At 41.7% G+C, this 139,855-nt stretch overlaps 9 protein-coding genes, 2 long non-coding RNA genes and 4 other non-coding genes across 24 annotated transcripts in view; 10 read left to right on the top strand and 5 right to left on the bottom strand.

Annotated features, from left to right (window-relative positions):
* The window catches only part of LOC113744433 (small nucleolar RNA SNORD65), a 74-nt gene extending 64 nt beyond the window's left edge, over positions 1-10 (top strand). The window contains exon 1 of the small nucleolar RNA XR_003461524.1: positions 1-10. This exon is cut by the window's left edge and continues 64 nt beyond it. This is a non-coding gene — a small nucleolar RNA (small nucleolar RNA SNORD65).
* The window catches only part of LOC104925806 (uncharacterized), a 2,787-nt gene extending 793 nt beyond the window's left edge, over positions 1-1,994 (top strand). The window contains exons 4-9 of the long non-coding RNA XR_797201.3: positions 82-144; positions 253-319; positions 510-551; positions 819-847; positions 1,037-1,091; positions 1,527-1,994. This is a non-coding gene — a long non-coding RNA (uncharacterized LOC104925806). The remainder of the gene's footprint in view (positions 1-81; positions 145-252; positions 320-509; positions 552-818; positions 848-1,036; positions 1,092-1,526) is intronic.
* LOC113744434 (small nucleolar RNA SNORD65) lies at positions 366-439 on the top strand. The gene has a single exon (XR_003461525.1). It is a non-coding gene; the product is annotated as a small nucleolar RNA SNORD65 (small nucleolar RNA).
* Positions 667-744, top strand: LOC113744428 (small nucleolar RNA SNORD49). The gene has a single exon (XR_003461519.1). It is a non-coding gene; the product is annotated as a small nucleolar RNA SNORD49 (small nucleolar RNA).
* Positions 891-964, top strand: LOC113744432 (small nucleolar RNA SNORD65). The gene has a single exon (XR_003461523.1). It is a non-coding gene; the product is annotated as a small nucleolar RNA SNORD65 (small nucleolar RNA).
* A 4,004-nt stretch (positions 1,995-5,998) lies between the features above and the next one.
* Positions 5,999-24,620, top strand: LOC104925807 (calpain-1 catalytic subunit). Its single transcript, XM_010739511.3, has 23 exons — positions 5,999-6,033; positions 19,077-19,199; positions 19,295-19,559; positions 19,704-19,791; positions 19,903-20,018; positions 20,111-20,244; positions 20,355-20,547; positions 20,628-20,702; positions 20,820-20,905; positions 21,056-21,127; positions 21,441-21,598; positions 21,739-21,896; positions 22,099-22,110; positions 22,222-22,424; positions 22,676-22,742; positions 22,848-22,919; positions 23,048-23,105; positions 23,210-23,265; positions 23,379-23,447; positions 23,539-23,617; positions 23,750-23,863; positions 24,007-24,059; positions 24,438-24,620. The coding sequence occupies exons 3-23, from the start codon at positions 19,320-19,322 to the stop codon at positions 24,462-24,464; spliced, it is 2,130 nt and encodes a 709-aa protein (XP_010737813.1). The 5' UTR covers positions 5,999-6,033; positions 19,077-19,199; positions 19,295-19,319; the 3' UTR covers positions 24,465-24,620.
* A 66-nt stretch (positions 24,621-24,686) lies between these two features.
* Positions 24,687-29,476, bottom strand: nsrp1 (nuclear speckle splicing regulatory protein 1). Its single transcript, XM_010739512.3, has 7 exons — positions 29,361-29,476; positions 27,848-27,938; positions 27,655-27,711; positions 27,426-27,554; positions 27,036-27,243; positions 26,327-26,429; positions 24,687-26,220 (listed from the first exon to the last, which is right to left on the bottom strand). The coding sequence occupies exons 1-7, from the start codon at positions 29,378-29,380 to the stop codon at positions 25,422-25,424; spliced, it is 1,407 nt and encodes a 468-aa protein (XP_010737814.2). The 5' UTR covers positions 29,381-29,476; the 3' UTR covers positions 24,687-25,421.
* Positions 29,477-32,712: 3,236 nt separating this feature from the next.
* ssh2b (slingshot protein phosphatase 2b) lies at positions 32,713-54,577 on the top strand. 4 transcript variants are annotated; one of them, XM_010739516.3, is made up of 15 exons: positions 32,713-33,106; positions 36,337-36,380; positions 46,905-47,014; positions 47,126-47,190; positions 47,273-47,394; positions 47,482-47,547; positions 47,641-47,706; positions 47,846-48,040; positions 48,163-48,256; positions 48,387-48,515; positions 48,679-48,725; positions 48,845-48,991; positions 49,080-49,280; positions 50,129-51,128; positions 51,592-54,577. In XM_010739516.3, exons 1-15 carry the CDS (start codon positions 33,044-33,046, stop codon positions 52,909-52,911), a joined length of 3,669 nt encoding a protein of 1,222 aa, XP_010737818.2. In that variant the 5' UTR covers positions 32,713-33,043; the 3' UTR covers positions 52,912-54,577. The 4 variants fall into 4 exon arrangements, with proteins under 4 accessions (XP_010737818.2, XP_019134026.1, XP_010737817.2 ...); XM_019278481.2 differs by lacking the exons at positions 32,713-33,106; positions 36,337-36,380 and adding an exon at positions 43,356-43,870 and having other exon boundaries at positions 51,592-52,919; positions 53,133-54,577; XM_010739515.3 differs by lacking the exons at positions 32,713-33,106; positions 36,337-36,380 and adding an exon at positions 43,357-43,870 and having other exon boundaries at positions 51,592-52,884; positions 53,133-54,577.
* A 3,712-nt stretch (positions 54,578-58,289) lies between these two features.
* coro6 (coronin 6) lies at positions 58,290-71,756 on the top strand. 2 transcript variants are annotated; one of them, XM_019278574.2, is made up of 11 exons: positions 58,290-58,854; positions 61,803-62,002; positions 65,553-65,675; positions 68,670-68,799; positions 68,932-69,110; positions 69,582-69,701; positions 69,800-69,904; positions 70,016-70,161; positions 70,460-70,517; positions 70,660-70,887; positions 71,050-71,157. In XM_019278574.2, exons 2-11 carry the CDS (start codon positions 61,805-61,807, stop codon positions 71,080-71,082), a joined length of 1,320 nt encoding a protein of 439 aa, XP_019134119.1. In that variant the 5' UTR covers positions 58,290-58,854; positions 61,803-61,804; the 3' UTR covers positions 71,083-71,157. The 2 variants fall into 2 exon arrangements, with proteins under 2 accessions (XP_019134119.1, XP_010737820.1); XM_010739518.3 differs by lacking the exon at positions 71,050-71,157 and adding an exon at positions 71,196-71,756 and having other exon boundaries at positions 58,291-58,854.
* A 328-nt stretch (positions 71,757-72,084) lies between these two features.
* LOC109142981 (von Willebrand factor A domain-containing protein 7) lies at positions 72,085-98,761 on the bottom strand. Its single transcript, XM_027273645.1, has 16 exons — positions 98,720-98,761; positions 98,263-98,460; positions 97,895-98,161; positions 97,712-97,805; positions 78,336-78,470; positions 77,111-77,297; positions 76,841-77,016; positions 76,605-76,717; positions 76,381-76,497; positions 75,571-75,759; positions 75,354-75,486; positions 75,054-75,203; positions 74,684-74,776; positions 74,348-74,601; positions 73,975-74,268; positions 72,085-73,809 (listed from the first exon to the last, which is right to left on the bottom strand). Exons 2-16 carry the CDS (start codon positions 98,443-98,445, stop codon positions 73,411-73,413), a joined length of 2,784 nt encoding a protein of 927 aa, XP_027129446.1. The 5' UTR covers positions 98,446-98,460; positions 98,720-98,761; the 3' UTR covers positions 72,085-73,410.
* Positions 90,147-93,597, bottom strand: LOC109142988 (cell wall protein RTB1-like). Of its 2 annotated transcripts, XM_027273647.1 has the most exons (5): positions 93,507-93,597; positions 92,325-92,417; positions 91,955-92,232; positions 91,540-91,833; positions 90,147-91,395 (listed from the first exon to the last, which is right to left on the bottom strand). In XM_027273647.1, exons 1-5 carry the CDS (start codon positions 93,541-93,543, stop codon positions 90,853-90,855), a joined length of 1,245 nt encoding a protein of 414 aa, XP_027129448.1. In that variant the 5' UTR covers positions 93,544-93,597; the 3' UTR covers positions 90,147-90,852. The 2 variants fall into 2 exon arrangements, with proteins under 2 accessions (XP_027129448.1, XP_027129447.1); XM_027273646.1 differs by lacking the exon at positions 93,507-93,597 and having other exon boundaries at positions 92,325-92,654.
* A 762-nt stretch (positions 98,762-99,523) lies between the features above and the next one.
* LOC109142948 (zinc finger BED domain-containing protein 4) lies at positions 99,524-101,669 on the top strand. Its single transcript, XM_019278414.2, has 2 exons — positions 99,524-101,030; positions 101,183-101,669. Exons 1-2 carry the CDS (start codon positions 99,706-99,708, stop codon positions 101,667-101,669), a joined length of 1,812 nt encoding a protein of 603 aa, XP_019133959.2. The 5' UTR covers positions 99,524-99,705.
* Positions 101,670-117,430: 15,761 nt separating this feature from the next.
* LOC113744412 (uncharacterized) lies at positions 117,431-118,217 on the bottom strand. Its single transcript, XR_003461506.1, has 2 exons — positions 117,685-118,217; positions 117,431-117,604 (listed from the first exon to the last, which is right to left on the bottom strand). It is a non-coding gene; the product is annotated as an uncharacterized LOC113744412 (long non-coding RNA).
* A 91-nt stretch (positions 118,218-118,308) lies between these two features.
* Positions 118,309-123,445, top strand: LOC109139039 (protein ABHD15). Of its 2 annotated transcripts, XM_019261286.2 has the most exons (4): positions 118,309-118,484; positions 118,654-119,315; positions 120,220-120,449; positions 120,533-123,445. In XM_019261286.2, the coding sequence occupies exons 1-4, from the start codon at positions 118,457-118,459 to the stop codon at positions 121,260-121,262; spliced, it is 1,650 nt and encodes a 549-aa protein (XP_019116831.1). In that variant the 5' UTR covers positions 118,309-118,456; the 3' UTR covers positions 121,263-123,445. The 2 variants fall into 2 exon arrangements, with proteins under 2 accessions (XP_019116831.1, XP_019116830.1); XM_019261285.2 differs by having other exon boundaries at positions 118,373-119,315.
* Positions 123,446-124,589: 1,144 nt separating this feature from the next.
* The window catches only part of taok1b (TAO kinase 1b), a 22,743-nt gene continuing 7,477 nt past the window's right edge, over positions 124,590-139,855 (bottom strand). For 2 of the 4 annotated variants that reach the window (XM_027273421.1, XM_027273423.1), the window contains exons 3-21: positions 139,612-139,683; positions 138,442-138,543; positions 138,317-138,362; positions 138,122-138,218; positions 137,923-138,036; positions 137,465-137,556; positions 137,010-137,103; positions 135,629-135,710; positions 133,975-134,148; positions 133,515-133,721; positions 132,850-132,984; positions 132,407-132,643; positions 132,160-132,288; positions 131,209-131,292; positions 130,854-130,973; positions 130,534-130,773; positions 130,228-130,440; positions 129,659-129,841; positions 124,590-126,622 (exon numbers count right to left, since the gene is read on the bottom strand). In XM_027273421.1, the coding sequence (XP_027129222.1) occupies positions 126,113-126,622; positions 129,659-129,841; positions 130,228-130,440; positions 130,534-130,773; positions 130,854-130,973; positions 131,209-131,292; positions 132,160-132,288; positions 132,407-132,643; positions 132,850-132,984; positions 133,515-133,721; positions 133,975-134,148; positions 135,629-135,710; positions 137,010-137,103; positions 137,465-137,556; positions 137,923-138,036; positions 138,122-138,218; positions 138,317-138,362; positions 138,442-138,543; positions 139,612-139,683 (2,931 nt within the window). In that variant the 3' untranslated portion in view covers positions 124,590-126,112. The remainder of the gene's footprint in view (positions 126,623-129,658; positions 129,842-130,227; positions 130,441-130,533; positions 130,774-130,853; positions 130,974-131,208; positions 131,293-132,159; positions 132,289-132,406; positions 132,644-132,849; positions 132,985-133,514; positions 133,722-133,974; positions 134,149-135,628; positions 135,711-137,009; positions 137,104-137,464; positions 137,557-137,922; positions 138,037-138,121; positions 138,219-138,316; positions 138,363-138,441; positions 138,544-139,611; positions 139,684-139,855) is intronic. The other 2 variants (XM_027273422.1, XM_019261293.2) reach the window with 2 other exon arrangements.

A 139,855-nucleotide genomic window follows, 5' to 3' on the forward strand; every position in this document is an offset into this window, starting at 1 on the left:
TTTTCTGAACATGAAGACTTCTGTAAGATGTTAAAATTACAAAGTGTTACCATGAACTAAACATGACCTCCCCTCCTGTAGCTAGGAAAGACTGACAAGGAGCTGTCGAGGATGAAAGTCTGCCCACTCAAGTGTGAATGACGGGTGAGAGAAGCGTGGAACTTCAGTTCCGTCAGATGCGACAACATCCCCTTTTGTTACTCAACGTCGCCTCCCTTCTGTGATCTGAAGCTGTCTTTTCCCTTCTCACAGGAAACCATGCCGCTCTGCCTGTGCACCCACCTGAACCAGCCGACTGACCAAGGTTCACTTCTCGCAGGTGAATTTGCACTGTACATTTAAAAAGAAGGAACTCCCTGCGTCGGTTATGATGAAACTTAAACTGAAATAGCTGGAATTACCGTCAGATTGTTCAGTGGTGATCTTTGGTTTTCTGAACGTTGTTAAACAAAGATCCTGCTGTGGATGGACTTGGTTCAAGTTGTTCACTCTAATGTGTTCTTTCCCAGGGGTGGAGCTGGTTCTTACGGACTGCAGCTGCTGAAATGTTTGTAAGTAAAATTGAGATGCTAAACTTTAAAAATGGTCACATGAGCTTAAACTCACCTTTTATGCTTTGGAGAAAAAATCCTGTTATTTGAGGCTCTTTGCTCTAAGAGTCCTGAACTCTGTGATGAAAACCTGGAATAGGAAGTGCCGTCAGATGCGACAACTGACGATAGTCTCTAATCCACTTTTCTGAGTGTCTTAAAGCTCATGGAAGATGGATTTTCGAAAAGCATTTATCTGAACTAATTTTTCCACATTTGTGTTTCCAGGTGCTGATCGCCCTCCTGCAGTCTGACAGGTAACTTTAAAAACTGTAGTGAACAAACCTCTGTGATCTGTTGTCATGATGAAATCTAAACTGAAATAGCTGGAATTACCGGCAGATTGTTCAGTGGTGACCCTCGGTTTTCTGAACAGTGGCTGGCAGCATCCCATAGTAGACTTGTGTGAAATAACTTGCTGACAGACATCCTCTCTCACCCTTCAGAACTGGATATGCCAGTGTATACCTGCAAAGCTTGTGGTGAAGTGTGACTCATAAGGTGAGTGGTCAAACTGAGGTGGTGGTCATAACTAGAGGACCAAACTGTGCTGGTCAAATGTAACTCACTGCATCACAGCCCCTGCTGGGTAGACTTGGTCATTGCAGCATTAAATATCAGGCACATCCACTTAAAAGTGGAAAATGATGAGGCTGTATTCCTATCCAAATTTCTAGGACTGAATTTAGTCTCATGTTGACTGGTACTGTTGAAGTGTAGCCTCTAGCAGCATGATGGAAGGAAACCTGACACTGACAGAATCATGGTACAAGGCTCTGGAAGCTGTTCCATTGTACCAGTTAGACACACAGGTTAACGATGAGGATTAGTTATTTATCTACCCACCCTATGCTTTTCACTGCACTGATCAGCTGATCTTTCTCTGCAACATGAATTAATCCTTATGTAAAGACTAATCTGGCTCTTCTCCTTCAGGTGGACTCATGGACACAGGTCTGAAGATGGACATCAACATGTTGAGATGAGAGATTTTTGAAGCTGAAATGTTGGTTGTAATAAGCCTGATTTGAAACGATGCTGTAGCTTCTTGAACGTCCACTAATGCACAAACCTACAGTGACCTCATGTACACACAGCATGTAAACTCTAAACAACTTGGGTGATTAAATCTCGTAACTGTTAGACTGATAAATGACTGTCTTGGTGCACAACAAAGGTGGAATACCAAGTATAGAAGATATAAAGATTTATACAAATGTGTGTTACAAGATCTCTACAGTTCTGTGTAGTAAGTAGTGTGAATATCTTCAAATGTTCAGGATATTTTGATGCACTCAAAGTGATAAAGGTGTGTAGTGTAACACATGGCGCCAGTAGACTGTTATTGTAACCTGGTGAGGGTCAGTGTACACTTAAAAATAAAGGTCTGAGTTATAACCTAAAGTGCTTCTTCATGGTGATTCATAGGGAACCTCTTACAGATCTGCAAGGAACATGTGTTAAGTGTCTTACCTGAAAGTACTTTAGGGGTCAATAGGTTTGGTGTGTAGCAGCTGGGAGTTAGAACCACACTAAAAAAAATCAATGAAACTAACTTTCCTGAAATTCAGTCAAGATTTTGCAGAGTTGGGTATCTCCTAAATTCTGAGCAGGTACAGAATTAAATAAATTTGAATGGAAGTTAAATAACTAATGGCATCATCCATAAAACTGTTTGTTTCTTTACAGAAAATAAAAAGAACAAAGCAGAATTTTGACTCTTCAATTCAGTTCCCCAAAGAACCTTTAAATGGCAAAAACAACACAGAACCAGTTTTTCTTAGAGCCTAGGAGAGGTTCATGAGGCCAGCAACAAGTCTGGTCTGAGATTTTGGTCCTGATCGCCTCCTGCCTGGAGTGTCTCAAAGGGTTTGTGTCCTGGAGAGTTTAAAGTCTGCAGCCAATCACCTTCTCAGCAGAGACATGCTGCAGTCTGTCCCTGTCTGTGGTAGCAGTGTACTAGATGGTTAGATTATACTTTATTCATCCCACAACAGGGAAATTCACTTATTACTTACAGCAGCAGAGTGTAATATAGACTACAGAATTAAAGTAAGTGCAAAAACGCAATGAACAGACAGAAGTATCTCAACCAACACAAAACAACAAAAACAATGTGCAAACATTGTAAGTAATCAGAATGGAAATATAAGTGTAAATGTATAGCCATGGTGAGTAGAGACAGGAACAAAGCCCAACATGATGAGGTGGTGCAGGTGTCATGTAGTCTGACAGCGGCCAGGTCGAAGAACCTGTAGAACCTCTCCTTACACCGTGGTGTAACAGTCTGTTGCTGAAGGAGCTGCTCAGGGACCTCACAGTGTCATGTAGGGGGTGAGAGGTTTTGTCCATAATGGATGTCAGCTTAGCTAACATTCTCCTCTCATCCACCTCCTCTGTGGAGTCCAGAGGACAGTCCAGGACAGAGCTCGCTCTTCTAAGTCTATTGAGTCTGCTCCTGTCCCTGTCCATGCTGCCCCCTCTCCAGCAGACCACAGCATAAAAGAGGCTGAGGCCACCACAGAGTCATAAAAAGTCCTGAGGAGAGCCCTGCACACTCCAAAGGACCTCAGTCTCCTCAGCAGGTGGAGGCAACTCTGGCCCTTCTTGTAGAGAGCATGGCTGTTATCAGTCCAGTCAAGTTTATTATTGAGGTGAACACCCAGGAATTTGTAGCTCTCCACCACCTCTATGTCCGATCCCTGGATGTTCACCGGTGTGAAGTGGGATGTTTTCCTCCTGAAGTTAATGGACCAAATCTCCTTTGTCTTGCTGGTGTTGAGCTGAAGCTGGTTGAGCTCACACTAGCTGACAAAGTCCCTGATGACCGTCCTATATTCCAGGTCCTTCCCCCTGAAACATCCAACAACAGCTGTGTCATCAGAAACCTTCTGGGTATGGCAGTGGGTATGGCAGTGGTGTTGTGGGTGAAATCTGAGGTGTAGAGGGTGAAAAGGAAGTGGCAGAGCACCATACCCTGAGGGGCACCTGTGTGGTGGAGCCTCACAAACTGTGGTCTGTTGGTGAGATAGTCAATTGTCCATGCAGCAAGGTGTTGGTCCACTCCCACGTTCTCCATCTTCACTCTGAGCAGTGAAGGCTGGATGGTGATGGAGGACGTGAGGTACATCCTCTGCTGGGCTTAGCTTATGACAAAACCTAGCATTGGTACAAGAAACCACAAACAGAAACAAATCTATGCTCATGGTTGGTAAACTTGTAGACGACTTGGGTGAACAAGGTTCAGTGTGAGAGGAATGAGCTAGAAGCTGAATATTGCTCCATGTTTGATCCCATAGAGTTGAATTTTGGTGCAAAATGGTTCCCAAACTTTTTCCTTAAGGGACCACTTTTCTATTATTGAGTAAACCGACGAGTCCTGACTAAGTGACATGTTTTATAGATAGTTCAGCTTGTGCTCAGTGCAACTGATAAACTGTACAATTCACGCAAACAGTAGCTGCAGGAAGTTTGTGTGTGTGTTTTATAAACTCTGTCTGTGCTATGTATCATTTAATTAATGTAATTGTGTACTATGTAATATGATATATGTATTTAATCTTAAAATGACCATGCTGTCGTCAGAGATGAAGGAAACAGACTGACTTCTTGACAACAATACTACACTCAGAATATTTCTTCTTATGAAATCTTCCTTCCAGTGTGGATCGTCTGTTTGTGTTTAGTCCTGTCTGATTCTACACACTGCCCATGTCAACACTCCAGGTTGTGGTATTTGAAGCAAACTTGATGCAAACAAAGTGGATCAATGATCAACAGAGCAGAAATGTGGTAAACATAGGTGAATATTGGAGATTTATTTTAAGAAATAAAGAAAGCTTAGAGCCCAGAAGGACTCAGAGCACCTGTCTAAAAAATATCTCCACCTTCATCCCTGCTTTTTAATATTATGGATGCTCTAAGATTCTGTTGTGGGAGATGACCTGACCACCGTGTTGTGTAAGATGTTTTTTCTATTGTGTCTATAGGGGAGTTCATATGTGCTGAACGTAACTGCTGTGTTTTTGACTGCATATAGACCCCAGTAGAATTCTAGAAAATAGAAACTCCCTACATATCAAACCACACAACAATAACAGGTCGCAGTTTGTATTTTTAACAACTGCCAGGATGGGAACCATTACTTAACCTCAAATCCTTGAAACTCAAAAACTGATTGGTTGAGGATATTTATGCCATACAAATTAGACATTGCATGGCTTAAATGGATAGATAGTAATTAAACCTTCTCCCCACAGCTGGGATTTTACATGTGTCTTACACAAACATTGTGCAATGTGCAACCTTTAGGTTGATTTGCTAAATCTGACTGTAGCTATGTGAGTAATTCAATGCGTGACAGGATGCAGGTCTGATCACAACTTTAAAATATTTGCAGGATAACTTCTTCAGTCACTCTGTGTTTTTTGCTTCAAACAGCTGCCAGAATCCAACTTCACGGCTAAGTTCTCAAATTGCATGTCACCTTTCTGCAATTTCCTCCTTTGAGTTTTGCCTCAAAGTTGTTGACCAGTTGCTGCTTTTTGATTTCAGACACTTCTGCTACTGCTCTCCAACATGACATCCATCCCTCTATGAAGATGGAGGTGAAGGAAGCCCTTCTAACCCAGTGAAATTTAAAGGCCAAGACTTTAAGCGGCTCAAAGAAACTCTGCTCAGTCAAGCGAAGAAATCTGAAGATAAAACTTTCCCGGCAAACCTCAACTCTCTGGACTGGACACCTCAGAGCAGCTCAGTGAGGTGGAGTAGCTTAGACCACGTGTATCTATCGTCTAAAATCATGAAACAGTTACAGCGTTTCAGAAAGAAAAGATTCACACGTCTTTCACCTTTTCTAGGACCTTAACCCTGATGCTGTGTTGTTGACAGGGCTTCAGGTTTGACTTCAAACAAGGGGAAGTTAGTATGCTCACTTGAACAATTATGAATATCCTCCTTCATCATTTGTGTTGTGCAGATTTACAGTAAAGCCCTTTCTAACTCAGGTTTATGATCAGTTAAATGTCACGAACACAGCTGTCAAGTGCAAAACTATGATGGTTTGTGGGGCTTCTACAGAGATAAGAGACAGAATTATGATTCATTAGGTCAGGACATGGAGGTTCATAACAACCATCACCCACTGTAAACTTGTGAAATGTGCCTGTTTCAGGAGAAAGGAAAAGAGATTTTGAACAAGTTTGGTCTGGTGGAGGGTCACACCTTTGCTGTGACAGGAATCAAGCAGGTTTGTACTTGACACCACATGGAGTACTTTAACTTGTTTTTGCTCTCTTTTAATAAGAAATAAAATCAGTGTTATTAATATGTAAGCACAGGCTATTGTTATATATTATGATTCGTTCAACAGGTAGCAAGCAATGGGACCAAAGTGAACCTGGTGAGAATCTGGAACCCATGGGGTGAGAGGCTGCTGTGACAAGTAAGGAGCCGTGAAGCTGTATCTGAATACTCAGGCTGACATGATGAATCGTTCCATAATGCCACGTGCATGTGGTTTAGTCCCCTTCACAACAAATCCATTTGTTGTACGAATTATAAGCAAAGCTGATTTGTGTTACAGCTCAGAGAAGTGGAATACTGTAAGCACTGAGGGACGTGACCAGTGTCTGAACGTACGCAACGATGGAGAATTCTGGTTAAACAATGACAAGAGCAGTAACTGAAAAAACAGGCTGCTGTGTCCTTAATGGTTTGTAAGCCTCTGCTTCTCCCTCTAGTGGTACATGAAGGAAATATATGTTGAAAATGAAATAGGAATTTTCAAATAAAAATAAACTATGAAATCACTGAACTGTAATTTAGTTCTAATAAAATATTTGCTACATAGTCACATTCATGCACTTAGTGCACACGTATAACCATTATTACATACAAGCTAATATGTGATGGCAGTATAGTAAGTGGAGGTAAAATGAATGGGAAACACTACAAACAGGAACTATTAGGAAGAGTAGTGTGGCTTAGGCCTCCTGCATAAACTGTCCGTAACTGAATTGGGTTGGTTGACACTGCGGTGGCACTGGAATCATGGGTGGAGTTGAGCAAGAGAATAAAAAATAAATTAGTTAGCCTATTAACTATCTGGGAAGTGGATCAACACTGTGTTGATCTCTACCCAGCTCTCACTGCCTCCTCCTGCAACTGGGCAGTCATCCAAAACTGTGTTTAATCATGTAAAACAGTTCTGAAACATACATACAGGTTCCTTCATATGCAAAAGTCTTTCCATGGATTAGTTTAAATCTTTTATGGTATTTGGTGTGTTCTGTGGTTCCCTCCATGTAACATAAAAAAAAAAAAACAAGGTTTATTCATCAGTATTTTAGGCTGCCACAAAAGCATAAATATCTGTCTGAGGTTTTAAAATCAGCAATGCTACATTCAAAGGTGTCTGTATATTTTAGTTTTAGGGTTTGTGGACCTTGCAGAGACACTGTCCAAAACCCCATCTGTCCTGTGGAATGTGAACATCCATCTAGTGCAAAACTGTGATGGAATGTGGGACATATAGAGGGTAAGAATGATGATTTAAAGGTAATCATCATCCTGTTATGTTGAATAGTAGTGGGCCCAAAATGCAAACACACACCTGAGAGCAGAATCAGTAAAACACTTTGTTGAGAGAGTGAGGGGGGAACCAGAAGCCACGCCCAGCAGCACTCACAAACAGAGAGAGGAGGCGGAAGCCTCATCATAGTGCATCCTCATCCAACATTTACATCGCTGACAAGTGCTTACCCATACTTCAGATACTTTTTCTAAACTCTTAACAGACAAAACACAACTGGCCAAATGGATCATTTTCTTCTCAAAAACACATTTTGTTAAATATATACTAACTCTTCATTTCAAAATAGAACACATCTTTCTTTGCACACACTAACTTTACCAAAACACTGGAAATCTGTCTTTTTGTAATTCTGTCAGAGTGTTCAGCTATTTCTGTGACTATGCTCCTGTGTTTAGACTCGCCTGTAATGATTACACACTGCAGTGGTCTGTGGCTTCACATTTTAGCATGGTGAATCTGATGGTCTCGTCATTTTTGTCGATGGTGTCTTCTTGATGTGTCCGACAATCTTTTATCAAAGTATATCAGTTTATGGACTCCATATCTTCAAATTATTTACTTTGTCCAACCAACTGTACAAAATCCCTAAAACATTGAATTTAAGATGATATAAAACAGACAAAACCAGTAAATTCTTACATCGTATGAAGCAAGAAACAGATTTAAACTTCTGTTTACCTGATTTTAACAGTACTCACCATGTCAGAGATCACTCAGTCATTCAGTAGTCATGTTCTTCTTATAGAAGCTCTGACATAATGCACTACAGTAGATACTTTGGTCCAATCTTATAAAAAGTGTTGAATTATATCTTCTTTATTCCAATATCAAATTAAAATACAATATAACAATACATTGCACTGTAGTTTAAGATGTCCATAATGGAGGACATTGGTCTGATCATAGTCAGTGCCTGCCCTCTACTGGGATTATGTGAACAGTGCAAGCTGTGCCGTAAAGAATGATGACAGCACTACATGAAACATTAGAAAATGTCATTATTTGAATAAAGTTTTACTTGTATTACTGGTGTTACAGTTTTTTCATTCCATTTCACCCATACTTCAGATACTTTTTCTAAACTCTTAACAGACTCACACCTATAAAACACAACTGGCCAAATGGATCATTTTCTTCTCGAAAACACATTTTGTTAAATATATACTAACTCTTCATTTCAAAATAGAACACATCTTTCTTTGCACACACTAACTTTACCAAAACACTCGGTAGCTCTTTGACTCTCTCACTGTTCCTCTCAAAGGGAACAGTATAGAGCTGCTTCATCCGCACTCTGTGTTTGGACAATGTCCGCATAATGCTTGTGAGGCTGATGCTATCAATATTGTCAAATATCTCATGGTCCTCCACAATTCTAGTTTGAATTTCATGCAGATATATTGCATTATTTGCAACAACCATTTCTAGCTCTTGATCATTATTGAGGAGCTTTCCTCTTCTCCCAGAGGGAGGAAGACGTTGCATTCTTGTTTAGAAGGACAAAAAAATCAACATATGCATTACTATATGGCTTTATTGACATGTCAAGTGAGAATCGAACCAGTCCATGTAAAATACAATAGTTACCTGTTGGTTTGTTGAAAGATGCGTATAATGGAGGCAACCACTGACCGCCTCAAATTGGGCTGCACTCTTTCACCTGCCTGTCTTAGTGAAAGGCCGTGGTTGATTACATGGCCAATGATAGTGGCACAAATTTTATCACTGACTACAGTTCTTGCAGCCCTTGGAATGCCCCCACTACGCATTCCTACACCTCTACCTTGCCCTCTCCCTGGCCCTGCTCCTCTCCCTGTTCCTGTACCTCTCACTGCACCTAAAGTATGGGTAAGTGCTTGTTAGCGACTGAAAAAAACTGTATTATAAGCTGAGATATATTGTTTTTGAACTGATATCATTGCAGAAGCAGAGGTTTTTATTCTGTATCTAAGGTTTGGAATATTGTTTTTGCTACTGTGGAATTCGTAAATAATACAAAAACAACCTTTTTAACAAGTTTGGTCCGGTGGGCCGTCCTGCCTTTGCTAATTTGAGTTAAACCGGTTTGTACTTTACAAAGCATGTCTTATTCTTTTAAGCAAGTGATTTATGGATGAGACAGGTCAGCTGATCACTGATTCCACCTGGCAGAACTGCATTTTTTCTAAGATTACATGGCTGTGTGGCTTTCAGAAGTAAACATGCAGGTCTAAGTAATGTAAAAATAGCCAGAGGGTAACTCCTGTGGGACTCCAGACATGCAGGCACCTACAAAACACAGGTGCCGAGGTGCCCTTGAGCAAGCTGTCACGCCACATTTTCTTGTCTTCTTCTTCTGCTACATACACTACCATTCAAAAGTTTGCAGTCACTTAGAAAATTCCATGTTTTCAAAAGTAAAGCAATTTTTCTGTCCTAAAAATAACATCAAATTGATAAGATATACATTTTAGACATTGTAAATAGTGTAAATGACTATTGTAGCTGGAAACAGCTGATTGTAATGGAATATCTACATACCAGCAACCATCACTCCCGTGTTCCAATTGCATGTTGTTTGCAAATCCAAGTTCATCATTTTAAATGGCTAACCATTTGCAATCGTGGTAGCATAGCTGAAAACTGTTGTGCTGATTAAAGAAGCAAGAAGTTATGGATAGACAAATCCAAGTTAGAGGTGTTTGGATCACAAAGTAGAACATTTATGAGACACAAACCAAATGATAAGATGAACCTTGTCAATGGCTATATTACCTGTTCCTGCCAGTTTGAACATAGATATAGAAACATCAATGCTTCAAGCTGAACATGTTACTGGTTACTTACTTGAATTAAATTCAGTTACTGCGGCGATCTAATCAGCTCTGCCACTTCTGCATCGGTCACACACATCGCTAACAAGTAAATTCAAAAAAGCAGAGCCACAATTTCCACTGACAAACACATTCTTTAGAAAATACTGTGCACGTAACTTTCTAACCTTTTGGGGAAGGCACGTTTCTCATGCATAAAAGCACATTTTAAAATGAAAATAGTTGTTTAATAAAATAATAAATTTACCATTCCAAAAAAGCACTAACCTGTTTTTAGCAATGACTTTGCTAAAAACAATTCTTGATAAGATTGACTTTATTTTGAAATCACGTCTGTGTTATAGATGTAGTCAGTCTAACTCCTCATGGCTCTGCTGCACAAACATTTAGAGGAATGCACAGTATACATATATCATCACGTCACATTTTGAACCAATTTGGGTTCACTTGTTGAACTAAACATGACATAAACATGTTGTATAATAACACACTGAGCAATACAATAAAATTTAATTCCAAAAACACTCACATGTTTCATTGCTGGTTTGAATTTTGTTTTGTGAATATGGGAATATGCAGCACCAGAGCACCATATGGTGGATATATTTACAGAGAGAGGGGTTAAGAACAGGTTCTTCCACACATAAGCCTTTGGGATGTTTGGCTTCAGTTTTTATTGCATTCTTTTTTGATCGCTTGACTAGAACTTTTTCTCTCTTTTTCTGCAGTGACCTCTGCTCCATGGCAATGGTGCAGGAGGCTGAGCTTTTGTCGTAGACCCATTCACAATAGCAAAATGATTTCTCAAAAACTAAGCTGGAATATGGTGGTCATGACATGATGTTAAGTAACTTATACTGAGGATGTGGTTTTAAAAAAAAAGGGGGAAAAAGACTTCCAGAATCAACAGCCGCTAATCTAAACAGGTGATTCTTCCAAAGATGCACATATTGTGTGTAAAACTGTGACTTCTGCTCAAAATGAGTGAGACTGCGGTAAACACAACACAACGCAGCAAACACTTTGTTATTGTTATATGTTAAGATATTCATGACAAACAGGAAAGTTAGCTGGCTGTGTACTGACTGACCCTCACAGAAACACACACAGCCTCTCATAGTAGAGCTGCTAACTCAGCAACAACACACAAACCCACAAACTAACTATCCAGTCACAGCTGTATACCTATTCTAACTTGCCTTCAAATCGTTTTAGTCTGTTTTCACTCTGATGGAGACACAGTAATGCTGAAACGTTGCTGTGTTTGCACTATGAAAGGCAGCAAATCAAATCATTTATTGTCTTCGCTCAGGAATTCTCTCATACTTTGCATATTTATCTCCAAGTTTTAATGCAGCTGCTTTATTTCTTCATTCGACTAAGTTGCACTATTCTATATGCAAATGATGTTTGCGTTAAACTTTGGATTTTTGTAGGAATCTGAAACGTGCAGCGAGGCTGTTATATAATAAATCTTCCTCACATGTTACCTGCATGCACCTGTTTCTGAAAATAAAACATGCATGGTTTGTGTTATAGATCATAGCTGCAGGCTATGGGGGCTTAGAGCAATGTGTGATGAGAAGTTCTTGTCAAGCTATCAAAACAGAATGCAATAAAAACTGAAGCTCAACATCTCAAAGGTTATGTGTAACATACATCACTGTTGTGGCTGGATTAACCTGTCCTGGGAGCCGCAGGGCTCCTGTTAACCCCCCTCTCTGTACATTGTGTGTTTTTGTCACATTAAGTTTAGGAAGTGAACCCAAGCGCAGACACGAAGATAAAGAGAACAAACAGAGACTTTAATGACTTACTGAAGATACAGGTTACACAAAATAATAAAAGGGTGGCTGAGAATCCATAAAAAACAAAATAAATCCAAGAAAAATCTCACAAAAAAAAGTCAAACAACGGAAAAATACAGAACTGGAATGCAGGACCATGAAGAGAAGCACAAAGACTGAATAAAGTGTTCAGACTGCACAGTGTGATACAACATGTTCCAAAAAGTTTATTTCAAAGACACAATCGAAGTAGAAATCTGTGGAGACTGTGAATACTGTGGCTGTTAAGGAAAGCAAAACATGTCCCTGTTGAGGTTGTTTGGAGTCACTGACTTGGGCCAGCATGCATTTAGTATTACTGATATATTGATGCAGATACGTGCAACCACAGAGGAAGTATTCCGATGCTTTACTTAAGTAAAAGTACTAATACCACATTGAGTAAATACATCATTGCATGTGAAGTTCCTGCATTGAAAATGTCAAACTATGTAAGTATAATCAGGGAAATGTACTTAAAGTAATGCAGAAACACGTCTGCTGTGACTGATATGTGAAGCATGCATTGATGTAAAAGATCTGATTAATAGCTCATTAAACCAGAGCTCATTTTGGATTATAACAAATGATGTTTTATTATTATATATTAACCTGCTGATCACTCTACCTTGCCCTCTCCCTGGCCCTGCTCCTCTCCCTGTTCCTGTACCTCTCACTGCACCTAAAGTATGGGTAAGTGCTTGTTAGCGACTGAAAAAAACTGTATTATAAGCTGAGATATATTGTTTTTGAACTGATATCATTGCAGAAGCAGAGGTTTTTATTCTGTATCTAAGGTTTGGAATATTGTTTTTGCTATTGTGGAATGTTGTGTGTTAACATTCGTAAATAATACAAAAACAACCTTTTTAACAAGTTTGGTCCGGTGGGCCGTCCTGCCTTTGCTAATTTGAGTTAAACCGGTTTGTACTTTACAAAGCATGTCTTATTCTTTTAAGCAAGTGATTTATGGATGAGACAGGTCAGTTGATCACTGATTCCACCTGGCAGAACTGCATTTTTTCTAAGATTACATGGCTGTGTGGCTTTCAGAAGGAAACATGCAGGTCTAAGTAATGTAAAAATAGCCAGAGGGTAACTCCTGTGGGACTCCAGACATGCAGGCACCTACAAAACACAGGTGCCAAGGTGCCCTTGAGCAAGCTGTCGCGCTGGTACTGGTTACTTACTTGAATTAAATTCAGTTACTGCGGCGATCTAATCAGCTCTGCCACTTCTGCATCGGTCACACACATCGCTAACAAGTAAATTCAAAAAAGCAGAGCCACAATTTCCACTGACAAACACATTCTTTAGAAAATACTGTGCACGTAACTTTCTAACCTTTTGGGGAAGGCACGTTTCTCATGCATAAAAGCACATTTTAAAATGAAAATAGTTGTTTAATAAAATAATAAATTTACCATTCCAAAAAAGCACTAACCTGTTTTTAGCAATGACTTTGCTAAAAACAATTCTTGATAAGATTGACTTTATTTTGAAATTACATCTGTGCTATAGATGTAGTCAGTCTAACTCCTCATGGCTCTGCTGCACAAACATTTAGAGGAATGCACAGTATACATATATCATCACGTCACATTTTGAACCAATTTGGGTTCACTTGTTGAACTAAACATGACATAAACATGTTGTATAATAGGTAGTAGGTTGTAAAAATTCAGAAAAAAAGTGTTCCATGATTGTTATAGTTACCAGATAGTCAAAGTGACACATTCATAATGTTTGTTTTGTCCAACCAATAGTCAAATATTAAAAATAAATAAAAATAATCAAATTGTCACATTTGAAAAGGGAGAACTATTCAATGTTTTTGCACAGCACAACATCAGGTACATTTCCTTTTGAATTGTTGTGCAGTACCATGTGGGAAAACGACAATGAGAGTTACATGCAGGATTTATAATAAAGACCTAATTATAAGCATAGCATGTCTGAATGTGTTTCTGAAAGAATTTGCCCCAAGGCAAGTCTTAACTTTACAGAGGCAGATTATATCTCTCACTTCACACACTGATGGCATTGGCTGCCATGCAAGGTGCCAACTGCTCATCAGTTTGAGGAGCTAACCATTCACACACTGATGGCTCAGCCTTCAGGAGAAATTTGGGGTTGAGAATCTTGCCCAAGGACACTTCAACATGCAGACTGGAGGGATCGAACCACCGATCCTCTGATTATTGGACGACCCGCTCTCCCTCCAAGCCACAGCCGCCGCTTCATAAAAAACATAAACCGCTGTGTTGAATTTTTACATGTCTGTACAATACAGACATTAACAATTATGTCACATGTAGAACTGGCACAGGACCACCCACTATGATTTTCAATCCTACAGCTCAAGTTTTTAAAAAACATATTGGAATTTAAGGTTTTTATTTTGGCTACTACACATGCATAAAAGACTGAAATATGATTCAAACAGTACAAGTTGTACAGAACTTCTATTTTTGCAGACATTCAATACTCTGCTCTATATAACATTTTGTGCTTCAGCACTATATGCAAATAATCAAGTGCTCCTCCTAAAGCTGTCAACATATATCTTATCCAGACATATTTTGTCCCAAGGGCACTGCAAACCTGAAAATGTAAGAAAGACAAGTGACAGAAGACAAGAACAGAAAGATAATTATTAGGTGCTGAGATTGTTGACAGAGCATTTCCCTTTGAATTGTCGTGCAGTACCGCACTGTGTACTTAGGTACATTCCATCATTGGATGGGTGTGAAGAGTGTGCTCGTAAAATTCACTTGAATGTATATAGTTGTGACATTTATACATTAAAGGCTTAAATGCATGAATAGTCTAGTAATAGAACTCTAAGTGAGTAAACTTCAGTTATAAGTTGCTGTGCAATGCAAGCATTAGAACGTTCAAATCAAAAGTGTAAAAAACACACAGCAAGCACAAAAAAAATAAAATAAAAAAAAGATATCGATCCTAACCTCAGGCCAAATGATGTCTAAAGTTTAATATGTAAGTTTAGATTGTTGTTTTGCTGAGAATGCAGCCATGTTCCTCCCTGCCAACAACCTATCAGTCAGTGCTGTAATTCTGGCATGTATTTCCTCTGCTCTGTATGAGACTGATATCTGGAATGCAGTTGTTGACTATAAATAATGTTCAGATTTTCTAGCCCCATCACTTTAAAACTGCTGCCAGACTCTGACTCACAGGTAAGTTCTGCTTTCAGACACTGCTGCCACACGACATCCACCCGTATCAAGATGGTTCACTGCCTCCATAAGGACAGTGATGATGGGGGAAGCTCGTCTAACCCTGTGGGATTTAAAGGCAAAGACTATATAAAGCTCAAAGAAATCTGAAGATGTTTCCAAGCAAACCTCGACTCTCTGGGAAAACTGGAGGATTTCACATCAGAGCAGCTCATTGAGGTGAAGTGGCTAGGACAACACGGAAGTCAATCTGTCCATGCAGGGACATTTTTGTTTGAGGTTATCCAAATGTCTCTCACCTTAGGACCTTAACCCTGATGCATCATTTGTTGTAGGCTTAAAGATTACAAAGGAGATATTAGCATGCAAACTTACAATATGTAAAAAGCCATTCCAGTTACTATGGTTACCCATGATTAAACTAATGTAATGTCCTCTCTGTCACATTGTGCTGTGTGAGCAGCTGCCACCTCAATTCTCTTAATTTAGTAATGTTTTTGCCTTGTCTATTTTATGTCATACTGTTACTATTTCTATGCATATGTTTTATGTTTATTCCCTCTCTGTAATAACCACACACACACACACACACACACACACACACACACACACACACACACACACACACACACAAATGCTGTGAATGAGTGGCATGTCTCATGTAAGAGTGTGGGGTGTGTGTGTTATGAGCCTGTTTTAAGCGGACAAAGATTGGTGAGAACATTCTTCCATAGCTCAGCACCTGAGGGGTTTCTTCACTGAATCCTCAAGGTCATAAGCTGAGCATTCAGAAAACCAGCAGCAACACTGTTATGCTGTTTTAAATCGAAATCCTTAGAGCCACTATTGCATTTTGTAAACTTTCATTTCTTCTTGTACTGACTAATTTGTAACTTCTCATGACATGTTTTCTCTCTGCCAAAATGTGTGAGCATGTCATAAGTGATGCACATTCCTTTTAAAGCCCTCCAGATCATTTCCACATACCTGTTTGTTTTCTACTCCTGAAGCTTTAAGTTAGTGACTTGTCAACTGGCATAAGCTCAGTAGGGAGTAAAGCTGCAGAAACTGATGGCACCTGCTATTAAACTTAGTGAATTTGAAAGTTTATCTACTTCAAATGACCACACATTACAATGTTGTTAATTCATATTTTGCTTTGCTTTTTGGTACGTTCTGACTTTGCTTAAAGTAGTGAAGTCATTTAGTATCCCAGCATATATAGTGACACTTCTTCCACATACCATGTGGGAAAACGACAATGAGAGTTACATGCAGGATTTATAATAAAGACCTAATTATAAGCATAGCATGTCTGAATGTGTTTCTGAAAGAATTTGCCCCAAGGCAAGTCTTAACCTTACAGAGGCAGATTATAACGTCTCTCAGCAAACTATGTGCTGACATGTCTGGGAGGAAGTGTTACATCAGTTCACTTTGATAAGGTTTTCATAAATGGTAAATGGACTGTACTTATATAGCGCCTTTCTAGTCTTCTGACCACTCAAAGCCCTTTTACAGTACACATCTCATTCACACATTCACATACATTCATACACTGATGGCATTGACTATTACCCAACCCACACTTCAGACTTTGTTTACTTGCTCAGATTTGGTCATTTTCCTGGTTTATGCTTCTACATGTGTAAATATGCTACGTACAGTACTTGATTTGTTTCTCTTTCGTCTGTTTTTATGACCGGCACTCATAAATTGCACGTCTGTCCGTCCTGGGAGAGGGATCCCTCCTCTGTGGCTCTTCCTGAGGTTTCTTCCACCTTTTTTCCCTGTTAAAGTTTTTTTGTGGCAAGTTTTTCCTCACTCGAACCGAGGGTCTAAGGACAGAGGGTGTCACTCCCTGTACAGGTTGTAAAGCCCTCAGAGGTAAAATGTACTTTGTGACTTTGGGCTATACAAATAAAATTTGATTTGATTTGATTCAATTTGATTTGATTTGATTTGTAAATGACTATTGTAGCTGGAAACAGCTGATTTGTAATGGAATATCTACTTAGGTGTACAGAGGCCCGTTATCAGAAACCATCACTCCTGTGTTCCAGTTGCATGTACATTGTCTTTGCAAATCCTAGTTCATCAACTCTCTCATACTTTGCACATTTATCTCTAAGTTTTAATGCAGCTGCTTTATTTCTTCATTCGACTGAGTTGCACTATTGTAGATATGCAAATGATATTTGCGTTAAAGTTGTAGAGAGAGAGAGGAGAAATTACATTTTTGTAGGAATCTCAAACCTGCAGCGAGGCTGTTATGTAATAAATCTTCCTCACATGTTACCTGCATCCACCTGTTTCTGAAAATTCAAAAACATGTTTGTGTTATAGATCATAGCTGCAGGCTATGGGGGCTTAGAGCAATGTGTGATAAAAAGTTCTTGTCAAGCTATCAAAACAGAATGCAATAAAAACTGAAGCTCAACATCTTAAAGGTTATGTGTAGTGTACATCATTGTTGTGGCTGGATTAACCTGTCCTGGGAGCCACTGGCTGTTAAGGAAAGCAAAACATGTCTCTGTTGAGGTTGTTTGGAGTCACTGACTTGGGCCAGCATGCATTTAGTATTACTGATATATTGATGCAGATACGTGCAACTACAGAGGAGGTATTCTGATGCTTTACTTAAGTAAAAGTACTAATACCACATTGAGTAAATACATCATTGCATGTGAAGGTCCTGCATTGAAAATGTCAAACTATGTAAGTATAATCAGGGAAATGTACTTAAAGTAATGCAGAAACACGTCTGCTGTGACTGATATGTGAAGCATGCATTGATGTAAAAGATCTGATTAATAGCTCATTAAACCAGAGCTCATTTTGGATTATAACAAATGATGTTTTATTATTATATATTAACCTGCTGATCATTTGTAGGTTGTAAAAATTCAGACAAAAAGTGTTCCATGCACTGTGTACTTAGGTACATTCCATCATTGGATGGGTGTGAACAGTGTGCTCGTAAAATTCACTTGAATGTATATAGTTGTGACATTTTTAAATGAAAGGCTTAAATGCATGAATAGTCTAGTAATAGAACTCTAAGTGAGTAAACTTCAGTTATAAGTTGCTGTGCAATGCAAGCATTAGAACGTTCAAATCAAAAGTGTAAAAAACACACAGCAAGCACAAAAAAACAAAAGAATTGTGAAACTTTATCTACTTCAAATGACCACACATTACAATGTTGTTAATTCATATTTTGCTTTGCTTTTTGGTACGTTCTGACTTTGCTTAAAGTAGTGAAGTCATTTAGTATCCCAGCATATATAGTGAAACACTTCTTCCACATACCATGTGGGAAAAAGACAATGAGAGTTACATGCAGGATTTATAATAATGACCTAATTATAAGCATAGCATGTCTGAATGTGTTTCTGAAAGAATTTGCCCCAAGGCAAGTCTTAACTTTACAGAGGCAGATTATATCTCTCACTTCACACACTGATGGCATTGGCTGCCATGCAAGGTGCCAACTGCTCATCAGTTTGAGGAGCTAACCATTCACACACTGATGGCTCAGCCTTCAGGAGAAATTTGGGGTTGAGAATCTTGCCCAAGGACACTTCAACATGCAGACTGGAGGGATCGAACCACCGATCCTCTGATTATTGGACGACCCGCTCTCCCTCCAAGCCACAGCCGCCGCTTCATAAAAAACATAAACCGCTGTGTTGAATTTTTACATGTCTGTACAATACAGACATGATCATTATGTCACATGGAGAACTGGCACAGGACCACCCACTATGATTTTCAATCCTACAGCTCAAGTTTTTAAAAAACATATTGGAATTTAAGGTTTTTATTTTGGCTACTACACATGCATAAAAGACTGAAATATGATTCAAACAGTACAAGTTGTACAGAACTTCTATTTTTGCAGACATTCAATACTCTGCTCTATATAACATTTTGTGCTTCAGCACTATATGCAAATAATCAAGTGCTTCTCCTGAAGCTGTCAACATATATCAAGTCAGAAAACTGGTTTTTCCAGACCTCTGTAATTTTGTTTTTTCTACACCTTTTAGGGGGTGGTGTCAACTCCAGCCTTATGTAAGACACTGTGTATATAAGTCTGCTCCAAAGACCAAATGGGTACCAAGACACTTCTCTTGTGTGGAAGCTTGTAGTTGGTTGCAGCTGCCTTGCAGGTAAATGCTGATCTCCATTAATCTCTAAAACACAGTTTATATATTTCAGATTGGATCCAGAATTCTCTTATTTTGACTTTCTCCTTGTTTCTCAGAGTCTCTCTGAAGCATCTCGTCATCATGTCTGGAACTGGAAAGTGCACCTCCATCATCAACTTGCGTTACCAAGATGGCAGTGAGGGAAGCCCTTCCAATCCTGCCAAGTACAACAACCAAGACTATGCCCATCTGAAGGATAGCTATCTCCGCCGAAAGCAACTGTTTGTGGACAGGACCTTCCCACCTAACAGCCAGTCTCTGGGTAACCTGTCTGATTTGAGCAGCAGGCGTCTAAGTCAAGTGGAATGGCTTCGCCCAAAGGTAAAGTGTTCTTTCTTCATGTTAATATGATGATAACATATGTATATTTGTAGAGTATAGAAAAATACATATTTTTACGTTGTGAAGTTATAATTTTACATTACTTGTCAACAGCTGATTTATTTTCTTTCTTAAATTATTCAGGAAATCATGGAAGCGCAAAACATCAGCGGTGAGCCTGCTTTCTGTACAAAGGGAGCCTCAAGGTTTGACTTTGGACAAGGCTCTGTGGGTAAGCAAGAATCTAGCTAAAGACAACAAACTCATTGTACCTCTCTGAGGTGAAATTTTGAACTGTGGCCTGCTTCAGAAAAATATTCTTCATTTATTTTTCATTTACCAGGTAACTGCTGGTTTCTGGCTGCAATTAACTCGCTGACATTCCATAAAAGCCTCATGGTGCAAGTAGTGCCTATGGACCAGTCCTTCAATAACTATGCAGGGATATTTCACTTCAGGGTAAAGAAATATAATAATGCATGAAAAATGCTTTTAGAATAAATTCTGGTTATTGGCTAACTTGTAATTCTTACTTGTCCTGTCTGTGTCAGTTCTGGAGGTTTGGCAAGTGGGTGGATGTTGTTATTGATGACTATCTGCCAACACTCAACAAGAGCTTGCTGTCTGTGCGCTCCAAAAGCCAGAACGAGTTCTGGGCTCCTCTGCTGGAGAAAGCATATGCCAAGTATGAAACCAATTACTCCCTTTAGTAGATCACGGTCACCAAATTCAGGACTTAGAATGTTAGATGACTAAACTCGAAATCTCACCTCGGATGAATGATTTCTCCCTCAGAGTGTGCGGTACGTACGCAGACATGAGTGCTGGTTGGTCAACTGAGGCTGCCAAGGATTTCAGTGGAGGTGTGCACATGTCTTACCCACTCAGGAGGGCCCACGATTCAGGCCATGATAAGAACTTGTGGCTCTCACTAGAAAGAGCCACTGGGTGCAACTCAATGATTTGCTGTGGAACTGCCCAGAAAGGGGTAAGAACCAATTTCTTAGAAGTACATGTTTCAAATCAAACTCATTGATTGGGTTGATTTAACTGATCTGTCTGTTTCAGGGTGAGATTGTGAACACTGTTGCACACACTGGATTGGTCGATGCCCATGCCTATTCTGTCACAGCAGTCACTGAGGTAAATATATGTCAACTGAGAAGAAGGGTTCAAATAAGAGGAGTTTAATTGCCAGCAATATTTTGTCAGCCATATTTTGGTATTGGCTCATTTTTCAAATCATCATGTCATCTTTAGGTTGAGTATTATGGCTCCAAAGTGAAGCTGGTGCGAGTCATGAACCCTTGGGGCCGTCAAGAGTGGAACGGGAAGTGGGGTGACAAGTAATTACGTTTAATCATACATCCACCCATATGCGCATGTTAAAGCAATAAAACTTGCTGCACAAGTAAAAACTGAAGACTGATTGTTGCAAACTGAAATCTGTTCAGAATGTTGAATTCTGTCATCATTCTATTTCCTCTTGTGCTCAGGTCAGACATGTGGGAGAAAGTACGCCCAGAAGATCGGGAAAAGTGCTTTAACCGCGAAGATGGAGAGTTCTGGTAATTTAGCTCAATTCAAAGTGTGTGTTTACAGTAGTTTACATAAATGTTTGCTAGTTTACAATTTGCACACTGATCATTAAAACATTGCTCCATAGCACTACTTGATGTCAAAAACTAAACAGGGTGCCTTTGAATACTGAGGCCTGATGATGAATGGACAACATGTTTATATATTCTGAAGAACTAAAAGCCACATACATCTCCTCTTCATGTCACTGCACCTTTTTTTTGCTGTCCCAGTGGTTGACATTATATTTTCAGCTTTCCTTTTTCATTTGTCTCTTTTGCTGTGTGTGTTTTTATCCATCAGGATGGAGTTGGAGGACTTCTGTCACTATTTCTCGAACTTGTGCATCTGCTGTGAGAACCCCAACTTTCTTGATGGTGACCTCAGCTGCCAGTGGCAATGCATGATTTACGACGGCAGCTGGGTGGCTGGGAAATCTGCGGGTGGAAACGTCAATGAAAGTGAGCCGATATAATTATTTTACCTTTAACTGCAAGCATAAGATGTCTGTTGTGTCTTTTTCTTTTTTTATGCATACAAGCACAAAAAAACACCAAACTGTCTCTGAAGTCTCTTTATCAATATCTCTCATCACCTGTAGGAACCTTTGCAACAAATCCTCAGTACCGCATCCAGGTGACTGTCATAGATGAGAAGGAGCAGGGAGATGTGAACATCTTGCTTTCTCTGATGCAGAAGCCTCAGCAGGAGAATCGCAAAGAGATAAGAACCTTCCCAATGGCACTTACCCTCTTTAAGGTTTGCATCTTGAATTTTGGTTGAATGACTAAGCAATGTAAAATTTCATGTGAACAAAACAAACAACACACCAAGCTGATAAGATTTAACAAAAATAACGTAATGTGTGGGATAAATGATGAAGACTCAGATCAATAATCATTTTAGGCTATTTCTATGACAAGAATTAATGACATTCTTCTTCCCATTTCGCATCCAACAGGTTCCACCTGGGGTAAGTGTCAAATATCACACTCCACATATGCACACAAATCAATTTAAATGAATCTAAATAATGCAACTGAAGCAATTTCAATTCATTAAATATGGTTTCTATTCTTTCCAGACACCACAAGGACGCCTGGACATGAACTTCTTTGGGAGAAACAGGCCTGTGAAGAAATCACAGTCTTACACCTACGAGAGGGATCTGATTGAGCCGCACAGTCTGCAGCCGGGCGAATATGTGATCGTGCCCTCCACCATGAAGCCTTACAGGAATGGAGAGTTTGTTCTCTCTGTCTACTCCAAGACTGATGCTAAGATCACGTAAGGTCTTTGTGGTATTCGATTTCCAAAATGTGCTTTTACCAATGGTTCTTCACTAGACATTACATGGAAGTAGAAAGGAAGAAGAAAGGCTAGTTTTGGTTCACTGTTGCCGCTATCATCAACCTCAAACAACGCAGATAAAGTTAGCAACTAGCTGGTGAACATATTAGATGACATAGTAGCAGAGTGTAGAAAGTGGCCACTGTTGTAGGAAGCAGGTTTTTAACACATTCTCCTTCTGCATCCAGCCCCCATGATGGACATGATGATGATGATGATGACGAACATGGGCACACAGACTTGGTTCTTCCTGAGGTATGAAATAAAAGCATGCAGTGCATACTTTACTTTAGCATAAGTTAGAGAGAGCAAATATTGTCTGCCAGGTTCGTGTCTGATCCATCAATTTGTCGATTTTAGATACCAACTGACGGGAACAATGACACTGACAAGGATCCCATCCGTGCCTTGTTCAACAGCTATGCTAATCAGGTGTGTACTTTCCTTTGTTTTTACCTGTCTTAAAATCTCTCTCTCTGCTCATCCATCTGCTTGTTTATTTCTCTTTTTTCTGATATCAATCGATTACAGTTTTATGTCATTTCTGTGTGTGTTGTCAGAAGGGTGAGCTGGACGCCTTCCAGCTCAGGAAGCTCCTGAATGACAGGTTCCCTCATGGTGAGTCAAGTTAAACATGCATGCTTTGAAAACATTCAAAATCTTAATTTAATTTGTTGTCAATCATAAAAACCTTCATCTTTGTCCTTGTCTACCATTCACAGGAACCTATCGCGGCTTTGGTTTGGATACCTGCAGGAGCATTGCATCTAGTGTGGACGTATCCTCAAAAAACAAAACAAAACAAAAAAAAGCTAAAATGTTTAACCTCGTTTTCATTATCCTACATGCTAGAATGTGAAAATATCTGTGTCTGTTTCTTAACATGCAAAGACTGACCAAAAGAGGACAACATCCTTCAGTGAATTCTCAACTATCTGGAAGAAGTTGAATGAATACAAGGTGAGACATCTAATTTCTAGAGTTTCTAAGTTTTATTTATCCTGGACACTGTCGCTGATGTACAGTAAATAATAATTCATGTTTTTTACAGGCACTCTTCAATAATGCAGACTTGAGCAAGAATGGATCTCTGTCCGACTATGAGCTGCAGGTTGGAATTCAGCGTGCAGGTAACACCATTTATTGATATAAACTAAGTAAAAGTTAATAATACATTTATGCCAGTAAAGAAAAGGTGCACATGCTTTATATCCACGGTTCTAACAGGGTTTCTTATCCCTTTCTCTCTGTGTCTGTGCCAGGGATCGACCTAAACGATGGAATGGTGAGGATGCTGATGTTCCGCCATTCAGGCTACTCATCCACCAGTTTGGAGGATTTCATCGGCCTCATGTTCCGCCTGGAGAAGGCCTCAAGTGAGTAACCATGGCAACCACTAATCACGTCACTTTTATGAACCACACTGACATTGGTCTTTCTCAATTTCAAAACACGTTTCAGGTTTATGGTGCATTAGAAAATGACAGTTTTGACATTTTTGGTTTGTTTTTCTTTACAGATGTTTTCAAGAACAACTCTTCCGACGGAGTGATCCACCTGAGCTGGGAAGAGGTAAATCTATCTGTTTTTTTCTTTTATTTTGTTTTTTTCTCAAGACATCCAACATACAAAAAAATAAAAAGGGCAATGTTGGAATAAGGAAATACAAGTAGTCCTGCGTATAAAATGTCATTTTTTATCCAGTATTAATAGAAAAATGTATGTAAAGTAGTAAAAGTACTTCTGTGAGTGTTCTAAAGTATAGATTATTATTACTGATGCTTTTAAATGTATAAATAGCATTATATTGTTGTATTGGGTTAAGTTGTACCTAGCTTTAACCTTTTTACATGCTGGTAGTTTTATTCAAAACAATGCGTCATATTTTAATTTCATCTTTATGAATCATTGCAGACACTAACATTTCTTCAAACGTTTCTTTCATTTCAGTTCAGCAACTTCTCCTTGTACAACTAGAGTCAAGTTCACACAGGAGACACACAAGAGAAGAATGGTGCAACCAAACTCAGCTTCTTTGAAAACTCATGTCTTCCTGTGCAATAACCTGTAAAGTGGTGACACGTTTCTGTGATCAAATCATTCCTCCAGAATAAAACGATGTTACTCTCTGAAGTTTGAGCTGAAATCTTTATTCTCACACATTTCAACACTAAACTGCAAACAAACTGGAAGACAATGTGGAACAGAAATGATTTTATTAGCTCATCACTGACTACACCAGAAAGATACAAAAGTGATCAAACACAACAACACATCAATGGTTCACGCCTCATTCCATCCATCCATCTTTCCAACTAACCATAAGATAACATTTCCTATATACACTCATTTTCTTTATGCAGTGTTACAAGAGGCTCAAAACTCTTATTAAATATTTACAACATTCTTATTTCACAATGAGAGATCAAAAATCCACATATTCAAGAGATATTGTTCAGGTCTCTCTCATTTTTCGGGCCAATATATGTGAACACTTGAGAAGTAGTAGAAGAATGTCCCCACTTAAGTAAACCTTCTCTTAACTAAGACCATGAGCACACTCTGCTGTTCAGTCTGTGCGCTGCAGTGTACGATGAAGTCAAACGTTACAGGATGAGGTTGGCAATATTCCATTTTATTTCATATTGTCACGGATCCCATGAAAACAAACAAACCAACAAGGCATTGATCCTACTGACTAAATACTGTGTGTGTAGTGAAAGCCTGATAGATTTTATGCCTCAGACTGGTGACTGCTCCTCCACAGAAATCAAATAAACTTTACACTTGTGACCAGTGTGGGTATCAGGGCAGAAGAAGCAGCTAACTCATTGTCGGTTTTGTCTTTCCGTGGGATTTGTTGCATAAAAAACAAAACAAAACATAAAATAACAGTGGCCTTGTCCTCTTATTGTGCGCAGGTCAGGGATGTTCTCAGTCCTCCTCCTTCTCTATATAGGTCTTACAGGCTGAGCGGGCCATCTGTCGGGCCATGTACCGGTCTCTCGCAGAACTCACAGTCTGATCCGTGCTGCGCTTCGCAAACTTGTTCGCCTTCTCCATTTCCTCCTTCTCCTCGCCTTCCCGTCTCTGTTCGTCTTCCTTTTCCTTTCCGTCTTTCCTCGCAGCTTCCTTCTTCTCTGGATCTTTCTCTTCCCTCTTCCTCACCTTCTCTGGTTCCTTCCTCCTCTCCTTCTCTTCTTCCCGATCTTTGTCCTTCCACTTGTCTTCGTCTGGATCCCTCCTCCTCTCTCGTTCCCCGTTCTTATGTCTGTCTCTTTCTTTGCTCCTCTCCCTCTTCCCATGCCTGTCTTCCCTCTCTGTGTCGCCTTTGCCTCTGCCTCTGTCATTGTCTCTGCCGCTGTCTCTGTCTTTCCTCCTATCCCTGTCGTCTCTTCTTCCGCCATGTCTGTCATCCCTTTCTCTTTCCCTGTTTCGGTCTCTGTCTCTGTCCCTGTCCCTCCCTCTGTCTCTGTCTTGATCTCTGTGGCTCTTCTTATGTCTGTCTCTCTCCCTCTCTTTCTCCTTCTCCTCTCCGCTCCCTGATGAAGGCGACCTCTGCCTGTACTGGCGTTTGGAGTGGGCAGAGCCTGCTGCAGGCTTGCTAAACCCAGACTTCTGCTCTTGAGTCTCCTCATTGTCGCTACATGAACTTGGGATATTATCATGAGACGTAGATGAGGGAACAGGTGAAGTCCTCTCTGTGTCTTTTGAAACATTTGAGGTTTGAGTTCTGTGGACACAGGAACAGACAAATACAGTTAAAGGTTTAGAACAGGTTGAATATGTGCATGCTTCTTGTGTATGTGGATAAAAAGTCATTTGGAGCTACAACTGACTTATTTGCAGAGCGATCTGGTATCGCCTCCTCTCCAACAGTCTGATTCAGCAGGTGTCGGTAGAACCCACTGAGGTCTTTTTGTTTCTTCACATCCAAAGCAGCTAAAACAAACAAAAAGAATTCAAACATTTACAGTGTTTCACATACAGTGGCAGCAAAAGGCAATGCTAGGCGTCCCTGACAGCACAAACCCAACCGGACACATCTTTGACATAGCACAGCCATGATACTGTTTTGGTCCGTCCTTCATGCGACTTCAAACCCAACCCGCCCGCCAGACTTTGTTTACTTGCTCAGATTTGGTCATTTTCCTGGTTTATGCTTCTACATGGGTAAATATGCTACGTAGTTCATTTGTTTCTCTTTCGTCTGTTTTTATGACTGGCAGTTTGCATGGGGTGTTTTATTTTGAAAATCCACCGGATTCTCTGTGTTGTTTCTGGCTTCTGGTTAGCTCGAGGTGCTCTGTGAAAATTGACACCGGCTGCTCGTGGCATCCGTCAAAAATAGAACAGCCATGTATTCACCGCAAAGCCGGTGCTGGTAGAATTTGGGGGTTAGGGATTACAAAAAGTTGCAAAGGCTTCATATAAGCTACATGTTTACGGGTTATTTGAGAGGTGTGCAGCTCAAAGTCTCACCATATCACTTACAACAAAGTGTCATCTGCTCACAGCCTAAAAATAGGTGTAAATCACCAGTCTAACCTTCCATTTCTGCCTCTCTCTTCTCTCTCTCCTGAGCCTCCTTCTGCTCCTGCAGTTTTTGCTTGTAGGCGGAGGTAACGTAAGCCTCTTTATCGGCAAACTGCTCTCCCTCTGCCTCCCTCTCCTTCTGGATCTTCCTCTCCTCCCTTCGCTCCTGTTCTTTCTTTCGGTCCTCGACCGCTCTCATTAACTGGTGGATATACTTTGGCTGTAATATGAGACACAGAGAGAAAAATGAATTAAAGTTAGTATGCATGAGGAAGTTCATGGCATGTTTTGCTTGTTCTTTGTAAGTAGGATGGCAGAACTTAAGATACAGCAGAGGGCACACAGCCACTCTTAGATTACTGAAATCCCAGCTACATGAGGGTTCAGTATAGGGGAGTTTACCCTTCTGTCAGCACCACTCAGAACTTTCTTGTTGCTCTCCATTCTCTGGTTTTGAATGTCATCATACACAGCATCATAGTCATACACAGTGCTGTCCTGTTCCAGGGCCTTCTGCATCTCCAAGCGTGTCTTTAGACGACAGAGAAAGACAAAGGCCAGAGGAGTGTAAATCACAGACAATGCCTGTTTGTTATTTCACATGTGGAAGTCTTTTCATTCCTCCCCTCACCTGCTTCATCATTTTCTTTTTGACAGCTTCTCTCTGCAGACTCTCCCCAACTGAGGTCTAACAAAGAAAACATACTCATTACAACAGAAAACGTCAACTGATGCCAACTCATTACAGTGGAAATTCCTGGATCACATGCAGCAATTCAGTGAATGACAACAGGCAATTATAAGAAATCTAAAAGTTCACCCACCTCATCATCTGAGTCATCCCCAAACACGGAGGGTTTCTGCAGGATTGTGTTCTTTGATGCGCCTTTCTTCTGGGGCAAGATCAGCCCATACCTGAGGACAATCAGGGAACAAAGAAACTTAAAACCTGTCCTACAATAATCATCTGTCCAGTATATATTTCACATGTAACCTACAAAGCTCTTCATGGTCAGGCACCATCACATCTAAAAGAGCTCATAATACCTTACTACCCCTCTAGAACACTGCGCTCTCAGGATGCTGGGTTCCTTGTGGTTCCTATAGTCTCCAAAAGTAGATTGGGAGCCAGAGCTTTCAGCTATCAGGCTCCTCTTCTGTGGAACAAACTACCTTTCTGGGTTCAGGAGGCAGACACGGTCAACACTTTTAAGAATAGACTTAAGACTTTCCTTTTTGATAAAGCTTATAGTTAGGCCTGGCTCAGGTCACCCCTTAGTTATGCTGCTATAGGACTAGACTGCTGGGGGACTTCCCATGATGCACTGAGCTCTTCTCTCCCTCTCTGCATCAGTGCATGTTACTAACTTAGCTTCTTCTGCTTTCTCGTCTCTCAGGTTCTCATGGATCTGCATCTAGATCAGTGATTGATCGAGCATGCTGCTGTGGTCCTGCTTGACGTCCTCTACATATATTATTATTATTATTATGATTATCATACATTATTATTATTGTTGTTTTTCCTCACCACTGTCACCAGGTGCTGGCTCATGGTGGAACTGTTGGTCTCTGTAAATAATATTATAAAGAGTACGGTCTAGACTGCTCTGTATGGAAAGATTATTTTTATTATGATATGGTGCTATTTGAATAAAATAAAATTGAATTATTACTGCCATTAGTCATATCTTCATTAAAGTTTATAGTCAGAGTAATCATTATGTTATTGCTGCTGTCCATCTGTGTCTGTCTGAAATGAAGGCAGACGACACAGTTCGTGTTATAACGCTGCAAAGAGCTACCTTTAGCTACCTTTTCTAACGTGTTTATAACACCGCTGACCTGCAAACATGACAGGCGACGCGCACTTTACGTCGAGTAACGACACATTCACCAAAACACGTCAAAGACACGAAGAGACGGCGGAAACACGCAGAATGTGTGAATGACTATGAACGACAGCAAAGTCTGATCCGCTAACTCTCCCTGACAGCCTGTCCTTCACACGGACATGTCAAAAAAAGTCCATTCATGAATATATGTCAGGCATTTGGAGAAACATGTGCAGGATTACAGAAACACAGACGTTGTTTGTTGGTTAAACGGTAACTAGCCGCATTGTGAGCGAGGTTAGCATCGCGTTAGCACGTCGCTAACTTAGCATCAGGACGAATCCCCGTTTTAACAAATGACCGTGAGTGTGAACACCACGGCTGCTGCAGCAACGAAGCCCCTCAGCACGGCTACAATGACACCCACGTGAAGCAGCCGTAGTTTGGCTTAGTTCATCACACGCTGTCGTTATCATGTTAGCACGTTAGCATGTTTGCCACTCACTGTTTCGTAGGGACCGCCATCTTGCGCCGCTGACTGTGAACGAGCGCGACATATTCGACACAACATCTCCGTGAACGCGCCTTAAATGACAATTTATCATAAATATCAATTTATCATCGATAATACACGTCAGCTTCCGTGTGAATATTGCTAACCTGCCGCACACATGAGCCATATTTATAATTTTGGAAGTCACATTTGCTTCTGTTTGTTAAATATTGGTTTATCATCCCGTTGCGAATGTGCGGCCTACCATTGACAGACAGAAACAAGTGACCGCAATGAGCCAAATGTGAATTATCACTGAAATATTTGAGGCTTTAGAAAACAACTGAGCGACTGCTATAAACACAGATGTATTTGCCAACAATAAAAACCTTACAATGGTAGAGTGGTTGTGTTTATTTAACAATAGATGGCGACATTGCTCCAAATTTAACATTTAGATTTAGATTTAGATCTAACATTTAGATGTAACATTTAACATTTGGATTTAAATATTTAAAATATCTCTAAGTTGACAAATATTGTTGGAAATGTGCAAAAAAAGTGACTCAAAAATTCACACCAGTTTTTTAAACATTGTTTGAAATGTGACAAAATGTTGCTGTTATTTTCAGCGTGAGCCACTTTACAAACAGCACCCCATACAATATCACTAGAATAAGTTCATCTTAATTTTATAGGCCTATTTGAAATTCGACATTTTAAGCTACACGTGTTCCAGAGTGCAAAGCAAAACAAATGCAGTTGTATGTAGTACAATTAATATAATTTGAATAATATTTATAGGTTGAATAATTTAAACTATTCAGTATTCCAAAACATAAAAAAAATTAAAGTACAGAAAAGATACATAATTTTGTATAGCAAAATTTAGATTTTCATATTGCCTGTCATGAGCTACTAAAGGGGCCGTGACATCCAGTTTGGGAACTGGTCTTTTATTGTATATCACCACAGTAATCGGAAACCAAAGCTCACAATAGATGTATTCCCATAACCACACATCATATACAGTAGCAGTAAAGTGCTATACCAAAGATAAGATATAATAGAGTTATCCTTTAGAGCATGGTATGTGACCTCCTTGTATTAAATTAATTAATTCAAAAAATAACATTACAATAATAGACGTTTTTCCTTTGCTGTAATATTTTGTTACAGTATCAGCCTGAGCTGTAATCATGTTCAGGCAGGTAGTGTATAGGACACATACATCCATGATTAGTTACCATGTGACAGCGAGATAGTAAGTGGAGGTAAAATGAACAGTTCAAAACCTCAATCACAGATTCAAACAGGAAATATTAGGAAGAGCAGTGCAGATCAGGGGTACCACCTTTTCCACCAAATGAACTCTGGTTCATGAACTGGTTCTGTGCAGGATTCAACAAAAGTCAACAATAAATCATCTTCTTATAATAAATAATAATAAACCTGCCTCCTGTGTCAGCTGTCCAAGGGTCAGATTACACTGCTTTATTTAGGTATGTAGAGAGATGAATATTTTCTGAACTGGTACATGGAGTAAAAGTTTGAGAAACGCTGCTTTGATCATGATCATGTAGGGGCTTATCACTTTGTGATAAGTGCTTCTATTAAAGATTAACCATGATGGAGGTTGCAAGAGTGTGTTATTATTCCTGGAGAGGAAAGTCTGTGGCTACTGTCTGGCTTCTGTCATTTATTATGTTCAATGCAGTCAGCTGCTCTGTTCTGAACCTGTGGTTAGATCAGAGAGCACATGGCTCACCTGTGATTAAAGCTGCAGCTTTGCATTCCCACTGCCTCCTCTGAATGACTCTAAATCCAAACACCATTATCTCTGTCGTAATCTCGATCTCATCTCATCTCTGGCCTGGCTGCTAATCCCTTTGGTACAAACAGAATGACGAAAGCAGCCTGATGGATGGATGAATGGATGGAGTGATGGATAGACACTATAAATGGCGAAGTTAGGAGAAAGATCTGAAGGGACTGAACAAAAACCTTTTAGTGTTAGTAACTGAGAGGCCCAATCTTTGTGTAATGATGAAGAAATATAATACTGCTAGTGACAACAAGCCAATATGCTGAATTATTTGAATTATCATGTATTTTAGCTCAGCTAACAACGTCTGAATCACCACCTACATCTATGGTCCAATTATCAGGCTTAGTATTTATGTGTAGATAGAAAGGGGAGCAAATCCAGAATGTACATCAGCTGTAATGATAGTGGTAGCGCTGTCACAGTGCATCTGTGCATACCTGCACACACTGGTATCCGGGCTGTGTTACATGTGCCGATGACACACTTCTCATCTGTGTGTGTGGTTTATGACAGGCTATGGTTGCTGCCTGCTCTGATCTATGCCCTCAGGAAGTGAAGATAACAGTGTAGCAGTACAGGTTCAGACAGGCAGGCTACACCTCAGGAGTCATGAAATATCACCTGGCTTTTTTCTTCCTTTGGTCAGTACAGCACCAACTTCACTGAAGTTCATACGTGTACAGTATGCACCCAGAAGCATAACCCCTAAGAAGGCAGGCCTCTCTTCTACTGCTTTTCTAATGCTTTAAGTTGAAGTACTACATGTTTAGATGAACTCTCTTCCACCAATACATGACAATAAAATCATGCAGAACCAACACACCACCTCCTTCGTCTTTGTTTTCTCATGTTTTAAATTTATGCTTAGTAGCAGCACACCTCAAATATTGAACGATGTGACTCAAACTCAAGTTTGAGTTGATTTAATTTGTTTGAGAGATTAAGAAAATTATTATACTTAGGAATTGACTTAATCGTTGTTTGAATACACAAGAGGTTCTTAGGAAAGCTGATATCGCTTGACTTAGTATCTTGATCATATATGGATTACAGTTGTTGGTTAAGATGTGTGATTTATACATAGTCTTTAAGAATAAAGCATATTATGGCATTATTTAAAGGGGCACTCAATCACTTTTATGCATCAAGATCGGTTTTCTTGTCATGCAGAGGACTACTCAGTCTTTAAAAACAGATGTCTTCTGTGGCTCTTTCAAGAGCTTTTCACCATTTGAAGAAAGGGTTATGTCATCAGGATTATGTTGGTTTGCTATTGAAGACTTTTTAATGAAAATCTGGAATAAATGAAAAGATTCTTATTGAAAAATCTAAGTTACAAACTGGGTAATGTAGGATCCAGTTTTTTTAGGCTCTCACCAACAGTAGGTACTAAAAGTGATGATGTTTTGTCTTCTGCTGCATCGATCTTAAAAATGTTTTTAAAGAATATTTAATAATTTTACAATTGTAAAGAATACACATTAGTAGTAGTTGAGAAATACATTTTCTGAATGTAATTCTTGTTGATAATGGACGTGCCCTTCAAATATAAGTCACCGCCAAATCAGTCGCGTCAGGCTTCTGGTTTGACAGACAGCGCTCATCATCATCAGCGCTTTGTTTGCGTCCAGCACGCACACGGTTAATCGAGATTGACAAGCTAAGGGGTTGTTGCGCATGCGCAGCTGGCGCTGACAGAGGAAACAGCCGGGGAGTAGTCAAACAGTCCACGGTTAGAGAGGAAGAGAGAGGAAAAGACGAGCGGAGACCGACAGCCCGGCTTCAGCTGCCTTTTCTCGCCTTCGAAACAATTATGCTCGTCTCGCCGCTGTCGCTTCCTCTCAGGTGTCCGCTTCCCGGTCGCTGAATGGCGCTGGTTACCGTGCAGCGTTCACCGACCCCCAGCACCAGCTCCAGCCCCTGCGTTTCGGTAAGATCCGCCTTTATTGAACCCTCCTCCACCACCACCGAACCCTTCGTCTTTCTGCTGTCGAGGGGCGGCTTGTGGCTTCATTTCCGCTGTCTTTTCTGTCGGCTGCTGACTGTCATAAAGTGCCGTGCCTTTGTACTCCTGCGCATGCGTGAACTATAACCGCTCATCATTTTCAATTACAATGTGAGCGTCGTTCCTCGCGGCTGAGTTGACCTGTTCGGAGATGTGTTTGTAATTGTTGCCTGAGAAGACAAACGTCGTCAGCTCGTGAGCAGAGGACAGTCCCGGTGTGTGTACTGTCCTCCTGTTGACATGGTTCCTGTATGCACATTTCCGCCAGTTCAAAGGTTCAGCTGGCAGTCAGCTACTACTGTTCCAGATAAGACAAAGTGTCCACTTCCTTCGACAGTGTGCCTCACATTTGTCGCCCTCTCTTCCTAACGTTGAACGTCTGCTGCTTTTTACTCGTAGACTTGGACTTTTCCTGCCTGCCAAGAAATATGTCATGCACTTCCGCTCGTAATAAGCGCCTTGTGACACGCGTGAATGCGGGTGTTTACTCACGCATCACTGTCGTGCAGCCTTGCTATGTAAATAAGGTTGTGGACGTGTGTCTTTCTCTTTGTCTGTCTCCACCCCAGACTAACCCTCTCTGTCCGGTCTGCACGTTTCTCTACCTGCCTTACACTCCTCTTCCTGTATTGTGTGTGTGTGTGTGTGTGTGTGTGTGTGTGTGTGTGGTGAAGGCAGGACTGTGCCCATGCAAAGCAGAGGAGCAGGTGTGTGTGTGTGTGTGTGTTTTCTGTTCCTATTTTCTGTTGGTCTTGTTTTACAGAAGCAGAAAACCTGCCAGACAATCAGGAATAGACTGAGGAAATAACAGACACACACACTGTGTTTCCCATTCAGACGTCCTCTGTCTGCTTCACACGGCTTTAAACTCTCCGTGTCACTTCTACAGGGTGCATGTTGTCGTCGTCTCTTCTTCATCAGAGTGGAGCAGTCAGTGTAATCTGCGATACATGTTGATATTTTTTACTTCCCAGTGCTGGTTGATAAAACAATGTTACTATATGTAACCTCTCTATGGGTGAAATGAATTACCAGTAAGATATGAGTGGCTAATGTAGACGTAATATCAACAGTTTATTAGACATCTACGTCTAATTCTTCTTCTTCTTTCTCCCTCCAACTGTGTCCTAAATCACAGACTGCAGACAAGTTCTTTTCTAACCAGGAATGTCAGTCACAAACCATCTCTCTGTGGTATGGCCTGGAAATGGGACCCTGTCCTTCACACCTTTTGTATTCTCACAGCAAAACCAGTTCTGTGTGTAGGCATAATGATAACCATCTTGCTATGTATACACACACACGTTTTAGGTGATTTGTTCAGACTGTCATTTAAAATATATACGAGAGTCAGAAAGACAAGATAATGTGTTGAGCGAGATGCGTCAAAGGGTTTAGTATGTGTCCTTTGGATGATCGTGTGGGTTCGAGATGTGATCGTGAACGAGGTCGTCTTCATTCTTTCATCGCGACACGAGTGTAAAGTATAAAAAGAGGAGGAAGATGTACATGTGTGTAATTTAGCGAGGTGAGGCAGGCCGGGGTGGTGAATGATGTGAAGTGTTTTCTTGTGGAAGTATGCTTTCAAGTTGCAACCAGCACACACACACACACACACACACACACAGTGGTAACCCACTGAACAGACATACGTCTGGTTTCCTGTATCTTACTGTCTGTCATGTGACTTGTGTGAAGTCTTATATAAAGAGTCACACTAGACGCCTGCGTTGTATTTTCCTCACCATCATGACTTAAACCTGTTTAGCATCATTGGTGTGTGCAGTATTTGCTCCATAATAAGGGTGTTTGTAGGGAAAACACACACTCTGCACTGCACACACTTACATACATTTATTAGGCCTTTACTAGTTTTAACTTGGTGACTCTAAATGCTGTAACTTGTGACTGCCAGCGCAGCACAGACTTGTCTGCGGGTCCCTGCCTAGCATGCACACTCAGGATACACATTTTCATAAGCTTCACATTTTCATATATGTAAAATCTCTGTTTTCCAATCGAAACAAAGGTCAGGTGATGCCTCACACGCTGGCACTAACACGAGCTGAATCTTTGCATATACAATCAGGTGATTTGTGCTCATTTGAAGCTTGCTTACGCATTACAAGTGTCACCATTCTGCGCAACCAAACTCAATATAGCTAAGGCATTTAAATGTTATTGTATCATGGCACTAAGTGCTCAGCGGGTTGTAGCTATTGGCTCAGGTATGCATGCAGCGACACAAATGAATGTTTTGATTTAAAAGTCTTCAATTCCACCGTCACGTACTGCACTTGAGGTGTTCAACGATCCACAAGATTTGTTTTAAAAATCTGCTGAGCGTGAGAGCCCACGATGGAAACCTGCTTTGGATAATGTGGCTGAGAGAGGATGAGCAAGTCCCATTACAGATATACATCGAACTGGATCTGCAGCAGTGTCACAAGCCCTGGATGTAAATCCTGGTGTCCTTTCCCTACTTTGCTTCAACAATTGCAGCTTCGGTCAGCACAAACCCAATGAGGCAGCCTTTCAGACTTTATCTTTTGGTCTCATTGTGGCCTATCATCAACCTGTAATCCACTTCTTCCTTTTATAAAACTGTTAACAGTTTTGTAATGTTGTTAAGGCTAGTTAAACCCACATACAGTGTAAACAAGATAAGTACCAGGCACTGCAAGATGAGTGCCAGGTGGTAATCTGCTACTAATCCTTCGACCTCTCATTGAGCAGAGCTTCATATTCCACATTGTGCCGCTCGGATGGGATTTGAATTTTACTCTTGTTTTTGTGTGTGAATATGTTTTCTCTGAGCAGCCACACCTTAAAAACACACTGAGATCATGTTCCTGGAAAGTGTGCAAATTGAGTTAAAGCTCCATGTTGCTCTCTCTCCTGTCTCTCTGCATCTGCTGCTCTCTGCTCAGACAGCCTGAACACTGTCGGATGCTCCATGTTTGTGAATATGGGAACAGTGGGGCTTTATTCATTTACATTTAATGTCACTCAGTGTTTAATTCAATGTTGATTGTTGCAGTGCATCAACATCAGAATAATAAAATGTGATGTGCCTCTATTACAAGCTCAGTTGTTGACTACTGTACTGTATTTAACACATCAATAAATGGGATTCTCTTCTTCTTCTTCTTTAGGAGTCCGGTAGTGGGGAGGATGACCGTCGTTCTCAGCCGAGGAGGTAAGACATTGACAGATGTGGTGCAGCATCACACAAAGCTCCACCATTTTTCCTGTCTGTTACCTCAGCACTAAAAATATATTTTTTTTTTCTTGTCTTGTCTTGTCTTTTATGGTTTATGATTTTATGGTATGATTTTACGGGGCGGCTGTGGCTTGGAGGTAGAGCGGTTCGATCCCCGGTTCGATCCCCTCCAGTCTGCATGTCGAAGTGTCCTTGGACAAGATACCGAACCCCAAATTGCTCCTGAAGGCTGTGCCATCGGTGTGTGAATGTGTGTGAATGGTTAGCTCCTCAAACTGATGAGCAGTTGGCACCTTGCATGGCAGCCAATGCCATCAGTGTATGAATGTGTGTGGATGGGTGAATGAGATATGTAGTGTAAAGCACTTTGAGTGGTTGGAAGACTAGAAAGGAGATGTATAAGTACAGTCTATCATAAACCAGGAGTGTAGATCACAGTGACATGTAGTGCCAGGCTGAGTGGTTAAAAAGACAACATGGTATCTACTGAAGTGTGTGAACAGAGGGCATGTTTTGTTGCTGCCCCTCACCTCTGTCTTGCCATGTTGAACTGGAGTGAATAAAGACCTTACCTGGAGAAGCGCTTGAGGTTTAATCATTAAATGTGACTGATCCCGCAGGACTTCCTTCCTTCGCTCATACAAAGAGCTGTTGTGTTATTGTGGTGCCATTGTGGCTGACACAGTCCTGTGCTGTCCCTTGTTGCCTCAGGCATTGAACTGGAGTTGGGAATCTGGTTTATCCTGTTTCACTCAACCACATTTACAATTGGTTTTACCTCACACGCAATTGGCCGTTTCCTTCCAACTGGCTGCTGTTTATTTGTTGTAGAAACCATTGAACTTTAGTTGCAGTAACATTTTTACTTCCACCTTTGTTTCATTTGGCCCCTTGATATCATGTTAAAGCCTGAAATCCTCTCATATACAGTCAGGTCCATACATATTGGGACATCGACACAATTCTAATCTTTTTGGCTCTGTAGACCACCACAATAGATTTGAAATAAAACGAACAAGATGTGCTTTAACTGCAGACTTTCAGCTTTAATTTGAGGGTATTTACATCTAAATCAAGTGAACAGTGTAGGAATTACAACAGTTTGTATATGAGCATCCCACTTTTTAAGGGACCAAAAGTAATGAGACAAATTAACAATCATAAATCAAACTTTCACTTTTTAATACTTGGTTGCAAATCCTTTGCAGTCAATTACAGCCTGAAGTCTGGAACGCATAGACATCACCAGACGCTGGGTTTCATCCCTGGTGATGCTCTACTGCAACTGTCTTCAGTTCCTGCTTGTTCTTGGGGCATTTTCCCTTCAGTTTTGTCTTTAGCAAGTGAAATGCATGCTCAATCGGATTCAGGTCAGGTGATTGACTTGGCCATTGCATAACATTCCACTTCTTTGCCTTAAAAAACTCTTTGGTTGCTTTTGCAGTATGCTTTGGGTCATTGTCCATCTGCACTGTGAAGTGCCGTCCAATGCATTCTGAAGCATTTGGCTGAATATGAGCAGATAATATTGCCTGAAACGCTTCAGAATTCATCCTGCTGCTTTTGTCAGCAGTCACATCATTAATCAATACAAGAGAACCAGTTCCATTGGCAGCCATACATGCCCACGCCATGACACTACCACCACCATGCTTCACTGATGAGGTGGTATGCTTTGGATCATGAGCAGCCTTTCCTTCTCCATACTCTTCTCTTCCCATCACTCTGGTACAAGTTGATCTTTGTCTCATCTGTCCATAGGATGTTGTTCCAGAACTGTGAAGGCTTTTTTAGATATTGTTTGGCAAACTCTTATCTGGCCTTCCTGTTTTTGAGGCTCACCAATGGTTTACATCTTGTGGAGAACCCTCTGTATTCACTCTGGTGAAGTCTTCTCTTGATTGTTGGCTTTGACACACATACACCTACCTCCTGGAGAGTGTTCTTGATCTGGCCAACAGTTGTGAAGGGTTGTTTCCCGTGGTCTTCCCGGTCTTTTGGTGTTGCTGAGCTCACCGGTGCGTTCTCTCTTTTTAAGAATGTTCCAAACAGTTGATTTGGCTACACCTTATGTTTTTGCTATCTATCTGATGGGTTTGTTTAGATTTTTCAGCCTAATGATGTCTTGCTTCACTGATAGTGACAGCTCTTTAGATCTTATATTGAGAGTTGACAGCAACAGATTCCAAATGCAAATAGCACACTTGAAATGAACTCTTGAACACCTTTTTATCTGCTTCTTGTAAATGGGATAATGAGAGAATAACACACCTGGCCATGAAACAGCTGAGCAGCCTATTGTCCCATTACTTTTGGTCCCTTAAAAAGGGGGAGGCTCATATACAAACTGTTGTAATTCCTACACCGTTCACCTGATTTGGATGTAAATACCCTCAAATGAAAGCTGAAAGTCTGCAGTTATTTTATTTCAAATTCATTGTGGTGGTGTATAAAGCCAAAAAGATTAGAGTTGTGTCGATATCCCAATATTTATGGACCTAACTGTATGAGCTAATTAACTGTGGTTTACTGGCTGTCCATTAGAGGGCAGTATGCTCCCTGTGAGTCAGGTCTGAGTATGTGGGTCAGGCTGCACTGCTGATCCAGGGGCAGCCCCTCCCAAAGTCAGAGTGCCTCTGTGTTTGTCTGGTCATTGGAGCTCTGTGTCATCCAACTGAGAGGGCTTTCTGTATTTGTGCAGCTGGGAGTGAAATCTATATTCACATACTCAGCCGTGTGTGTGTGTGTGTGTGTGTGTGTGTGTGTGTGTGTGTGTGTGTGTGTGTGTGTGTGTGTGCGTGTTCACGGCCATAAGTATCATATGTCATTTTGATTGTGTTTTTTGTAAATGAATATTATTTTCAGTCTCAGTTCAGTTTTGAAGTCCAAAGATTATTTGAGCGTTGATGTTTCACACAGCCTTCAACATTTAGCTCAATGTAACATTTTGAATGTTTCTTTTCATATCAGTGGTCCTCTGATGGTGCTCCACCCAACTGTGGAATATGTAACACCATGGACTTGTTGCTTGTATGGACATGCCGTTCCATTTTCAAAAGATACGTTCTTACTGAGGAGCTGAACCTTGTCTTGATTTAAGATTAGCCACAATCCTCTCTGAATTGCTTTCAACCAGTGAGGACCTGTGTGTATTATACTGGATTATATATACCAGGCTGCAGAGGCGCATATATATATATATAAGCTATAAAATTTTATTTATTTTTTTTACTGTGTCATCTGCATGGGTGAGTGTTGTCGGATGTTAGGCACAGAAAATAATGGATTTCAGCTTTATTCCTCATGATCATGAAGTGAATGTTACTTGCTTAGTTGGTTGTTTCTGGCCAATTTTATCACATATTTACAGGGACACAGGATCAGAACTTGAATATGTATAAGTCCAATGTTGTGCGCGTGTGTGGCGTATTCACATCCAGATGGGCTCACGTGTTGGCAAAGAGTCAAGAATGGATTAATAAAAGTGAGCTGGCACCGTAAGAGTGAATGTTCTTATCCTGCTGACGTCAGCAGCCGGAGCAGAGCTCCTCTCTGACACGGGGAGTGACATTGATTCAGACTGGAGTGAGGCTTTAGTGATGCAGTGTCTGTGTGCATCAGTAGGGCCATACTGCAGCGCTGCTGATTTTAAGGCAGTGACATCAGCAGAGCAGTGACATCAGCAAAAGCCTACAGAGGAGAGACTACCAGGAGAAAGAGGGATGATGGCAGTTTTTCTGATAACGTACAAATTCTTCAGTCAGATGGAATAAATCTTTTTCACTCACTCTGCTATAATCTAATGTATGTGGTCAGATTGATTACTCTGTAAATAATCAGACTGGCTTTCTGTCAGTGTGTAATGCATACAAGACTCTACCGATCCCGTGATAGATGTTAATCAATCGTCAGGGTGTATGTATTAAAGGTGTGTGTGTGTGTGTGTGTGTGTGTATTGAAGAGATTGTGTGTGCTGTATTGTATATGTGATGTCAGGATCACTAAGGTGACTGTCTGTGTCTTTGTATACATGGAGACATAAGAGCAACAGAGGAGTGTCCGGTGTCTGTCTGCATGTAACAACCACATCCTGGCCTTCACTGCTTGTCATTGGACGGTGTGAATTTCAGCAGTCAAATGAGATAACAGTAAGCGGGAACTTGAGCAGAGATGGGCCCAGCACCACAAACATGTGGCTTTCCCCAGAGTCTTTGGTCTTCTAGGACTACCTTGACTCATGGCACAGATGGAATAGAATTTAATTCAGTTCAGTTTTATTCATATAGCGCCATATCATAACTAAAGTTATCTCATGACACTCTCCATACAGAGCAGTCTAGACTGTACTCTTTGTAATATTATTTACAGAGACTCAACAGTTCCACCATGAGCCAGCACTTGGCGACAGTGGTGAGGAAAAACTTCCTTTTAACAGGCAGAAACCTCTGGAGACAGAGAACAGCAGCAGCAAATCATAAACTAACTATAAACTGTAATGGAGATATGGTAACAATAATGACAGTAGTAATATATGTAGTGGACGTCATGCAGGACCACAGCAGCAGCCACGATCCATGAGAACCTGCTGGACGACAGAGCACAGAAACTCTGGGGAAGAAGTTTAGTTAGTAACATGCATTAATGAGACATGTATGTTTGCAGATGAAGTTTACTGAACTGAGTGAGAAGTGTGGAGGAAGTCAGTCAGAGAAGGAGAAAGCAGCCTCATGACTAGAAAAGGAAGCTTGAAGTGCTGGGTAACTGTCACAGAAGCAGCTGTTGTCAGTCAGGGATGAAGGCCCCCTGAGTATTTCATTCTCATTTTGTTGTCTGCTTTAAACATTCACAATATTCACACGTACATTAAACTCTTGACCTTCAGCTGTATATCTCTGCACACTTTAACATTTCCAGCTGATGCTTTGACGGTTGTTGGTTCACCATCTAGCACTTTGATATGTTAAACCGCTCGTGACTCAGCTGACTGATAAATAAACTATTTTCTGCTCGTAAAGATCACTGAGAGGAGGCCAAAGGCTGTTTCTTGATCAAGGAGAGTGTACAAGATAACATAAGAACACACTCAGCTCAGGCACATGTATGGAGTGTCACACTGGCTGCCAGTAAACAAAAAAACACCACTGCAGTTGTTGTTGTTTATCCTGTGACATGAATGGGCAGTCAGGTGGTGACCACGTATTTACCCTCAGTTTGTAATCTATCCTATCAGCTGAAACCACGAGGGACCAACCAGCAGGGTAACCAAGTCTAAGGTCAAGTTTCTTCTCAGTTCTCACTCCTGATGTCTCCTTTTTGATTTCTCAATCCTTTTTCCGTTGTTGTTGTTGTTGTCGTCGTCGTCGTTACTGGAAGCAGCAGCACCTTAAGGTCTCAAATGTCCCTGTCTCTGGTGAGGATTTTCCCTAAAGGCCACAGACAGTCAGTTACGCAACGTTGTCACCCTTCGTATAGCAGCAGTATGCAGACAACACAAATATGATCATTGTGTGACCCTTTCCTCCCCAAATGATGGCCCACTGGGTATAGAGAGTAATTAATGCCTAGTCAGGAGAAGTGTTGACATGGAAGCAAGGTTACCAGGTTTCTGACACTGTTGTCACCATGAGAAAAGTGAATATTGAGGCTAGGTTGTTATTTCCAAAAATTATACTAGCCCATGACCAGAAGACTGTATAAAGAATGGACAGTGTAAGCGTGACGTCACCCACAGGTTTTCTAAAGCGCTGCTTTAAAGCCGAAAATATGCACTGCTGGCTGCCGCCATGTTGGCAGTTTTCCCTTTTCCACTTCACGGCTAATTTAAATATCATAAAAGATCATCGGCTGACCTAAGGCGGGCGGACTGACACCTGGGTGCTCAAATAAGCCATCTGTAATGGCATGTACCTGTCAATCAACCGGTGATACTGTTAATCATGCATAACTTTAAGTTTTGATATCATTTAAATGGATGAGTTAAAAATATTCACCCTCAGTACAGTTGTCATGAACAGGAAAATTATTATAGAGATCAAAACAGTTTTTTTACCAGGCTGTAAACATGTTTATTTCTGCTGTGAACGTTGACATTTTGATACTGGCACTTATGGTGGTTGAAATGTTCTGTAGCCAGCCTCAAGTGGCCACTCGAGGAATTGCAGTATTTGGCACTTACGCATTGGCTTAATTTCCCAGACACATAGATTGCTGCTTGGACCAACCTAACAATGCTAAAAAAATCTTTATAGTCTTTAATACTTTTAACATCAAGGTGCCATATCAGTGCTGAACTGAATCTAAACTCTGGCTTTTCATTTATTTTAAAACATCTACTTTACATATATACAGTAAATATGACAGACCGCACTCGCATTAAAGGCTAACTTATGTATTTTCCAACAGCTGCACAACCTCATTGTACATCTACTAAAAGTACTTTTTATTTAGCACTGGTATGCTTCAATTTTAAAAACAGTATGCGTCTACAACAACAGACAACATTATGGGCAGGATCCTACTAAGACAGACCGGTCTGTGAAAGATCCAGAAACCAGAAATGGCAGGTCTGTTGCTGGGTTCAAAACGACTAGACTTCATTGACAAAAATCATTTGAGCTCATAACACTGTTATTCAAACACAACAGAGGTTAAACAAAACGCAACCAAACCCTTGTTTTGAGTTTCCACTGTTCCAGCAATACAACCACGACTACACAAAGTGCTCACTGACATGCACATGTGGAGAGATGATGGAGTGATGGACCTTAAGAACAATTAGTTCCCTAAAAGAAGTCCCCAAGGTCTACTGCTGCCCCTTATCCTAATAATATTATTATTAGTAGTAGTAGTATTATCACAGTGATCGTTTTTTATTCATTTATTTCTGACTTTTCAGACACATCTGTAGTTTTCTCACCCAGACCTGTCCCCATTAAAGTCGTGTTGTTGTTGGTTGTCTTGTGAGTTGTTGGTCTCACATAGAGCCGTCGACGGACGCCGTTGTCACCGATTGGCCGGTGTGTGTCTCCTCCCCTCCAGCGGCAGGATTTACCGCATCCTGCTGCAGACAGACCAAACGGTTCCACCGAGCAGACGTCACCGTCACCTGCTCTGTAGCATGTGCTAAATGTCGGCGCATCCGCACTTTGTGGATTTTCTACATAACACCGCTGTTCTTCTTCGAACCTCCCGACGGACGATTCAGTGAGTGCGCGATGTCCATTAGAAGCAGGGCGTCAGACTGAGACCTGAGTCCAGGCTACCCTCCACACCTCAGCAGCGACATTACTGTAATTACAGTCCGATTCTGTGCGCCCCGCTCCCGCCACCAGAGCAGCGATGCCTCCCGGTGTTGTGACAGCGCCACGGAGCTCATCGGCCGCCTGCTTCTGCTCCTGCTGCGGGGTGAAGATGACACCGTATTTCACCCAGAACTCCGTGATCTCTCAGGGTGAAATTTATCAGCTGTAAGTTTACCGAGAACACAGTGATCAGAGCTCCAGGCTTGAAAAATGTAACTCTAACTATGATATTGTTTTTCTGTCATTGATTAGATGCTTCATGTAGGCTGCCACACTGATTGAGTTTGTATAATATCAAGTGGTTGGACTTTTTCGGACTTGAAGCTTACAATTGTCATCTTCACATTTGCCCCTCTTCCCAGTATTTCCCAGTTTGCATGCATGTGGTTTCCCTATGGTGACTCAGTTGGAAGGATATGACTGCAGAGCAGCAGCAGACTCTTTGGTTGCAGGAAGATGTTTCCTTCCCTTTCCCCCCTGTGAAATGTCTGCCAGATGCCATACTCATCTGCTCACATGCATCCTCCTCCACCCTCCTCTACCCACCTCCAGCCTCCTTTTTATTTTAGATGTGCCTGAAATGCATGTGTGAGACAGATCATGTTCATGTTCATGTTCATGAATCAGAGAATGTGATTTAATCTGTCAGCTGGGATAAACACTGGGACTGACTTTTATTGGCAATTTATATGTTTGCTCATTCAAGTAAAGACATAGTTTGTCTGCACGCAGCCATTGTTCACACTTGTAAGACATCTGTCCAGTGTGTCTATAAAGTGCAGAGTTGCTGTTAGGCTCTGACTGTATGAGGATGTTCAATGATGGTACACAAGCTTTATTAGAATAATTAGTAATATTTGGAAATTTAGAATCTCCCTGCCAGAAACTGTACGTATACTGTTGCTCAGCTTCCAGCTACATGTCAACAAACTAGTCTAGGCTTTTCCAACTAAGAACCATCTCCAGAATCAAATCCATGCTCCATTTTCAGAACAGGACTATTGCAACACACTCCTCTGCAGTATCAATGAAAATCACTGTAAAACCTCCAACTAGTCCAGAGCACAGCAGCTCGGCCTCTAACCGGTTTTAACAGACGACATCACTTTTTTTTTTCTTTTTTTTTAAAAGATTATTTTCAAGCTTTATCTCTGATAGAGACAGCTGAAGAGTGACAGGAATGTGGGGAGAGAGAGACGGGGAATGACACAGGAGAAAGAGCCACAGGTTGGATTTGAACCCTGGGCTTCTGCAGCAAGGACTGAGCCTTTGTACATGGGGCGGCTGCTCTACCAACCGAACTAAACGCCACCCCAAAACATCATGTTTCACTGATTTTCGCTTCCCTCCACTGGCTTCTGGTGTGGTTTAGGATTAATTTTAAGATTTACTGATCACCTATAAAGCCTGTCAGTTTGGCCTCTAACTACACAACCTCGAACAAGCTGGTTCGCAGCTTTAGATCCTCGGGCGGGTCACTTCCGGTTGTTCCAAGGTCAAGGCTCAAAACTTGGCCACGCCTTCCCCACCAGGACCCCTCGACTGAATCAGTGAACTATTTTTTTTAAAGGTGCTAAATAAAATTATTAGTTTTAGTAGCATTAGTGTTAGTATTACTATTATTACATCTATTTTACTAACTTGGGAATCTATGTGGATACTGTTAAAGGCACCGTTCTTAGTCTGTGGATCACCTAATTATTACTTATGTAATTACTGCTGTCCACCCCCCCCCTTTGCCTCCTTCCTCCTCACAGTAGACTATAACAGAATGGAACTTCCTCTCGGATAGTTCTTCCTCTGCGTTGGCCTACATTAAATATCAGTGACAAACATGGACAGCCATGCATCACTGGTGTTTGTGGAAGATCTACGTTCGCTCCATTATTACAAAACACAATGAGGATTCCACCTGAGTACTTTAATCTGTAGTGTGTATTTCAGCCTTGACTCAAAAAATGTCAGAGCAACGTAAAAAATAAAGGAATGCGTTAAGTCCATCACATAACTCTATTGTTCAGAGAGCAGCTGCTCCAAGCAGCTAAGCTGAGGTGCCAATTTCATGCCAGGCGGTTTTATGCCATAAAGGACTGAAGTCTCAGCTGAAGCCAGTTAAGTTGTAAATGCTTGTGGAGTACAAACATAAAAACTACAGGAAGGTCTGCTGGTTTGAGAAAGGGCATGGTTCATGAGAAAAAGAGAGTTGGTTGGTTAAACGAGTGGACAGTTTGTTTTTCCTCTGCAGCTCAGTATGTCTTCGTCTGTCGTGCCTTCTGTCATTTTCTGAACATGTCCAGTTCAGTTAAGCCTGTACTTTATTAAAAGCAGCTGGTGTTTGTTGTGCAGTGTTTCCATTATTGTTTGGTGTATGATGTTTGTACAGGATGTCGGGTATCTTTTTTATGAAAACAAGAGATTAAATCACCATTATTGAAACACATTCAACTTTTAGACAACAAAATCCCTCAGACTCAGGATATTAACAGATGTTTTCATGCTCAAGCACAAAAGCTTCTGCTTCATACAGCTGGAGGGAAAAAAGACATCGCCTCATAACCAGCAGTAGTGTCAGCTGTATGTCTCTCACAGACAGTTAGTTTAGTCTGTAGATGGTCAGACCGAGAGATAACTTTACTATCATGTAAGAAAAGCAGAAAATCCTCACGCTTGATAAACTGAGACTGGTCTAAAAAAACTGTAATTCTACGATTCTACGGGGCCACTTGAGGCTGGCTCCAGAAGTGAGTCATTCTCCATAAGTCTCCATGTCCAAATGTCCAACTTCACAGCAGAAATAAACATGTTTACAGCCTGGTACAAAAAACAGTTTTGGTCTCTATAGATAATTTCCCCATTCATGACAACTGTACTGAGGGAGAATTTATACAGTATACAACTCACCTGTTCAAATGTTATTAAGGCTTAAAGTTATGCAGGATTGGACGCTTTGATCAACAGGTGGGTGGCGTTACAGATGGTTTGCCAATGATCTACATCTTTGCTGATATTTAGATTAGCTGGGAGGCGGAAGAGGCAGGACAGCCAAGATGGTGGCAGCCAGTGCTGCATACTTTGTGCTTGAAAACAGTGCTTTGGACACTTATGGGTGACGGCATGCATGTGCTGTCCATTGTTTATACTGTCAGTCCGTTGAAGTTAAAGCTGTAGTAATGTTATTTTTGTCTGTCTGTCTGTCCAGCATCAGTGAAAGTTTCCTGACAGTTAAAGGAGCTGCTCTCTTCTTACCTCGAGGAAATGGCTCCTCTCCTTCCGCTTCTCGCTTCTCACAGCTGCGCAGCAAACATGCAGGTGAGGTCTTTGTCGAGAACAATCGACTGTTTGACTGTATCAATAGTATTTTTTTGGTTAATAAGGTTCTTGACTTGATCAGAGTTGTTTTTATTACTCTCATGTTACCAGGAGACATCCAGCAGCATCTCCAAACCATGTTCACTGTCCTCAGACCAGAGGACAACATCAAACTGGTGGGTACACACTAAAACACACACCCAGTTTCGAAGTTGTCAATCAACTGTCAAGACATCAACTGTGTTTTTCCTGCTGCAGGCGGTTCGTTTGGAGAGCGCTCACGCTCAGGTCACCCGCTACATGGTGGTGGTCTCAACCAATGGGCGTCAGGACACGGAGGAGAGCGTGGTGCTGGGAATGGATTTCAGTCCTGTAGACAGGTGAGACAGCAACTTCTATGTGCCTGCCTGTTTTCATACTGTACATGAGGTTGTAAGACACAGAGTTCACTGTTTTCTCCCTGCCAGCTCATGTTCTGTTGGGCTGGTTTTGCCCTTATGGAGCGACACATTGATACATCTGGACGGAGATGGGTAAGATACATACTTTAACACAGACACAGTGGCAGTCTGCGAAGACGACCCGCTGCATCTGTTTTTAATTTGAACTTTCTCTCCTCTTCTCAGGGGTTTCAGTGTGTCAACCGATAGCAGAGTGCACGTATTCAAGCCGGTTTCTGTGCAGGCCATGTGGTGAGTCACATGACCTGGTAGAAGTAGATACCTGACACCTGCCCATGTTCATCTTAGTATCCATTTATTTGAAAGTCTCTTTTCTGTCATGATCTCAAACTTTCCTATCCTGCCTAATTTTTCACCAACTCGCTCGCAGGTCAGCCCTCCAGTCACTCCACAAAGCATGCGAGGTGGCTCGTTGTCACAATTACTTCCCAGGCAGCTTGTTTCTTACCTGGGTCAGCTACTATCAAAGCAGGGTCTCCTCCGACCAGGTACGCATCAACGAGTGGAACGCCATGCAGGATGTGCAGTCACACCGCGCCGATTCGCCTGTGCTCTTCTCTGACATGTAAGTATCCAGATCATATGTAACATGGTTTTCATCGTTTATGTTCTGCTTGCCTTTTTCAGTTATTTTTCAAGCTAATATCATGATGATTTATTGGAAGCATGGTATGGGTGTTTCTGTAGACCTACAGAAAGAGAGCTGACTGAGCATCAGATCAAAACCAGTTTGAGGGAGATCATGATGCAAAAAGACCTTGAGAATGTCACATGCAAAGAGGTGAGTCAGTCAAATGCTGGATTTGAAGATGCTCCAAACAGACACATTCATTATTGATTGTTGAAGTTTGAGTTCTTTAGTCTTTAGTCTGGTATTTAACTTGTTTTTCTTCTGTGTATGTGTTCTGTAGATCCGAACAGAGCTGGAAATGCACATGACGTGCAACCTGCGAGAGTTCAAGGAATTCATTGACAATGAGATGATTACCATTCTGGGCCAGATGGACAGTCCTACAGAGATCTTTGAGCATGTCTTCTTGGTAGGTTGACTTAGAACACTACCCTAAAATATAAGTCTTATGGAATTCCTCCTGATTTTAAGGTACTTTGTTCTTGTTTGGTTTGGAGTGCACTTTTAAGCATTATGAAAAGCTCAGCTGAAGGGTCTGGCACTAGTCTCAGGATTGCTTTTGTTTCCTACAGGGATCTGAGTGGAATGCATCCAATTTGGAGGAGTTGCAGAAGAGTGGGTAAGGAGGGAAACACAGTGCAAGCTGTAATGACATCAATGAACAAAGTGTTATATAATAAGACCAGAACAATCATTTTGTTAGAATAGAATGAAATGTTTTGTCTCATTCTCACTCAGGGTTCAGTACATCCTGAATATAACGAGGGAGATTGATAACTTCTTCCCTGGAGTGTTCGAGTACCACAACATCCGTGTTTATGACGAGGAGGCCACTGACCTGCTTGCTTATTGGAACGACACCTACAAGTTTATATCTAGAGCCAAGTGAGTTTCAGAGGACCACATGTTCTCAACATCATCCGATCATCTGCCTCACAGAACTGTTGACAATGAATCTGCATATCTCCTCCAGGAAAGCCGGATCCAAGTGCCTGGTGCACTGTAAAATGGGAATAAGTCGCTCTGCAGCCACGGTGATCGCGTACGCCATGAAGGAGCACGGCTGGGATCTGAAGAAAGCCTTTGATTATGTCAAGGAGCGTCGAGCCGTGACCAAACCCAACCCTTCTTTCATGAGACAGCTTGAAGAGTATCAGGGCATACTGCTGGCCAGGTACCCACATAAACAAAAAGTATATTTTATCTGGATTTGTGGCTGTAGCATGACATCAACACTGCACAGCTACACAACTACTTTAATCGACCTAATTACATATTTTTATGTATCATGTATTATGTCTTTTTTTTTTTTTTTTTTTTTTTTTTTTTTTTTTTAATTTACCCATAATTCAAAAGTAATTTTACCTTAATCACAGGCAAGTTTTGATTGATTTCTGCAGCCGATCATTCTTGGTCAGTTGATGTCGGCATGGCAAGCTGTGCATGCCACATATTGGTGACATATTGTCCCCTTCATAAATGTTTCTGGTCTCCCGATGCATATAATTATATGCAACATTCATTCACTCAGCTAACTTCTGAGGAGTGTTTTTTTTTAGCTGTTAAGTTCTCCCCTCTGTTTATTATTAGATGTGGTGTACACTTGGTTTTTAGAGCTTTTTGCTGAACCCAGCTGCCCGCTCTAAGTGAGATTACTGAAAGCTGAGTTTGCAGGCCAGAAAACCAAAACAAAACTGAGAAAAATGTTCAAATGTTCTGCAGCGATGAAGGCATCTGCAGAGTTTGGTGATAATCTCTGTGGGTTCATCACAACGATCAACCCTTTCACATCACACAGTCATTTGATCTTTTGTGAATGAAACAATATTAATTAGTCCAGTTTTAAATTGTAATTCTTATCTATCTGACACAACACATTAATCACAATAACCTAATAAAACAGTAAATATGAACATGTTTGTGTATGTTTGCATTAAGATGATAGGATTGACATGAAGAGACTATAGAACAAGTTTCAGTTCTGTTCATATTTATTCCCGCCTCTGTCACTCTCTTCTACAGCAAGCAGAGGCACAACAAACTGTGGCGCTCTCACTCTGACAGCGACCTGTCCGACCACCACGAGCCACTGTCTAAATCTCACGCCCAGCCACACAGCCTGGGTCACTCCAACCCCCATAACCAGACCAGCAGCACTCCTGGGCCCTCTGTGAAAGAGCTGCTTGAATCACTGGGAAGTTCAGCCAGCACTGGCAAACCAGCACACTCCACGAGCCAGCCTGATACTGGCATCCAGTCCAACCAGCACAGCTCCTCATCCAAGAGGGTGGCAGCTCTATCAGGCGAGGCAGAAGCTCAAAGCCTCAAGGCTCCTTCGCACTCTGCTGTAGTCCAGATTAGCCAATTGGACTCCCCATGTCCCGTGTCTCCGTTATCTCCACCTCTTTCCAACGGCTTATGCGACTCAGAGGAGCCCCCATTACCTCCTCTCTCCCAGCCAAGGGCGGCCACTGTGGTGCCTGAGCTTCAAAAGACTGACATGGTGACCATTGCACAGAGTGTTTTAGTGGGCCAGCCTCACCCACCTCCATCCTTTCACCACCTCCCCCTCTCCCCTGCTCCATCCCCAACTCCAGCCTGCATGGACGAGGTTATCACGGCACAGACACTGTCCTGCTCTCTGCCTGTGATCAAACCTATGCTAGTGTCAGTGCCTGAGCCCATGGCGACACAGCAGGCTGGACTCCAGTGTCTGTCCGCACCAGTGCCTGTCAAAAAATCAGACTGTGACCAGCAGATGTGTGGCTTGTTTTTGGACGGTTTAGCAGCCCATCCTCCCTCCACTAGTGATTTTATCAGCTACCCCAGTGCCATTCCACAAGACAACGAGGTGTTGTTCGGCCACAGTGCAGATCACATTAACTTTTTCAGTGCCAGGGAGAAGTTCAAGGGAATGAGTCAAGATGGTAAAAGCTGCCAGCTGAAGAGTTGTGGCAAGGAGCAGCAACCACTGCCTCAGGAGGTCTTCATTCCAGAGGAGAAGGAGGAGGAGAAAAGAAAGGTAAGAAATTCTGCACACTTATTTCCATTGCAAACACACATGGGCGATTCTCTTCAGAGCATCTCTGCTGAAGGTCTCAGACGAAGGTGTCCGTATGGCCGCTTTGCAATGCAGATAAGTGTGTGATACCTGGGTACAATGTTTAAAAAAAAAAAACACTATATTATATATATATATATATATTATATATATATATATATATATATATATATATTATATAGATAATATTAAATTTATTTTATTTTTTTAAATAAATAAATAAATAAATAAATAAATAAATAAATGTGTGTTGAAACCACAGCAGCTAAATCTGGTCCAGTTTAACTCAAGAGCACCACCTGGTGGCCTGCCGGCTCCATGCAGTGTCTGTCACATCTGTATCATTTAGCTTGAATGTCTTCTGAATGAGTTTCGGGGCATTTAAACTAAATTCTGATTGACCTTCTCACTCTCTTCTTTGTAGGAAATGTCCGTCCCTGTGCAGGTCACAGGGCTGAAGCCTGCCGTGCACACAGAGGCTTCACCTCTTGGCCCTCTTAGCCAGCCAGAGCCTCAGGGCCCCCAGCACCAGGAGGTAAGGAAGTCAAGGCAGGAAATTGAGGATAGAGATGTTTCATCACAGAAGGAAGCTGAGAATGTTAAAGAGGAAGTAAAAAACAATGAGGAGGGGGAGGCGTCTCCCGCCCGTCTCTACAGCGATTGGACTAGGGGGTCGGTCCGGCGCGTCACGCGACAGCTGGAACAAAGAATGAAACAGGAACACGAGGCTCCGTCACCCTCCTCATCTCCACCGTCCCTCTCGAGCAGCTCCTCCTACACTCAGCGTCCCCACAGCGTCCATCTTGCAACAATATCCAATCCCCAGGGTGCATCAGACTGCTCGCAGGTGTCAGTAGTCAGCAGTGTGGAGACGGAGGTGGAGGCGGATGGGAAAGTTAGACCAGCTACAAGAGAGACTGGTGATGTCATTGAGATGAGGGCACTAGGAAATAATGATAAAAGCACAAAAGGACACAAACTCCAGCCTGCTGATGTGAGATTGCTCTCTACCTCTTCTTCTTCTTTCCACCGTTCCGCCCAATCTCCCTTTGCCTCTGTCAATTTCCTGTGTTTGGAGGGCGTGACAGAGCTTGAGTCATGCACAGACTGGGACTGCCCCCCCGAGGGACCCCATAGTGACATTATCATGAGGGAGACATGGGAGACTTTGTGCGAGTTGGGTGCCTTCTTGCAGCAGGTGAGCATGGGCGGAGCCTGCAAGGCCAAGTGTGTGGACCAGGTTTTTGGCCTCAGCGCTACAACACCGCAGAAGCGAGGCAGCAGCATCCAGAAGAGGGTCAGAGAGGTGGAGGCAAGGATTCGCCAGGCAGGGCTGACACCTCCGTCCCTGATGAAGCGCTCTGCCTCTCTGGCCAAACTGGGCTGCCTGGAGCTGCTTGCCAATGACCTGAGTGACTGGGAGCTGAGCCGCTCCTCCATGATGCCGTCCTCAGCAGAACCTTCTATCCACGCAGTTAACGACGAGTCCAAGAAGCAGCGGGTCCACGACTCTCCTTCCTTAACCACCCAGCAGCCTTCAGACTTCGGAACTGTTGCAGAGAGGCGTGCTGAAGCCGGAGAAACCTCACAACCTCCACCATCTCCACCATCAAACCAGAGCCTGCCCAACTCTGACCAAGATTCTCTGCCAACACTCATGACAACAAGGCAGCAATATGGAAGGACTCATCCCCTGAGGCGGCTTAAGAAAAGAACTGTTAGTACCCTCTACCACACCATGTAACCCTCACTGTGAGTGTGTGTCTGTGTGCGTGCGTGTGCGTGAGTGAGAGTGAGAGAGAGAGATGTATAGAGAGAGAGACAGCAAGAGATGGAGAGAGAGGTTTTGTGTGCACCTGTGAGAAATGGAAATTGCATATATTGGATTTAATCAGCAAAACAAAGCAATGCCTTTTGCCTTAAAGGATATGTTAAGTACCTTCTGTACATTTCTTTCCCCTGCAGATCTGCCAAGAGCCCCTGTGAAATCTGCGATATGAGATACTGTGCAAGAACAGTGACAAGGCTATGAAGGTTCTGCTCAATTGAAATAAAACAAATCAGATTGGAGGAAATGCAGCATAGCAAAAAACACTTTGGGAAGACTTCAGAAAGGCCTAAGCCTGCCCACATTCACTCTTTACATCACCACTGGTTTCTCCATCATCCACTTGATATTTACTTGATCGCTGTTGGTTGATTTGAATAGTCCGACCTGATATGTTAGGTGGAATGTAGCCTCTGTTTTCCTCTTCTCATATGCTTTCATGTCTCTTCATCAATATTTGCTGGTTGTTTGTTTGGGTAGGTAACAAGAAAATGATGCAGCTGTTTTTCTGGTACAATCTGACGGACTCCTCAAACCTGCAGCATCCATAAAGATAAGCTTGTATTCATTTCGCAGAAATACTTGAAATACTGACAAATAATGCCAATCAAAGTCAGTCCTGCTGTCTAGAGACTGATTTTTAAACATGGGTTTTGTTAGCAGCAGTGCATCGAGACATACAAGCTCAGGTCGAAACACAAACACATATTCAAACACACACACACACAACACAGATTAGCGTTTTCCCCCAAAGATGGGTGTATGCGGAGCTGGTGACAGGATAGCTGCATAGTTGTACAGCGTTTTATCAAATCAGAATGCAAAGAGAAGAGGCATGCTGTTCTTTTTTTGTTTTTTTTAAATGTTTGTTTTGACTACACAATACCTCAGTCAGTCTGAACCAAATCTGACCTGCACTCACGTCAGGCTCTGGATTCCTGGAATGTCAGAAACTATTTCAACTACTCGATAAACTGAAGTAAACTCATCTCTCTCGTGTCTTCTCACGGATCTGATGCCACTCAAAACTAGACATTATCTGTATCTATTAGTGAATGTGTATGTGTGTGTGTGAGAGCGGGGTAGGTTAGGGGTTAGAGTTGAAGGCAGAGTGTATATTTGTTGAGTTTTCTGCCAGGTTCTCTTTGGGATGTAAAGGTCTATATTGTGTGCTGATGTTTTAGGAACTGTTCATGTTTTTCTATCTGGTTTGTGTGAGTGCGACAGTGTAGCACAACTTAACCACGTGGGTGTGTACATTTTACTTTATTTTGTTTTTTAAATTGTTCTCTTTTGTACACGTTTGTAGGAGTGTGCCTGTGACTGGCAAGTGAAGCTTCTCTGCAGTCTGTCAGAAATGTCTGTACAGGGAGGTCTGTCATACATGCACTTTACTCCCTTTTTCATTTTAATGTGGCTTTTTTTAATGTATGGTTGCTACTTTTGGGGAGCATGCTTAGGTTGTAGCAACTGTTGGGTATGCGTGTGTGTGTATTGTTTTATTGTTTTATTTTAAACTATCATTGTAAATAGTCTTTTATATCATGTGCTTCAACTGTGACCATTAAACAATGGAAATTGACTGTTTTGATGTGAGCCTGTGTATGTAAGTTCATACCATAACTAAATGTAATATTTCAGGCAGGCTTCAAACAGAAGATGATGACAGTATGTTTGAAGTTTTAGACATTTAGCAGTTCTACCCGCAGATCTTCAGTTTACTGTTATCTGAAGCAGACAGAGTCCAGATTCAATTCAGTTCAATTATTCGAATCATTAATCCTTACTCTGGAAGCCCTACGTGGTCATACATTCATACATTTTATTTCCTCTGTTTTCTGGAGATCTTGAGTGATTTATGTCATTATCTTGAAATAAATGTTGTTATCCCGAGATAACAGGATCATTTTCTCATGATATTGAGACTTTGTTTTCTTGAGTTAATGACATAATTAATTAATACGGTATCTGGAGAAAACGAAGGGAAACATTCAGTGTAGCAATGACAGATCCATCAGTCATCATCAGGCCAGCCAGACATAAACTCTCTCACTATCACATTGGACTCATTAAATTGAGATCTAAAATGAATTATATCGTTATCTTGAGTGAAATTAATTCGTTATCACAAAGAAAATGTATGTATGTATGAGCGCTTTAGGGCTTCCGTACATTTCAGCTCTTCTACATACAGTACATGTAAATGTGTCAGAGATGCACATTCACATTGAATGTGGTAACACATCTTTATTTCTTTGGTTAGTTTAGCATCCTGGTGTTTTTTTTATACGAGGTGAGTCTTTTCTGGAAGTGATTTTTTTTCTTAAAGGTCCAGCCACATCAACAAAAAATAACAGCCAAAATCATAACTCAAGTTATAATAAAGAAAGTTGTTCTGTGGTAGATTTGGTGTCATATCAAGGTTTCATTTTTAGCTGCTAGTGTGAGCTAAACAGAAATAAAGTTCCAACTGAGTTATTTCAGTTTGCAAGACGACATTTGAATTGTTACATTTGGATTTGTCACATACACACAAAACCAGAGCAACGTGCATATCTTACCAACAATGCAGCCTAACTGCTCTCCTATAAATGTCATCACAACACATGGAAACATCATAAACTATATAATTAGAGAGAAAAGCTTCCTGTTAGGCCGATAGCTGTCACTGCTGGTAAACCCAGAAGCAGTAATTAAAGTCGTAGGTATCTTCAGTTCACCACTCCATATATGGCATAGATTTCCTGCTCTGTAAAGGGTCAGAGTTCAGAGTGGAGTCATGTTAGAAGGTCATTCCTTGGACCTATTCGTCTTTCCTCCTTCAGTCCCATCAGCAGGATGCACGTCTCTGAAGGATTTCACTAAGCTCTAAGTGACAGTGCAGTGAAGAGCTTGACCCCTTTCTTGATTGACAGCAACAAGGTGACACAGCACAGCCCCAGTATGTTAACTAATACAACTAATAAAAGATGAAAAGACCTTCAGTAATATACATACACATATATTGGAATCAGCCGGACGTGCACAGGTCCAAAGTGTCCTCTTCCTGTTCTCTGTAGCAGGGTTCAACCTAAAGATCCTCATTGTTATTTCTGCTGACAAACAAGATGTCCACAAGATGTGTGCAAATGATGGATGTGTATCTGTCAGGCTAGTAGAACATTTACTCAAGTACTGCACTTGAGTACAAATTCAACTTGTACCTGAGTATTTGTCTGCATAATTAATACTTTAAATTAAATCTTTGTAATACTTAGAATACTTCTCACCTGATGAAGACCATGAAGAGAATCTCTCTGACCCACTTCAAAACTCTGATGAGCCCAAATCTACAGTTCACCTACTAACCAGACATTGGGGTGGATGATGCAGTCGTCTACACCCTGCACTGATCCCTCTCATACACAAACTTTGGAGGCACTGTGAGGATTGTGTTGAAGCACAATACAGCCATCACTGCTGAGGAGGAAGCTAGAAGGGGCTGGAGTTGAGCGCCACCTGGCTGCATGGACCATCAACTACTGAATTTGTTGTCAAGCAGTTTGTAAGACAACTCCAGTTTTTGTCATATTTATGTCTAGAAGTGAAGCTTTGGGAAAACTTGCAAATATGTACGGAAATATGCTGTCAGCTATCAGCTTTAATTTCTATATCAGCTATTAGTAGACAGCTATAAGTAGCAGTTGGTGTACATATTACAGTTTTTATTACAGTTGGTTACAGGGCTTCTACTATACTTTCTATATATACACTACAGTTTGTACTGGATGTAATGAATACCGACAGTTTGAAGAAACTGTGTCCAGGTGGACATAAGACATAAGAGGATGTAGTGTGTAATGTGGGGCAACAAACCAAGAAAGGTTTGACAAGTTCTACTGTGTAACTGTGTATCTTACTGAGGTTACTTTAGTTCAGGAAAATTAAGGCAGGAGCAAATTGCAGCATTTTTGTTACAGTATATTAGTATATGTCATGTCCAGTAAAGTGTGCTTTATTGTCATATTAACCATATACACAGTAGACAGTGAAACGTGAAACATGGAGGTTTTGCCAGTGACCATGGTGCTACAGTCATTGCAAAAAATATTGGCAAAAATCTTCTGTCACATAATGCACTACTTCTCCCAAAATATGTTGCAATTACATTTGGTATTCTCATGAATCAAATTTAAAATATAATTAAAAGTTATAAATTATATTTTACACAAAACTCTAAACATAGACTGGACAAAGTTGTTGGCAGCCTCAGATTAATATCTGGTAACACACCTTTGGAAGAAAACTCAAATCAATCAGTGAGGTTTTTTCTCCTCTGTATTAGATCTGTAGTGGACCCCTCTTTTGCCGACTGCTCCAGGTCTGTCAGGTTTGATGAGTTCTGAGATCTTTCCACAGGTGCACTCCGGGATTTGGATCTGGATTAATTGCTGGCCACTCCAGAACTCTCCAGAACTCTTTGTCTTCAACCATTTTTGGTGTTTTCTTCAGCTGACACTGAGTCCTCTATTGCAGCCCAGAATTCTTTGGTATCCTTCAGATTTCATAATGCCATGCACACAGTCAAGACATCCTGTGGCTGAAGCAGCAAAGCAACCCCAAAACATCAGTGAACCTCCACCATGTTTCTGTGTCAGCAGCAGACCCTGCTGCTGACACAGAAACATTAAAAACTGATTAGAGTTTGCCAAAACATACGCAAGGAAGCCAAACTCCTTCAGGGAGAATGTCCTGTGGTCCTGTAGCAGATTAGACTAAAATCAAGTTTTTTGGTGAAGAACCTCATACTTCTGTTGTCAGAAAATGAAATGAGGCCTTCATTCATAAAATACAACAAGAGCTTCATAAAGTGCTGACACTGCACATAAGGCAGTATGTTCAGACAAAACAATACAAGAAACAGAACAGACAATATGTATGTACATGTGCTACATATAGATATATGCAGTATGACTTTATTCAGAGTAGAATAGTAGATATTGGATCAAATGAAGTAGCAGCAGAGACAATAGGTGCAAAGTGTGCATGCATATAGTGCACATTGTTTCATGTTTGCAGTTCCATTAACAGTCTGTTGTTTTAACAGTGTGAACCAAATGAATGACAGGCAGAGAACTATTGCAGTTCACCATGAGCACACCACAAATGTAAAGCGGAATAGTACATGCAGTAAATATGTGTGAGAGATGTAGTTGTGACTGACCTGGTTAATTCAACAGGCTGGAATCTGAATTTTTCTATTTTTATTTTTAATGTTCATTTTTGTTTCCATCCCTCTCTCTGCAAACCAGCAGCTCTTCTCCGGCTCCAGGTGCTCTTTGGCCACCTTCAGCACTGGATTGTTTTGCCATCTTGGATCCATGGGGCTGAAGGGGTTAACGTGGAGCACTAGAAAGCAGGTCAGGTTACCTGTGTGTGTTTATTTACCTGTCCAATGCTCCTCTGTCCTTGTAATTCACGATTGGTCTGTTAGAGGCCACCAGTTGTGACACTGACCCCCGGGGACGCGCTGGCCCTCTGTACCCGGCGCGCGTCACGTTTCCCTGTACTGACTGAGCTTGTTCCAAAATAGACGGCACCACCACCCTACACCCACCCACACCCTCCTCTCTCCCAGCTCTGCCCGGGTACTCTCCCCCTCTCTCTTTCCCTGCCGAAAAGCGTCACGCAGTTGTCCATTGCGTCTCCTCAGAAAGTCCGCACCGACTCCCGGACGCCGGATCGCGGGGAATTATCATTGAAAGGAATAAAGAGCAACAGAAGGAGGAGGAGGAGGAGGAGGAGGAGGAGGAGGCACAGGCTTGTACGACAAAAACCGTGAGAGTTGTCCAGGGAAGAGGGGTCTCCCCAAAACCTGAGGTGAGCTGTGGGTCTTAATGTGTGTCAGTGTCGGTGCTGCAGTGGGTGAGAGGTGCGTCAGCTTCTTTACTGCACTGCTGGAGAAGAGCGAGCGCGTCTCTGCCTTTTGGAAATGCTAAGGACAGAGACAGGCTCGGTACATTGTGATTGTGCACTTTCTCCCCCCTCCTGTGGACGGAGCAGATCTTGAGTCGTGCCTGGCAGCTGTGGGCTACTTTAAGGAGCACGTTGTCCCATACTAACCCCCCCCCCTCACACCCTCTGTGCCCCTGACCGCCTGTCTTCTCGTGTTTGTGTGCGTCCATGTAGGCTGTGTTTTAAATGAACTGTCCCGTTCAGTGGCGACAAAGCGCCAAACAGTGCGTTGCCTTCATTCTGGGACTATTTAGGATGAGGCTGGCGGGTGGGAGGAGCGGCTGGCCCGGGTGGGACAGTGCAGTTTGTCATGTCTATATTAGGAAAGTGGCAGTGTCATTCTTTTGCTCTGTCTCGACTCTCCAAAGCCGTGCCATGCGCGACAGAGAAGGGCCATCTCATGAACCCGAGGCAGAATTAAAGGAGCATTCCGGAGATGTTGCAACTTCATTTTCAAAGCACGTCACAGATTTCTACTTTCCAAAAAAAAACTGTCAGCTGTGGTTGCCAGAGTTTTAGGTATAAGCTTATATATTATTAAGGTAAAATGATTTTAGTACTGTTGAGTTCACACATAAGGCTGGCCTTTTATTCCATATTTTAAAATGTCTGTAGATGTTACGATGCAGAGCTGCCAAAGCATGACAGTGAAATAAAAATGACAGTGTTTTACTGTCTAATTAACAGTCTCTGATATGAAGTGCTACTTTATTCTGTCTAAATTCTCTTACAGTGTTGTGTAAATAAAGGTTTTGAATGTGTTTTACTGTATATGGGAAAACACAGTCACACTTCAGTAAAGTTTTTAGATCTGCTCTGTCTCTGGCACAGTTTTTAAGGCTCGTGATCATTTTTCAAGCTCTTTCCTGAAACACACCATGATCAGTGTGTTTCCATGTTCAGATGAGAAGATAAGGTATGCAAAATAAATAAATAATGATTACTTTTATCAAATGCTTCAGAAAATTGAAATCAGAGTAAGACGTGTAGGTGATGTGGGATTCTATTCTAAGTGTAGAAGAAACATATTAATATTGCATAAAATAATGTTACTACCAACAAATCTCCGACACAGAATCAATAACAAAAATAGCATGTGTGATATTGTGTTTGTCCTGAGATGCCTCACAGCTGGCCTGCCTGAAGTGGACACTGGAATGTAAATCTCTTGATAACAGAGAGCTTCCAGGAAAGAAGCAGGAGCTCCTGTCCTCTCATCAGCCTGGTTGAGTCATGTGTCTTTGTCTGTGGGTTAAGTTCTGGGCTACATGTATTATATATATATTAAATTAAAACTCATCACTGAAAGCTGTGATGACAGCAGGATTTGGGTGACTTTATGTCACACTCTTGGTAATATGACAAATTTCTACAGAAATGGAACTGGACCCTTGTCAGCTGGTGATCTTGATGGTTTTATTTTAGTCAAGGAACAGACTGTTTGAGTTTATGATCATCCACCACACAAGAGGAAGAACTCTGGTCTTCAGGGACTGATGCAGGCCTACTTCTAGATGTGGGTTTTTAGTTTTGGCCTTATGTAAGCCGGTGCAGTCAGAGAGTGTATGCTAGATAAATACATATTCTCATAGGGATTGTATCACATGGGTGTGAGTGAATGTAACGCTGGGATCCCATCTGTCATTTATTAAGTTTACTCTCGGCCTTTTATCTGTTCTCTGTGTCTTAGTGTTTGTCTTTGATGTGTGGCCATCACATAGTGTTTGGTGGGACAATCAACTATTAATATCTGCACTGATGGCAGGCACTGTTATAGAATATCTCCTGTGTTACGGAGGATTACAGTCGCTCTGGCCCGGTGCCCGGGACAGCCGCAGAACAGCAAGTTGTCAGTCAACAAATAGCCTAAAAACACATTACAGAGTTCATTAATCACAGAAAAGCTTATAAAAGAAAGGGTTATTTCAAGCTTGGCTTCAATTCAAAGTATTTCTTTCCAACATCATACATTCCTGACTAAGTATGCAACATTAAAGTAGAAAAACAACATCTGACTCAAAACCCTTTGTCGGTTTGATCCAGTTTGATCAACAGTGACAGTAACAATCCATCAACTGTTCTCAATACTCGTGACATACTATGACGTTTTTTTTCGTTCCACCAACTTCAGACCAGTGAGACGAGCAAAGAAAGAAATACCCAGAAATATTCTAACTTTGACAGAAAAGAGTGTGTTCATGTAGGATCCCATCACTCCTGTATAGAAAAGAGAATGAAAAGATTTGCAGGGCCTTCAAAAGGCCAATCAGCTGCCTGATTATGAGCAAAGAAAATGGAAAAGATTCAGTCCTTGCTCATCCATGACATAAATAGAATCTGCTTTTTATGACTCTTGATGTGAATATTAAAAAAAACAAACTAAGTGATGGAACCAAAATAGAAAGCTTGAAAGCACCTAAGCCACAGAAATTAGTCATCTTCAACCTTCAATTTGACTGACAGCAGCAGAAAACTGTTCATTAAGTGATTCTTAATGTTCAGCAAAGAAAACGTTCATAAAAACAAGCTGCCTCAATGACAAAGACAAGGACAGACTGTGTATAGATATAAAGAATATAAGGTACAGAGTGCAGAGAAGGCAGTTTTGGGATGACAGGCTCTGATGTAGTCTTTAATTACGTCTGTGGATGAGCTCGAATAAAACTGTCTTGATGGAAGTCTTAAAAGAAAAGTATTTTCTTCTGATAGTCATCTTTTTATCCCCCTTTCCATCCCCTCCTCTTCTTCCTCTTCCTTTTCACCTTTTTCTTACTTCATCTTTACCTCCTCTTACCTTTCTCTGCTTGCTGCAGCCATGAGTCGCAGCATCGTGCGGCAGAGTAAGTTTCGCCACGTCTTTGGCCAGATGGTGAAGGCTGAGCAGGCGTATGATGACATTCGTGTTTCTAAGGTGACATGGGACAGCTCCTTCTGTGCAGTCAACCCAAAGTTCCTGGCGGTCATCGTTGAATCCAGTGGAGGAGGAGCGTTCCTGGTCCTGCCTCTCTCTCAGGTCAGTAAGGTCAACAAGGGGAAACATTCGTGGGCTGCTGAGGGTGCAAACACAACAGATTGTCCATGACATGAGTGCCTCTGAAGATGACACTAAATGTGGATTTTCCAAAAAAAACAAAAAAACTGTGCAAAGATGTGATCATATCTGCAGGAAACACTTACACACTGAACATTTTGGGGGGTTCTCGATGCTTTAATTGGTAGTACTTGTGCTCATTGTACCTAATATATCATATTTAACTATTTTTATATGTTTCTTCTTCTTTCTCTTAAATCTAAATTGAGTACTCCATGTGCTCAATAGACAGGGAAGTTGGTGCTCCAATAAGTTACATTAAAGAAAGAAGTATGTATAGAATGTATTCTGCTGCAGATTGTAAATGAAACTGTGGGAGGAATAAGTTGTACTTCGGGGAAGATTGATGATGGCATGTCTGTCTGTCGCTGAAATATCTTAGCTAATAAGACATGAGTTGTCATTAAATGTAGTATATTCACAGTCCCCAGAGGATGAATCATATGGCCTCTAGTGACATCATAAGGTTGACTATTAGCTAGATTTCCAATATAAGTGTGTTAGCATCGTCACTGTGAGCATACGAGCATGCTGACATTTATCTCAAAGCATCACATTATAAGTTTAGTACAGCCTCATAAAGACACATGACACATGGCAGAATGAAGGTCAGATGTCCTCTTCCTGTTTGAGAGTTTAAAAAAAATAAAATAGTGATTGCATCAGTATTCTTTTTGGAGGCTCGTCCCAGTGACTGAATGCTTTGTAATGTTAACCATAGGTGGCTATAAAAGGACTGATGTTGCATAATCAGCAGGATGTAACAAGGAAGGTGAAGAAAAGGACTCTGAAAGCCTTTGGCAAGCTGCTCTATACTGGAGTCAAATCATTCCTGTGACCTCAAGTCTCATCCTCTGAGGCCTTGAAGGTAAATGTAATTCAGAAAACAAAGCTGATTACTGCCAAGTCATGGTGTCAGCAGTGCAATGGTTCATACAGTTGGGAGGCTGTTGAAAGCTGTTGGTTTTAGAAATATTGCTTATTTTAGTTTAATATGTTCAGTTTGATTTTAGCATGTTTTCCTTCTGACAACAGAGGATAGAATATTCCTCTAGCTGTCCCGTTGGGGAGGACAGAGTAATTACTAAAACAGAAATGCAGCGACAGGAAAAGCAACAGGTCATGACAGATCAGACGTTTAAAGCTGCGACGCTTCAGCGTGGTGTGAAGCCTCGTGATGATAACAACATCACCTTAAAATAAACGATGGACATCAGAAAGACAAAACTAAACTTGTGCGTGCTAATCCAGTGTGTACCTCAGTTAATTAGAATACTGATGGTTCTGGTTTGATAAAAACAGTCATCTGCAGGAAGGTTTTTAGTTATTACATGCAGATATATTCATTTTTCGTGGTTTTTCGCAGCTCCTCCAAATAACTACTGTGTAATCAGCCAAGTCTGCAGCAATTTAGTTGACCTGTGAGATGCCTCCACGCAGCAGCTTTCATTTGAGCCAGACTGCTAACACCAACTGCCAATCACAGTCCAGCATTACAAGAATTGACTTCAGTCAGAAAAACACTGTAGTTTTTTAAGAATATTGTAAAATGCTGGTATCTGGAGCCTATAATTATGGTCATTGTTGAAAATGGAGATTGGAATAATTCATTTTTTCAAATAAATTATTTAGAATTTGAGGAGTGTAATGAAGTCATTACTGCTAAGATTGATCAGAATGTCAGCATTAAATAGTGACAAAGAGAAAGAAGAGTAACAGAGTTTTGGGGGCATGGTGAAATGGATGTGATTATATACTGGAGTCATGGTGAACAGACATGCTATTAATACACACCAACGTGCTCTCCATCCTCCAACTCCCCCCTCCGGGTCCCCAACAGGCCACAAGAAAAACTCCCCTTTCAACGCCTCGTCACTCAGTTATAAATACACCTCTCTTGGGGTGTGTTTTGTGAGTGAGTGTGTGTGTGTGGACTGGAGGGAGCAATATCTCAAAAGTTGATGTTCACACAATACAAACAGAAAAACATGGAATAATCTGAAAGTGACTTTATGATTTTAGTTAGTGTTCTAGCAAAATGTCTGTCCACTATGAAGCTGCATGGTTTCGGTTAAATTCTGAAGGTTTTGACACATTTGAGCCTGTGTACATTACAAATCCTCTCAGACCAAACTTCTCCAAGGCACCACTTGTATAATAAGGATCATGCATTATCATCTAATCTTGTGGCCTCACTTATAGAGGGACCATGTGTCAAAACAAATGTTTTCATTTATACTGTGCTCACGTTATTGTATATTTCTAAATAACAAGTCTGCTGTGTGCACTGTGCTTAATGGGACACAAAAAGGAACAAACTCAATGGATGTGATGGCCAAGAGGTGGAGGATCGACAGAGGCCTAACAGTATTTTTTGTCCAGTAATGGGAACAACAAAGGTTATTTCAACAGAATTTCATTGACTCCACCTCAACATGTCATTTTGACTAGGTCTAGATTACTATTTATAATATTATTTAAAGCAACACAACAATTCCCACCATAAGCAAGCACTTGCGATGTTGACGAGGAAAAACTTGGTTGGCTTGGCTCATGGTGGATGGCCATCTGTTCCGACTAGTAGTACTCTCACCACAAGGTCCATATTTTATTCGTATTACATTGTCTGCATCAGCAGATGAAGGAGTTTGCCCAGATATTGATGTTGTAGTTGTTAAAACTTCCATTTTGTTCCAGAGCACTTTAAAGTCTGTGTAAAGGCAATTCTGAGATTTCTTTCAAAATACATTAAATATATTGTAAAAAAAAAAAAAAAACATGTGAAAGACTTTGAACGATATATTAGTGAAATGTGGACTTAGAGGTTGAAACAGTTTTTCACCAGTTTTCAGTCCAGGATTTTGTGGGCGGTCCTTAAAGGGTGGCTCGATGACACGTTGAGGCCACCCTGAGCATTCCCCTGCACCCCGAGCAGAGAGATAGAGATGAATTCATCTCACTCAGTGTTTCAAAGTTAGTCATGTCATTTTCTGAACTCATCTGACACGTTTCAGTCACTTCAAAATGGCTGCCTGACTGCTCTGACGAGTGGGTGTGTCTTCAGCACATTCAGAGGACATGCCCCCACAGTCCTGGAGCTAAGAATTAATTTTTACCAGATTTTAACACCTAATTTAATAAACTTGTCTATATTTTTTATTATTCAAATTTGGCTGAATAGTTAATAACACTTTCTTCTTTGGTCTGACAAACTCAGAACACATTTATTCTTACTTTACACAGACTTTTTGTTCATGTTGGATGGTTGGAGATTTATTCTTAATCTTGAAAACAGTAGTTAAGAAAATGATCACACCTTAAGTCAGTATGGACAAGGAGTCCATAAAAATACTCAAATATAAATAACCTTTCACTTGGAGTCTGTTTTCAACCTACATTTCTTGGCATTTGTTTTTTATTTTATTTTTTACATCAACTCAACTTTGTGTGTCACTGCTGTTCTGTGTTGCAGACAGGTCGTGTGGATAAGAACTATCCGCTGGTCAACGGCCACTCCGGACCTGTCCTTGATATAGACTGGTGCCCCCATGACGACAACATCCTGGCCAGCTGCTCGGAGGACTGTACTGCGATGGTAATGAGACTGTGTCTGTGGAGAAAAAAGCTCTGAGTAGGAGGGAGAAGTTGAAACTGCATGTGGGGGAGTTTGTTGTTCAGTGACTCAGATCATAGTCATGGAGGTCATCACAGCCTGAGTTCGTCACGGCTGCCTGCCTGCCTGCCTGTTAAATGAGCGAAAGGAATCAGTCAAGGTATCAGTGTATCTACCTGCCTGACTGTCCACCCACCTGGTCTGCCCCATCTCTATCTCTTCATCAGTCTGCTTGTCATCTTTCAGTCTTGATAAGTTAGTCAGAAGATGTTGTCTGTCTGCAACCAACCTCGTCATTGTAATGCAGCTGCTAATCCTGCTGCTCCAAGGGGGGGGGGGGGGTCAGACTCTCTATTCTCTGCTCACTCATACTTAGTATGTAAGTATGAGTCCTTAACTACATTCAGTGCTTAATTTGCATTCAGCATCCTCTCATCAGAGCGCAGGATGTAGAGAACAGTTTAAATAATCACCATCCATGGTAGTTATGTTCTGCTCAACCTGCTGTCTGTCAGCTCACACTACAGGAACAACAGGAAATAATCTGCAGCGCCTTTTAACAAAATAATGAGATAGTGACATAATAAGACCTAACCCTGCTTTACAGTGTTGTTTGTTGTTCAATTTTGGACTGAATCCACACAGAAGCTTTAGCAGTTCTTTTAAACCTGCTGTGACACACTGCAAGTATCTGCAGCTCTGCAGCTCATGACTTCAGTCAGCAGGGGTCACTGTGAGGCCTGGATGATAGTTAGACTCATATATAGTCTATAGATAGTTTAATCATGACAGGAAACCTGATTCGTTTATATGAAAACATTATGCCTATGTATTATTAGTAATGCAAATAACATATACTATAGTTTCTAATCATTTTAGAACGGACTCCTTTGTTTTCTTAGTGATTATTTCTCTTTTATTTTAATCTGCAGACTATTGTCCAGTTTAATCGATTTATTATTTGGTCTATAAAATGCCAATGACAATGAGTCCAATTCAGTTTGCAGTGATATAAAACAGACAAAATGGAAAATCTTCTCAGTGGAAGAGCTGGAAGAAGCTGAGTGTTTAGAGAAATCTTTTGCTTTAGAAATCAATGAGACGATTGAAATTAAAGAGAAAAATAGCTGATGATTAATTTTTCTGTCAGCTGACCAGTTGATTCATCAACTCCAGCAATGTTTTAGATCTTCCAGGGTGGCTGTGGCTCAGGAGGTAGACCAGGTCGTCCACCGTCAGTCTGCATGTCAAAATGTCAGATACTGAACCCCTGAACTGTGTTATTGATGTGTGGATGTGTATGGTTAGCAGTTGGCACCTTGCATGGCAGCCGGTGCCATCAGTGTACGAATAGGTGAATGAGATATGTAGAGTAAAAAGTGTTTGAGTGGTTGGAAGTCTAGAAAGGATATAAGTACAAATAAGTACAGTCCATTTACCATCTTTTCTGCTTCTTCAACTAGGAAATGCGATCAGCACACATCAGGAAATCTTTCTCAGCCTGTTAATCTGCTCACAGAGATAAGATGTTCCTTGCGTTACATTACATAGCTGTGTGTGTGTGTGTGTGCAGTATGTCAAGTGTGTCAGCATGTGTCAATGATAACATTTTTTGGTTTGTATGATGACACCACATCCGTTGACTCAGCATGTATCTGTGCTTCATCACAGTTGTCACATTTGCCCACACTTGTTCACAACGACATTGCAGGAATCCATGTGCGCTCAAATGATTGAATCGTTGCTTCTCTGATGACAGCAGCTGCTGGGATGCTGTTTGAGTGCTGTGTGTTTGCCTTTGTGTGTGTGTATGCTTTGTTTATGTCCAGCACACAGACGGACAGTTGCAGCTGTCCAGTCTTGGCGGTTTTGTAGAAAGGCCATGACTGTGATGTCATTCTCTTCAGCTCACAGAGACGGATCATTGTGTTGTCTGAAAAGAGTATGTTCATGAGTGTGTGTGTGTGTGTGTGTGTGTGTGTGGAGCAATGGGAACAGAGCCGTGTGTATTCATTTGTGCGTGTCTTCTCAAACATATGTGGATCTACTCATGACCTACTGTGTGGTCAGTTTTGTTGTTTGTGTTTTTGGGGCCCAGTCCTGAATCCTCCATGAGGAAATCATCATGAGCATGAAACACCAAATGCTCAGGTCACTGTGCTTTTAAAATATAATGTCATTTCAAGGAAAGCACTGTGACCATTGGTTGGGGTCTTAGCTACCATTGAGGACACTGACGTCATGTCCTTATGAGTGTGCAAACAACCAGTGGGGCAGTTTGCATCCTCCCATCACATAGAAATGACGCATGGTGTTTTTAAAAAATGCCTTTGTGTCTGGGAACTGAAGCCAGTGTGGGAGTGCTAAAAACTGTAAGTCCTCTGGCTACAGAACATTTCAACATCCAGAGGCGCCCATGTCCAACTTCACAGCAGAAATAAACATGTCTTGCACTCGACTGGGTGTGCAGGGGTTGCTATCAATGTTTCTAAATTCCTGGCTCACCCAGTGTGTGCTGGTACAGGTACTAAAAAACCTCTAAACAGATCAGAATATGAATGATGATGACTATTTTGGACATGTTCAGTAAGCGTCCTGTTGGAGTTGCACACAGGTGTGGAAATTAGTTTGTATAAACTTATTAGCCAATTAAAATGACTAAGCTGTGGATGTGTAGCTAAGTATGTACTCAGTATATCTATATTTTTATATATACATTTTTCCCAATGGGTAATTTAGATTATATATCAAACACTTTAAACTGTTCACATCAACTTAGTCATCATTTATAATTTCAGTTGCAAGCACCTCAACAAATTTTTTAGAGGCGTAAAGGACAAAATAAAATGACAGGAGGATTAAATGGTTCAGTGGGTTAGATTTACAACACGCTGGTTACTGGACAGATAACATTTCTTGTGTGACAGCAGACAGACTTACAGACTGTTCTGGTTTTCCTTCGTCCCTCCTCTCCAGGTGTGGCAGATCCCGGATCATACACTGACTCGCCCCATCTCTGATCCCGTCGTGGTCTTGGAGGGACACTCCAAACGTGTCGGCATCGTCACCTGGCACCCCACCGCACGCAACATACTACTCACTGCGGGTAGGACACGCGGTGCCACACACACACACACACACACACACACACACACACACTAATTTTCTCACAATCTGAAGGCTGTTTGTAATCGTGGTGTGAGTACATTCAGACTTCTGTCTTTTGCTCTTCCTCCAGGCAGTGATAACCTGATTATAATCTGGAACGTGGGCACAGGCGAGCCCCTCATCTCCATGGACGACCACCCAGACCTCATCTACAGCATCAGCTGGAACCGAAACGGCAGCTTGTTTTGCACCACCAGTAAAGATCGACGTCTGCGTGTCTGCGACCCCCGCAAGAGAGAGGTGGTTGCGGTGAGTGAGTAAAAAAAAAAAGAAAAAAAAAAGATATGCCTCACACTACAATTAATTCTAATATAATCATTATATTAGAATTAATTGTAGTGTGAGGCATATCTTTTTTTCTTCCTCTTGTCATATATAAGACCAAAACTGAAGTTTAAAAATGTCTTTAACTGAATGAATGAAGCTTGAATAAATTATCTTCCTTCAGTTTTTGTACAGATAAAACAAAATGAGATGTTTTTCAGACATGTTTTACTTTAGAGGGCAGATTTGATTTACTTTGGACAGAGTCATGCTAGCGGTTTCCCCCTGATTCCAGTCTTTATGCTAAGCTAAGCTATGGAAGCAGAATAATAAATCATTAGGTGGAGATATGTTGGATTTTAGGACATGGCATAAATCTAATTTTCCTTTTAAACTTAAAACAAAAACTGCTATGCCAGCTCTCATAGTGATGTCTGTCCCTCCGCTGGCCAACAGGAACGTCTGGCTCCACATGAGGGGATCCGGCCAATGAGAGCTATCTTCACCAGAGACGGAAACATCTTCACCACAGGATTCACCAGGATGAGCCAGAGAGAGCTCGGACTCTGGGACCCGGTAACAAACACTCACATTCTGTTCATTCGATATCAAAAGGCGCAGGAACACACATGCCCAAAATTGTTGACTTTCTTCACCATTTTTACTCTCCACAGACAAACTTCGAGGAGCCTATTGCACTGTTGGAGCTGGACACAAGTAATGGAGTGTTGTTACCATATTATGATGCAGACGCGAACATGGTCTACCTCTGTGGAAAGGTACAGTGACATTGATTCAAATCTACTGCAAAGAAATATGTGCAAATCTATCTTTCCATCTTTAATAATGACATGTTTTATGTGTGTGTTTCTGTGTATGTGTGTGTGTAGGGGGACAGCAGCATCCGTTACTTTGAGATCACAGAGGAGCCGCCATACGTCCACTATCTCAACACCTTCAGCACTAAAGAGCCCCAGAGAGGGATGGGCTTCATGCCTAAGAGAGGCGTGGACGTCACCAAATGTGAGATCGCTCGGTAAGATACGGATCATGCAGTAAATTGTGATGTTGTCTGAAAATAGATTTGTCAGCATATCACCCTTCAGACTACAGGTTCATGGAATTCAAAGATATGTACTAGTTATTGCAGTGTCTGTCACTGAAGATATGATCCATTCATTGTCTCGACCACAAGTCAACATATTCAAAGTTGCAGTTTTATCCAGCCGAGTGCAGTAACTTCACTTATCTAACTCTAGCTAAATTTAAACTGATATGTATCTGTAGCACAACTGATGAGTGTCTCCTCTCGTCTCATCTCTCTTCACTCTTAGATTATTCAAGCTCCTTGACAAGAAGTGTGAGCCCATCACAATGACAGTGCCAAGAAAAGTAAGTCCAACTGACCCAATACTTCTGCACTTCTTCTGCAGGAATATTAACTCTGCAAAAACAAGAACTGCACAGCAAATTCCAAAACAAAACCTCAAAATCTCCCTTTTCTTTCTTTCACTTTGCCAACTCTCTTGCACAGTCGGACCTCTTCCAGGATGACCTGTACCCAGACACAGCAGGACCTGAGCCCCCCATGGAACCTGAGGAGTGGCTGGATGGTCGCGATGAAGATCCAATTCTGGTGTCCATGAGGGAGGGCTACGTGCCACCTAAGAGCCGGGAGCTCAAAGTGGCAAAGAAGAATGTGCTGGACTCCAGACCCACCACCAGACGCAGCATGTCCACTCTGGACACCAACAGTCTGCCGGTAGGTTCTGTCATGCATTATATCACTTGGCCAGCTTTATGTCTTAAAAAATGACTTTCTTTAGCTTTGCAGTCTGTAATCTGAAGAACATGTGTCTCTCTGTTTCATTTCTGTTTATCTGTCTTCTATTTGTACCTGCCCACAACTTTTTTCCCCCCAAAGCTCCCTTCTTTGTTTTTGGTTTACTTTTCCTAGTTGCTCACTGTCCTTGACCTATTTTTCCTCTTTTTCTTTGCCCTTAATTTTCCCCTCCCTGTCACTGTCTTTTTTTCTTTCTTCTTCTGTTTCTTCTTCCTTCTCCTGTCCAGCCTCAGTTGCTTGAGAGGTTGTTGGAGGAGATTCAGAATCTGAAGGCCACAGTTTTGTCTCAGGAGAAGAGAATCTGTGACTTGGAGAATAAGCTTTCTCAGTACACCAATGGCACCGACTGATGTGCATGAAACACACCTTCTGAAGAACTGGTCTGAATTTCAGAATCAGAATTGTTATAGAAACACATTTCCCTTTCGTTCACAAGGAACCACTCTCCTAAATACTCAAACAGTGTGGCCCCTTTAAAGGTACCATTGTGTAAGAATATGAATGTGGACAATGCAAACTGAAGGTCCAACAGATTGACAAAATAACACCCATGAGTTATGTAATTGTTTTGTGGCTGATTCTGCATAATCCACATTTCAGTTTTAACATAATGTACCTTTATTGTTTGGCAAAATATTTGAATATGTACACCTTTACAGTGATTTGTAAAGAATGAGAAGAGTGCAGAAATGGAGTGAGGTAGCAAGTCGGGTTAAAGGTCTGAAGAAAGTTGACAGAGTTGTTTAATTACGCTGTGTGAAAAAGACAGCTGTAGAAAAAAAAGAAAAGAAATCAAATGCCAGAAAATATTTTGTTTTGGCAGACACTGCATCTTCAAACTCTGCAAACTATGAACATACTTGCACCATTAAACACACGCATTGCCATCAAAGATACACACCACATCTCAACAATTTGCCCCTATCAGACCATCACGGTTTTATTTAAATAAGTCTCTCTGCAAACTTTTCAAAATGTAAATAGTGATGAAGGAAACTGGAGAAAAAATGTTAAACTTGTAGCAAAATGTGAAAAGCAAAACGTTTTGTGTTCTGTAAAGGATTATACATTAGACACATGATGACAACAATAAAAACAGTGTTTTTTAAAAATGTCTTCATCTCTTGTTGAAACATTTCAGAGTTTATTAAAATGACAAAATGATGCTTCACGTGTGTGAAGCCACACAGTAGCTCACAAACAGAAATACATTCACTAAACAGGAAGCAGAGCATAAAAGGCATCAGGCTCTATCTTTCACAGGACAAAAGACCTGTATACGTGAGCATTCAGACAGGAAGAGGCACCGCAGCAGAAACGGAGGTCTTTTCATTCATTTCAGTAGGGGTCGTGTGTTTCTGCACCGGCAGTCTGCAACGCAGGGGTTGCCGCAAAAAACGTTGCCGGCGTCTGGGTGAGAAATTGAGCCTGATTCAACTTTTGGCAAACCGGAGCCCCATGTCACATCCCGCAAGCCATTTAGACTCTCAGATCGGTCAAACCTCCACAGACAGCCTGAAATGTCTCTGAAGCGGAGACTATCCAGGTGGATTCCCAGACTAAACTCTGATAAACTCTGTCCGATGATTAGAGAGAGAGAGAGAGAGAGAGAGAGAGAGAGAGAGAGAGAGAGAGAGAGCGCTTTGGTAGAGAAACAGAGTAACAACAACAGAGAGTGAGCGCCGGCCTCGATAAAGCTGTTATTAATCAGCAAAATAAAAAGTTAGTATTATTATTTTCTGATTGTTTCACAGCGGTTACATTCAGCAGGTATAGTCATTAGCAACCCACCTGAGCTCCCCTCACCCTGCCTGTTTCCCTGTTCCTGTCTGAATACACGCTAACAGCAGCAATAAGCCTCATAATAGCTAAGCAACCAGCACGTAGCAAAAAAATCTGTTTGAGATTTAAAGCTGCATTAATGGGTTTTGGCCACTAAGGGACAGATACAATTCAAAACAGGCATACAACATACACAAAGCATACAACATAACCTTTTTAAACCCTTTTAAAATGGATAATAAATAAGCAAACAATTACCTCTTTAAGCCCAGTTTATACTTTCTTTATCTGTTTTGTGGCAAGGGTCTGTGTGAAAGGGTATGGAATGCCTTCTTGGGTGACCCTGTGGTAGATAAAGTGCCATCTATTGTGCACAAAAACATGATAAAGTGCCCACTAAGGTGCTGCAGTGTATTAAAAGGTGCCTTAACATGGAGACAAAGCAAAGCATCGACCTTTAGGTCCTACACGCTAAAAAGAGTTTGGAACCGTTTCGTCATAAATGCGTCACAATTCCCTGCAGGATGATGCCTCACTGCATGCAATATTTGGCACAGTACACATACATATTACAAAGTAAATTCAGTGTCAACATATAGATTAATGACGCAATTAATAATAGTAATAATGCAGCTTTAACCATTTGCAACTTTGACAGAGTCACTGTTTTGTCAGTACATGGAGCCCTAACATGACTATGCTTATGCAAAGAAAGAAAGACTGTGTGGCTTTGGTGGAAACAGACAAAGCAGATGGTGGAGGTTCCCTGATAGTGTAGAAACAGGTGCCTACATTACCCACCTGATCCACAACCAACAGCTCCATATCAGGTGAACAGCAAGACGCGCTGTAGGATACTAACGTTATGTTCTCGTTGCCTGTAACCAGGCTGGTGTTCATGGTCCCGTTGCCCTGTTTGAGACTAACACGGGCGACACCCGTCCCTTCAGCTCCATCTGTCACCAGGGCAGAAAGCTCCCATGTGGATAAGCTGCAGTTTTCAGAGCAGTTGGACTGCAGGCTGAGGAGCTGGCATGCTGGGTTAGTGAAATCAGTCACCTATGAGAGGAAAACTAGTATTACATCAGTAAATTAAAGATAAAGTCATTTTGATTTCACAACAGCTTTCTGAAGAACTAGATTTGGTTCATGCTCAATTGTTTGCTAGCATAACCTGACATGACATGCTCTTTCCAGGAAAACTTACAATTACAGGAGTATTACCGTGTTCACAATTGAGAAACGCAGCACAACATAGTTTGTATCTTTGCCTCCCGGAGCCTCAGCCTCAATAGTCAGGGTGACGTCAGTACCCGAACGGGTGTTAAGAGGTGCTGAGAGGGTCACAGTGCCATTAGTACTGTTTCCAGCTTCCAGAAATAAACTGGTTGGAGATGTTGAGTCAAAACGTTGGCTGTTGGTGGCTCGGATGGTGAAGTTTCCCCCTATTCCATTGGTCATCACAGAGAAAGGCACAGGAAATGGCGTTCCTGGTACCAAGATGCCATTTGAATCAGCCTAAAGAGATAATCAGGCAAAAGTAAGTGTTTGTAGTGAAAAAACTTTTAGATTGTGATGATCTGGGATAGAAACTCACAGTAATAGTCAGATTGGAGGATCTGAAGTTGGTGCATGACTGCCTTTGGAAGAATACACCGCCATTCTGCCCCTTCACCCGGACCACAAACTCCACTGATGGTATCCTGTCGATATGAACTAAGAAGTTCCTACTCCCCTGTGCCTCCACAACTCCTTTAATCTCAGCGGACCCCGATGATTCAACCAGAGCGACCTCGGTCACTGTAGCCGAATCACTCCCCGTTAAAGACACCAACAAGCTCCCGTTGACACCTTCAAAGTAAAAAAAAATCAATCATGTCTGACTCGATGTTATGTTACATCAACAAATTCACATCTTAACAGATTCCTTTACCAGCCCTGGGACGAGAGTCAAGAGCATCAAATCCATTGAACAGGCCCTGCGAGACCTCCACAAAGTCAAACAGGAAGTCAATAGGACTCTGACCTGGAAATGAAAAGAAAATGAAAACATGCTGATTGAAGTAGCCACACATTGTTTGCATCCTGCTCCTTCCTACATAGTGGCCCTTGTTGACTTCAGAATATAGTCAGGAAACACAAAATCCATTTGTATAGCTTTCAGGATGAGTGATGAAACAAGACTGAGAGTCCACAGGGTTCAGTTCTGTAAGGCCTCACAGTATCTGTTTACCATGTTCATCATCTTATTTTAGCTAACATTAGACCAACATGGCTCAAAAGCAAACATTCATAGTTCTTACCTATGACCTTCAGAGTGTAGGGATTAGTTGACTCCATTTTCATTTCCCACAGTCCATGTTGGGTTTTTATCTGCAGAGTAATAAAGTTTCCCACTGACTGGGACGCAGTGATCAGTGATCCTGATGTGATGGTGCTCTGCTGAGATTCACCTTCAAATAAAAGCCAGTAATAAACAGACTGGAAACTGTATCTGACCTGCAATGACTCCAAATGACCATAATGACATGCTGGTGCTTAAATAAGATTAAGCGCCTTATCTGTAGTGTTCATGAAGATTTCATTTACAAAGGCCGTGTTACCTGTGGGGCTGATGAGGGTGAAGCTGACGGAGCGCCCGGTGATGTAAACTCTGAGGTTTGTTACGGTTTGATCGACAAAAAACTTGAAATTATCTGCCTTTCCCGGGCTCCTGGCTGCCTGCAGGAGGGTCACCTGGGAGATCACGTTTAACAGATGACACAGCTGAAATGTTTGAATTGACTAAACTAACTAGTAGTGAGATGTCCGTGCTATTACCAGAGAGGAGCTGGAGGACTCTGTTACGATGCTGATGGCTACAGGGAGCTCATTTTTTGTGACTTCGATGGCCTGACCTCCTGAAGCCTGAGCTAGGTCTCTGTACAGCTGTGCATCTGATGCTGTTATCCTGACTTCACGCCGTCTCCTACGATTTTCCACTGTTGAGCCACTAATCATGACGTTCACCTGGGCAATGAAAGTAACAATTTATGTGCAAAAAGTGCAAAGAAAAATCTATTAATTCTGCAACTAATGAATATTTTCTCTGTTACATTTACATTTAGTAATTTAGCTGATGCTTTTCTCCAAAGTGACAAACAAGGGGAACAATCAAGGTACAGTAACAGCTGTAGATTTATCATTTCCAGTTGTTGGTAGTGTTAGAGAGGAGGTCCTCTCTGAAGAGCTGGAGGTCTTCAGGAGTCTTTTAAACTGGTCAAGGGGTCCAGCTCTGTCCTTGACTGCCCCCTAGACTCCACAGAGGAAGTGGGGGAGAGGAGCATGTTCATGTTCATGATGTGATATCCATCATGAACAACTCCTCTCACCTCCTGCATGAGACTGTGGAGGTCTTAAACAGCTCCTTCAGTAACAGACTGCTACTCCCACCATGTAAGAAGGAGATCTACCACAGGTCCTTCATTCAACAGCTGTCACACTCTTTAACACTGCATGACTTCATGACTTTTTCTATAGATTTCTTATTTAGGAGTAATTTCTTATCTGAACAATAGGCTGAACTTTGTGCACAAACTATAGGCAGGTCAAACCAACAGTGCACAATGTTTACTACATACACATACTCACCACTGACTGTGTCCGCTCTATGAGTGCGATCACTGTGCTTTTCAGGTGTTTGTCTTTAGCAGGTGCGTCCGTGAAGAGGAAGATCTCAGAGTTTGAAGGCGCACTAGTTAAAGCCAGCTACACGAGCAAGAGAGTGTGGAGTAGCAATGATAGTTAAGTGTCTGCATATCAACAGGATTTTCGGGGGCAGATTTTGACGTAGTAAAAGCCAGACATCACAGCACCTGAAGCCCTGAGAGACTAAGTTCCGCATCATCTCCTCCTCCAGATGGTGATAGTGCATTTATAGCATTCTTGAAGACATTTGGGTCTGTAGTCCTTATCAGTGGTCCAAAATCTGAGGTTCAGGTGGAGACAGGAGAAATAACTTCTAAATGATCCTTGTTTTTACAACAGAACACAATAAAAAAAAATGGACAGAACAAGCATCTTTTCACAAGGAAATTTTGTAGCATCGTACTTGGATCATCGAAAGGTACGAGAATGTAAAGTGAGGGCTCATCTTCTGTTCCCACTTCACTGTTGATTATAGAGGAAGTGACGGTCTTCACCACTTCAATGTCATCACTCATGCTTTTTGTGGTGTCAATCACAAAACAAAGAGCTTTACTGGATCCTTTGGAGATTCCCAACATCCTGTGGATGGACGGAGACGGATAACACAAAGATGAAAATTCTTCAAACTACCTCTACCTTTCAGTACAAAAAACATGCAGAATGGGTCTCATACTGTAGGAACGGTCTGTCACCAGCAGCCCCTCGAATGTCCTCCAGTAGCTCACTGGTTGCAGCTATCGCCAGATTTGCTGCTTTCACGTGGAGATGTCCATGGCTAGACTCGAAAGTGTCCTTGTTGATCCCGCCTTTAGGTTCGATGGTACTTGTTTGATCAAACACTCCTCCATGACTGCATTTTCCTTTGCAACAAATATGACAGAAAGATGATAAATACACATCTTTTTAATCTACAGTGATGGCCATAGCCGCAGGAACATATTCTCAGATAAAAAAAATATACCAGTGTGGCTTGACTCCTGCAGCATGGCAATATTGTTACATGCAGGGGTGACACATAGTCAACTGTGTTATTTATTCATGAAGTCACCCAGAAAATACACAATGATACAAGTGAAGCATATGTAGCCTACGTGTAGTATATGCAATGATATGAGTCTCATTATTGGAAATAAAGAGAAAATCACGAAACATAACACACAATGAGACATGAGATCAGTTCTCAGTTCTTTAGAGCTGATTGGTCGTAAGTTTGTAATAACAATGAACCCAGTGCCTCGGCCACATTAATAAGCCTGCAAAAATCTTAACTTACACAACAATAGAGGGAATTATAGGCGCCCTCCTTTGTATTTTTATGCGTTACATACACATACATAATGGAACCAGAACAAACAATGTGTCACAGAGTCCGTGTAACATGGTGAACTTTTAGCATTTTCTTTTTTTTTCCACTTTATTTCATGCATTTATTTTGGGGTAAATACATTTTTGGGGTGCAGCAGCGCCACCAGCACCCCTACTTCCCATGGTACTGGTAATGGCATTGCTGTCACTGTTCTGTACCTTTAAAAGTCAGTTTGGCAATGGAAATGTCTTTGAGCAAAGCAGCATCCATTCATACATTTCAATGGTAGCTGATCCCAGCTAGCATTAGGCACCAGTTCAGTACAAAAAGCTGTCAGATAATAGTTTAGGTCATTTTACAACATCTTTGCATTATTTAGCATAACAGAAGTATCACAGTGTGTCAGCTACTGTAACTCCTGTTAAAAGGAAATCCAACAACCACAAAGTTAAAATCTTAAGAACATGTCTAAATGTTTATGTGAGCCTTCTTCGTTATTGATTCAAGTTTGTTACATTAATGACTGACTACCAGTTACAGTGCTGAGTATAAGTATAATGCTGTGGCATTAGTGCTTAAATATTTCACTAACCTTTTGGTTTGGTAGAGAAAAAAGGCACAACACCAAAGTATCCGGAGGTTAGGATCTTCTGCTCTATGATGTCCTCCAAGATGTTGTTGGTGCAGTTGTCTCCATCACAGTTGCGACACGTCGCCCTGCTTTCATCTGTGGAAGTGTAAATCAACATTTTAATGATGTTTCCTTCTTCTCTACAATCACACCCAAAGCTTAGTTCCTCATACCTATGTGCTGTTTATCTCTTTACCTGCTATGTTACCAATGCTGGTGTCTGATCTGATCAGATTGGAGTTTGGGAGTTTGCTTCCCAGCTCCACCCAGTTGCTATGACTGTAGAAGTCCTTCAAGTTGAAAAGAAGATGGGGGTAAATTATCCTGTAGGTTTCTTTGAATTTTTAAAAAGACTGTTAGCAAAACTTTCAAAAATAATGAACAAAACCTGTAAAGGATGAAAGATCTCTGCAAGTTTCTGCCTCGCTGTCTTAAAGTTTTCTTCCTTGTTGCTTGCTTTGACAGCCAGTATTCCCTCTGTGATGATTCTCCTTCCTTCAATAAACATTTCTTCATCAAAGTGGAAGCTCGCATTGAGGGCATGACGGATGTCCACTCGTATATTCCTCAGTGTGATGAAAATGATGGCTTGGCAGAAATTCTTGGATGATTTTGGTGCGCCGCAGGCCACAGCAACAGCATCTGCAGTGAAAGGCTGTGCCTACACACACACACACACACACACACACACACACACCATTACTAAAAGAGAGGTCAGAATTTAATTTAATCTTTACTTCATAATTTTATTCTTACAGGAGTAATGAAGTCTGTCCCCTCAGCCTGAGCCAGAGCACGGCACACCTGCACAGTGGTATTTAAAATTGCACTTTCAGTAATTTCCAGGTGATTCAAAGACTTTCCAGGCAAAATCCCAAACCCCTGAGCTCCAGTGTTGAGGAGCAGGAGACAGAACAAACCCAGTGTTGGCAGCATCTCCCCTCGACCTGTTAAATAGCCTGAGGAAAACAGACACATGTTTGTTTAACTCTTCATCACCATCATCTACGACATCAGGGACCATGTAGAAAATCAGTTATGTTCATTTTTCATATTCATAAATCAAATCCAGGCAATTCATCCAGTGCACTCAGTTACAGTTAATGATCCTTTAGTAAGTCAGAAGGCCATGTTAATGATAGATATGACTCTATAACTCTATAAGAGCAGTGCTGTAGGCCTCAAACTCTAAAATAGATAGATAGATAGATAGATAGATAGATAGATAGATAGATATACTTTATTTATCCCAAGCTGGGTAATTATAGTGCAGCAGCAGCATTACACAAAGTGACAAGTGACAACAAAAAATAAAAATATACTATAAAGCAAACTATACATAATAAAATATCAAAAAGCAATAGTAAATACGATAAAATAAAATATATTGTACAGATGTATATACAGCAAGTTGGCAGTGTTGATATGTACAAAGTAGGGAGAAATGTGATGTGACTGTAGATTATGCTTTAGTTTTTGTTGTACAGTGTGATGGAATGTGGCAGGAAAGATTTCCTGTATCTGTCCCTTCGACAGCGGAGCTGTAGCAGCCTGTGGGAGAAGCTGCTCCGCTGTCTGTCCACTGTGTGGTGGAGAGGGTGCTGCTCATTGTCCATGATGGATAACAGTTTATTCAGCGTCCTCCTCTCCACCACAGTCTCGAGAGACTCCAGTCTCAGTCCAAGAACAGAGCCAGCCTTCTTGATGATCTTTTCAAGTCTGTTGGTGTCGCTGGCTCTGATGCTGCTGCCCCAACAAACAACAGCAAAGAAGATTGCACTGGCAACAACAGACTGGTAGAAGATCTCCAACATCTTGCTGCACACGTTGAAGGATCTCAGCTTCCTCAGGAAGTAGAGTCTGCTCATCCCCATCTTGTACACAGCCTTGGTGTTAGATTTCCAGTCCAGTCTGTTGTCGATCACCACTCCGAAGTATTTGTAGTCCTCCACCTCCTCCACCACCTCCCCTCTGATCCTTAGTGGCTGTGAAGGCGTCTTCTTCCTCCTGAAGTCGATCACCATCTCTCTGGTCTTGTTGCTGTTCAGCCTCAGGTGGTTCTGTTCGGACCACTCTACAAATCTGTCTATCAGTGTCCTGTACTCCCCCTCCTCTCCATCTCCTATACACCCGACAACAGCTGAGTCATCAGAGAACTTCTGCAGGTGACATGACTCAGAGTTGTACTTAAAGTCGGTGGTGTATAAGGTGAAGAGGAAAGGAGAAAGCACAGTCCCCTGTGGAGCTCCTGTATCACTGACCACCACATCAGACAGCCCACTGCCCAGACGGACAAACTGTGGCCGGCCTGTTAAGTAGTCAGTAATCCAGGAGATCACTGCGTCGTCAACACCCATCACCCGCAGCTTCTCACCCAGTAGCAGAGGCTGAATGGTGTTGAAAGCACTGGAGAAATCAAAGAATGTGATCCTCACTGTGCCTCCCCCACCATCCAGATGCATATGGGCTCGTTGCAGCAGGTAAATGACGGCGTCATCGACTCCTAAATGGGGCTGATAGGCAAACTGCAGGGGGTCCAGAAACGTCCTCACCTGTGGCCTCAGCTGGGCTAGGACCAGTCTCTCCAGGACTTTCATCACATGAGATGTGAGGGCGATTGGTCTGTAGTCCACTGGTTCGGATGGCCTCGGCTTCTTGGGGACTGGAGTCAGTCATGTCATCAATGTCCTCCCCATGTGGCTCACAGAGTACATCCCAGTCTGTCGACTCAAAGCAGTCCTGCAGTGCTTCTGTGGCCTCATGTGTCCACTTCCTCACTGTCCTGGGGCCTCATGTACAAAGCTTGCGTACGCACAAAAAAGTGGCGTACGTCCTTTCCCACGCTCACGTTCAAATGTATCAAACGTGAAACAATCGTAGAAATGTGCGTGCCCACGCCAATTTCATAGCTGTCGTACGCACGTTTCTACAGCTATTGTTCCTTTGGCGACACTTAGAGGTGACGCTGAGAAACTGTTAATAATGTGAAAACAAGTAGTCATCAGAGTGATGTGCACATCAGAGACACACTTATGAACAATTAACACACCCACGTGTTTGCAATTATATGAGTGGATATAAAAGCATGCGTAATGTGATGAAGAAAATAATATTAACAATGGCAGCGTTAACGTTAGAGGACCTTGCAAACGTGAGCGATTTAAGGAACGCAAGGATTTACGATGGGTGGCTTCTATTCGTTTAATTGTCCCGTATGTAACGCTGGATTGCGTACGAAACAATTAAACGAAAAACTCTTACTTACCAGAAGCCGTGCCAGTGTGCCAATGCATATTTGGGCATGTGCGCATTCAAATATCATGTTTTTGGTTTTCTTTATTTTCTGCTGGTGAAATTAGAGCTGCAGAGCTTTCTAACAAGCCCCTGATTGTCTCCCTGGTTCAGATTCTTGTCAGTAAAAGCGGGCGTAAAATGTCAGCCACGGCGCCACACCTGTCCACACCTGTGTGTGCGCTGCTCGGATCGCGCTCCCACTCACGTCTTTTTTTTTGGTCATATTATCCCTGTTGACAGGGTACCAAACAGAATCTCCACTTCATTCACTAGAATATCCAGTTCGACTCTGTAAAATCATTTTCTTCCTTGTCATCGCGTATCTGATCGGACAAAGAGGTGAATCTCAGGTCCAGGGCCTATTTAAATAGATTGCATATATAAATGAGGGCGTGGACAGGGAGGAGTTGCACGTGCGCTCAATTCCACGTTGATTGGGATGTACAAAAGAAACGTGCTTGGATCCATGCGTACGCACACTTTGATACATCTGAATATTTTTGTGCGTAGGACAGTTTCCGGGTTCTGGCGTACGCCAAGTTTTAGTAGGAAATCCACGCAAGTATTCGTACATGAGGCCCCTGGTGTGTTTAGGTTGTCTTCTCTCCAGAGGGACATACCTGGGAGTCATCATGACCAGGTTGTGGTTCTGATCTGCCGAAGGGGGGGCTGTGACGTCATATGCATCACTGGCGTTGGCATAGAGAAGATCCAGCTTTTATTGTCTCTGGTGGGGCAGTCAATATACTGGTGAAAGTTATTTAAAGTATTGTTCAGTGAGGCATGATTAAAATCTCCTGTAATAACCATGAATGCATCCGGGTGTTCAGTCTGTAGTTTAGCGGTGGTGCAGCTGATGACTTCACAGGCTGCGCTGATCAGCTGACGGGGGATGGTAAACAGCGACAACAATGGTGGACGTGAACTATGGGGTGCCGTTTGTAAAGCTTCTCGCTCTGAAAATACAGCAACATTTGTCACATTTAGCTAAAAAAAATGTTTAAAAAACTGGTTTGAATTTTGAGAGTCACTTTTTTGCACATTTAGAACAATATTTGGTGAACTTAGAGATATTTTAAATATTTAAATCCAAATGTAAATGTAAAATCTAAATGCTAAATCTAAATCTAAATGTTAAATATAAATATAAATATAAATGTTGAAGCTAAATGTTAATATATATCTAATGTTAAATATAAATCTAAATCTAAATGTTGAAGCAAAATGTAAAATATATCTAAATGTTAAATATATATCTATGTTAAATCTAAATCTAAATCAAATGTTAAGCTAAATGTTTTCGGGTGAAACAAATATTAGCTAAAATGCAAATTCAAATGCCGTAACCGGAAGTGCCAAAATAAAAGCTCGAGGAGTCAGAGCGTGTTTAGTGGCAAATAACGAATAAAACCCATCTTATCCGGGGAAATAGACTCTTGGACAGGGATTATCGTGATAATAACTAACTAACACTTTGACTGATCTGTCATTTCTCGCGTGTAGGATCGTCTACACCCGCCCGCCTTCACCCCGGTAAACCTACTGTCGGACATACCTCTGCAAACATGTCAAAAATGACAGATCAGTCAAAGTGAGCCCCCTGTTGTCGGCTATAGTGGCACAGGTCAAAGTCCCGCACCCTTCAAAAAATGACACTAAAAACTCAAGTACTCTTCAAATAAAGTTTATCCAAACGTGTTGTTCATCTAGGTAGTTATTATCACGATAATCAATGTCCAAGAGTCATTTCCCGCGGATAAGATGGGTTTTATTCGTTATTTGCCACTAAAACACGCTCTGACCTCCTCGAGCTTTATTGGGCACTTCCGGTTACTGGCATTTGAATTTGCATTTTAGCTAAATATTTAGTTTCACCCGAAACATTTAGCTTCAACATTTAGATTTAGATTTAGATTAACATTAGATAATATTTAACATTTAGCTTCAACATTAGATTTAGATTTATATTTAACATTATAATATTATATTTAACATTTAATTTAACATTTAGATTTATATTTTATGATTAACATTTAATTTATATTTAACATTTAGATTTAGATAGCATTTAGTTTTACATTTAACATTTGGATTTAAATATTTAAAATATCTCTAAGTTCACAAATTGTTTCTAAATGTGCAAAAAAGTGACTCTCAAAAATTCAAACCAGTTTTTTAAACATTGTTTTTTAGCTAAATGTGACAAAATGTTGCTGTTATTTTCAGAGCAAGACGCTTTACAAACGGCACCCCATAGTGAACTCCCCGGTATGGGGTGCCGTTTGTAAAGCGTCTCGCTCTGAAAATAACGCAACATTTTGTCACATTAGCTAAAAACAATGTTTAAAAAACTGGTTTGAATTTTTGAGAGACACTTTTTTGCACATTTAGAACAATATTGTGAACTTAGAGATATTTTAAATATTTAAATCCAATGTTAAATGAAATCTAAATGCTAAATCTAAATGTTAAATATAAATCAAATCTAAATGTTAAATCTAAATGTTAAATATAAATCTAAATGGTAATTAAATATATGTTAAATTAATATAAGTATAAATGTTGAAGCTAAATGTTAATATATATAAATTAAATGTTGAAGCTAAATGTTAAATATAATCTAAATGTTACATAAAATAAATCTAAATGTTGAAGCTAAATGTTTCGGGTGAAACTAAATATTTAGCTAAAATGCAAATTCAAATGCCGGTAACCGGAAGTGCCAAATAAAGCTCGGGAGGTCAGAGCGTGTTTATAGTGGCAATACGATAAAAACCCATCTTACCGGGGAAATGGACTCTGGACTGGATTACGTGATAATAACACCTAGATGAACAAACACGTTTGGAGAAACTTTATTTGAAGAGTACTTTGATTTTTTAGTGTCATTTTTAGAAGGGTGTGGGACCTATGACCTGGACCCACTATAGCCAGCCCAAGGGGGCTCACTTTGACTTGACTCATTTATTGACATGTTGCAGAGGTATGTCCGACAGTAGAGTTACCGGGGTGAAGGCGGGCGGGTGTAACGATCCTACACGCGAAAATGACAGATCAATCAAAGTGTTAGTTAGTTATTATCACGATAATCCATGTCCAAGAGTCCATTTCCCCGGATAAGAGGGTTTTATTCGTTATTTGCCACTATAAACACGCTCTGACCTCCTCGAGCTTTTATTTGGGCACTCCGGTTACCGGCATTTAAATTTGCATTTTAGCTAAATATTTAGTTTCCACCCGAAACATTTAGTTCAACATTTAGATTTAGATTTAAATTTAACATTTAGATATATTTAACATTTAGCTTCAACATTTAGATTTATATTAACATTAAATATATTTACATTTAGCTTCAACATTTAGATTTAGATTATTACATTTAGATTTATATTAACATTTAGATTTAGATTTAGCATTTAGATTTAACATTTAACATTTGGATAAATATTAAAATATCTTAAGTTCACAATATTGTTCTAAAGGTGCAAAAAAGTGACTCTCAAAATCAAACCAGTTTTTTTAACAGTTTTTAGCTAAATGTGACAAAATGTTGCTGTTATTTTCAGAGCGAGACGCTTTACAAACGGCACCCCATTCGGTAGATAATACGGGCGCATTCCCACAGCCAGCAGTTCAATGTCCGGGGTACAGAGACGTTCCTTCACCTTCACATGTCCGGGGTTGCACCACCTCTCACCCACATACAGTGCAAGTCCGCCGCCCTTCTTCTTCTGACTTTTGGAAAGTCTCTATCTCCCCGTATCAGACTGTAGCCTGGAACCTCAACGCTGCTGTCCGGGATGTACGAGTCCAGCCATGTCTCACTGAAGCAAAAGATGCTGCACTCACGGTATTCCCTCTGGTTTTTTACTAGCGCTGCCAGTTCGTCCGTTTTATTCCCCAGAGACCTCACGTTTCCCGTTATGATCGCCGGGACTGCTGGTTTGTGTCTTCTCCTTTTTTCCCTCCGTTTGGCTCCAGACCTGCAACCCCGGCGTCTCCTCCGTAACTCCCGCGGGACCACAGGCCTGTGTCCCGGCAGCAGCACAGGTTTACACAGCGCAATCAGCTGCTCGCGGGTGTACACAATCAAATCAAATCAAATCAATTTTATTTGTATAGCCCAAAGTCACAAAGTACATTTGCCTCAGAGGGCTTTACAATGCTTTACACTGCTCCCACTACTGCCGGTGAAAAGTTCCCAAATACAAAGGGCAGGAAAAATAACAGAAAAACACGTAAGGTAACAAAAGTAAGTCCAGACATTGTCGCAACTCTTATGAACAGGTTGTGACTGATCAGGAAAAACAGACAAAATTAACGAACCGACCCATCAACGAAAGTTTAAAAAACATGACGGGAGCTGCGGCCTATTTAATATAACACATATAATAAGTGATAACACAGCAATCATAGAACTCTCACTCAGTCTTCTCTTCGTATGCTGACAATAACTGATTATAGTTAAGTGTCCTGTTTAAATCACATTTAAATATCAGATTAAAGCTTGACGTCATTCATCTCTTCTTAAAGGTTTAAAAGCCACTATTAGTCTATTACTAGTCTACCTGTCTATCTATCTTCATTAATACTTATAATTATGATTTCAAAGAGTATCATACCTTAGGTCTTGACGCTGTCTTGTACACGTTATCTTTATTGTGTCAACAGCTGCCTTGCCTTGCCTCATGGATAAGACGTGGACATGCAGGACTTGTTCTACCTGTTGGTATGATTCCGGAAACATTTATATGCATGTTAATTTTAATGTGAATGTTCCCTTTTTTGTAATCGCTGGATAAAAGTGTCTGCTAAATGACTAAATGTAAAAGTGTTATGTGTTATGTAATGTTACTGGATATATTTTGAACATATAAAAAATAGTCTGCACACTGAATCCCAGACAGAGGGATGGTCAAACCTTTAAAATGCCTCAGTAAACTATCTGCTGCTGTCTGTTATGTAAGTGCACTCTGCATTTCCTGTGTAGGAATGACATACACAAAACTGCTGGCAGAGGTTCTGGATGACAGCCTACATTCATTCTTTAGACCACAAAACTGAAAAACAGAAAGCTGACAGTAAAAGAAACAAACACAGAGACACTTATCAAAGCAGATAGGACAGACAAGTGCAGTACAGCTGGAAATTAGACTGTTGCTTTAAAGTTAAGGAAGCAGACAAGAACACTGTTCAGTGTTAGCTCTCCTGATCATGAAGGCACAACAGTGACAGCTTTAACTGTAGAGAAGTCAAATATAACAGGAAGTACAGAGAACGTTGCTTTCTTTGTTTAGCTTCACAATGCAACTTACCTGACTCTTCAACATTTCAGTAGTGTAAGATATCGACTGTCATCAACCATGAACAGAGATATTCAGCTGGGCATGGGAGGAAATGAAAGTTGTTATATTAGAGATACTAAAATAATCACACTGTACACACTTCCTTCACAGACTGCAACAAAAACAGCAGCAGTGATGATTTACACTATGATATACACACAATAGAGATGGACAAATGATTTCACATCAAATCTTATACCTTCTTTCTAAATGAAGAAGAACAGACTGTGAATCCTGCAGCGTCACTGTGTCCAGAAAACAAAGAAACTAGTTATTAAAGTAGAAAGTCAGTCCAGAAACAAGAGAGAGAGTTCTTATCTGAACTATTTTAATGTACATTTATCATATTTTTCCCATTTCTTATGTGAGAGAGGCTGTGGTCACACATGTTAACTGAATATTTACTGATAACTACAAAGACACTTCATCTCCTTAATGAAGATATTAACCTGGTGCTGTCTGAACAATAGGAGTGAGGATAAAAACACAGGACAATTTCACATACATAATTCTATATTTTCATGGGGGAGGGGATCTGATGCTTATCTTTTATGTGGCCTGAGAATTGTCACATACAATTCTGTTATCATGCCAGATTTCAGCATTGAGGAGCAATCAAGCTAATCGTGATTTTATTGAGAAAGTTTCAGAGGGTCTCCTTAACCAAGTGACTCACGGTGCCAGAGGTAAGGAAGAGATGCTGTGATGCTGCCAGAAAAGCTGCTGAATGAAGCCAACAACACATCTCTATGACAGGTCTATGGGTGTGGCATATCAAGATGCTGATTATACTGCTTGACTATTATCAGGCTTGTGCCTTAGACTGGTCACGATAAGGACAAAAAGAAAAATTGACAAACATGAACCTGAAGCCTAATCCATTTTTCTCTGCAAATGTCATATCAGGAAACAGAGTATGAGAAAGTAAATTGAAACGATTGTGGTATCACCTGCACGCAAAATTCAGTCACTACAATAAAATATATGGTAAAACCTGCTTAACTTAGAAATTCAGTATCACCCTAAGCTAATTTATTCATAAAAATCACCAACATTTAGGCCTATAATGCACATTTTTAGACCTGCATAACAGTAACATACACGTTAGACACGTCTGGTATGCAGAAAAAAAATAAAGTTTTTTGTATAAACACGTACTTATCTCTTCTTCCATGTGCTTCTCTCCATCACAGATAGATAGATAGATAGATAGATGGATAGGCTGGGAGCTTCCCGATTTATGGTTACATGTCAACAAATGCACAGTTGCCTAGAAACGGCATGTGGGTCAACTTACCGCCTGGCTCATGTTACACCACTGCCCCCCATGTTAACTCCATTCTTTCTTTAAGTTTAGAGTCTATGTGGGCTCCAAATTTAAAATAATGTCATCTTGTAAAATCTGTTAGTTTATTGTGTTAATGTTACTACTGTTGTGGGGTTTAGTGTTTCACATTGTCTGCTGTCTGACATGTGTATCTTTTGTTATTTGACACTGTACATGGGTCACCAAACTGTTTGTAGGTGGCTTATCTAACTCAGGGGTGCCCAGACCTTTTTTCCCCCTTGGAGAGCAAAATCTGAGGCCACAGTTTAAAAAATAAATCATAATTTATGTATTGCAAAAAGCAAAATGTCATTTAGATCCAAAGTTCTCTTGAGTGACTGACTTCCTGCACAGTAGGTTCCCTCGGCCCGCTATGCTCAGGCAAAGAAAACTAATGAATAATTAGAGAGCCTACATATTTAAGGGATATTTTTACTTCACAAAATTGAAAATAGCATTAAAACTGTTATTTTATTTATTTATGTGGCACAGTTAGTGCCGTCACCTAACAGCAAGAAGGGTCCTGGTTTGAGCCTCGGCTGGAGCCTTTCTGTGTGGAGTTTGCATGTTCTCCCGTGTTTGCGTGGGTTCTCTTCAGGTACTCTGACTTCCTCCCACAGTCCAAACACATAAACCTTAACAGGTCAACTGGTGACTCTAAATTGGCCATAGGTGTGAATGTGAATGTGAGTGTGAATGGTTGTTTGACTCTATGTGCCCTGTGGTGAACTGGTGACTTGTCTAGGGTGTCCCTCACATCTTGCCCTGGGATAGACTCCAGCTCAGGTGGGATAGGCTGCAGACCCCTGTGAGCTTGATGAGGATAAGCAGTTATTTATTTATTTACTTTCATTATAAACATGTGGTGAGCCAAATCTAACCTCACGTTGGGCCAACTTTGATCTACTCTAACCAATGACAGTATGAAAAATGGACCTCATAAATGACATCACCCATAAGTTTCTGAAACCCTGTTTTGAAGCTCAAAATACGTTGGCTGTCCTGCTTCCTCCACTTCTTCCACCTAATCTAAATGTCAACAAAGACATGGATCATCAGCGGACCTAAACAAGCCATCAGGTATAGTGAGGGTAGTAGTGTAGTGAGGCCTGCAGCCTGTGAATCATGCTGAAAGACAGGCACAAGGTGTGACTGTGCGGGAGTGGCGCAGGTCGAACAGTGTGAGAAACTGACGTTACAAAACAGGCATGACAAAATGACAGGGTGATACAGCCTGAAGAATTTAGATGCCATTAAGGAGGAGTTTCACAGAGGCACCTGAGAGTTGCACCATTATATTATAGATAGAAGATGAAAAATGGGCTGATTTTATGCCATGGGTGTATAACATTTAAGGGCATAAAAGGAGATGGACGTTTGGGGACAGACTTATCAGTATTTTCACAGGAGACTCTGGCTTATTTGTCTGTGAAGATAATAAAGCTCATATACAGCCAACTTTGATGAATCCTGCATCTTTTCTGGAAGACTTATACAATACAACTGATTGAAGCAGAATTGCAGTTTTTGGCACTTTCACACTAACTTCATTTCCCAGCACATGAAGCAATGAAACAGTTTGTGTGTGAACTAGTGTTCATGGAGTTTTTCTATATGTGCTTTTCTTCAATAATTATGGATTATTATGTATTATTCACATGATATAATTATTCTTTAATTATATAGTAGGAATAATCACCTGTTTTGGGATGTCACCTTTCTTTCCCTCTTCTGTTGTCACACACCTTTCTCCCAAAATGACCACAGTGTTTTTTAATAATCAGTGTAAGAAGAAAGCATCAGGTGAATATTTAATGTTAGACAATCAAATACAAAAAAGAAATCTGTGTCATTAATTAATTGACATGATCACCTACAATATCTTAATAATCACATTCACAGCTCCTTTAAGTCTTTATAGTAACATTAAGCAGTGCATGTGGTTAATGTACAGTAGTTAATATTGCAATAGCTTAATTAAAAAAATATATTTTAAAGTAATATTAATCACACAGTCCTACATTCACTCTATTGCTAGCTTATTAGGTTCACCCATTTATATTCATTCTTTGTCCATTTGTGCAAGCCATGGCCTCATTCTATTTAAGACTGTACACCAGATGCAAGCAAGCCCCTGCCAGTCTTCACCACCTCTGGTCAGGTCCAGCATTCTGGTCTACTCAGAGATTATGCATCAGACAATTCAACGGCACCCCTTTCTTGGACTTTTTGGTGTGTCTTCAGAGGACCTGTTTGTCAGTTTTACACCATGAAACAAAAACATTCCCCATTTCTAGCATCTTCATTTGCTGGGGTTCAAGTTGATCATACAAAATGAGCACTTAACAACTAATGCACAGGATTTTTTGCAGGGCTGCATTAGTTTCACCTATCTTCTGCCTCTGTCCTCTAATAAACTGGCAGCTGAGTATTTCGATGATTTTCCAAATCTGAAAGCCAAAGTTTTAAAATGTAACTCTTCCCCACACTGTCATGTAAGTGAATACTCAATTTATCCCCATTTAAATGCTGAGTTGAGCCCTACGATCATGAGGCTAAAGCAAAAAAGAAGCGACTGAACCGTTTTGGTAGATGAAGACACAGCAGGTGCTGGAGTTGGAGTTTCAGCTGTTGAAGCTGGAGTTTCAGCTGTTGGAGTTGGAGTTTCAGGTGTAGTTTGTGGGCTGCTGGTTGTATTGACTTGTGAGCTGTTGTTGGTGGCTGTTCTCCGAATGCTGTAGAAACAGGAGCCTACGTTTCCCACCCGATCCACAACCAGCAGATCCACATCAGGTGAACAGCAAGACGCGTTGTAGGACACCAGTGTTATGTTCATGTTGCCGGCGGCCAGGCTGGTGTTCATGGTGCTGTTGCTGGTGGCCAGGCTGGTGCTCACGGTGCCATTGCCCTGTTTGAGGGTAATGCGGTCGATACCCGTACCTTCAGCTCCATCTGTAACCTGAACAGAAAGCTCCCACATGGATAAGCTGCAGTTTTCAGAGCAGTTAGACTGCAGGCTGACAAGCTCACACACCGGCCGAGTGAAATCAGTCACCTGTGGGGAGAAAAATAAAGTTGTTTTTTACATCAGAGATTTGACCAATAAACACGAGGATGAAGGGATTAAATGAGATGGAATGATCATTCACTACTTTAACATTTATTCAAACATGATTTTCTTCCTTGTCTGAAGAGTTACCGTTGTAAGGACAGTAAAACGCAGAACAACATAGTTGGTGTCCGTGCCTCCTGGAGCCTGAGCCTCAACAGTCAGGGTGACCTCAGTACCAGACACAGTGTTAGGAGGGGCTGTGAGGTTCACTGTGCCGTTAGCACTGCCTCCAGATACCAGGGATAAGGTGGATGGGAAATTTGAAGTAAAACCTTGGTCATTGGTAGCCTGGATACGGAAGTCTCCTCCGGTTCCATTGGTCGTCACGGTAAAGGGAACTGAAAGTGGTATGCCCGGTACTAAGACGTTATTTGAATTGTCCTAAAAATGGAAGGAAAGTGGACAACTGTCAGCATCAGTCATATAATTAAAAGTCTGTGGCTGAGCAAGCGTAAAAATGTCATATCAGATGGATTTTTTCAGATGGATTCATTTGACTTACAGCAGTAACACTCAGAGTAGATGCTCTGATGCTGGTGGGTGACTGTCTCTGGAAGATCACTGGGAGCGCTCTGGTGGAGCTATTGATGTTTCGCCCCTTCACAACCACCACAAAGTCCTCTGATGGTATCACGTCAAAGTGAGCCAAAAAGTCTCCTCCACCTTGCGCCTTCACACTGCCATTAACTTGTCCTGACCCTGATGACTTAACCAGAATCACTTCTGTCACCGTGGCAGAGTTAGTCCCAGTTAGCGTTACCGTCAGACTACCATTGACACCTTCAGACACAGAGAAGGTCCACTGAAACGGTGCTGAAGTAAATCAAACACAATCAAACACACAGCATATGGCATAATTCTGTTTCTTTTACCAGCTCTGGGACGATTGTCTACGACATCAAATCCTCCGAGCAGGCTCTGCGATACCTCCAGAAAGTCAAACAGGAAGTCAATGCTGCTCTCTCCTGCAAATAAAACAGTTACAGGCCACATGCAGGATATAGCATTAACATGTAACAAGTAATTATTCATCACTTTTACTGTTATTTTGAATCACATTTGTCACAGTTTGTTAAGACTAAAATTACAAAACTAAGCACAGGCCAACACAAAACAGCAGACACAAAATTCCAGTCCATCTGACACGGGACTCACACCGAACGCGGAACGGAAGCGGAACGGAAGCAGAACGGTACTTTGCCCGGCGCCAACTCACACCAGACGCGGATCAGCCGCGGAACGGCAGCGGAGCGAGCCGGCCGTATTCACGCGAGATCACGAGATCACGCGAGAATCCTGGACATACCCGAGACCCCGCGATAAACAGTGTATAAAGAAAACAACAACAACAAACAGCTGACTTTGCTTCTCCGACGTGGAGGAGATTATAAAAAGCATCTGTTGTGTCATAAAGGATTGTGTGTTGTTCCACTTCAACAATTAGTCTCTCGTTGAGACCCTTTGATCGATCTTTGATCACCTGGTGTCACGGGTCGTGACGTAACGTTGATGTGAAGTTGTAAAAAGCTACATGAACTGAGTATTGTGTTTTATTTTGAAAGGGGGCGGAAGTTTATTACGTTGATTCGGGGTCGATTTCCTGTCTGGGTTGCGCAGTGCTGCTGTTCAAAATTTAACTGAGGTTCAAGCCGCGGCCTCGCGGAGAAATAGAAACCCTGCGGAAAGCTCGCGCCGTGGCGCGGAGAGCGCTTCTGTCCAACGCGTACTGATTCCGCGGCCCGGTGTGAGTGCTCTCCTTGCCGTAGACTGGATTCTATTGTGTGACGGCTACCGCGCGGTACACAGTTCGCTTCCGTTCGCTTCCGTTCCGCGTTCGCGTGGTGAGTTGGCCTTTTGATGTCCCCATACAGATTGTGTTTAGAAAGAGCATGTTGTAATATTTAAATGGGCATTCAATGCGTTAAAAAACTCTGAGTCACCTCCTCCATAGGTGCAACTCAAAAGTCACCAAACCACATCTACGTGGCCTAAGGGATCGATACATAACAAGGTTCAGCATTCGTCTTGTGGTAAATCACAGAGTTGATACTCACCGACGACCTTCAGAGTGTAAGGCACTGCTGACACCATCTTGATTTCCCACAATCCCACTTGTGTTTTTAGTAGCAGAGTCCTTAAGTTTCCCACGGACCGGGATGAGTGATCAGTGGATCCCGTCGTGTTGGTGCTTTGCTGAGATTCACCTAAAAAGAGCGACGCAATGGAAAGAAACAAAAACACAAATGGTTAAAAATGAAAAGTCAAACAACATGTCATGCATTTTTTTAAAAACAATGACACCGATTTATCTAGAACAGGTGTCCAAACGTTTTTTTAAAGAGGGCCGAGATTTGACACATGTGAAGATATCGGGCAAATCTAACATTTTAAATGAAAAACAATAAAAGTTCCATACAAATGCACTGTTCTGTAACAATTTTGTTGTCAACTGTCACCATATCATTTTTTAAATGACCATGTCACTAAATCTAAGCCAATCAGGTGTGAACAATCACATAACAAGTAATAAATTCTATGGAGTACGTTAAACTTGCATGAAAGTTGAATATACACGCTTAACCTCATGTTCATTTTAAACATGACCTTATTTGAGTAATACAAAGTCTGTTAACATTTAAGTTTAAAACATATCACTCTTGCTATGTCTTTAACAAACCATTCAGAAAGTATATTTTTATTGCTGTCAAAATTAACGCGTTATTTTGTCGATTAATTTTAAAGAATTAACGGTTAAAAAAAAATTAACGCGGTTTTGTTTACTTCCGGTGGCGGCCGCCATTTTGGATGTGGCAAAGTAGAGCTTTGTTTCCAGATATATTATGTGTGTGTGAATGGGTGATAAGAGGCATTAACTTAAAGCCCTCACGGAGACTGCTCGCCTGGGCGGTCGCCCACATTGCCCATAGCTAAAACTGGCCCTGCTTGTTTAGTTTACGGGCAGATCTGCCCATCCAATATGGCGGACTAGTTAACGTATCGCAGCAACGGACCAACCTGCTCAGTGAGGCGTGTAGAATATTGTCTATGATCTATCCTAACTAAAGGAAGTCGATTGTATAGATAGTCTATGATCTATCCTAACCTAAAGGAGAGTCTGTGCATGAGGTCCTATGAATACTATCCTAACTAAAGGAGAGTCTGTGTATATGTCTATGATCTATCCTAACTAAGGAGGAGTCTATGTATATATTGTTATGATCTATCCTAACTAAAGGAGAGTATGTGCTATATGTCTATGATCTATCCTAACTAAAGGAGAGTCTGTGTATATTGTCTATGATCTATCCTAACTAAAGGAGGAGTCTGTGCATATATGTCTATGATCTATCCCACTAAAGGAGAGTCTGTGCATTATGTCTATGATCATCCTAACAAAGGAGAGTCTGTGCTATATGTCTATGATCTATCCTAACTAAAGGAGAGTCTGTGGTTGTAAAGATGGATAAGGACGGACTTTTAGGGGGAACATTTCATTTAAAAAGTTGGCCGACGGCTCGTTGGACAAAAACAAGGCATTTGCCACAGTTTGCAAAGGCCGTATTTAAATTTCACAGAAGTAACACGACTTTAACCATATCACCGTCAAAGCAAAACCCGTATAAGTCTACACTACAGGAGTGTGGCACTCCTCAGTATATTTCCTCATTCTGGCTTTTTTCTATTAGCACTGTGCATATGTGCACCTTAAGCCAATAACATGAATGAATTTAAATATACTTTATCTGAGTTTATTCTACATTAATTTGATCATTTTACATAAATAAATATTCATTATAAGCTTCAGTCTCAGAAAAATGCATTTAATTTATTGATACATTTATTGATAGATTAATCGCGATTAATCACGATTAATTACAGAATTTTTTGCGATTAATTAGTTAATTTTTTTTAATCGATTGACAGCCCTAATATTTATATATGTTTACATTTTGTGTCACATCTACAGGTACATAACAGCAGCAGTTATGACCATAGAGGTTCAAATGCTTCATTATGTCAACCAAAAAAGCCAAATCTGACAATCCTGGCAGGCCATAAATAATATATTATAAAAATGAAATGCTGCATGAAATCTGACCATGATTGCCCCCCACTACAACCAGAATATGTCATTTACACATATAATCTGCAAAGAATCACCTGAGGGGCTGATGAGAGTAAAGCTGACAGATGTTCCAGTGATGTAAATTGTGAGCTTTCCTACTGACTCGTCAACTGTGAACGTGAAATTTTCATTCTTTCCCGGACCCCTGGCTGCCTGCAGAAGGGGCACCTAGGAGGGTGAAAGAAAGTGGTGTCACAACTGAACTTTACTTAGAAAAGTCATTGCCCAAGAGTGCCTTGTGTTATTACCAGAGAGGAGCTGGAGGACTCTGTAATGATGGTGACGGCCTCTAAGAGCTGACTCTTTGAGACTTTGATAGCCTGACCGCCTGAAGATGCAGCCAGGTCACTGTACAGCTGTGCACCTGATGCTGCCATCCGAGTGAGCTGTTGCTGTCCTTGGTTGTCATGACTCTGTCTTCGGCGACGAGACCCTAGTATGCCAGTCAACATGAAGTTCACCTGGAAAGAATGCAGGTGAATGAGACTTTGAGGTTTTAAAGTCTAAAGACTCATCAGGGCTTAAACTAACCAAATCAAAATGTGTAAAGTAACAGTGTCTACGTGATCATTTTGACATTTTATGCATGCATGTTAATATTACCTTCTTCTCAACACATTACCATTTAGCTCAAAGCACTGCTGTGCAGCCTCACTCAGAGTCTGTTGATTCGTATTACTATTTTTTTTCTATGACTTTAAAAACGATTATTATGCTGAGATTTTCTACACCATATTTTAAGTTTTTTACCGTGACAATAAGAGAAGCTACTCACGACTGACTGTGTCCGCTCTATGAGTGCGATCACTGTGCCTCTCAGGTGTGCGTCTTTAGCATCTGCGTCCGTGAAAACAAAGATCTCAGAGTTTGGGGGAGAACCGGTTAAAGCCAGCTACACGAGCAAGAGAGCGAGAGAGAACAGCAATGATACTCCACTTTGTTCTTTACTACTTCACTTTCTGTATGTTATCAGGTTTTGCAGAGGCAGATTTTGAAGAAGATGTCACAACACCTGAAGCCCTGAAAGACTCATTTCTGGAAAATCTCCTCCACCGGTGGCTGTTAGTGCATTTATAGCATTCTTGAAGACATTTGGGTCTGTAGTCCTTGTCAGAGGTCCAAAATCTGATGTCAGAGACAGAAGAAAGAATTGTTTTATTAAAGCATTTAAAGATACAGTTTTTTTTATTATATTACTGACATGTTACTTGAAAATTCTGCTGGTTTATTTCATGGAGTTTCAGTTTAGCAGGCAAGCAACTAAAGAGCAAATTCATAAGCCGGATAACACACACATCTCTTTACTTCACTGGTATTATGTCTGACACTAAGATCCTACCTGGATCATTGAAAGGTACGAGAATGTAAACTGAAGGCTCATCTTCTGTTCCCACTCTACTGTTGATTATAGAGGAAGTGACGGTCTTCACTGCTGCAATGTCATCACTCATGCTTCCTGTCGTGTCAATCACAAAACAAAGAGCTTTGTTGGATCCTCTGGAGATTCCCAACATCCTGTGGATGGACGGAGACAGAAAAAAAAACAAAACAAAGTGTTTAAACACTTTGTCTTTGCCTCTTTACAGTACAGAACTAAAACATGCAGAATGGGTCTCATACTGTAGGAACGGTCTGTCACCAGCAGCCCCTCGAATGTCCTCGAGGAGCTCACTGGTTGCAGCTATCGCCAGATTTGCTGCTTTCACGTGGAGATGTCCATGTTCGGAGGTGAGCTTGTCTTTGTTGATCCCACCTTTAGGCTTAATCCCACTTGTTTGATCCAATGTACCTCCATGGCTGCATTTTCCTGCACAAATTGACATTTTATAAATGTTTTGTCCTGTAAATGAAATACTGTAATTTAGGTTGGACATTTACCTTCTGGTTTGGTAGCGAACAAAGGCAGAAGACTGAAATATCCTGAGGTCAGTATCTTTTCCTGCAGGATGTCCTCCAGAATGTTCTTCCTGCAGTTGTCTCCATCACAGTTGCGACAGGTTGCTCGGCTTTTAGCTGTGGGAAAGACATTTCTGTTCTGTTAGCTTTGATACCTCTAATCACATTTTCCTTATGTCTGTTTCTTCTGTTTTGGCAACGCAGTGCACACACCCTAACGTTACATGAACTTGTTACCTGCTATGTTACCAATGCTGGTGTCTGATCTGATCAGATTGGAATTTGGGAAGATGTTTTCCATTTCTACCCAGTTGCTATGACTGTAGAAATCCTGCAAGACAGGATTTGGAGTTAATTGCAACATGTGAAGAAACTATTCCTGACAGCTGTAATGGAAACCAAAGAAGTAATAAGAATTACCTGTAAAGTGTGTAAGATTTCTCCCAGTTTTTCTCTCGCTGCCTCAAAGTTCTCTCGCTTGTTGCTGGCCTTCACAGCTGAGAGTCCTTCTGTGATGATTTTCCTTCCCTCTATAAAGTCCTCGTCGTCAAAGTGACGGCGTGAGCTGAGCAAGAAACGAATATCCACTCGCCAGTTCTTTTTTTGGATTACTTTGATTGCTTTTTGGAAGCTCTTGAATGATTTTGATGCTTCACAGGCAACAGCAACAGACTCGACATTCAGAGGCTACACACACACACACACACACACACACACACATACAGAGTTAATATTGCAGTGTCAAATTCAATATCAGATCCAGGCATTGAAAATAATCAAATCCTTACAGGAAAGGTGAAGTCTGTGCCCTCAGCCAAGGCCAGAGCGCGGCAAGCCTGCACGGTGGCATTCAAGATGGCTCTCTCAGTGATGTCCTGATGTTTCAGCGATCCTCCACCAAATATTATCTGAAACCCGAAAGCTCCCGTCTGCAGGAGCAGCAGACACAGCACAGCCAACCCTCCAGACATCACTGCACAACCTGTCTAATAAAAAGTGTGCAAAGATTCAAAAACACAGTGTGAGGCAAACACAACATTACTCATTACTCAAATAGTATCAGTTCAGTAACTTATTATTTCACATTGACACACATTAATTTTGTAGTTACAGATACCGCAGCTCTTCTTCCTTTAAAACAAGAATTAAAATAGTAAAACAGAGACTGATTTATACAAAGCAACAAAAAATGATTTTATGTCTTCTCTGTATTACGAGTAATTATCCGGTATCACTGTACTGTACCTTAGGTCTGGAAGTCGTCCTGTCGATGAATTTCTGTGACAACTTCATTTATATTGCTTCATGTCAGGGGTGGAGGCACCACCATGCCTGACCTGTTGGACCTGTTGCTTATCATCAGGGTATTTTTTTTGGTATCACATCAAATGACTTGATGCGCTGCACCTTTATTTAAAGTAGTTGTTGTCATGAGATGTATGGTGTGCCAACTTTCATTGGTGACTCATAGTGAGAGTGATTCATAGAAGAAAGAGTTGCTGGTTTATCTTTTGGACAAGGATAAACTGACTGTACTTATGTACACAGTAAAAAACGGAGTGTCAAAATGTCAGAGTCAACCTTTTTTAACCTAAATGGAGTATTTACAACTATATGCAGAGTAAATCCACTCTAAGAGTGGAGTTAAAAGTCAGTGTTAAATTGAAAAATATTGTAAGTGAAAAATGTAACTCTACAGAGTGTTGATTAGGCGCCAGTCTACGTGACGCCTTGAACGCCCCGCTGGAGTCAGTCTGTCTGGAGAGGCGAGGCGGTCAGGTAAGTAACGTTAAGATTCCCGTGTTCGCAACATTATTTAAGGATTGTTTTTCAACTAAACACGGTTTTATAATTTCATAGATGTTGATTGAGGACGTGTTGTGAACATATAGGCCTCTATTGGATGACACGGTCGAGTACATGCAACAGCCTACTGCTAACTAACAGTTAATAAGTTCGAGATGTGCTCATAAGATGCACCTTCAGTATGTAGCTAACATGTATGTAACATGTTAACTATGTATTAATGCACGCTGCTTGTGTTATAGCTAGTGTTGCTCCGATCGATCGGCTGCCGATCATGATCGGCCGATATTGTCTAAAAATAGCCTGATCGGCGATCGGAAAAACATGCCGATCAGGAAGCCGATCACGTGACGTACATTATTAGCGACGTTTCTAACTGGCAAACACGTGGAACAGTGGGCCAACAGGTGCATATCGACAGCACAATGACTTCTCCTGTCTGGACTTTTTTTAAAGTGAGTGAGGCAGATGTGAAACTTGCTGTATGCAATGTATGCAATGACGAAATACCTCGAGGTGGGAGTAACCCTCGACAGTTCAACACCACTAACCTCATTAGGCATCTTAGAATTCGCCATTCAACAGAATATGCCGAGTACGAGAAACTTGTCAAGCCGAAGGCAACCGGTTCATCCCCATCCCTCAGCCAGCCGACTTTAAGCGAAAGTTTACATCGACGTGCACCATACAGCAGGGAAAGTAAGAGGTGGAAAGACATCACGTCTAAGATTATGGAGTTCATTTGCCTTGGTGAGCAGCCGCTATCTGTTGTGGAGGAGAAATCATTCCGTCGCATGATATCATTCCTTGATCCCCGTTACGACGCCCCAGGCAGGAAATATCTAACTGATGTATGTCTCCCTCAATTGTACCAAACTGTGTACGCACACATTGAAACCCTTCTGAAGGATAACGTATCCGTTAGTTTTACCAGCGATATTTGGAGCGCAGACGCCTGCCCGATGTCTCTACTTAGCTTAACAGCACACTTTATTGATGCTAATTTTGTAAGACACAACATTGTGCTACACTGCCAGGAGTTCACGGGGTCTCACTCCGCGGAGGCTTTGGTTGAGGCTTATCGTGGCATGTTTCAGTCATGGGGGATCCAAACAGAGCGAATCCACGCCATTCTAACCGACAATGCAAAAAACATGCAAAAAGCCATGCGAGACGCAGATTTCCCTGGGCTGCCATGTATGGCTCACACGCTACAGTTGGCGGTACACGAGGGAATACTGTCCCAGCGCTCCATCTCGGATATTGTAGCATCCGGAAGACGCATTGTTGGACACTTTAAACACTCTCCGTTAGCATACAGTCGATTGGAGTTTTGTCAAAAGCAACTCGGCCAGCCAATTAAAAAACTGCGCCAAGATGTACCAACGCGCTGGAATAGTTCGTTCTATATGCTCCAGAGCCTCTTGGAGCAGAAACTGGCCCTGGCCTCATATGCAGCAGAAAACGAATTGCCATGCAACTTCACAGTCCACCAATGGAAATTGATCGAAAACACAATAACCATCCTGGCCCCGTTTGAAGAGCTAACCAAAGAAATCAGCACATCCACTGCGTCCACTGCGGACGTGGTCCCATGCGTCCGAGCGCTCACTCGTCTACTAGAGAAAACAGCTGAGACGGACCATGGCGTGAAGACGGCGAAATCAGTGCTACTGGAGGCTGTCCGACGACGATTCGCTGACATTGATGCACAGAAGTTGTACACAATTTCTACAATGCTAGACCCAAGGTAAGAGACACATCCTGTCCCAATTAATGTGATATAAATGTCAAATATCAGCTGGCAAGGGATGAATTTTTGCTAGGCTACCTGACTGAAATGAATGTTATCACTATAACCTAATCAATTTCCCGTTTTCATTTTTGTTATGTCTGTCTTAGGTATAAAGACAGATATTTCTCAGAGGCACTCAAACCATCTTTCCATGTACTGCTTCAGAACACACTTGAAACCAGCCACCCTGTACACATCACTACAAGCACTGTGGAGCAACCCAGTTCCAGCAAGTCAACTGACAAGACCCCACCTGCCTGCTCTTTGCAGGCAATGTTTGCAGAGTTTGTCGATGAGGTAGCAGGGCACAGTGAGCAGGAAATTACCATTATCACCCAGGTCAGCCAGTACATGGCAGAGTCTGTATTGCAGCGCAGTTCAAACCCACTTGCCTATTGGCAGGTGAACAAAGGCCGCTTCCCTGCACTTGCACAGGCAGCAAGAGCATATCTTTGTTCACCATGCACAAGTGTGGATAGTGAGCGGCTGTTTAGCACAGCTGCAAACATCATTGATGACAAAAGAAACCTGTACCATACTGAGAAAAAGATAAAACAAAAACATTTCCCATCAAATGGAACAACATCCAGATGACAATGCCCACTACTCACTCATTTCGCCTCAAAGTTAATGTGGCCATGGCTTTTTAGGCTGACTCCTTGCGACGCAAGCTGCTATCGTCAGGAGGGTCACCATTGTAAGGAATTCAGAATGATAATACGTCAGAGGCTGCTGGGCATGATGATGTTGATGATAGAGAGGCAATCTGTGTATAAAAATATGAACAAAATAGACTATATTAAATGGAAACAGGTTATTACTGTCCCAACCCTAAAAGTTTCATATGCACAATGTGGATGGTCAGTGATTACCTAGTTCTTCTTTGCCGCAACATGACTTTGAAGGTCCAGGTGACTCCTTCACTATTTCTTGCAAATACTTCTCCATCAAATTCTGTGGTCAGATTGGTCAAACACTTCAAGGTCTGCTGCCTGCCTTCTGTAGGTTAAATTTTAGGCACACTGGAAGTAACAAAAAGAAAAAGGATAGAGATATCAATTGTAAAAAACTGAAAGACAATGTCCTTATGATGAGGTATCAAAACATAAGTAGAGTGGGTGTCATTCCCACAAAAAGTCGGTTGAAGGATGAAACTTAAGTCAATGGTCATTCCCATCCATTTTAAGGGCACAGCAGAAACAATTAGCGTCTCAGGTAGTTCAAAGGAATGTTAAGATGAATTAGGTGTATTAACCAAGAAAAAAGTTGTGATTTTGTTTTATTCCTGAAATACCTCACTCACTTCTCTTTCATGAAATGTCCAAGAATGTTAGGTCAGACAGCCGTAAAACTATCGGCGCCACATCAAACAACATACCACGCAGCAGCATATCCTATTAAATAAAAAAGGGAAAAAAATGACAATGAAATTCTGGTGCACTCCTGACAGCAAAATTTAATAGTATAAGACAAGACAAAATAGTTAATTTTAAGTGCATGTGGTGTTAGAACAGGAGACATAAACATGGTCTAGCTTAGTAATGAGAATAATAGGACATTTTAAAATGATATTTGACTGGGAATGACATGCTAAATTGTCCAGTTCATCTCATAAATTAAAAATAAAACTAAAATTAATTTAACTCATTCTGAGTTGTTTCCAGAACAGCTCGGAAAGAGCTAACGACCGGAGAGTTCACTCAACAGTACCCGAGTGCGCAGGGCGCGTCTGTTTTCGAACCACAAGCGGTTGCATATGGGGATCAGTGCGTTTCACACACACAGTCACTGACTGCAGTAGCCTGACAAGAGACTGAACTTCGTTGAAGGCACGCATGCCCCTGGTAAACACACGTGTCTCGCTGTGCATAAGCACTTTATAACTTTATTCGTCACCACTATTGGCAAACTGACATTTACCGTCGGAAACTGAGGCCACGCGGCAAGTTGCCGCTCTGCGTGGTGGTATGTCCCACAAGCTAATTAGCGATATAGCATGCTAATAAACAGTAAGGTAAAACGCTATAACAGTGATGCGCCATCACCATTTTTTGGGCCGATCCCGATCGATCACAAAAAAACTTGATCTGGCGAGTGCCGATCAACGTGCGATCAAGTGGGTGGGGGGAAAAAAGAAAAAAAGAAGAAAAAAAAAAAAAAAAAAAAAAAAAAAAAAAAAAGAACAAAGAAAACAAAAAAAAAAAAAAAGGAGAGAAAAGAAAAAAAAATATAAAAAAAAAAAAAAAAAGAAAAAAAAAAAAAAAAAATAAATCAAAAAACAAAAAAAAAAGAACCAAAACACAAAGACAAGCCAAAGCAAAAAAAACAAATCAAATAAAAAACACACAAAAAAAAGAAAAAAACAAACTTTTGTTTTGTGGTTGTTGGTATTTTTTGTGGGTGAGGGTTGGGATAGAAAAAAGGGAGTGAAGTATGGATTAGGGAATGATAGGGATGGATAGTTGGTAAAGAAAAACCGCACAACACACTCCCAAAAACACCCAAATTGTTTTTGTTTGAGTGTGAGTTTTTGTTTTTTTTGTAGTTTATTATTGGTTGGTTGTTGTTGTTTGTTTTGATTTTTTTTTTTGTGTTTGTGTGGTGGTTGTTTTTGTGGAATTGTTGGAAAGAGGAAAGATTAAAGAAAATAAAGAATGGGAAAGAAAGATTGAAAAAAGGGGTTTTGTATAAAAAATGGTGGGGCCTTTCTTTGGGAAAAAACACAAAAGGGGGCGACGAGTATAGTATGTGAGATTTATAGTAATGTGATATCGTGTGTTGATAGGAGAAACACGATGACGATTTAATTTAGTGTTACTTAGTTTTCTTGTGATTTTTTTTATTTTTATTGTCGATGTGAGCTGTTTTTTACGTTGTCTTTCAGCCTTGTATTTTTTTGTCTTTTGTTGTTGGAAGTGTTGTCTTGGTTTTATAGCGTTTTGGTGCTTGTTTTTTGGATTTACCTAATTCCCCATACAACAACACCCAGTCACAACTCTTTCCACTTTCCATAATCCTTTATTTTACTTAGCCTTTAGAACAATATATCTCACCATATCAACATATCCATGTTTCAAATAAAATATGATCTTTCCATTCAAAATGTAAATAAAAGACCATTAGAAAAGCCAAGCAGACGCTACTAACTCACATTAGAAAAACTTGGCTACTTGAAAACTGGCTTGGTAAAGATAAAAAAAACATTGGCCACAAAACCAAAAAGTGCAAGGCCTACTATCACAAAGGACAAAATTTCACTCCCCAATAACATATGGCAAGTTTCTTTTGATCATTATGAGCATCTCTGCATTTTTGGGGGTGAGACGGTTTCTTTTTTTCATCAATGATGTTTGCAGCTGTGCTAAAACAGCCCGCTCACTATCCACACTTTGTGCACTGGTGAACAAAGATACTGCTCTTGCTGCCTGTGGCACGTGCCAGGGGAATAGCTGGCTGGCCCCTTTTGCCCTTTGTTCACCTGCCAACACTAGGCTAACCCACCTCAGGGTGTTTCGATGAACTGCGCTTTCTCCCCACCAATAACCTTGTCATCCACATATTTCCAAAACACAAGATCCACCGTACAACTAACACTCCCTCCCTCTTTCCGATGCAATACAGACTTGCCCTACTGTTAGCCTCGGCCCTGATCCCCCTGGGTTTCCACTTACCAACCTCACAAACCTAATCTTGATCAAACTCCCACCCTCACACCCCTAATCTACTAAGCATATCGCCTTTTGAGCGTTCACCTACTTTACTCGACTAACTACGAACGTTTTCATATGCATTAGTCCTTCTACCGAACTTAGTATGTCCTCAAAAGCCATATCACTTGCCCCTACTGGACCCTATTAAGAACGGGCCGATTAATCTCCTTTCACACGACGCCCTCGCTTACTGCTCCGTTACCGTAACGGTATCCCCTGCCCCTAGCTTGTGCCCTGCTACCTCATCGACAAACTCTGAAACATTGCCTGCAAAGAGCAGGCAGGTGGGGTCTTGTCAGTTGACTTGCTGGAACTGGGTTGCTCCACAGTGCTTGTTGTGATTGTTACAGGTGGTGGTTTCTTAGTGTGTTCTGAAGCAGTTCATGGAAAGATGGTTGAGTGCCTCTGAGAAATATCTGTCTTTATACCTAAGACAGACATAACAAAAATGAAAACGGGAAATTGATTAGGTTATAGTGATAACATTCATTTCAGTCAGGTAGCCTGCAAAAATTCATCCCTTGCCAGCTGATATTTGACATTTATATCACATTAATGGGACAGGATGTGTCTTCTTACCTTGGGTCTAGCATTGTAGAAATTGTGTACAACTCTGTGCATCATGTCAGCGAATCGTCGTCGGACAGCTCCCAGTAGCACTGATTTCGCCGTCTTCACGCCATGGTCCGTCTCAGCTGTTTTCTCTAGTAGACGAGTGAGCGCTCGGACGCATGGGACCACGTCCGCAGTGGACGCAGTGGATGTGCTGATTTCTTTGGTTAGCTCTTCAAACGGGGCCAGGTGGTTATTGTGTTTTCGATCAATTTCCATTGGTGGACTGTGAAGTTGCATGGCAATTCGTTTTCTGCTGCATATGAGGCCAGGGCCAGTTTCTGCTCCAAGAGGCTCTGGAGCATATAGAACGAACTATTCCAGCGCGTTGGTACATCTTGGCGCAGTTTTTTAATTGGCTGGCCGAGTTGCTTTTGAAAAACTCCAATCGACTGTATGCTAACGGAGAGTGTTTAAAGTGTCCAACAATGCGTCTTCCGGATGCTACATATCCGAGATGGAGCGCTGGACAGTATTCCCTCGTGTACCGCCAACTGTAGCGTGTGAGCCATACATGGCAGCCCAGGGAAATCTGCGTCTCGCATGGCTTTTGCATGTTTTTTGCATTGTCGGTTAGAATGGCGTGGATTCGCTCTGTTTGGATCCCCCATGACTGAAACATGCCACGATAAGCCTCAACCAAAGCCTCCGCGGAGTGGACCCCGTGAACTCCTGGCAGTTGTAGCACAATGTTGTGTCTTACAAAATTAGCATCAATAAAGTGTGCTGTTAAGCTAGTAGAGACATCGGGCAGGCGTCTGCGCTCCAAATATCGCTGGTAAAACTAACGGATACGTTATCCTTCAGAAGGGTTTCAATGTGTGCGTACACAGTTTGGTACAATTGAGGGAGACATACATCAGTTAGATATTTCCTGCCTGGGGCGTCGTAACGGGGATCAAGGAATGATATCATGCGACGGAATGATTTCTCCTCCACAACAGATAGCGGCTGCTCACCAAGGCAAATGAACTCCATAATCTTAGACGTGATGTCTTTCCACCTCTTACTTTCCCTGCTGTATGGTGCACGTCGATGTAAACTTTCGCTTAAAGTCGGCTGGCTGGGATGGGGATGAACCGTTGCCTTCGGCTTGACAAGTTTCTCGTACTCGGCATATTCTGTTGAATGGCGAATTCTAAATGCCTAATGAGGTTAGTGTGTTGAACTGTCGAGGGTTACTCCCACTCGAGGTATTTCGTCATTGCATACATTGCATACAGCAAGTTTCACATCTGCCTCACTCACTTTAAAAAAAGTCCAGACAGGAGAAGTCATTGTGCTGTCGATATACCTGTTGGCCCACTGTTCCACGTGTTTGCCAGTTAGAACCGCTAATAATGTACGTCACGTGATCGGCTTCCTGATCGGCATGTTTTTCCGATCGCCGATCAGGCTATTTTTAGACAATATCGGCCGATCATGATCGGCAGCCGATCGATGGAGCAACACTATTGTAACACAACACCGACATATAAATATAAATTACTATATTAACACACTTATATACATTAGCTTTTGGAGCCCGGCCGAGATCGTCCCAGGCTTGTCAGTGTAACGGGGTGGGTTACGTGTCAGCGGCAAAATGAGAGCTGGGTCTTACAAATGTAGTGCCGTCTGCCATTACAAATAATGTCATCCCAGTTGTTCAAACCAGTCCTTCGCTTTAATGCGTGTTGGTGGAACATAGCCACACAGTCCTGTCCTGCCTGGTTTGTGTCCCAGGCACGCCCCAGCGTTATTTGGCTCCTGAATCCATCCAATACATATATTCAACTTGACTGTGTCGCCATTGACCCAGAGAAGGTGCCCTCCTTGACCATATCGCTGCAATCCAATCCATGCTAATGAAAATCTTCGCTAGAATTCTGCTGTCCATACTGAAAAGTCATGTTGGTCAAGAATGCCTGTCTTCTTTTTCCTACCATAGCCAGGTTCACCCCCATAGTCAAGACACTCTATGCAGCCTTTCCCCACTTCTTTGGTTCGTGGGACAGGATGAAGCAACGTGAAGCTGCTCAGTCTAAGCCAGGCAGGCAGCGTGAACACTGCAGGTTGTCTCTGTTGCAGAATCTCCAAATGAAGCCCATTTTGTTCGAGAAACAGGATTGAAAGCTGGTGTTCATTAGCTGCTTTCAGCTGCATGGAGTTTAAGCTGTTCATTCAATAACGCTGATGCAACTGTTTGCTTTCTGCGCCTTGGCGGATGATGATCTTCAGTGATTCGTTCAGAATGGAGGTTGAGGGCCAATCCCATTTTCTATTTTCTACCCCTACGCCTACCCTTAGCCCTACCCCTTGCCCCGTCAAATGGGAAGGGCAGGGGTAGGGCTGAAAAGCAATCCCTACGAATGGGACACCCCTCCAACACTCGCATACGTCAGCAGTTCACGCCGCTACTTATGACGTAACCCAAAGGCGACAATTACCAGAAGCAAAACATTGAAGTAAAATAACAAACCAGAAGCAAACCAGAAGCAATATGCCTGCTGTGTGACTCTGGCGTTAATGTTGACATACAGTTGTTTCAAAATATGTCTGAGAATCGGGGGAATGCCATGAGACGAAGAACGTTCTCCAGGTTGGCAGCCCGGCTCTGGGTAACACTACGGTATGTAAATGACTACAAATAACAAGTGGACTGAGCTATTGTTTATGCTAAGACCAGGCGCCTTTTGTAGCCTTCAGAGCTGGTATGTTTTGGAAAGTGCTTTCAATTGTATATGTGAATGTGATACTGTGTTTGAGTCGTTTCAATTACTAAACTATTGATTGAGTTGCCGCATAGTTTGGCAAAACACGGTGTAAAACAATAGGCTAAACGTGTAGGCTAGCCCTCCTCCTGTTAAACAATCTGCTTAATCCTTCCATTTGTTTCTTTCCAGGCGGCGAATCCGGTGAGGGTATGCCGTTTACCACAATATGCCCATTTTCCAAGGTCGGTTCAATTTTTTGAGGCGGAAAACTCAGACAAGACTTTCGCCTCAGCAGCCAAAGGGCTGCATTGCGTGCAAAGGCTGCTTCAAACGGAGCAGGACCATGGCTGGGGACGGGAGTCCTAGAAGTTTCTCATCTACGTGTAATTGGTTGGCGCATGAAGCATGAAACTTCTTACATCTGTGGTGGCTCGTGTATCAACTCCCGAAATCCACGGTGCACCGGGTCGTTCACAAAGTGGCGAATTACATCTGCAGAAGAAACCATGCGGCGTGCTGTTGCCCTCCCCAGGCTGCAGAGGTGGCTGCAGTTGGGGCAAGGGTTGCTCAACGGTCCGGTTAGCCCTGCTTTCAACAAATGTTTGTGGGTGCCATAGATGGAAGCCATATGTAGGAAAGAACACCAGCACGTCACCGAATTGACTATCTACAATTACAAGGTTTTATTCAATAACAATGAGGCATTGTGATTCTACAGGAATCCTGGATTCTTCTTGTCGGGTAACCCCGGGCGTGCAGTGCATGACACAAGGGTCATGAAAAACGAGCAGCTTGCACAAAGTGGACGCTACCCTCCGCCAGGGTACAATTCTCCTTGTGATGGTGCTACCCATGTTTGACACACCATATCTGCCTCATGACAGCATACAGGGAGCCAGTCCACCGGTCCAGTACAGGGACGATACAATTACCGCATGCAAAGGGTCCGTAGGCATGTATTGGAGAGCTTTTGGGGTAATGAAAGACAAGGTGGAGGTGCAGCCCTTTTCAAAGCACTGGAGGTCAAGCCACACTTGCTCCTCAGGTACATAGCATCTCTGGCCCTTTCTCCACACACGTGTGCCTGGCAATGGGGACCTGCTGGCAGCCACGAGACGTGCCAGACTCCTGGACCCCCCTTCCCCGTGGAGCCCCTCACAGTCAACGAGAGCTTGGAAATGCAACAACGGACCAGATTGGCAGCCCAGTGTCATTGTAAAGCTGTTTGAACCTTGAAACATTTTATACTGTATTTCTTTTTCCTTTTCTGTATTTCTGTTCAATGGCAGTTGGAAATGTTGTCACCAGTGCGTTTAAATGTCAATTGATCCAATCTGTTTCGAAAATGTTGTTCATATGAATCAAAGTCACACTTTTTCCTTTTCTGTATTTCTGTTCAATGGCAGTTGGAAATGTTGTCATTCCAGTGATTAAATTTCAATTGATCCAATCAAATGTTGTTCCTGATGAATCAAAGACACTTGTTCCTTCTTCTTAGTTTCTGTTCACAATGCCAGTTGGGAAATGATTGTCCATCCAAGTGCGTTAAATTTCAATTGTAATCTGTTTCAAATGTTGTTTATTATTAATCAAACGTCACACTTTTTCCTTTTCTGTATTTCTGTTCAATGGCAGTTGGAAATGTTGTCATCCAAGTGTATTAGATTTCAATTGATCAATCAAATGTTGTTCATATGAATCAAAGTCACACTTTTTCCTTTTCTGTATTTCTGTTCAATGGCAGTTGGAAATGTTGTCATCCAAGTGTATTAAATTTCAATTGATCAATCAAATGTTGTTCATATGAATCAAAGTCACACTTTTTCCTTTTCTTTTTTTTTTTTTTTAGTGCGCAACCATCAACAAGTAAAGTGTCCAGAACAACAATATTAATATAAACAACTGAATTTTCAAACAGTTTGAACCAATAATTTTGACAGTATATAAGTAATATAAACTAATTTGCACAGTAATCAAAGCACCGGTCCACCCCCAAAAATGCAGAGATGCTCATAATGATCAAAAGAAACTTGCCATATGTTATTGGGGAGTGAAAGATTTTGTCCTTTGTGTAGTAGGCCTTGACTTTTTGGTTTTGTGGCCAATTGTTTATTTTATCTTTAACCAAGCAGTTTTCAAGTAGCCCAAGTTTTTCTAATGTGAGTTAGTAGCCGTCTGCTTGGCTTTTCTAATGGTCTTTTATTTACATTTTGAATGGAAAGATTCATATTTTTATTTTGAAACATGGATATTGTTGATATTGGTGACATGGATATTGTTCTCAAAGGCTACAGTAAAATAAAGGCATTCTGTACATTTGAAGATTTTGACTGTTTTTTTTTTTTATTGTTAATTATTTAAATTTTAAATTCATTCTTTGATCGGCAGTGATCGGCAATCGGACAGATCAAGTTTTTTGGTGTCGGTATCGGTGATCGGCCCAAAAAATGGTGTCGGAGCCCACTAGTTATAGCGTTTTACCTTACTGTTTATTAGCATGCTAATGCTAATTAGCTTGGGACATACCACCACGCAGAGCGGCAACTTCCCCGCGTGGCCTCGTTTCCGCCGGTAAATGTCAGTTTGCCAAGTGGTGACGAATAAAGTTATAAATGCTTATGCACAGCGAGACACGTGTGTTTACCGGGCAGTGGAGCTGCTTCACCGAAGTTCAGTCTCTTGTCAGGCTACTGCAGTCAGTGACTGTGTGTGTTGAAACGCACTGATCCCCATACAACCGCTGTGGTTCGAAAACAGACGGCGCTGCGCACTCGGGTGTACTGCTGAGTGAACTCTCCCGGTCGCTTCTTTCCGAGCTGTTCTGGAACAACTCAGAATGAGTTAAATTAATTTTATGTTTTTTTTTAATTTATGAGAGAACTGGACAATTTGAGCATGTCATTCCCAGTCAAATATCATTAAAATGTCCTATTATTCTCATTACTAAGCTAGACAACTGTTTATGTCCTCCTGTTCTACCACCCAATGCACTTAAAATTAACTATTTTGTCTTTGTCTTATACTATTAAATTTTGCTGTCAGGAGTGCACCAGAATATCCATTGTCATTTTTTCCCTTTGTTTATTTTAATAGGATATGCTGTGGTGTTTGTTGATGGGGGCAGAAGTATGTTAGGCTGTCTGACCTAACATTCGACACTTTCATGAAAGAAGGTAGTGAGTATTTCATGGATAAAACAAAATCACAACTTTTTTCTTGGTTACTACACCTAATTCATCTTAAAAACATTCTTCTGAACTACCTGAGACGCTAATTGTTTCTGCTGTGCCTTTAAATGGATGGGAATGACCTATGACTTAAGTTTCATCTCAACCGCATTTTGTGAGGACAATGACACCCACTCTACTTATGTTTTGATACTCATCAATAAGGAATTGTCTTTCCAGTTTTGTTACAATTGATATCATATCCTTTTTCTTTTTTGTTATCACGTCGTGCCTAAAATTTAACATACCAGAAGGCAGGCAGCCAGACTTGAAGGTGTTTGACCAATCTGACACAGAATTTGATGGAGAAGTATTTGAAGAAATAGTGAAGGAGTCACCTGGACCTTCAAAGTCATGTTGAGCAAAGAAGAACTAGGTAATCACTGACCATTCACATATGTGCGTATTAACTTTAGGGTTGGGACATGGTAATAAACGTTCCATTTAATATATCTATATTTTGTTCATATTATTTATACACAGATGCCTCTCTATCATCAACATCATCATCATGCTCAGCAGCATCTGACGATACTATCCTTCTGAACTTCCACAATGTGGTGACCCTCCTGACGAAGCAGCTGCTCGTCGCAGAAGTCAGCCTAAAAAGCCATGCCACATTAACTTTGAGGCGAAAGCCGTGAGTAGTGGGCATTGTCTAATCTGGATGTTGTTCCATTTGATGGGGAATGTTTTTGTTTTATCTTTTTTCAGTTGTAATTTGGTTTCAAATGTCTGACTGCATCTTTTGTTTTCAATTCAAGTGATTGAAATAATCCTTACATCAAGCCTGGTGGTGACAACAATCATGCAGGAGATTATTTGCAAACATAGTTAGTTCTCCATCTTGATGATTTGAATATATAAAGTCTTTGTTTGTTGTTCTTGGCGTCAACATTCGCACGTGTGGATTTCTCAAAGGAAAATTACCTCAATTTGGACTAAATGGAACTAATTTTAGGTAAGGGTTATATAAAAATTATTCAACACCCCAGGACGGTGAACCAACAAAATCTGAAAAAAAACCCACAACACTAAACCGGTTTCCCTGGCGACCCCAATCTAACCCTCGTTACCATGCCCAACCCTTTTCACCCTCATGGTGGTTGTGGGGAGTTTTTACTGACCAATGCAAGATCAACGGCGGCCAGCTTCCACGTGTGGTCTTGAACCCTTACCACTGCCCCACGTTTTTGGCTGTTCTCCTCTTTCCCCTCTGTGTGCACATATGTCTCTGCACCTTATTGTCTGTCCGCTGATTCTTTAATGTGCCTCTTTTTATTGTTTTGTTTACACTGCCTCACGAACGTCCCCCTCTTACTCTCCTCTCTTCCCATCTTGGTCCTCTCCTCCCTTCATCCCTGTACCCAACACACCCCATCCACCCCCCCCCACCCTAATCCCCCCCCCATCATCTTCTTCCCATTCACCCACCCACCCCCCCCCCGCTGTTCCACCTCGCGTTGTCAACTTTTTCACCTTCTGTCTCCCACTTTCTGTTCTCCCGTGTCCTCCGCTTATTGATATGTCCGCTGCACGCCGCTACTCTCTTTCTTCCCTGTTACGCTTTCCCTCTCCCGTTGTTACACTCCTTTTCCTTCTCCCCCCTCCTATGTATTTGAAAGTGTAACAACACATGGGAGAAGCCTGCGAATACAAACGCTATCTAATTTACTTTCAATAATATTTAAAAGGTCCCGTCTAGACATATTTTAAGACATACAAATACTCTTCTTTGAATATTGTTCGTAACATGGTTTTCCCATAAGAAAATGGACTATAACCTCTTAAAATAAATCCTTCTGCCTCGTTGAAAAACTGAGAGTTTAAGACTAGCAGTGTGATGTGGAAACGTTTGGCCTCAGGTCAGGTCAAACCGAGAGTCGACATTTACTTTGTGTTTGGCTTTGGTTGCCATGTCAAAGTCCTGCACATACACACTCAACCCTTCAGCCAATGAAATTAAAGATAGCCTTCTAGTACCAATGTTTGTTTGACATATTTCTAATAATAAAAAAAAGGGAAAAAAGCATCCTGACTTTTAATCATTCGATCCTACAATCCCCATGATCCAACTCAGTAGAGATATCCATGAGATCTTGCTGCTTGTCTGTTAAAAAAACACAAAATGTCTCCCAAGCCTCAGCGTCTGACATCATCAGGGTCACATTCTCAGACTTTTAAAGCTCCTCCAGAGCCACAGAAGATGCAAGCTCCCTAAAGAGGAAGATATATGGATCTTGGATTCAGGCTCTTCATTTGTTTCTTTTAATCAAATAATGCTTGGACGCCGAACAAAACACAGTGTAAACATTTCAGTGTAGTAGTAAACCGTATGCTTCTATAAATGCCAAGAGTCTACGTTTGCCTTCCATCCAGACCCACCCACTGTCGATAACAACACAGTTTAGTGCGCTTTTCCACCCAATTCAATTTCTACGCTGCTCAAAGTCACCGCCAGCCCGGAGGAAGACATATGCACTGTCAGTATGAAATCTAATCAAGTCTGGGGCTCGGTACCTGTTATGGTTGCCGGTATTCAAAATGGTCCTAATGGTGCTGTTTGTGTGACTCTTCCTAATGTATGTGATACGCATGTATCTGCTCACTGTGACATATTACCCTTGCGCTTTTCACACCGTGGATGGTGAATAACGTTGAATCCCTCTAACTCTTCCCCTCCTCCGTTCTTCATTTTTCTCATAATGACGGCGATCTGTCTCGCTCATTCTCCCCGTTTTTGCCACGACAGCCGCCTATTGCATCCCTCAAGGATTTTGGAGCAACTTCCAATTATCAGCGGATTTACATCCCGAAGTCCCACTCCCGCTTCTCTCAGTGCTTCCTCTCGCTCTCCTTCCCCCTTCCCCTCCCTCTCCATCTTTCTCCATCTCTAAATAATTACTTAAATGAATCTATTACCGGCCTGGCCTCGGCACAGCATTAACTGAAATGCCAGTCTCTATGGGAAAGTGATGCATTCCACTGCAGGTATAACGCTTGAGGGGGAGGCAAAGGAATTTTCTTTCTTCTAAAGCAAAGACGGCAGATTCTTTCTGAGATGGGCAATGTGGTGAGATTACACCATTATCCACTTAAGAGATTTTTATGTTCTCACGGTAGAAAAACATATTGCACACGTGTGTGAGAGTTTGAGTGCTTTCAGAAGTGCGTCGGCCCAAAATGAAGCATGATGATCACTGTCAAAGAGATTGATTGAAACCGGTGGAGCACCATCAAAAGGTTTCTGCTATTAAATCTCCAACCTTTGATCAAACGCTTGTTGAGTCTGACTGCTGCAGAGCGCTTGCTTTGTTCATGTCCCCGTGTGGCTTCTTGATCTCATTTTCGACTCATGCTGATGCGCACACAGATTCCTTTATAGCCTGAGTATCAGACACAAAAGCCTCCACAGCCGGCATTTAACCAAAAAAAACAAACAAGTTCTTTCAAGTTCTTTGGGTTCTACCTGTTGGCTTTTAGAAAAATTCCAGCGTTATGCTTTATTAACCACATTTTAACCGTATGCTGAGGGTGTTCTTCAGCAGCTTCCGACTATTACTTTCTGTGATAGAGGGCTATTTCAACTAACAGCAGTTGTTGTTACATCATAGCCTGTTACAGCAGTATCCGTTCACAATTATTTTGAATGGGCTAAAAATAATAATAATGTTAGAGCTGCAACTCATAATTATTTTCATTATCCGTAGAATTTATCCATCATTTAGCCAATGAAATGTGTGAAAAAACAAAACAATGGCCGTCACAATTTCCCAGAGCCCCAGTCTATTTTGTACAACCCACATGTTTAAAAAAAAACAACAAACAGCTGGAACCAGAAAATGTTTGGTAGGTTTTGCCTTAATTAAAAAAGTGATTCACTTGATTTTCAAATTATTTTATAATTATTTTTCAATCGACTGTTTTCAATGGCTCAGCTCTACTTTGGTGTGAAGATAACAACAAGCAGTTCCGACCGAGCAATCTAATTGGTCACACAGACATTTAGAAACGTGCTTAAATCAGCAACAGCACAACTTATTGCCACAAAAAAATATTACTTTGCCGTCTCTGCATAGTCACATCCTAAAAAAATATATATAACTAAATAAATATTTACAAGCACACTGGGAGTCACTTAATAAACAAAAAAAAAGGACTTGAATTTGTCTCTTTATGAGGGTTGGACTACTTGCTGGAGTCGTAAACAGTGTTGCACTACATATACTGTAGTAGTCAACTGACATGACTTCTTTTCCAGGTGTTAGACAGACCCTGTTTATCTCCATGGAAACGGAGGTAACAAAAGCAAAAAAATATGAATAACTTTTAATTGTGTTGTATTTAAGTTGGTGATTGTTGTACAGTCGCAAAACTACATTCGAGGGTGTGCTTTACTGTCATTATTGGCACTTCAGTAACACTTACGCAATCACTGTCATGCCAATATCGACGGTATAGTACACCCCTTGCTTGAATTTCATCATGCTTCTACAACGGTGTTGCTGAAATTTCTGGGAAGCAATTCACCGACACAAAATAAGGATCTTGAATCAATCAATTGGTCTTTAAAGGTTTTGTCATTTTATTCTTGCAAGAGGAACAGTTCTACAAATGCACAAGACAGTCTGCAGAAAATGTTCAGGGTGGGGCAGTCCCACACTGATTCTTATACATTTCTAAGGAGTATTCGTCATTATTATGATTTACTTATCTAACTGTACCAGGTGGTTACAATGGAGTGTGCTCATCCCTATCAAACCTCACTAACAAGCTCTGCTGGACCGTGAGAACCAAGGTCAAGTTTATACATCAAAAAACTACTTCTTCAAACAACTTGCATAAATGAGAGAAAGATTTCTAAGTGCAAGGTACTGAGTGAAACTAAACAAGATTATAAGGCACACAGTGTTATACTTCAAAAACTTTTTGAATATTACTGAGATCAAACATGGCTATATATGGTTATAAAAGAACACACAATCATGTAATATAAATTTTCCATTACAGTAGTGCCTTTCTAGTCGTCTGACCACTCATCATCTCATTCACCCACTCACACACATTCACACACAGATGGCGCAGCATCAGGAGTGATTTTGGTGGACGACCCGCTTTTATACATTTTCTGCATTTTCCTGAATTCTTGTATTTGCATTTCTCATAAAGACTGAGTGACAAACCTGTTTTTGCAGTTAATGTAACAGATGACAGGAACAGATGATAGCGCAGTACGTGAATTATGTGCTATAACAGATTAAAGGGATCATAGAGGACAATATTTTAGAAACACTTTTAGAAAATGGAATATAATAATATAATTCAATCCATTTTAATTGTAAAGGAAAGTAGCTTGAGCTTCTGTCCAACATTCTGTTCTGTGTTGCAATAATACTCAATGATTTTAAGGAAATCTTACGTGACTAACAAACAAGGAAAGAGTGGAATTTGTAGCAAGATAGATGAAGATGTAAACTGGTTGATTACAGATTTACTACTGTGTGCGGTGTCTGTCTGAATTCTTTCATTTTCGTTTTCATGACCTGTTTTTGCAGTTATATAATGGAGAAGTGTGTGAATCATGTGCTACATTAAAGGAACAATCATTTAGAAACACTTTAATAAATCTTTAATAGTCAAATGTGACAGACAGGGAAATGTATTGTTACTTTGTTTGGATGTTTGAGCTTCACTGTGCAGGATGATGTAGAGTAGAAGGTCACTGTAGGGACAGTATTAAATCTTAGGTTGCTATGACAGATACAGGACACTGACTTCTCTTGTTTGCTAACATGTACACACTTCATCAGCAAGGGGAGTAGAGGAAGAGGAAGTAGAGGAAAGTTTCTCTGCATAAGCATGATTTGTGGAAGCTGTCGTGGTTCAATATGCAACTTCAATAAATTTCATTTGATAACTTGGTGTCTCTATCACATTCAAGTAGGAGATACCCTGAATGCTGTAGTTATACTTTTGAAATTAAAAATATTTGCATATTCACAGATTCTGAATTTTTCAATGAAGTTAGAGGAGTAGATATAAGAAGTTTTAACTGTTAAGGGGCTAGATGGACTAGGAACCCAGGTGCGGAGACACAAAGGAAGCAGATAGACGATGTTAAGCCAGTTTATTGTTCTTAAGGCAGGGTTTTGTCAGGGGCCAGACAGGGAGGACACAGGCTGAGTATCCCAGGGGGCTGGATCCGGAGCAGGGCTGGGTGGAGCAGGCGAGGGCAGCAGGTCAGGTAGTCAAGGGCTGGAGAGCTGAGCAGAGCAGGTAACGATCTATAAGGAAGATCACAAAAAGTCAGCACGTGGGGGAAAAAGTCAGAACAATATCTGAAAGCTTGATGCACAGTACTAACAGATAGTGTCTACAATCTGGCAGCGTGGTAGTGGCAGGGCTGAGTATAAGTAGGTAGCCGGATGATTACAGGATTGGGTGCAGCTAGTGGTTCCTGCTCTGCTCTGTCTCCAGCACGCCTGAAACACACACACACACACACACACACACACACACACATACACGCAAGGACTGGGGACAAGACAATTAACCCCTGGAGGTAGGCGTGGCAGAGGCAGACCTAACATTAACGAGGTAAAGACCACATCAGACACAAGTTATTCTAAGCACACAGGGTCAAAATTCTTTACCTTTCAGTCTGAGACGTTTGTAGATACTCAGCATCTCCATCTGAAGAAGCATTCCACATTCAGAGCTCTTTAAATCTGTGAAATGTGTGAAATCACACCTTCATCAGGCAGATCGGTCAGTGGAGGAAACTGGAAGGAAGGACAGCAGCAGCAGCAATAAAGATATTTACAGGTAAACCGAGAGAAGAATGTTAAAGAAATAATAGCAGACATGAAATACGGTCAGGCCATAATTATGTTAACATTATAGGACAGCTTTATGTGGCCTGTGTTTGCTTGCAGTAAATGATTCATGGAGGGAGGAGAAAGGGAGGAGCAGCAGGAGCAGCACCAGTTTAGATTTATGTGAGCAAGTCTTTCCTCCAGTTCTCTTTTCGGTCTTTATTTGTTTTATCGAGGACTTCTCTTTAGTTTTTAACAAACCAGGGCACAAAGATGACTATCGAGAACATCAGTGAACCAGTCAGACCTTCACACTGGTAAATGAGACATCAGGACATAAGTCTGTCAGGTATGAGCAAATGTGTCTGAAGGAATCAGCTAAACTTCCCAGAGGAAACACTGTATGTTAAACTACCACCTGCTGTATTCACTGATGGCATTTCTATGGGACTGTCTGCTCGCTCTGTTTCCATCACTGCTTCTTCTGCTGCTGTCTCTGGCTGTCCGCTGGCCAACAGTACGTCGTTGGATAAGGCTGGCTGTCGAGGCTGCAGGCTGGAGACTCTGGCTCGTTATTTGTCTGATCCTGAAGCTGCCACTAGACAGGAATACAAAAACATGGACGAAGGAGGATGGATCACCAGGGACAGATGTCTTGTCTGGGTCAGGTCAGGCCTCAGAGGGTCCCATGCTTATCTGTAAAACCACTGCACTGGCCAGATATATGCTCCAGCACTGTGGCTCTCTGGCCAGGCCAAGACTGGCTTACTGGCCCAGGGGAGACCCCCATCTCCAGACTCTGTCCAGCATGCTGTGTGAACAACATGGAGACACATTACAGTTCACTAGAGATCATCTGTTATTGAGAGATGGGGGGGTTGTAGCTGTGGACTGGGCTGTGGAAACAAGACCTGGTGAGGCTGCTGGGAGGAAGAGGTGGGAGGGGAGGAAGGAGCATCAGTCAGGGGGAAAGGCGCTGGGCTGCTTCACCACGACCCCTCCTGTCCTCCTCATCATCCCTCAGTCCTGGGGAGGAATGACGGCCCACCTAAGGGTGCTATGCCATCAGGCCATGCGTCAGGGCTTTTATGTGGTGGTGTTTCATGCACGAGGCACAGGGGGCTGCCCGCTGACCACAGCACGACTGACTGAGTTTGGAGACCCAGCTGATCTTGAGCAGGTATAAAAAAGGCAGCTTTGATGTTATTAAGTACACTTAATAACGATTCATTAAAGCGGGCACTTGGTAGAGTGCTCTCTTTGTATAAAGGCTAGTCCTCACCGCAGTGCTCCATGTTTCTATTCCAAACTGCCCCTCTCACTTCCCTCCAGCCTGTCATCATTCAGCTGCTAATGTCCAACAAAGAGAATAATAATAATTTTTGATGAGCAAACTGCGCAAAAACTGCAAAATAATATTTTATTTCCAAGAAGTGCAGTCCCATTTATGTATTACATTACTGGATAACCATTTTTTAATGGTACACCAATAACGTATTGGCTCAACAACCTGGCATGTTACTGTATTAGGTTACACCCAGATGAATATGTTATTGGCAGGTATTATTGGACTTTATTACACTATCGGTTGCTACAAATCAAAATAAGCTAAAGAAGTAAAATACAATACAAAAAAAATGATAAAAAAAGAAAATATATAATATAAAATATATTAAAATACATCATGAAAAATGTGCAGAAGTGTTCTATACACTGTACAAGAGACAAGTGTGTGTCAAGTATATTCAAGTATTTGAGAAGTATCTCTGTATAAAAAGATATGAACATACTATATAAATATATATATGTATTACACTATATGAAATACTGATCGTCGGAGTAAAGTGACTCATGTACACAGAGTGGTTTATTTTCAGAACTGACTTGACATTATTTCATTTACCAGTAAATCTGAAGCAAACAGAAACTTTGACCTCACGGTGTCACTGTGTGAGAACTCAGATCACAAGTCCTCCTGTGGGGACCATGAACCGCACAACATTTAATTACAATTATCAAGAAAATCTTTTATTTTCATACCTGACAGTGATGATCATGATATCTTTGATGTCTTCCACTTTCAGACCGTGGCGTATGTCCACAGCCGCCACCCGTCCTCTGCGCTGGTCGCAGTGAGTGAAGGTTCAGGCTCAGGGATTCTTCTTTCCTACCTGGGAGAGTCTGGATCAAGTTCTTACCTTACAGCAGCTGCAGCCATCTCACCTGTGCTCCTGGGCCAGCTGTGGTTTGAAACAGCCCTGCCTCCCATTTATCGCTGCTGGGGTTTGTTTCAGAGGAAAATGCAGCTCAGCAGGTGAGAAGAATGAAAAGAAAATGAAAACATGAATGGAGCATAGACAGATCATAAAATGTCTCTTGTTTTTTTACCATCTTAAGATATGCAAGTTCCTTCAGAGGAGTCCTGGACGTGAATCAGGTCCTCAAATGTTCCACCCTCAGAGACTTTGAGGAAACTCTTTTCTGCTCCTCAGCCCAGCTTCATCACAGGGCCTCCAGACCTCTGAATTCTGGACTGAGTTCAGGTTCTCATTCCCCGCATGGCCTGGCACCCTCAGTGCCCTGGGCACTGGGTGAGAGGGCTTACCCAGCCCAGGACTGGGACAGTTACTGGGAGAGGAACGAACCACTCAGAGATGCAGATGAGGTGGCGGTCCCTGTGCTCTGCATCTGCAGCAGAGATGACCCTCTCCTCCCGCCTGCCTCCACTTTGCCACTTCCCCTTTTCCAGAGCAATCCTTATTTTCTCCTGGCTTTGACAAACAGAGGAGGGCACTGTGGATTCACTCTAGAGCACAGACAAGGAAGGGAAGGAGGGAGGACTGAAAAGGAGGAGGTGGGGGATGATAACTGGAGTCATATTGCAGTTCTGGAGTACTTCAGAGTAGTGGCTGATTTCCTGAAAGGGGAAGAGAGCGATGGGACGAGCCTTGGTGGTACATTAAGAGAACACAGTCAGGCTGTGCAGAGGAGCAGGAGCAGCATCATGGCTCCCCCTCGCAGGAGGAGAGCCACCATGATGAGGAGACAGAGACTGGAGGCATCTGAACAGAGCAGTGAGGACACAGAGGAAGGGAACTTCACCTGGAAGAGATCCTACACTCGCTGAGGAGGAAGACATGGTAAAGGATGAGATCTGCATAGAGAGATTTTATTGACTTTGGGGTTTTTTCCTCTCAAGCTGCAGCTTCAGACACTAAGATGAAGATAATAAGATGAAGAGAGGAAGCTAAATTAGCAAAATTGATCAAAAGGACATGTGACCTGGGTCTGTGAGTTCTGGGCCTGCACCAGGGTCTCCACCCAGTTGGACATACCTGGAACACTTCCAAAGTAAGGCACCCAGGGGGGAACCTAGCTACCAAGCCTGGGGACGCCTCAGGATCCCACAGGAGGAGCTGGAATGTGTTGCTGGGGAGAAGGCCTGATAAACTTGCTGCCACTGACCCAACCCCAGATAAGAGGAAGAGGATGGATGGATAGATGGATGGACGGACATATGACCTTTGCTAAAGACAAACAAAGAGGACCTGTTTACAGAACTTCCCTTGTTTGAAATGTGTGTGGCTGCAGTTTGCTTTAAAGTCCCTGAGTCTACAAAACAAAACAGTCTGAAGGTACACACACTTCCTTTTATGGCTTTTAACTTGAAACATTTCATTTTCCATGAATTGTTTGTAAAATACTGACAACTAAACAAATTGTGGAATATTTCATGCATTGTTTTTTTGCAGCTTTAGATATTTTTTAATGCTAGTGGAGATAATCTAGTTTTCATACAGATTTCAACAGGATTATATAATACACAGAATTACTGGTCGTACTGGTTTGCATGAATCAAACAGGGACAACGTGTCACAGATACCGAGTTTGAAGAAAGATTGACATTTTATTCAGTTTGAAAGCCTCACAGGAATATTATACTGTAGAAAATGTCTCACAATGTCAATACTGGACCTAAGAAATGAGCAACAGTGACTTTATTTTTATTTTTACATGTTTGAGCCCATACTATATATCTGTATCAAAAGATTATGAAGCTCTTAACTTATTTTTTGAGTAATCATTGAAAAATCATAAAATCATGGACTAGTAGAGAAAGTGCAGTGCTGTATAATTAGACAAGTATGACAAACCATAGAAAGTATATATTAAGTTATGGAGGTTGGCACTGTCACCTCACAGCAAGAAGGTTCCTGGTTTGAACTTCAGCTGTGGCCTTTCTGTGTGGAGTTTACATCTTCTCTCTGGGTACTCTCCACAGTCCAAAGACATGCAGGTTAACAGGTTTATTGGTGACTCTAGATTGTCTGTAGGTATGAATGTGAATGGTTGTTTGTCTCTATGTGCCCTGCGAGAAGCTGGTAGCTTGTCCACAGTGTATGACGCCTCTCACTCAGTCAGCTGGGATAGACTTCACTCACAAAAACACCATGGGACAAAGAAATATTAAAATTACTTTATTACAGATGATTCTTTATCCAGTAGCCCTCTTCCAACAAAAAATAGTAATTACAAACAAAATATTACATTTATCCCCTAAACTTTGTTTCTGAATTTCTTTTATACATTTTAAATCACTGTCATCTGTAAGGAATAGCTTCTCTCTTCTGCTATGCGACATTCAGCTTTTTGCACAATCTATACAATTTAATACAGTTTGATACAGGTCTCTGGACTACGGAGAATAAAACAGCAAGATCCACCAAATGACAGGAGATAAAGGGAATACTGATAAACAGACTGTACAGAGACGTAACCCTGCCTCCCACCTAACTTTCAGCCAATGGCAGCCGTCCCTCAGCGCACTGAGGGGGGATCACAGTAGACTCTTTAACCTGGTCAATCACTTGTGCAATCAGTGTAACTGATCCAGTTCAGAGTGACCAAGGTCTAAAGCTAGACTCTGCCCCGACTGCCTCGCAAAACACCCGGGAGTCCTAGTAAACACGAGAGGTCTAAAAATCTGCCACTGGTTTGGCCCTCTGCAGACATCATGTGGGAAATAAAACCGAGCCTCTCTGGCATAAAATGAAATAAAACACTGCAGAACTGGAACAGGAAGGTTGATAAAAACATGTCAGGTACAATGGCATACTGGCTGAAGAGAGAGGGACCACCAAGTCCTGATATTTTTTTTCTTTTTTTTAGTTTTCAGATTTGACCTAAGAAAATCAGGACTGTCAGTTCTGAGTGCAGGGTGGTGAGATTTCTTTTTAAAAAAAGGCAAGAACTTAAGTGCAGTGTGAAAATGCTCTGTGTACCCCCAACGAACGATGCCGTGATTCTTCAGTCAGAAATAAAAGTCCAAATAGTGTCCGAGGACCCCACATAACCTTTTGTAGATATCAAACAACAGATATATTTTCACTGCCTTGTGCAAGAACAATTTCAGGTTGTAGAGTGCACTAAATATCGTTTACGAAGCCAAATATTTTAGAATTCAGCAGTTTTTCAGATTTTAGAATTTCTTTCTTTTTCTATGTTATTATAACGTTGATAGATTTTTAGGTCTGAGAGTTCTGAAAACCATAATAGGCAGGTTAGGTATCATAACGTCAGTGAAATATAGCCGTTGCTAAAGCAAAGGCTACACCTAACTACATCTCAAATTATGTGCAAAATCATCCTTAGTCAGCATTAAACAAAAAAACATGTTGCCGTTTACTCAAGGCAATCTGACCTACAGTTGCGTTGTCATTCACAACTGAATGTCTGCGACACGTTTCAGAGTGTGACAGTGAGAAGCCAGCGGCTGTGAACGCTTCGTCTGAAAGCCGCCGGTTTAAAACCACATCGCTGCGTCCGCGTCACAACAAGCTAATTTGTCTTTGATTTGTCAATCAGATTTCCATATTTTCAAATTCAAAATTTACAATATTAACAGGTTTCCTGTACATTCCACCTCTGAAGTTAATATAATGCATAATCTCTGCATTTCACAATAAGACTTCCACCTTAATCTCTATTTCTCTATAATCCTTCTTTATAGATTTTATATATATATATATATATATATTATATATATATATATTATATATATATATATATATTATATATATCTATATATTATATATATATATATATATATATATTTTTTTTTTTTTTTTTTTTTCTCCTGCTTTTCTTCATTCACTTGAAAAGCTCTTTCCAAATAGATCAGGGAGGAGGTGAAGACCACACCAGGCTCAGGAGGGGGGAAGACGGAGGTGGAGGGACGTGGGGAGTCGGTGGTCAGACATGACGTGGGGGGTCACAGGGGTGAGACAGGCGGGGTGTCAGACTGAGGGAAAGTTGCAGGGGCATGGGCAGCGGAGATCACCAGCATCACCACCCATCCACCCACCGAGACATTCAGCAGTCACCAACCAGCAGAGGGCGAGTGACGGTCCTCTTTCACGCTCCCTGCTCATTTGCTAAATTCTCATTTAAAAAGAAATAATAATAAAAAATTAAATAAAATCAAAAACACACATTTTAGGCAACTGAGATGGATAACTGTTGCTGTGGAGTGTGTTCATCATCTACAGCCAACTTAGTGTGCTAGTTGTCACACGCCTATGTCCCATTTTCACAAAAATTTACCCTGTACATGCATTCATCAGCCAAGTGTGCAAGGGACATACTGTCATGTCAACTTTTCTATTTGTGTGTGTGTGTGTGTGTGTGTGTGTGTGTGTGTGTGTGTGTGTGTGTGTGTGTGTGAATATGTCTGATTAACATTTAGTGTGGTGTAGAAGGCCTGTGCCAAAGTGCAAGTCAAGTCGCTGCCCCTGTGGTGAAGCTTGACTTGAGTGTTCTTGAGGTAGGCCAACAGACGTGGTACTGTCACCGATCAACACGGTGCCAAATTAAACCTGAAGACGACTGCAGACGAGCGGAGAAGAGTGGACACCATTTGTGAAATAAGTGGGTTGGGTGCTGCTGAAAAGCCGTCACCTGTCATGAGGCAAATCCACGGGGCATGTGTGAGTGAAACACAGAGGTCTGTGGAAACCCAATGAGGCTGAGCGCGCACGAGAATAACTCCCTCTCTTCCCTGCCACAAACGCATGCATCTACTTGGCCACCTGGTATTATACTGAACTTCCAGTAATCTCATTAGATACATGAGCAGTATTGTTGGCATGAAGACCCCTTACCTTTGGCATCTTTGCAGCCCTGCTCACAGCACACAATAACTCCAACTCCAGGGATTGTGAACCCATGTGGCATCGAGGACTCGAGGAGTTTTTTTTTTTTCCAATAAAACACTGAACGGGTTAGATCTCTGGTCAAAGATCTCATACATGTAGCTCGCCATCACACCTTGTGCCATCCCTGTGCTACCACCACTATAAAGTCAGATACCTACGCGTACTTACTAATTACTTAACAACCTTTGTTCTCTCCTCATTTTCCTTCTCGACCTGTCCATCTTCAGTCAAACCTCTTCATGACCTCCTGCCTTCTCATTTTCCTGTGACTGCACCTTAACAATAATCTCATTCAACATTCTGTGAGTTAGTCTGTGCTGATCTTCATCTTTATAATCCCACATGTGTAGAAAACAGCGTACTGCAGACAGACATCTCCTGATATGAATACACTACTTTGGCTCTATGGCAACGGAGACTAACATGGCAAATATGAACACATAAAATAGCGCTGTAGGCTACAGTAAAAATGACACTCGCACTCTGGCATACTGTATATGGCAGTCATCCATCTTGGATCAGTCTCGGGACTTTTGGGTTTCCACAGACTTCTGCTGGCAGAACTGATGTGAGAGCAGTGATGATGAGGAGTGACTGGGCTGAGGTAATCCCAGTCTCAATACTGTGCAGTGTGTGTATGTGTGCATGCATGATGTGTGTCTGTGTACAGGATTACCTCAGTACACAACACTTTGTATTGATCTGTCTGTCTGTGTCTGTGTGTGTGTGTGTGTGTGTGTGTGTGTGTGTGTGTGTGTGTGTTCTAGGTGTACGACAGGTGGGATCCGTTGGATATCTGAGAGGTGATGCTGGCACTCCTGCTCATGCCCTGTTCATTCCTCCCCCCTGATGACGTCCTCCTCATAGCCTGCGGGCTGTTCCTCACCCCTCCAGCCCCTCCTCCACTCCCCCTCTGACTCCCTCCTCCGGGGTGGTGGAGGCTCCAGGGTGGCGGGCCCCCAGCCAGCATGGGGTGACCCCAGGGCTGCTGTGAGCTGGAGCCCCCCTGGTGGTGGTGACTATGGTGGCCGCCGCCACCGCCTCCTCCACCTCCTCCGGGCCAGTGGCCTCCCCCCTGAGCCCCCTGGCCTCCTCCACCTCCTCCACCCCAGCTTCCCTGAGAATCGGGAGCTAGGTTGGTGAGCACCATGTTGCTGAAGCCCAGTCGCATGGACTCGGAGTCGAAAGCCTCGATCTCTCGGGCCTGGCGCTCCAGCAGAGAGCGGATTCGCTCCAGGCGCTCGTTCTGCAGGGCGAGCATCTCCTCCTCAATCTGAAAAGATAAACATGAACGGATGAGTCAGCCATTAGGCTTCACAAGGACAACCATTCTTCAGTTCTTGTTGAAGGAACAAAAATAACCTCAAAATAATTAAAAATAGAACAATAAAAAAATAAAAACTAATTCACTTTTCGGCAGAAAACGTAAAACACTCCTCTGGTCCTGTGAATTCATCTCAGATTAATCTGTGGGCCGAACACGGACAGTCTGTGTGTGACTCCCCGACTGACACTGTGGAGTCTATACACTTCGTGGAAGCTGAACATCAGCAGCCCAGCAGAGGACGTACTCCCTGCAGCAGCTGAAGAATTTCAACCTGCCAAAGACAATGATGGTGCACTTCTACACCGCCATCATAAGTCCATCCTCACCTCCTCCATCACCATCTGGTACACTGCTGTCACTGCCAAGGACAAGGGCAGACTGCAGTGGGTCATTTGCTCAGCTGAGACGGTGACTGGCTGCAATCTTCCGTCTCCAGGACTCTGAGGCGTGCAGGAAAGACTGGCTGATCCCTCCCACCCCGGACACAAACTCTTTGAATCACTCCCCTCTGGCAGGAGGCTGCTATCCCATCAGGACCAGAACCTCACACCACAGAAAGAGTCTGCTACTGGCCTTAACAAGGCCCAGGGCCCCCTCTGACACTGACTCTCACCCCCCCATCCCAGAACTATGTTACATTAACACAGGATCTGAACCTAGGCATAAAATACATCTTTTGGTCTACCTTGTTTTGATAAATACCTTGCACATTTGAATATTCTGTAGACTACCTGGTACATATTGTATATTCCTGCACATACTGCACAGCTCTTTTCAACCTAAAAACATTCTGTACAAATATATGCAGTACAGCATACATTTTAAAAAATAGTATTTATTTTATTTTTTTTATGCTTGTTATGCATCAAAAACATCAAGACAAACTCCTTGTATGTGAAAACTAGTGGTGTGCAATACTGGATATTTTAGTATCGATCCAATAGCAAGTAAATACGGGCCAGTATCGCCGTTACTTTTTAATAAATAAGGTGGATGCGTCATTGAATTGCTAAATCTCAAATAATTTTCATGACCTAAAGTGTTTTTTGTGATGTTTCCTTTTTTATTATTTTGTTGCTCCATGTTTTCTTTTAGATGTTTTTTTATATGTTTATATAAATTGGCGCTCCTGTTCCTCTCTGATATTCTTCTGTTGGCATGCACTGCGTGTGCTGATGAACCTGAGCCAGCAACTTGCTTGTTTTGTTTGCTAAGTCACGAAACTAATCAGTTAACTAAACTCCAAACATGCCTTAAGGATATAAAAAGTTGGATGACCTACAATTTTCTGATGTTAAATTCAGACAAAACTGAAGTTCTTGTAATTGGACCCAAACACCTCAGAAACTCTCTTTCTAGAGACTTAGTTACTTTAGATGGGATCACCCTGGCCTCCAGCTCCACCGTAGAGAATCTTGGAGTTGTCGAATCGATAAATGTCCCATTTATTGGAAGATATGGCAGGGGAAGGGAGGGGGCATTTTGGGGGGTCTGTATTCTGATGGCTTTCTGAAATCTTTTGGGGAGTTGGTGCGGCGGTTCAGCATCCCTACTTCCCACTTTTTTTAGGTACCTGCAACTCCGACATATGTTGGGGGGGTGTTTGGGCCCACTGCATCGGTTCCCCATAATGCAGAGCTCCTAGATAAAATTTTAAAGAACTATGGAAAAGGACATGAAGCAGCTGTCTTATTCTATGTTGATTCAGACTCTTGGTAATGGGCCCATTGCAGCTCTGTAGAAGACATGGGAAAGGGATCTGAATCTGACATTTAGTGATGAGGATTGGAACGGAATTTGTAAAAATATTAAAGCATTTTCAAGGGATGCAAGAGTACGCCTTATTCAATTTAAAATTATGCATCGTTTTTATTGGACTCCCTCCAGATTATTTACATTAGGATTATTATCCACATCAGAATGTTGGCCATGCAAGTCTGAGGAAGGTACTTTAATTCATGTGTTATGGTTATGTCACAAAGTCCAACACTTTTGGACCAATATTTATGATAACCTATGTGAGATTACGGAGATGCATATTCCATTTAGACCTAGATTATTTGTTTTGAGTGATCATACAGTCCTGACAGGACAGGATAAACATATTAAAAGCTTTGTCCAAACCAGTATTATGATTAGTAGACAAATACTTGTCAGGGGATGGAAGATGGAGGGGGTACCCTCTCTGCAAGAGTGGGCTGTGGAGTTGGCACGGGTGGCAGCATTCGAAAAAATGTCATGTAAACAACTGGGTAGACTGGATCTATATGAAGCAAAGTGGGGCAAATACTTAATTTATTTAAGAGGCCCCTAAAAGGGCGTATGTAGTGGAGAGACGCAAGTTTTCAGTTAATTGTGTAAAAATATATAGATGTGCTTCTTCTTGTTTTTGTGTGTATTTTATTTTGTGATTGTTACTTTAATCTTTTTATCTGTTAACAGAATATTGCATTAATGCAGGGCTTGTTTTATCTATTTCTCGTATTGACTTTCCCTTGAATCATTTTCTGTCTCTATTTTTGTTTTAGTATATCTTACATTATGTCGTAAAAATATTAATGTAGTTTGGGTAGCTGTTAAAGTTGTATATGAAGGAGAACAGGGGTAGAGGTTGGTAACCAGAAAAGGATCAGCACGGTTGGTGGTGTGTGTTTAGGGGGGGGGGGTTTGCTCTGATTTGCTTTGTTATTTGAGTGGGTGTGGAATTTGATTGATTCATAAACTTTTTAACAGATTTTTTTATGTGATCTTGTGAACTGTCTGGCAGCGTCTTTGTTCTGTTTGTATTCTATTTGGTGTTGAATTATTTTGTATGTACTTCACATATACTTTAATAAAAATATGATATAAAATATATTATATATAAAGCATACAACTTGAACCTTCAACTTAAAGAGTATGTAAATATCAACAAAAGCGTAGACCCATGACCAAAATTCAAAACACAGCTTCACTGTCACATCCTGACAATGTCTCTCTTGCCTTTTGCTCCAGAAGTGCCCTCCGCAGAGACACCCTCTGCTCGAGCTCCCTCCTTTCCTTGTCGTGCTGAGCGTCCGTTTGCATCTTGATCTTGCTCTGGTACGCGTTAAGAAGCTCCAGCTCCTGCTGCAGCTGCATCCTCAGCACCTGACACTCCCCCTCTTGAGCCTCGTCTAACCGTAGCTGAGAAAGAAACCGTAGAAAGAAGAAAGTAAGAGACAGAACAAGAAAGATACAAAGCAAGTCAGTTTAGTGTTTATATGTGTGGCATTTATTCAGTTTGTGTTTATATAGTAAATGTCTTTCTAGTCTTCCAACCACTCGAAGCGTTTTTACACTACATCTCACTCACGCACTGAAGGCACAGCCTGGGGTTCAGTATCTTGCCCAAGGACACTTCAACATGCAGACTGGAGGAGCCGAACCAGGTGGATTCTTAAGCGTTTCCATGTTCTTAGATAAATATTTTCCGATGACCATCATCATCGTACCACCCTGGCTTAATCAGAAGTGTTTAAAACTGTGTCTGCGTGAAGACACCTTCCTAAACTTTTACTTGAGGTACTCACAGCCTGCGTGGAGAGCATTTCATTGATGGAGTGGTCGTACTGCTCAGCCAGGATGGCCAGCTTCCTGGTCTGCTCTTCCTTCAGCCTCTTGAGCACAGCCTTGTGATCAGACTTGGGCGTGGTCTCCAGCAGATGGTTTCTGAGGGCCTTGTACTGCCTGGTCTGGGTTTTACAAGTCTCCTGGAACTGCTTCTTAATCTGAAGCTCCTTGGACTGAAAAATGAAAGGAAGTGATGATGTTGAGTGAGCGAGTGTGTGTGGTCTGTACAGCATCAGTTACAGAACTGCATCCATGACTCCCTGTACCTTCAGGCTCTTGGGCTGCTGTCGGACCTCCATGACATGCTTGCGCCTAAGCTCCCTCTCCCTCCTCTTGTTGTATTCCAGCTGGTTGGTGAGCTCTGTCTGGTGCTGGGTCCGGATCAGCTCTGCCCGTGCCTTTTGGATCGTCCCCAGGTGCCTGAACTCCAGCTCCTGCATCGACTCGTGATGCCTGAGCAACATGGCATGCTCCAGGTCCTTCTGTGTCTGCCTTTTGTTCAGCTCCTGAAAAAGAGGAGAACACACTGGGTGACAGCCGGTCGCGTAAAAAAAAACCTAACACAACAGTATGAGGTAGTAAGTACCTCTCTGGCCAGATCCTGCTCCACATTGTGTCTGGCGATGAGGATCCTGCGTTTGAACCGCCGGCATTCGAGCTCCAGGTACTGCCTCTGTCTCCTCAGCAGGTTGGCCTCCTCCTCTGCCTGGAAATTGACATACTGCGTTATTACAGTATTACAGTAATACATGTAGCTCAAATGAAGACTTGGGAAATAAAGTTTTGGGACATTGCAGGGCCTGGCATGGTTAGCACTAGGCTAGGAAATCAAGTCTTGTTAATGTCACAGATTCTATTGACAGTGTGAATTCATTGCCAGGCCTGTGTAAAATCATCACTTGGTCTTGGAGAGTGTTACATATCATGCGAGAGATTCTAACCTGGAAGTGCTGGATGTTCTCCTTCTGCTTGGAAAGCCACTCCTGCTTCTCTTTCTTCGGAGTCGACTGGTTCTCACTCAGTTCCTGACACACAGGAGGAAGGTAGTTTTACTTTTTTAAAGAATTGTCATTACTGGGCTTTATGGCTCTTTGTCGGCATCTTGCATTCAGAAATACAAAAACGTGCCGACTGAGCACACTTCTTCCATTTTTCTGTTATTAAATTAAAACGCACAGATCATTTTCGCAAAAACCCCACCAGACACGTCTCTGTCACAGCACTTTTTGGTCTGTTCGACTTCAAACCCCACCGGGAGCATTTCAGAACTGTCCGCCTGACTTTGTTAACTTGCCCTGGTTTAGTCATTTTCCTGGTTTATTTGCTTCTAAAGATGAAAATATGCTATAAAATATAAAATATGCTATTTTGAAAATCGACCAGATTCTCCATGGTGTTTGTTTCTGACCTCCTGTCAGCTCAAGCTGCTCCCTGCAGATTGATGCAAGCTACTCGTGAGCAGAGAGCCTCTTCTGGGACGCTTCTGAAACGGACTGTGGGACTGGTGGGGTTTGAAACATTGACTAAAACAGCTGCGATTAACTCTGGCAGCCACAAATGCGTCGCACTGGTGCCTGGTAGAGTTTGGCCGCTAATGTCTGCCTTGCTGAGTGTGTGCTGGCCAGACATCTCGTGTCTTTCATAATATTGAGTCACTGATTGACTTTTTTTATTGGCAGCTAATGTAATAATTGCTTAATTGTTTAAATCATTTTTCAAGTAAAGAGGACCTGCTTCATTTTATTGTCATAGTAAACTGAATGTCATCGTGTTTTAGAGTGATTGTCAGACAAAATAAGACATGTGAAGACTTTAACAAACTGTGACAGGTGTTTAGTTGTTTTTTGCTCATGGTCAAAATCACGGTTGCTTGTGGTGGAGATGTGTGCTACCTCTTTGAGCTGCTCCTTGCGGAGTTTATACTCCCGCTTCTGTGACTCCAGAAAGCTGCTGAGCTCCTTCTTCTGCTGCACCTGAATGTGCTGCTGGAACTTCTTCTCATCGTTGGTAAACGTCTTCAGCTGCACCAAAACGCCAATGTTGAATATTTCAGTAGAGACATAAAGTATCCACACTGTGTTTTATCCTTTGAATTGACATTTTGATCATGTACTTTTGTTAGATTGTTTGTCTACGTACATCTTTGTCCAGAGCCGCCTGGTGTTTTTTCAGCAGCTTCTCCATCTCCTGGGTGAAGTTGTTCCTTTGACTCTCCAGCTCTTTGTCCAGCCTCAGCCTGTGCTCATCCATCTCGCCCTTCAGCTTGTTCTCCAGGGCCATCAGGTGCTTCTGATGTTGCCGTCTCATGCGTTTGTACCCTGACATCTGCTCCCGCAGCTCAGAGTCCTGCTCATGTTCCTGCATCTCACGGGTCACCTGCAAGATGTGGACACAGGGTGAGAATCTGCACAGTTCATTTAGATTCAGATGACTTCACAAGTATGATAAAACATAGAATTTTGACTTGGTGTTTTTAGAGAGGATCTTAAGGTTTGTTAAACGTAGAAGCCTTTGTGTTACACAGCCTCTTATGAATGAAATGTGGAAGTGGGATGCATGTAGGAGCAAGCAAGTATTCTCACGAGTGACGCTGTGCGTATGGTGGCAAAGTGCTCTCTGTTGCGGTAGTGCTTCCTCGGGGCCTGAGCTGGTGTTGGCTGGGGCTCAGAGGGTTGACTGGTGGCTGCCTGCTCCCCAGAGAAACTCTCCTCTTCTTCCTGGATCACAATCACAATGCAGCAGAATAATATATTATTTTGCACGAGTATTTAACAGTAAACATACAAGAGAATTAGAAACAACCTTGCCCAACAAAGTACCACACAGTCAATCAAATAAAGTGAGTCTCTATTCCTTCCTGTTTGATGTTGTGAATACAAAACCTCTTTTTATGGTCTCTTTTCCACTTTTTTGGAATTTGAGTTGTTTGTCAAACCAAACAAGCAATTTGAAACCACCAACAGCTTTCGGAAAAGCAATTTGAACAATTTCAGAAAATATATTCAATTAAAAGAGCGCTGCAGCAGATTAGTATGACACCCTACAATAGGCCAAACACAACTCAAATTCCCATAATGCAACTCAGTAGTGTCTTTGAAACACGGTTTCTGTTAGAAATGAATGCTTCTAATTTTCTCACACAGTAAATATTATGAACTGATCTTCACGTGTAAATAATGGTGGAGTGCCCCTTTCATCAATAATCAAAGTGATCCTACATACTTCCTGTCTGTGTCACTTTACCCACCGGTTTGAGATGTATGACGGAGCTGTTGGACATGACCGTGTGGTCTCCTTCCATCAGGTCGAGCTCGCTGCGGCTGTCCTGGGCCGCTTCGTTCAGGCTGTTGACAGAACTGCTCTGGGAGCTGGCGCTAATAGACATGCTGGGGATGGACTGATTACTGCCGACGCTGTTCACCGTTCCTGTGCGACCTCCGCCGGGCTCCAGCTCCTGGAGACAGAGCGGAAAGAAGCAGCGAGATAGACAGCAAGGGCGAGAGGAAGAGACAGAGAGGGAACAAGAGAAGGAAACAAGAGACACAGACAGACAGACAGACATGCATACAAGCCGATGCATGCTTGGTTATTCTCTCGGCATGGTGGAACGCCATGAAAGTACTGTGGTAAAAAAAAAAAAAAAAAAAAAAACATAAAATCTTATTTCAGCACTGGTGCTTTAGGTTGCTTTTAACATTGAAACTTACACACACCTCGTCTCCGTCCTGTACTTCAGCTGTGGGTCCGTTGTGGGCCTCCTGAAGGAGGATCTTCTTCATCTTGCGGTACTGCAGGTTGTCCAGCTCTCGCACTGCATCCTTGGTTCTCTGGATAAGATCCATCAACACAGAGTCTGGACGTTCACGCTGCAGAAACGCATGCTGGAGGGGAAGGTGACAGGAAAGAACAGAGAAGTCTGACCATGAGAAAAATACAATCAAACGTTACTGAAGTGCTCATCTTTAAGAGCCAGATTGGTTTCTAAGTGACGTTGACAGGTGACATCGTTTTTTGCACCATAAACGGCAGAAATATAATTTGCAGTAATCCCGGTTAGCACAGAGTGCTGACTGAGCTGTTGCCTGTATTGAGTGAAGCTTTTCCTGTTTACACTGCAGTCATCTGATATGAGGGTGTGGACTAAATGAATGTAACACATCTAATGTAAAATGTATCTAATGCCTGGTTAATGTTGACGTTACTTAATATGCAGAATGAAGCAGCTTCTGAGCTGTTTTCTCTTTCTAATTATATTATTACACACGCAAGGCTTGAACACCAGGATGAGTGGTACATACACATTTACCTCTACAGAGTTACTATACTGCTTTCCAGCTAGCTACTTTATTTCTAAAAAGTAAGAATGTCCACATACAAAGTATCATGACAGTGCAGTAATGTGTTTTCTACAGTCTGCTGCATGCATCAGTTGCTTGTAAGGCTGCATTTAGACAGGATGCGTTTTTCCATTTATTTGTGTGACTCAAGAACTGAAGAAAAAATATTTTAGAGACATAGACATAGAGATAGAGACTGAACCCAGTCTGATCATGTGGGAATGTGGCTTAAACAGGATAATGTCTATGAGAGAACAGTCCTTATTCTCCATGTTGTTGTCAATCATGATTACTGACAGTGATCAGTGATCACAACAAGGCTCCAGGTGATGTCAATTCCACCATCAACATGTTCTTGTACGCACCCATTGTAGTATAACAGAGTTACATGCTGGAAAACTGTGCCGTACAGTGATTTTGCAGATGTTGACCAATAGTCAAAATTGGGGGGGGTGAAGGTAAAAAGTAAGAATAAAACCCTGGGTAACAAATTCATTCAAGTCATTCTCTGTGTACTTTGCTAAAAGGTGAAGTCGATCTGATGATTTATTTGAGAAGAACTGTCATTTTGTTTAAGAACTGTTTTGGAACTTGACATTTCAAAAAGAAAGACAGTGTGCAGAGCCGCCGTGCCCTGAGGACAACTTCCATTAGCAAAAGTGAGTCCATTAGTTGGCTAAGTGACAGCTGCTCAGTTACTTAACAGTGGATGCAGAAGTCACATATCTACAGTAATTACATCAGTGTTCATTGTGTATGTATGTGTGTGTGCGTGTGTGTATGTGTGTGTGCGTGTGTCTGTACATGTTCATTGTGTGTGTGTGTGTGTGTGTGTGTGTGTGTGTGTGTGTGAATCCGGAAGTAGAGGATTAAGTGAATCAAAATATAAGCTTATGGGGGACAGAACAGAGCACAAACATCAGAGAGATTTATCACCACGGGGCTTTGTCACTCTCCCATCTTAACACACTGACCCTGTTCTCTGTTTGTGTGTAGTAGTGTACAGTATGTTTGCTGCACTTACACCCAGCATGTCGTCAGAGTGTGGTCTGTCCTGGGGGATTTTCTGAAGGCATGAATCGATAAAGTTTCTAAAGTAATCCGACCTGGAAGAAAGAAGATAGAGGGTCAAAACTAAACAGACACATAAACACATGGCATTTAAACATTAATACAAGTCTGAAATGTTCGACACCACGTTCTGTTTTCATGCACAGAAATCAAACATAGTTGTATAACACTATTTGTATTGTATTGTATTGTGTATTTGTAACACAAATGGCTGGAGCATAATTTTTCTTTTTCCTTTTTGTCATTATAACTATGAAATAACACATATGGAATTACGTGGAAAACAGAAAGTATAAGTGCGTTACAGGAATCAAGTCATGAGATGACCACAGCCTGTATCAGGTAAGTAAGGCTTGATTTTGTGAAGCTGCAACTGAGGCAATGTGATCAGAGAAGTTAGTTACTCATCAATCATGACTCCTAAGTTTCTCGCTGCCCTGCTAGGGGTGAGACACAGGGAGTCAGTTTGGATGTTGATGTCACGGTGTATGTAGGTCTGGTTGGGAGGAGCAGCAGTTCAGTTTTTGAGAGGTTCAGCTGGAGGTTGTGTGCCCTCATCCATGTATGTATGTCTGAGAGGCATTCAGAGATATTATTCAGAGACCAAGGGGTCAACAGGTTGAAATGACAAAGCTGAGTGTCCTCTGCATAGCACTGATGTAAGAAGCCATGTCAGTGGATAATTAGTGAGGTGGTGTAAATAGCAAAGAGAAGGGGCCCCAGCAACGAGCCCTGGGGGACCCCTGTGGTGAGATGTGGATAACTAAATAAGCACCCTATGTTAACATAAACATTTTTACCAAGGTAGGTAAAATATGTTTTATATTTTAGATTATTCAAAGCAGCCACCTTTTTCTTGAAGGTAGTCACCTGAATTGTTTTTCAACTAACAGGCTGTGTCAGGGCTATCTGACCAAGAAGGAGAGTGAGTGCTGCGCCAGATGATCTGGCCCCACAATCACCCAACCTAAACCCAGTGTAGAAGGTGTAGGATGAGACAAGATGGGATATGTGGGAACCCTTTCGAGACCCTAACCTTTCCAGGAGCCTGCCTCAGGAAGCTGACTGAGAGAATACCAAGATTGTGCAAACCAGTCATCAAAGCAAAAAATAAAGCTACTGTGAAGAATTTAAAATATAATATTTATATATTTTGCTTTGTTTACCACAACTCCATATATGTTCAGTCATAGTTTTAATGCTCTATAACATAATAAAGAAAAAACATGTGTATCAGGAACTGAGTAAGAACCACATAAAGTGTGTGTGTGTGTGTGTGTGTGTGTGTGTGTGTGTGTGTGTGTGTGTGTGTGTGTGTGTGTGTGGCAACTCACCATTCACTGGATTGCAGCGTGGGGCTCTCATTCTGCGCTATGTGGTATAAGGCACTCATTGCATTCATGTTAAACAGGGGAGGCTTCCTCTCCGCTGGAACAGAAAGGACAGCAGTCGGCATGGATTCCTTGTTATTACAATACAGGTTTACTCACAATTGTAACTGAAGGGGAAGGTTTCAGATGAAACTTTTTTTTTGTCTTTCATAACGGAGTAGAACTAAACATATAGGCCTGTTTAATACTGCTGATTTAACTAAACCTGAAATCAAATGAAATGTAGTCAGTGGTCCTTACATTCAAAGACCTGTCAATCAATTTGGCTGCAATTTCAAATCCTGTGTTTAGAACGATGGTAGGGCCAGGACTTCAGAACGTTTGGATCACAGATAGTGGTTCAAATTGTGACACTGCAGTTACATTTTAACGGAAACAATAAACACACTGTCACCTACCTAATTCTATACAGGTGATACCTAAGGACCAGATATCCACCTTTCCATCATACTGGCCCTCGTCCATAGCTAGAATCACTTCCGGGGCCATCCTGGAAGAAGTCGAGGAGATAAAGTGAGGGTGTGAAAGAGTGAAGAATAAAATGAAAAGTCAGTTTTAAAATAAGAGATAACTTTCCTGGAGAGTCAGTTGCACTCATCTCTTTAAATGTGAAGAAAAACAGCACCATAGTTTTACTATAAATTTCCACTTGTCACTTTATTCTTTGGAAATAAATGATGCTGTTCTTCATGAGTCATCTAAGTCGTTTCTCAGCAGCAAAGCATATAAATACATGAGCAGGTGACATTCCATGCATGGATGATCTTTTAAACTCTATTAGACACCGCTCATCAAGACAACATTTTGGTCATCTCAACGTTTACAGATACAAATTAGTCTTAAAGTTTTTAATTACCAATATGGTGTTCCCACAAAGGAGTTGGCAGGTGAGGCAATGGAGGCAGAGCCGAAGTCGGCCAGTTTGACTAGCCCAGGCTCAGTCAGCAGAATGTTACCCGCCTTCACATCTCTGACAATAGAGAGGTAAACATATGTGCAAGTGAGAGGTATGCGGGGGTTACTGTGTTCACAGGAGCATTTTAAAAATCACTCACCTGTGGATCATATTGTGGGAATGAAGGTACGCCAGGCCCTGCAAAGCACCATGGGTAATGGCAGCAATCTCTACTTCTTGCAAAGGTTTTTTGTGAACTAAAGGAGAGAAAAAGAGTTTGAAGAGGAAACGTCACCTCATGGAGAGACATCAGTGTCTATGTTTGTCAGTCTGATAACATGAAACACCCACTCACCTTCTAGCAGATCGGAAGCTGAGCCGAGACAGTACTCCATCACCAGCTTGAAGCAAGAGAGAAAGTCAAGATTTATAAAGTCAAAGCACACAGAGGCCCTTACAGGTTACAGAATGAGGACTTACCCATGCTGTGTGCTCACGGAGGTAACAACCTTTATACTCTATACTGTTAGGGTGCTGAATCCTCTGCAGAAACTTCACCTCCTTTATGATGTCCTGCCATTTCTGATGAGAAAAGACAGGATTTAAAAATATGTCAGACGATAGGTCGCTTGGCTTTCTGCTCGAGAGGTGACAGTATGCATGTGTGTGTGTGTATGTGTGCAAAGACCATCTTTCAGTGCAAACAGTAGTAAGGTGGCTCTCTTCACAGATTATGGGTAATCTGATTATAGCTAATCTGAAAACTGAGCAGAGTGAACTGTATCTGGGACGACAACAGTGAAACAGTAAAAATGAGCACACGGGTGACCTTATTGAGACTTACTACATCAGAATCACAATGATACCAAACTTTAATACTGGAGTCCAGCAGCTCCTTATCTGGCCTCTGACTATCTGACAGAGCCCAAACATCTCTCTGGTTTGGTCCTTTCCTAGTTTTAATCCTACCTCACAGTGCGCTTGTTCAACGTATCTTGGCTTGGACAGTTGTCCACATCTCACCACTTCAGGAGTCCCCCAGGGCTCGGTGCTCGGGCCCCTTCTCTTTGCTAATTTCACCACTTCTCTGGGTCAGATTATCCACTTGCATTGCTTTTCATATCACTGCTATGCAGATGACACACGGCTCTATCTGTCATTTCCACCTGTTGATACCTCAGTCTCTGAATGGATCTCTGAATCCCTCTCAGACATATCTACATGGATGATTTCACTCTGCATTGGTGGAACGTCCTACCAGTTCCTACCAAAGCAGCAGCGTCCCTCTCCACCTTCAAAAACCCCCTGAAGACCTCCAGCTCTTCAGAGAGTACCTCCTCTCCAAGCACTACCAACAACTGGACGATGATGAAGCTATCCTCTCTCTACAACTGTCACAGTAGTTATTGATGCACTAACATGAATCAATGAACTGGACTTTTCTGACTTCCTTCTTACCACAACAGCTCAGGTACTGCTGAGTAAACACTTGTCAGTTCTTTGAATTGCTTAGCTCATGTTCAGTAAGCCATGTCACACTGTGAGATAACTATGTGCACAAGCATGAAGAGTTAATGGTGAATGTCTGGTGTAAAAATGTTGATGGTCAAAGTCTGAACTATAATATGAATGTAATCGATCATGTCTCACCTCATTAGACTGTTTGCCACTGTAGGACATCTTTTTAATTGCCACCACCTCATTTGTGCGCACATCCCGTGCCTGGGAAACACAAAATGTTAGTAACATACATTGTCAGTACACATTTCAACTGTACAACACAGCACATGAGTTTTCTCTCATCAAGGATGTGGTTTTTCAAGATGTCTTGTACTTTATTTTAACCACACTGTGTGCAGTGTTGTGTGCAGACAGCTGGGGTGATTCACATCAC

Source organism: Larimichthys crocea, chromosome XXII (assembly GCF_000972845.2).
Source record: "Larimichthys crocea isolate SSNF chromosome XXII, L_crocea_2.0, whole genome shotgun sequence".
In the NCBI taxonomy this organism is placed as follows: domain Eukaryota; kingdom Metazoa; phylum Chordata; class Actinopteri; family Sciaenidae; genus Larimichthys; species Larimichthys crocea.

What these genes read in the sequence shown, in the direction of transcription:
- LOC109142948 (XM_019278414.2), top strand. Translation starts at nt 99,706, where the DNA reads ATGACTTCTCCTGTCTGGACTTTTTTTAAAGTGAGTGAGGCAGATGTG. An exon ending in TCTACAATGCTAGACCCAAG is followed by an intron (nt 101,031 to 101,182) that starts GTAAGAGACACA and finishes TGTCTGTCTTAG; the next exon opens with GTATAAAGACAGATATTTCT.
- LOC109142988 (XM_027273646.1), bottom strand. Translation starts at nt 92,484, where the DNA reads ATGAATAATTACTTGTTACATGTTAATGCTATATCCTGCATGTGGCCT. An exon ending in CTACTCTGAGTGTTACTGCT is followed by an intron (nt 91,834 to 91,954) that starts GTAAGTCAAATG and finishes TTCCATTTTTAG; the next exon opens with GACAATTCAAATAACGTCTT. An exon ending in GTTTTACTGTCCTTACAACG is followed by an intron (nt 91,396 to 91,539) that starts GTAACTCTTCAG and finishes TTCTCCCCACAG; the next exon opens with GTGACTGATTTCACTCGGCC.
- coro6 (XM_010739518.3), top strand. Translation starts at nt 61,805, where the DNA reads ATGAGTCGCAGCATCGTGCGGCAGAGTAAGTTTCGCCACGTCTTTGGC. An exon ending in TGGTCCTGCCTCTCTCTCAG is followed by an intron (nt 62,003 to 65,552) that starts GTCAGTAAGGTC and finishes TCTGTGTTGCAG; the next exon opens with ACAGGTCGTGTGGATAAGAA. An exon ending in TGGTCTACCTCTGTGGAAAG is followed by an intron (nt 69,905 to 70,015) that starts GTACAGTGACAT and finishes GTGTGTGTGTAG; the next exon opens with GGGGACAGCAGCATCCGTTA.
- ssh2b (XM_019278481.2), top strand. Translation starts at nt 43,743, where the DNA reads ATGCCTCCCGGTGTTGTGACAGCGCCACGGAGCTCATCGGCCGCCTGC. An exon ending in CAGAGGACAACATCAAACTG is followed by an intron (nt 47,191 to 47,272) that starts GTGGGTACACAC and finishes TTCCTGCTGCAG; the next exon opens with GCGGTTCGTTTGGAGAGCGC. An exon ending in CAGGGCATACTGCTGGCCAG is followed by an intron (nt 49,281 to 50,128) that starts GTACCCACATAA and finishes TCTCTTCTACAG; the next exon opens with CAAGCAGAGGCACAACAAAC.
- LOC104925807 (XM_010739511.3), top strand. Translation starts at nt 19,320, where the DNA reads ATGTCTGGAACTGGAAAGTGCACCTCCATCATCAACTTGCGTTACCAA. An exon ending in CTGGAGAAAGCATATGCCAA is followed by an intron (nt 20,245 to 20,354) that starts GTATGAAACCAA and finishes TTTCTCCCTCAG; the next exon opens with AGTGTGCGGTACGTACGCAG. An exon ending in GGTTGGAATTCAGCGTGCAG is followed by an intron (nt 23,618 to 23,749) that starts GTAACACCATTT and finishes TGTCTGTGCCAG; the next exon opens with GGATCGACCTAAACGATGGA.
- LOC109142981 (XM_027273645.1), bottom strand. Translation starts at nt 98,445, where the DNA reads ATGTCTGGAGGGTTGGCTGTGCTGTGTCTGCTGCTCCTGCAGACGGGA. An exon ending in AAATCTTACACACTTTACAG is followed by an intron (nt 97,806 to 97,894) that starts GTAATTCTTATT and finishes CCTGTCTTGCAG; the next exon opens with GATTTCTACAGTCATAGCAA. An exon ending in CAGCATTGGTAACATAGCAG is followed by an intron (nt 78,471 to 97,711) that starts GTAACAAGTTCA and finishes ACACTTCCACAG; the next exon opens with ATGAAAGCAGGGCGACGTGT.
- nsrp1 (XM_010739512.3), bottom strand. Translation starts at nt 29,380, where the DNA reads ATGGCGGTCCCTACGAAACA. An exon ending in AAAAGAAAATGATGAAGCAG is followed by an intron (nt 27,555 to 27,654) that starts GTGAGGGGAGGA and finishes TGTCGTCTAAAG; the next exon opens with ACACGCTTGGAGATGCAGAA. An exon ending in CCAGATCGCTCTGCAAATAA is followed by an intron (nt 26,221 to 26,326) that starts GTCAGTTGTAGC and finishes CTGTGTCCACAG; the next exon opens with AACTCAAACCTCAAATGTTT.
- LOC109139039 (XM_019261285.2), top strand. Translation starts at nt 118,539, where the DNA reads ATGTTAAACTACCACCTGCTGTATTCACTGATGGCATTTCTATGGGAC. An exon ending in ACCCAGCTGATCTTGAGCAG is followed by an intron (nt 119,316 to 120,219) that starts GTATAAAAAAGG and finishes TTCCACTTTCAG; the next exon opens with ACCGTGGCGTATGTCCACAG. An exon ending in AGGAAAATGCAGCTCAGCAG is followed by an intron (nt 120,450 to 120,532) that starts GTGAGAAGAATG and finishes TACCATCTTAAG; the next exon opens with ATATGCAAGTTCCTTCAGAG.